This window comes from Hemiscyllium ocellatum, chromosome 14, assembly GCF_020745735.1.
Source record: "Hemiscyllium ocellatum isolate sHemOce1 chromosome 14, sHemOce1.pat.X.cur, whole genome shotgun sequence".
NCBI lineage: Eukaryota > Metazoa > Chordata > Chondrichthyes > Orectolobiformes > Hemiscylliidae > Hemiscyllium > Hemiscyllium ocellatum.
Genome location: NC_083414.1, coordinates 3,586,992 through 3,731,170, shown reverse-complemented (window position 1 = coordinate 3,731,170; position 144,179 = coordinate 3,586,992). Strand labels below are relative to the sequence as shown.

The window sequence follows — 144,179 nt, the reverse complement described above, 5'->3', positions numbered from 1 at the left end:
CCCACCTCCATCGCCCCTCCCCCTAGTCCCTCCTCCCTACCTTTTATCTTAGCCGGCTTGGCTCTCTCTCTCTTATTCCTGATGAAGGGCTTATGCTCGAAACGTCGAATTCTCTATTCCTGAGATGCTGCCTAACCTGCTGTGCTTTGACCAGCAACACATTTGCAGCCCCTCCCCACTATCCCCACCCACCCAACCAGGCCTTGTGATCACATGGTCTGCTATTTCAGCTCGGAAAATGTGAGGACTGCAGATGCTGGAAATCAGTTTTTAGATTAGAGTGGTGCTGGAAAAGCACAGCAGGTCAGGCAGCATCCGAGGAGCAGGAAAATCTATTCCTGATGAAGGGCCTTTGCCCGAAACGTCGATTCTCCTGCTCCTCGGATACTGCCTGACCTGCTGCGCTATCCCAGCACCACTCTGATCTAAAAACTGCTATTACTGCTCAGCTGTTGTTAGTCACTAACAGTCCCCATTAACAGCTATTCACCCGCCCAGCCAGGGCTTCAGATTAGATTAGCTAATCTAATGTGGAAACAGGCCCTTCGGCCCATCAAGTCCACACTGACCCTCCAAAGAGTAACCCACCAAGACCCATTTCCCGTACCCTATTACTCCACATTTATCCCTGACTAATGCACATCCCTGAACACGATGGGCAATTTAGTATGGCCAATTCACCTAACCTGCATGTAGAGTCGCAGAGTCATAGAGATGTACAGTACGGATACAGACCCTTTGGTCCAACTCATCGGCACGGTGGCGCAGTGGTTAGCACTGCTGCCTCACAGCGCCAGAGACCCGGGTTCAATTCCCGCCTCAAGCGACTGACTATGTGGAGTTTGCACATTCTCCCTGTGTCTGCGTGGGTTTCCTCCGGGTGCTCCGGTTTCCTCCCACAGTCCAAAGATGTGCGGGTCAGGTGAATTGGCCATGCTAAATTGCCCGTAGTGTTAGATGTAGGGGAATGGGTTTGGGTGGGTTGCGCTTTGGCGGGTCGGTGTGGACTTGTTGGGCCAAATGGCCTATTCCCACACTGTAAGTAATCTAATCTGTGCCGGCCAGATATCCCAACCCAATCTAGTCCCACCTGCCAGCACCCAGCCCATATCCCTCCAAACCCTTCCTATTCATATACCCATCCAAATGCCTTTTAAATGTTGTAATTGTACCAGCCTCCACCACATCCTCTGGCAGCTCATTCCATACACACACCACCCTCTGTAAGAGGAAGTTGCCCCTTAGGTCCTTTTATATCTTTCCTTACTCACTCCAAACCTATGCCCTCAAGTACTGGACTCCTCCATCCCAGGGAAAAACATTTTTTTTATTTATCCTCTCCATGTCTTTGGGAGGAAACTGGAGCACCTACAGGAAACCCATGTAGACATGGGGACAATAGATAAGCTCGACACAGACAGTCACCTGAGGCTGGAATTGAACCCAGCTTCCTGGTGCTATGAGGCAGCGGTGCTAACCACTGAGCCACGCCAGCAGCCTGCGTTCAGGGACACACACCCCAGATGAGGGACTGTCCCAGGCTGTATCTCTGTGATCTTCAGTCACTCTGAGCTCACAGCATCCCTGCTCTGCCCTATCTTACCTTCCTGTGCCCCCTCCCTCTGAGATACCAGATTCATGTCACTTCTGTCTCACGGAGAGTTTTTTAAGACCTGACACCAAGGCCGGAAATGTGTCATTGATGCCAGTGATGCCTCAGTCATGTCCGGGGGGAGACAGAAGCCTTGGCTCCTGGCACAGTGGGTCAAGGGAGCCTCTGATCCTAGTCCAGGGGCTTGGACACAGTCAGTCAGTCACTCCGGGAGGGTGGAGTCAGGATCCTCTCCACCTCCGGGGTGAGGAGCTGAATGACCAACAGCCCTTCACCCGGCTTGACTCTTTATTCCTGAAGGAAGGGGTGGTGTTTTCCTCCTGGACTGAGAGACAGGCGGGTATTGAGGGAGATGGAAGTGGGTGACACAGCTGTCTCTGTTGGTATGGGGGTATGGTCTCTGAGTGGGCAGCACAGAGGGCACACGGGGTCAGTGGTGCTGGGGCTTGGGGTGGGTGTGAGTGAGTGGGGGCGGATGTACCAGGTAATGAGTGTGGTAGAGCAGGAACCTGGTGGGTACAGGAACAGAGATAGAGGGAGGGTGAGATTTTCCTCATTCAATGTATTAACGTGTATTTCAGATACTGTTTAATGAAATAGCAAGACTATAAATACACAATGGAATTAGCAACTCTCAAGTCTTGACATGACGTGTCAATGGACTGTGTACACAAGACCAGATTATGACACAATTTCCTGATTATAATGAGTTCTCTGCCAGATTTTGGAGACAAGGTGTTTGTCAGAGTGACGAAGATCACCAACATTCTCCCTGTAGCAGAGGGCATTTCTCCAGACGCTGAGACTGCTCTGACCCAGGAGGGCATCCTCGGACCAGGCTGGGCAGGGTCTGGTGCCATGGACACAAGGAGGACTTTCCACATCTGCACCATCCCGACCAGCAGCAGCTCAAAGACCCTGCCCACAAAGCGAGCTGCCCACTGCCCCCTTTCTGCCAAACTCAGGGCAAAAGTCAGGCATGCACAGTGCTTGTCTGGGTGCTTACCAGGATCTCGAGAGGGCATAGTGTTGGTGAATTTGGGAATATGTGCAGAGTGAGTGAGGTGTAACAGGAATGATGCCTGGGGAACATCGGGTGTGAGAGATGCCCTGGGGGTGGGATAGTTAGTTAATGAGGCCAGTGGTAATTTGTGATGGGAGAGTGCGCACACACACACACATACACACACAGAGTCACATACACATAAACACAGACACATACGCACACACACACAGTGACACACAAACACACACACACAGACACAAGACACACCAACACACATAGACACAGACACACAGACACACACACACGGTCACACATAGACACAAGACATACAGACACACAAGTACACACACACAGACACCACACACAGATACCACACACAGACAGACACACGGACAGACACACTCCAGAAAACCAGACTCAACTCAAACTGAGCAAAGATAGACGTATGATTCTGTCCTTAGTGTGAGTTTGGATACAGGTGTCAGATTTTTGACCCCAGGGTGTTTGGGGATTGGAAGGTTGACAGCGGGCTGTGAGACCATTGCAATTGTTGGGTTTATGGATAGCATCACAACTGGGGCTGAGAACCACACCCTCCGAACTCTGTCTGTGTGGAGATATTTCTCCAGGAGATGGTCCAGGCTCCTGCAGAATTCTAAACTGTCCCCAATATTCTTCGTGACTCCTCAGGAAGCAGGCTGCTTTGACCTGATGAAGGGCTTTTGTCTGAAATGTCGATTCTCCTGCTCCTTGGATGCTGCCTGACCTGCTGCGCTTTTCCAGCACCACACTCTCGACTCTGATCTCCAACATCTGCAGTCCTCACTCTCTCCTGGTTTGACCTGTACCTAGTCCTGCCTTTTCATCATCTTAACATCGTCCGTTGCATCATCCTGCAATTCAAAATAAAACCAGAAGTTGCTGGGAACATTCATCCAGGTGAGTGGTGCGTGTGGAACAAATGTTTTAGATCTGTGACCCCTTGTGAAAGCTAGGAATGGGGCAAACTGTCACAGAATCCTTACAGTGTGGAACAAGCCATTCAACCCACACTCACCCTCCAAAGAGCATCCCACCCAGACCCAGTCCTGTACCCCCCATGGCCAATCCACCCAAACCTGCACATCTCTGGATTGTGGAGGAAACCGGAGAAGCTGGAGGGAACCCACCTGAGGCTGGATTCGAACCCGGGTCCCTGGTGCTGTGAGGCAGCAGCGCTAACCACTGAGCCACCCCAGAAAGGCGAGACAGCAAATGTGACATCATGTAAGCTAGAATGAACTGCCAGCACAAGGTTCAGGAACACAGGAACTGGAGTAGGCCATTCAGCCCCTCTGGCATGTTCCACCATTCAATGAGATCATGGCTGTTTCCTAACCCCACACACCTGCCTTTGGACCATATCCTTTGCTTAACAAAGATGTATCTCTCTCAGATTGAAGATTACCAGCTGGTCCAGCATCCTCTGCAGTTTGTGGAGGACCATTCCAAGCCTCTGCCACCCTGTGTGTGTGGAAGTGTTTCCTAACATCTCGAGTGGTAATGGAACAAGTTCTGCTTTTTTCCTGCAAATTATCATTATTGAATCAAAAAAAAGTCTCGCCTTTATATTTGTGTTTTGTTGCTGTCGCCAGCAGCCTGTTAGTTTCCTCAGTCCTCTCTGTACATTCTCTCCCTCCTTCCAATTGCAAAGAAACTGATGTTGCACATGGGTCTCCAATGGAAATCTTAGAAATGCAAAATTACCGAGTCACAGAGTAATGCAGCATGGAAACAGGCCCTTCAGCCCAAACTGGTCCGTACTGACCATGGTGCCCACTCAGCTGGTTCCAATTTCCCCCATTTAGTCCATAGCCCTCTAAACCCTTCCTATCCATGCATTTATCCAAATGGGTTTAAATATTACTGTTGTACCTGCCCCAACTACACTCTCTTTCAGCCCATCCCACACACACACCACTCTCTGGGTGAAGACGTTGCCCCTCAGGTCCTTCCTAAGTCTTTCCCCTCTCACCTGAAAATCACATCTTGGTTTTTGTATTCTGCGCTTCCCAAGAGCACACCGAGGGATACCCAGGCTTTGTCCAACCCGAGACATTGACCTTATCTTGAGATCGCTGTGTTCTGTCACAGTGTTCTTGTCTTCTTCCAGCACCAGACCCTCTGTTACGTCTTGAACCAAAATGTGTCATCTCACACTTCCTGACATTGAACTCCATCTGCTGACTTCCTAACACATTTCTCCACTTGATCACACTTTCCACAGATTGGCGGCTGTGTTTCATGAAGTGATGAAAAGTAGACAGGAAGGTGGTTTGTAAAAGCACTCAGAGACAGTCTGAAGTCATGGAAGGAATTATGGAAATGCTAATCTTCCTCTCTCCTTTGTTAATCTGATAGTCTCTGCACCAGAAACAGGAATGGCAGGAGACCATTCAGCCCCTCCAGCCTCCTACCCTGTTCAGTTTAGATCGGTCTGAAATTCCTCATGTCCACTGTTCTGCCTCTCCCCTTGATTCCCAGATTGATCAGGAATCTAACTAAAACTGAAGGAACTGCGGATGCTGGAAATCAGAAACAATGCAGAAATTGCTAGAAAAGCTCAGCAGGTCTGGCAGCTTCTGTGGAGAGGAATCAGAGTGAACGTTTCAGATCTGGTGGCCTTTCCTCAAAACTCAAGAGTCTATCTATTTCATCTTTAAATATCCACAGGGACCCTGCCCCCACAGCTCTCTCTGTGGTAAGGAATTCCAAAGACTCTCAATCCTCTGAGAGAGGAAATTCCTCCCCATCTCAGTCTGAAACTGGTGCCTCCTTTATTCTGAGACTGTACCCTCTGGTCCCAGACCCCCCCATGAGGGGAACCATCCTCTCAGCACTGACCCGGTCAAGCCCCTTAAGAATCCGATATATTTCAGTGAGACTCACCGCTCATTCTGCTAAACTCCAGGGATAGAGCCCCAACCTGTTTAACCTTTGCTCATAAGACACTCCCTCCCCATCCCAGGGATCATCCCAGTGAACTTTCCCTGGACAGCCTCTTTAGTTCGTCAGTTCCCTTTGCTCCAATACCCAACGCCATCGTCCCTTTTCCTGAAGGTTGCCCTGTAATTGGTGATAGCAGTAACGAATAGCCTCCTGTGGACCTGCTCCCACTCACCAATGTCTGACTTGGAAAGGAGCTTGGAGATGTCTCCTCCACTCAGGGCGCTGACCGTGACGGTGCCAGGTTTAAGGACCCCTCCAGACGCCCTTGGTCTGAGGTCAATGTCGCTGTCACTGACATTGACAATCTGCAGGGGGACCATCCCCCAGGGATGGAGGGTGGGTCCCAGAGTGACTCCAACTGGGAGCTCTGCTCCATCTGACAAGGCCATGCTGTACCAGGGCCTGATGTCACCCACTTGGCGAGGGTTGGCATGAGCCTTCAGGAACAGTGATGGTGTGGGTAGGTGAAAGAACACCATGATTCCCTGATACCCCGGCAGTTTCAGTGTCCCCCACGGTCTGAGACACCCTGAGGACATGGAGCAAGGTCAGAGAGCCCTGTGTCCCATCTCCCAAGCTCATCATGTCCTGCTATCACAGTCACCAGATATGGTTACCAAGGATACCCGGAGAACTCTTAACACGGTTAACGCCCAGCACCACACAGAGTCTCAACTGCTTTCCTCCCACTGGGTAGGAGACCAAATTACAAATGGGCATGAGCAGCCGGACTGAGGGGAGACAGTGAGAGCTCACTGTAGCTGTGATAGAGGATGGCCAATCACTGGGCAGCAGAGACCCCGAGGAGGGAAGAGACATTGACTGTTCAGCAAGATCCCATGGAAAAGCTGGTGAGGAATGATTGTCACTCCTGTGTCAATGAGGCACGATGATCCCACCTTGCCCAATTTCACCCTCACCGTGGGGTGGCTCATTAACACTCTACACAAGAGAGCGCCTCCTCCTGGAGGAAGCTCTCAGTGGGAGGTCTAACCAGTTTAACATTTGGTGGAGGTGGGAGGGCTGTTGCCCTGGATGAGGGTCTCTGTGGTGGCTGTGGTCACTGAGGGAGTTTTGCCTGACATGCCCAGGTCCAGTCGGAATTCCAACACCTCTTCGGGGTATCCCTGGGGCAGGTGGAGATTGGGGAGCAATCTGTTCCAGGTCACCCCTGAGGCCTACATCCCCCGCCCCACCTGACCCCCTTGCGCCTGGCTCTCCCATCATCATGGAGCCAACAGTCACTTCCTGGACTGAAACCTCATCTCTGGTCTGAGCACTGCAACACGCCCCCACAACATGGACAATGTGATCCTGTGCCTGAGGAAAGGCAATGGAGGTTGTTCACCATGAGGTCACCTTAAATCCAGTCAGAGATTCCCAATTGGCACTGTGTTCACCGATGGGCCTGTATCTGCCTCATCCAGCTGAAGGAGAGACTCGGGGGAGGGGAGGGGTACCACGCAATTGAACAACGTCCCCAGCTCCAGGGGCATAGTGACCGGCTCCTCCCCTTCAGCTTGTTCCCATAAACCCTCTCTTAACACGGGGTCAGGGGATTCCTGTCCCCAAAGCCCCTTGTCCGTTCCCCAATGTTCTGCTGTGGACTTCTGTACCTCTCCCTCATATTTCCTGAAGGGCTTTTCCATGCACATGTCCCCTCAGAAACACCACTCACCTTGAGACCCCAGGATGCAATGACCAACTTGATCCAATCTTGTTTCCAGGCTCCACCTGGATTCCTATTCAATAACAGGGAAACAACGGGGTTGCTGATGATAGCCCAGGGTGCTGATGGGAACATTGAAAGTGGGTTGGCCATTCTGGGAACAACCCACACGGAGCCAGGCCGAGGGAGGCGTCTGTTCAAGTCCACATCAACGGAGCGGTGGTTGAGAGGGTGGAGAGCGTCAGGTTAATTGGAATGACAATAACTGAAAACCTGTCCTGGATTCCCCACACGGATGCGATGGTCAGGAAGGCACAACAGCATCTCTCCTTCCTCTGGAAGTTCAGGAAACTCGGCATGTCCATAAAGACCCTCACCAACTTGGACAGATGCCCCGTTGAGAGAATACAGTCCAGGTACTTTCCAGCCTGGTACAGTCTGCCCAGGATGTAAGAAACTACAAAAGGACATATTTATTTTTATTTTTATTTTAAAACGTGGGCAGCACTGCGGCTTAGTGGTTAGCACTGCTGCCTCACAGCACCAGGATTCCAGGTTCGATTCCAGCCTCGGGTGACTGTCTGTGTGGAGTTTGCACATTCTCCCCGTGTCTGCGTGGGTTTCCTCCCACAGTCCAAAGATGTGCAGGTTTGGGTGAATTAGCCATGCTCAATTGTCCATTGTGTTTGGTGCATTAGTCAGAGGGGAAAATGTGTCTGGATGGGTTACCCTTTGGAGGGTCGGTATGGACTGGTTGGGCTGAATGGCCTGTTTCCACACAAGGAAATCTAATCTAATTTAAAGGTGGTGTGCACAGCCCAGCCCATCACAGACACCACCCTCCCATCCACGGGCTCCATTTACACGGCTCGCTGCCGCGGAAAGGCTGCTGACATCATCAAAGACCCCTCCCACCCCGGGAATGCTCTCCTACAACCTCCTCTGTCAGACAGACGGTACAGAACCCGGAACACACGCACCAACAGGTTCAGGAACAGCTTCTTCCCCCCTGTTATTGGACTCATGAACAGACCTCTCTAACATCAAGTAATGTTGATCTTGCTTTGTTCCCCTCGTGTACAGCTGTAACCCTGTACACCTCACTCTGTCTCCGCACCCTAGGATCTCTATGTTCTTGTTTGCTATGATCTGCCTGTACTGCCCGCAAAACAAAACTTTTCACTGTACTCAGGGACATGTGACAACAATAAATCAAATCAAAGTTCTGACATTGTTAAACTCAATCAAAAACCGAAATTGCTGGAGAAACTCAGCAGGTCTGGCAGCATCTGTGGAGAGCTGAATTAACATTTTGAATCCAGTGAACTTCCTCAGAACTGAGAGTAGCCAGGGGCAAGGGATGAGCGTAGGTGGAGATGGAGCTCAAAGCGAGAGACAGTCAGGAACAGGGAGGGATAATAGTGAGCCAAGAGAAAGGAAAACTGCTATTGGAGGCTAGGAGGAAGTGAGAATGGCCCAGCTGTGCAGAAAGCAGCTCATGTAATGACAAGGCCTGGTCATACAGTTATAGATTCCTACAGCACGGAGGCAGGCCCTTTGACCCAAACTGGTCCATGCTGACCAAAATGTCCATCCACACTGACCCCATTTCCCTGCACCGGGCCCATATCCTTCTAACCCTTTTCTCTCCATGTATTGATCCAAATGCCTTTTAAATGTTGTTAAAGTACCCTCCTCAACCACTTCCACTGGCAGCTCATTCCATCTGTGTCCCACCCTCTGTGTAAAAACGTTGCCCCTCAGGGTCCCTTTTATTCTTTCCCCTCGAACCTCAAACTGATGCCGTCTAGTCCTCGATTCCCCAACCCTGGGGAAAAAGACTGAGTGCATTCACCCTATCCATGCCTCTCATGATCTTATACCTCTCTATATGATCTCCCCTCAGTCTCCTACACTCTAAAGAAAAGACTCCTAGCTTGTTCAACCTCTCCCTATAACTCAGACCCTTCAGTCCTGACAATATCCTTGTAAATTCCTTCTGCACTCTCTTTCCAGTTTAATAACATCCTTCCTGTAGCAAAGTGACCAAAACTGAACACAATCCTCCAAGTGCAGCCTCACCAATGTCCTGTATAACTGCAACATAACTTCCCAACTTCTATACTCAATGCCCTGACTGATGAAGGCCATTATGCCAAAAGCCTCCTTCCCTGCCCTGTCTACCTGGGACTCCCCTTTCACAGAACCGTGCACCTGAACTCCAAGATCCCTCTGTCCCACTACACTCCATAAGGCCCCACTATTCACCATAAAACTCCTACCTTGATTTGACTTTCCAAAACGCAAGACCTCACACCTACCTATATTAAACCATTTCTCAGCCTACTTCCCCAGCTGAGCAAGGTCCTGCTGCAATTTCTGAGAACCTTCCTCACTGTCCATGATCCCGCCTATTCTAGTGTCATCTGCAAACTTACTAATCATGCCTTGTACATTCTCATCCTAATCACTGATATCAATAACAAACAGTAATGGGCCCAGCACTGACCCCTGAGACACTCCACTAATCACAGGCCTCCAGTCTGACAAGCATCCTTCCACTATTACTTTCTGCTACCTACCCTCAAGCCAATTGTGTATCCAATTTGCCAGCTCCCCCTGGATTCCATGCGATCTAACCTCCCAGAGCAGCCTACCATGTGGAACCTTATCAAAGGCCTTACTGAAATCCACATGGACTACATCTACCACCCTGCCCTCATCAACCTTCCTGGTCACTTCATCAAAGAACTCGAACAACTTTGTGAGGTATGATCTCCCACCCACAAAGCTATGTTGACTATTCCTAATCATCCCCTGTCTTCCCAAATGCATGTACATCTTATCTCTCAAAATCTTCTCAAGTAACCTACCCACCACAGTTGTTAAGCTCACTGGTCTGTCGTTCCCAGCTTTTTCTTTGCCGATGTTCTTGAATAAGGGCACAACATTCACCACCCTCCCGTGTTCCGGGACATTACCCGTGGCTGACAATGATGCAAAAATATCACCCAGGGCCCCCTGCAATTTCTTCACTGGCCTCATGGAGTGATCTTGAATATATCAGGTAAGGACCCGGAGACTTACTCACCTTCATCCATTCTAATACATCCAACACCTCCACGTGATATAGACTGTCCCCAAGATGTTACCACTAACTTCCCCAAGTTCCCAAGTCTTCATTGTCTTTCTCTACGGTGAACACAGAGGAGAAACATTCATTGAGGACCTCGCCCATCTCCTGCGGCCCTACACATCCATGGTCCTTGAGGGGCCTATTCTCTCTCGAGTTATTCTTTTTCCTTTAATCTACTTAAAGAACTGTTTTGGATTTACCCAAATCTTCTGGTGTGTGGGGGTTGGGGTTAGATTAGATTAGATTACTTACAGTGTGGAAACAGGCCCTTCGGCCCAACAAGTCCACACCGACCCGCCGAAGCGCAACCCACCCATACCCCTACATTTACCCCTTACCTAACACTACGGGCAATTTAGCATGGCCAATTCACCTGACCCGCACATCTTTGGACTGTGGGAGGAAACCGGAGCACCCGGAGGAAACCCACGCAGACACGGGGAGAACGTGCAAACTCCGCACAGTCAGTCGCCTGAGTCGGGAGTTGAACCCGGGTCTCTGGCGCTGTGAGGCAACAGTACTAACCAATGTGCCACCGTGCCGCCCACCTCCCTCCTGATGCTGCCTGCCTTAGGACATGGGAAAAGCTGTTTACGCCCCAATGTTACTGACCTCCACACTGAGTCCTGGGGAGTGCAGGGCCTGCAGGTGGAAGGTGAGGGGCTGTTCTTCCACTTTGTGCTGGGCTTCACTGGAGCCCTGCAGTAAACCCGAGACAGAGATCTCGGCCAGGGAACAGGATAGGGGGTTAAAGTGACAGGCAACTGGAAGCTATGGGGCATTTTTTTTACAGACAGATGTAGGTGATCCACAAAATAATCTCGAAGTCTGCATTTTCTTCCCTCAGTGTGGAGAAATTCCTTCAGGAAGTTCCTATTGAATTTGGTCCCACCGTCCTCTCAGCCAGCAAGTTCCAGATCGCAACAAATGGACCGTGGCCTCATCTCACCCTCTGGTATGGCTACAGGAGAGGACAGAGATGTTGCTTCACTCCGGGAGGGATGAGGGTGGGTAAATGCACTACCTGGAAGTGTGTAGGGTAGAAAGGCAGGAGAGAGAGGGACACAGCAAGGCAGGCAGCATCAGGAGGGAGAGGGACACCAAGGCAGGCAGCATCAGGAGGGAGAGGGAACACAGCAAGGCAGGCAATATCAGGAGGGAGAGGGAACACAGCAAGGCAGGCAGCATCAGGAGGGAGGGGGACACAGCAAGGCAGGCAGTATCAGGAGGGAGAGGGAACACAGCAAGGCAGGCAGTATCAGGAGGGAGAGGGAACACAGCAAGGCAGGCAGCATCAGGAGGGAGAGGGAACACAGCAAGGCAGGCAGCATCAGGAGGGAGGGGGAACACAGCAAGGCAGGCAGCATCAGGACAAAGGGGGACACAGCAAGGCAGGCAGCATCAGGAGGGAGAGGGACACAGCAAGGCAGGCAGTATCAGGAGGGAGAGGGACACAGCAAGGCAGGCAGTATCAGGAGGGAGGGGGACACAGCAAGGCAGGCAGTATCAGGAGGGAGAGGGAACACAGCAAGGCAGGCAGCATCAGGACAAAGGGGGACACAGCAAGGCAGGCAGCATCAGGAGGGAGAGGGACACAGCAAGGCAGGCAGTATCAGGAGGGTATGCCTGCCTTGCTGTGTCCCTCTCCCTCCTGATGCTGCCTGCCTTGCTGTGTCCCTCTCCCTCCTGATACTGCCTGCCTTGCTGTGTCCCCCTCCCTCCTGATACTGCCTGCCTTGCTGTGTCCCTCTCCCTCCTGATACTGCCTGCCTTGCTGTGTCCCCCTCCCTCCTGATACTGCCTGCCTTGCTGTGTCCCTCTCCCTCCTGATACTGCCTGCCTTGCTGTGTCCCCCTCCCTCATGATGCTGCCTACCTTGCTGTGTTTCCCTCCCTCCTGATGCTGCCTGCCTTGCTGTGTTCCTCCAGCCTCCTGCCTGTCTACCCTGGATTCCAGCACCTGCAGTATTTTTTTGTGTCTCTGTGGGAGTGTGCAGGCAGCAGGTTCATTCGAAGTGTTTGGTGAACGCGGTGGTGACTGTCAGGTGCTGTGCCGGAGAATGAAGTATGTTCGCTGAGTCTTTTTTTCTCATTCTCACTTTACTCTCTTCCTCCAATCACTCTCTCCCCCACAATCACCACCTTTCCCTCGCTGTATCCGCTCTGATGAATACTCACTGGACTCTTTGCATGAAATGTTTTTCTGTCCCTGCAGGTATTGTGCGGCTTGCTGAGATTCTCCAGCACTGTCTGTCCTTGTCTGAAGGAGATTTGAATGAATGAGAATTAGAATTAGCTTTGTTGTCTCATGTGCTCAAGTGAGTACAGTGAAAAATGTACAAGTGGCCACTTATGATGCATCTCAAGTACACAGCTCCTTAGGTCAGACTCCTTCTGTTACAGCTCTTAGCAAAATAGAGAAATAAAAGATCCAGTGTTGCAAATTTTAGGAATAAATTAAGATGGAGAAAGTTCAGAACAGATTGATGAACAGCTGTCATGTTGTTTTTGTCTTATTCCCTTTCTCCTTGTCACGTTATACCACAGAACCCCAATAGTGTAAGGGCAGGCCAACCCCCATCCCTGTGATGCTGCATTTCCCACAGCCCACCCACCCTAAATTGCATGGTTTTGGACTGAGGGAGAACGTGCAAACTCCACACAGACAGTCACCCGAGGGTGGAATCAAACCTGGGTACCTGGCACTGGGAGGCAGCTGCGCCAACCACTGCACCACCCCTGTTGCTTCGCATGCACTGTTGTTGCAAATCTGAAGCATAACTTCTGACTGTTTTTGAAAGATCACTTCCACCTGAACCCAAACTGTATCAATAATTATCTGTGTCAGGGTCACTGTATAAAGAAAGAAAGCTTCACAAAAATAGCTTTTGGAAGGTTGAGTCCGCAATTTGATTTGTGCAATATTTAATTGCTCTGAACAGTTGGGACCAAACTCAGCTACAATTTTCTCATCCCTGAACACATCGATTGATGTTTCCATTTCAATGTCAATGCTCAAGCAATTACAGAGCTCCCCAGTGCTCTGCAAAGTTAATTTCCTGGGGACTGTAATGAGTCCAATTAATTATTTCAGTCTGTTAATCAGACCGGCTTTGATTCTTCTCCCAATTATCTCAATGTTCTCCTGGAATATCATAGAATTGGTTTGGTGAACGCGAAGAGCGATTGTTCTCCTCCAAGTGGGAAATTTTCAGCAGAGATTAGGATCCTTCAATGAGCCTGAGACTCAGACTGAGATGGGGAGGAATTTCTCCTCTCAGAGAGATGAGAGTCTTTGGAACTCCTGACCACAGAGAGAGCTGTGGGGCAGGGTCCGTGTGGATATTTAAGGCTGAGACAGAGAGAGAGAGAGATTCTTGACCAAATGATTGTGGGCCTGTGAAATTCACCCCTTCAGAGTGCAGTAGATGCTGGGACATTCAGTACATTTAGGGAGGAGGTGGATTTTTAATTAATAACAGGATGAGGGGTTATGAAAGTGGAGTTGAGGCCAAGATGAGATGAACAACAGAACAGGTTCAAGGGGCTGATTGGCCTCCTCCTGCTCCTACTTCTGTGGATCTTAACCCATTGATTTTTGTGGGATCTTGCTCTGCTATAGCCCTGCAGCACAGTGGCTCAGTGGTTAGCCCTGCTGCCCCATGGACCCCAGTTTGATTCCACCCTCGGGTGACTGTCTGTGTGGAGTTTGTACGCTTTCCTGTGTCTGCGAGGGTTTCCTCCGGGTGCTCCAGTTTCTCCCCACAGTCTGAAGATGTGCAGGTCAGGGTGGATTGACCATGTTACGTATGGGATCTTGGGGTGTGGATGGGATGCTCTTTGGGGGCAGATTCGGTGGGCTGAATGGCCTCTTTTTTGCACTGTAGGGAATCCACAAAAATAATCTTAAACTCAGTTAGAAACGTCTATCGAACACGCCCAATTCACTGAGCACTGTCACTTCATTCCAGGAGGGATTTTGTGAATTGGCTGGGTCCACCTCAAGTTGCAGGATCAATACGAGCTCCTGTGGGATGGTTAGTTGACAGCCTGTGTCTCTGTGGCTCTCAATGTCATCAGTGTGGTCCCGGAGCTCAGTGAACTTTATGTGGGATTGGCAGAAGGTAAATAGCTTTGTGTGACAAGTCATTGTGTGCTGATGGGTAAATAATTCACCACAAAGGGTTTGGGAGCCAACACGGTGAATCAGTTTGATGTCTTTGCTTGGGAGATAGCAATGTCATTGATAATCGTTATTGTCAGAGTGGATCACCGGGCTCCCACTTGGTCAATGGGTCAGGAATTAGAGCCAGCTATTTTGCACAGTGTGTACTATCCCTGCCTCAAACCCAGGAGACCCAGGTTCATGTCATATCTGCCTCCCAAGTGTGAGCTCACATTTCTGAATGGGTTGAATCAGGAAATATCTAGAAGCAGATAGTGAGGTGGAGGAGAGCGAGAGTCTGTGGAGCTTATCTTAATGGTCTTTACAAAGATCCTCGATAATGATCCACACCACTGAGTGTTTGCTGAAGGTAGCAATTTAAGCTCATGACTAGAGTCCCTCGAACCTGTTCCAGGGGTTGGTAAAGTTGTTAAAAGTTCTTACCTGCTTTTAGAGTCATAGAATCATACCACACGGAAACAGACCCTTCGGTCCAACCAGTCCATGCTGACCATAATTTTTTTTAATTTCAAAAATATACTTTATTCATAAAATATTTCGATGATCTGTACAATTGGTAATGCCATACATACGTAAACATCCCATTTCTTTGCATACAGAGTAATCATTCGTATATACAGGTCTGTACAATTACTATCTACCTATTTAGCTGGGGGGCAGGGGGGTCAGCAAAGCCCCCTTACTGCATCAGACCCCTGTGCTTAGGCAAACAGGTGTTACACGGTGGTCTTTCCCCACCACGCCTTGGTGGCAGCTGCCCCAAGCTTCAGCGCGTCCCTCAGCACGTAGTCCTGGACCTTGGAATGTGCCAGTCTGCAACACTCAGTCAGATTCTGGATCAGTGGTGCTGGAAGAGCACAGCAGTTCAGGCAGCACCCAACGAGCAGCGAAATCGACGTTTCAGGCAAAAGCCCTTCATCAGGAATAAAGGCAGAGAGCCTGACGCACGGAGAGATCAGCTGGAGGAGGGTGGGGGTGGGGAGAAAGTAGCTATCCTGTTCTTGTGGCTATCCCAAATACCTTATAAACATTGTGACTGCCCACCAACACTAATTCCTCAAAAAGTTGATTTCACGTGCGAACCACCTTCTATTTAAAATATTTGCCTCTTCTGTCTTTTTCTTGCCCTACCCCCCCAGCGCTGAAACCCCCATCCCATGTTTACATTACATTTCTCTCGCAATAGCGGATCATCCCATTGCCCTTCCTGATTCACTGCTGCACCCATACATTAACTCTGTGTGCTTCGTGCACCAGAACATCTGGGCCCTGCTGTAGCTCAGAATCCTACAGCCATTCTCCATTTCAGGGACATTTTATTCTTCTTCCCAAAAGTGGACAATTTCACATCTTCCTCCCCCTACTTCATCTGCCAGATTTTTCTCACTCCCTCAGCCTACCTCCACACACCTCCAGCTCCCTAATGTCTCCCTCTCTTTCCTACCTGCCTCAGTGCTGTCTATGAGTATAGAAACTGTGTCTTCACCAACACCCCAGCCCGCCCCCAAGCCCCCACAGCTGTCATCGAAGTCATTGATGTGGATCGTAACAAATTGGGACCCATGAATGTTATCAAAGGACTGACTGTCAGCAATTCCCATTATGGGAAGTATTTATGGATACGCTTTATCTGTGTATCAATCCTTGCTAATATATTGCCCAACTGCTGGGCAGGAGTACAATAATTGAATTGATTGTCCCATGTACTAAGGCACAGTGAAAAACTTTGTCTTGCGAGCAATCCAGGCAGATCACAGAGTTAAACAGTATCGATAGTAAATAACAGGTAGACAGCAGCAAAAACAAAAACACAGGTACAGGTAAATGTTAAGTGTTTGTCAGTCCATTCAGTGTTCTAACAATAGGGTAGAAACTGTTTTGAATCCGGCTGGTGCGTGTGGTCAGGCTTCTGTACCTTCTCCCCGATGGTAGAGGTTGTAGAAAAACATTGCCAGGGTGGGATGGATCTTTGAGAATGCTGGCGGCCTTTCCTTGACAGTGGGCCTGGGAGATGGATTCTATGGATGGGAGGTTGGCCTTTGTGATTGTCCAGGCCGAGTTTCCCACTCTCTGTAACCGTCTCCGATCTTGAATGGTACAGTTGCCATACCAGGTAGTGATACATCCAGACAGAATGCTCTCGATGGCACACCTATAAAAGTTGGTAAGGGTATTCACCGTCATGGCAAATTTCCTCAGCTGCCTGAGGAAGAAGAGACGTTGTTGGGCCTATGTAACCAGTGCGTCCCCATGAAGAGTCCAAGAAAGCTTGTTGTGGATGACCACCGCCAGGAGCTTGACACTCTCCACTTATTCCACCCCAGTGCTGTTAATGTGTCGGGGGGCATGAGTAACATCCCGCTGAAAGTCAATAATACGTTCACCTGTGTCTTGTCCTTTACCAAATCCTGTGTTGCTTGAAAAGCACAGCTGGTCAGGCAGCATCCAAGGAGCAGGAGAGTCGATGTTTTGAGTTCAAGCTCTTTATCAGGAAAGTTCCAGATGCTGCCTGACCTGCTGTGCTTTTCCAGCACCACACTCTCGACTCTGATCTCCAGCATCTACAGTCCTCACTTTCTCCCCTTTATTAAATCCTGTTTGACAATTCCAATACATTACCTGTTCTAGCTTCCCTTATCCACCGTCTAACTTCAGTGAGGTTCAGGTGTTAAATACAGGGCCCATTTCAGAAATCCATAATGGAAATTGCACACATTATTGCAGAAGGTGCTATTTTTGTTTGTGGACAGAAACAGTACTTGTAACCTGTCTGCTTCAACTCAACAAAATGGGTGACAGACCTTCGCTCATTCATTTCTTCAGACAACCAGCCTGGTTTGACATTTAAGCAAATTCTGGAAGTTAAATGTCTATCATTATGAATTGTGGCATTCTCCATTGCAATGGCTGTACCAAACATAGACCTCATGTCAACCAATTAGCACTTTTATCTCTTGATGTATTAGGGTTGGTTTTCACTTTAATTGGCATTCTTGCAAAGAATCCTGATGAGTGCAAGACGGAAACCTTTAACCCGTATCTTTCTTCAGCAATATTCGAGTTCTGTATTTATAAAATGATTAAAAGTCCTTATTGGTTTAACATCAGTAAGTGGAAACCCTAGAAACACAAAGCTGTGAAAGAGGGGAGTCAGCAATCAATGGCAAGAATAGAGTGAGCTGTGTGAGCAGTTTGCTCATGAAATAATATGAAGCAACATATTAATTTTTTTCAAATTATATTGAGGAAATGCAAAATTTTGCTGGAAAGAAAACACATGCAGCAGCATCAACTGTACAAGGAACTTTAGAGAGGAAATAGGATGACCGTTCACTGAGGGTGAGTATCTGTAAGGTTGCTGTGAGGGTTAAGGGTTGAATTTTTCTTTGTTATATTTGTAATGAAACCATTTCAACTAATTCCTGTGCAGTGTAATAGATTCTGGGTGTTTTTCCCCTTTCGAGGAATAAACTTATGCTCCTTTGTAGAAGTACACTGACTGCCTCTTTTTCAGTGAGCACCTTTGGTGATTTACCGCCACAGTCACCAAATTACAAAAATAAAACTTGTGATCCATCAAGCTAGGTTTCACTCTGGGGTCCGACCTGTCCAGTGTTTGTGGGTTTGGAAGGTGCTGTTTCAGAACATCCTTGTCATATAAGCTGAGCGTGTGTTTTCTAACATATTTATTTGATTTTTCCTCACTTGTACGTGACTTTTATTTTGATAACTGTCGGTAGGTATGATAGGTTAAGTCAGCCTTATCTTTTTGGACTTTTTCTATATTTAGGCACTAATGTTTGGTGAATTGTAACGCTGCCAAATTAATATGTGATATTTGTTGGTACTCCTACTGTATTAATACTTTATTATTACTTGTTAAAACTGGTTCCTGTAGGATTTATAACCTTTATCATTCTCTATACTTTGACCTTTGTTCCAATCTCTTTTATCTTCAGGTCATTTTCGATGTTCATTAGGAACCGCCCCTCTCTTGATTGGTTTAACACCATCTCTATCTTTTACTTTTTTATCTTTTTCGCCAGGACCTTTAAGTACAGGTCATCCAATCAGAACCACTCCCTCCTGTCACAACACTGGTGCCAGAATTCCCTTGGCTCCCCCATTCCATGCCAGACCTTTGATCTGATTGTTGCTGCACTCATCCAAGAGTGGTTCAGGTTAACGTTGGGTGACCTGGTTTTTAAGGTAGTTCAGTTCAGTGAGCACCCCACCCCCCCCCTTGCCCCCGTCCCCAATCCCGCCATGCCTGTCCTTTCCTAGGTCCTTGGTCCTGGTATGACACCTGTGTTTTCTCTCTCCCTGTCCCAGTAAGCTCATTGGCCACATCAAGTGAAATGACAAATGGGTTTTGACAAGATTTGTAGCCCAGGTGGGAGGTTCTGGATGTAGGTTTGCCCACTGAGCTGGAAGGTTCATTTCCAGACGTTTCGTTACCGTACTGGGTAACATCTTCAGTGGGCCTCTGAATGAAGCTTCACCAGAGACTCACTGAAGATGTTCCCTACTATGGTGACAGAATGTTTGAGAATAAACCTTCCAGCTCAGTGAAATGACAAGGGATTCTCAATGGATGTAATTTGTCTGGTTTCCTGGAGGTGTGAAACAAGGGGTTAATTCAACCTCTTACTCATGGTATGTGTGTTAGGAGTTGCTTCAAGTTTGAGGCTCCTGAACTGAGGAAGGGTGCACTGGCCATGGGGAGAGCAGCAAAGGTTTCCCAGACTGATCCCTGGGATGGCAGGGCTGACCTATGAGGAGAGGCTAGTCTAGACTCATTGGAGTTTTAAGAAATGAGGGGGAATCTCCTGGAAGCCTATAAAGTTCTAATAGGACTAGACAGGATAGATACAGGAAGGTAGGCTGAAGTGGGCACTGCAGATGCTGGAGAGCAAGGTCGAGAGTGTGGTGCTGGGAAAGCACAGCAGGTCAGGCAGCATCCGAGGAGCAGGAGAATCGACGTTTCGGGCAAAAGCCCTTCATCAGCAAAATCCAGGAAGGTGTTCCAGGGAGTCAGAACCAGGGCTCATGGTCTAAGGATACAGGGTCAGCCATTTCAGACTGAGAGGGGGAGATATGTCTTCACCCCAGAGAATGGGGAGCCTGTGGAATCCTCTGAGTCCAAAACAATGAATGTTTTCAAGGAGGACTTCGATATAGTTCTTAGGGCTAAAGGATCAAAGGGAATGGGGAGTAAATGGGAACAGGGGACTGATTTGGAAGATAAACCATGACCTTTGTGAATGATAGAGCTCAAAGGGCCGAATAGCCTACCTCTATTTTCTACACTTGCATGTAACATCAGAGCACTGGAGCTAGAACCAGTGATGTTCTCTCTGAGCATCCTTTGGTTTTAGTTAGCTTTGTTCATGTTCCTGTCCCTGAGTATCCAGCGACATGGTGGGAGCAGTGATTAGTCCTCCAGGTCCAGAGGCAAATGGCAAGATAGGGCTGAAGTAAAACGTAGAGATGTCAGAGCACTACGTGTGAGGAATGAGACCAGCAATCTGACAGTGCAAGTCGGAAAAACATCCTGAAGGGGAGCTCAGCAGCGGCAGGAATCAGTCAACATCCCAGAAGGAAACAAAACACGGATGATTCCATTCCAATGGGAGATCTGCAAATATTCCAGGGGGTCAGGAGAGCACCGAGAGATACACCAGACAGGAACTGCAACCGGTTTCACATTGAAGAAAGTTCAAAACAGAACCATAACAATCTGTCTGAGCCCCAGCTGGCAGTCAGCGACCATCTTCTCAAAGGCAACCAGGGTTGGCTCATAAAATGCCATGGGGAAACTTGAAAGGGTTCAGAGAAGATTTACAAAGATGTTGCCAGAGTTGGAGGATCTGAGCTACAGGGAGAGGCTGAACAGGCTGAGGCTGTTTTCCCTGGAGTGTCGGAGGCTGAGGGGTGACCTTATAGAGGTTTACAAAATCATGAGGGACATGGATAGGATAAATAGACAAAGTCTTTTCCCTGGGATCGGGCAGTCCAGAACTAGAGGGCATAGGTTTAGGGTGAGAGGGGAAAGATATAAAAGAGACCTAAGGGGCAACTTTTTCACACAGAGGGTGGTACGTGTATGGAATGAGCTGCCAGAGGAAGTGGTGAAGGCTGGTACAATTACAACATTTAAAAGGCATTTGGATGGGTATATGAATAGGAAGAGTTTGGAGGGATATGGGTCGGGTGCTGGCAGGTGGGACTAGATTGGGTTGGGATATCTGGTCGGCATGGACGAGATTGACTCTCCCCCTCCAGGGAAAACAGCCCCAGCCTGTTCAGCCTCTCCCTGTAGCTCAACTCCTCCAAATCTGGAAACATCTTTGCAAATCTTTTGTGGACCCTTTCAAGTTTCAGAACATCTTTCTGATAGGAAGGAGACCAGAACTGCACACAATATACCAACAGTGGCCTAACCAATATCCTGTACAGCTGCAACATGACCTCCCAACTCCTGTACTCAATACTCTGACCAATAAAGGAAAGCATACCAAACACCTTCTTCACTATCCGATCTACCTGTGACTCTAATTTCAAGGAATTATGAACCTGCACTCCAAGGTCTCTTTGTTCAGCAACACTCCCTAGGACCTTACCATTAAGCAGGTAAAAACAATGACTGCAGATGCTGGAAACCAGATTCTGGATACTGCTCCTCGGATGCTCCTGAACTGCTGTGCTCTTCCAGCACCACTAATCCAGGACCTTACCATTAAGTGTATACATCTTGCTCTGATTCGCTTTTCCAAAATGTAGCACCTCACATTTAAATAAATTAAACTCCATCTGCCACTTCTCAGCCCATTGGCCCATTTGATCAAGATCCTGTTGTAATCTGAGGTAACCTTCTTCGCTGTCCACTACACCCCCAATTTTAGTTTGATCTGCAAACTTACTAACTGTACCTCTTATGCTCACATCCAAATCATTTATGTAAATGACAAAAAGTAGAGGACCCAGCACCGATCCTTGTGGCACTCCACTGGTCACAGGCCTCCAGTCTGAAAAACAACCCTCCACCACCACCCTCTGTCTTCTACCTTTGAGCCAGCTCTGTATCCAAATGGCTCGTTCTCCCTGTATTCCATGAGATCTAACCTTGCTGACCCCAGTCTCCCATGGGGAACCTTGTCGAATGCCTTACTGAAGTCCATATAGATCACATCTACTGCTCTGCCCTCATCAATCCTCTTTGTTACTTCTTCAAAAATTTCAATCAAGTTTGTGAGACATAATTTCCCACGCACAAAGCCATGTTGACTATCTCTAATCTGTCCTTACCTTTCCAAATACATGTACAGAGTCTACATTAAAGTGGTGCTGGAAAAGCGCAGCAGGTCAGGCAGCATCCAAGGAGAAAGAAAATCAACGTTTCGGGCAAAAGCCCTTCATCAGGAATAGAGGCAGGCTGCCTGCAGAGTCTATTCTCTCCCTAGTTACCCTTTTGTCCTGAATGCATTTGTAAAAACCCTTTGGATTCTCCCTAACTCTATTTGCCAAAGCTATCTCATGTCCCCTTTTTGCCCTCCTGATTTCCCTCTTAAGTATACTCCTACTGCCTTTATACTCTTCTCAGGATTCACTCGCTCTCTCCTGTCTATACCTGACATATGCTTCCTTCTTTTTCTTAACCAAACCCTCCATTTCTCTAGTCATCCAGCATTCCCTATACCTACCAGCCTTCCCTTTCACCCTGACAGGAACATACTGTCTCTGGATTCTCATTATCTCATTTGTGAAGGCTTCCCATTCGTTCCTGCTCTTGTATCCCTGGCTCTTTTGAAATTAATGCCAATGTTGCGTTTGCGTTCCGAATATCCACTGAATCTGCACAGCAGCTCAGGCGGCATCTGAGGAGCAGGAGAATTGGGATTTTGTGCATAATATCTTCGTCAGGAATTTTAGGAGGGAGGTGGAGCTGAGAGATAAATGGGACGGTGGGGGTAAGACTGGGGGGAAGATAACTGAGAAGGTGATTGGTAGATGCAGGTGGGGGAGTGATGATGTTTGGACGATTTCACCAGTTTCCAAATCTCCCCTCCCCCCACCTCATACCAGATCCAAGCCTCCAACTTGGCACTGCCCTCTTGACCTGTCTCATCTGTCCATCTTCCTTCCCATCCATCCACTCCACCCTCCCCTCCAACCTGTCACCATCATCTATTGCCTTCCCAGATACCCCCCCCACTCTCCTATTTATCTCTCAACCCTTTTCCTCCCACCCCATCCAACCATCACTCCCACATTCCTGATGAAGGGTTTATGCCCGAAATGTTGACCCTCCTGCTCCTCAGATGCTGCCTGACCTGCTGTGCTTTTCTGGCACCACACTCTCGACTCTGATCTCCAGCATCTGCCGTCCTCACTGTCTCCTGCCAACTGAGCATGCATGTTAACCTTAAGGGATGCTCAGTAACAGCAGTGTGTACTATCTACAAGATGCACTGCAGAAACTCACCAAAGATCCTCAGACAGTACCTTCCAAACCCACAACCACTTCCATCTCGAAGGACAAGGGCAGCAGATACATGGGAACACCACCCCCTGCAAGTTCCCCTCCAAGCCCCTCACCATCCTGACTTCAAAATACATCGCTGTTCCTTCAGTTAGGAGCCAAGTTAAAAAGTAGGCCCTCAGAGGTAGTAACCTCAGGATTGCTCCCAGTGCCACGTGCCAGTCAGAGTCGGAATGATAGAATATTCAGGATGAATGCGTGGCTTGAGAAATGGTGCAGGAGGGAGGGGTTCAGATTTTTGGGACATTGGGATTGGTTCTGGGGGAGGTGGGACTATTACAAATTGGACAATCTACACCTGGGCCAGACTGAACCAATGTCCTTGGGGGGGGCTTCTGCTGTTGGGGAGGGTTTAAACTAATGTGGCAGGGGGATGGCAACCAAATGAGGTGGTCAGTGGACAGGAAAGAGGTAGTAACTAAAGCCTTTAAGGAACTGGATCATGAAGTCAGTGTGACTAAGGGGAAGAGGAGGCAGGGAGCAGATGATGGACACAAAGAGACAGGTGCTCTGAGGTGCATTTGTTTTAATGTGAGAGGTTTAGTGGGTAAGGCAGATGCTCTTAGAGCTTGGATTAGCACCAGGGAGTATGATGTTATTGCTATTACTGAGACTTGGTTAAGGACAGGGCATGATTGGCAACTAAATATCCCAGGATATTGATGCTTCAGGCGGGATAGAGAGGGAGGTAAAAGGGGTGGAGGAGTTACATTACTGGTCAGAGAGGATATCACAGCCGTGCTGAAGGAGGGCACTATGGAGGACTCGAGCAGTGAGGCAATATGGGCAGAGAGATAGGAAGGGTGTGGGAACAATGTTGGGGCTCTATTACAGGCTGCCCAACAGCGAGCCTGAGATAGAGGGACAAATATGTAAACAGATTATCAAAAGGTGTAGGAGCAACTGGGTGGTGGTGATGGGAGATTGACTGGGATTCACTTAGTGTTAGAGGTTTGGATGGAGCAGAATTTGTAAGGAGCATCCAGGAGGGTTTTCTAGAGCAGTTTGTAAATAGTCCAACTCGGGAAGGGGCCAGACTGGGCCTGGTGTTGGGGAATGAGCCCGGCCAGGTGGGTGAAGTTTCACTAAGGGATTACTTTGGGAATAATGATCACAATTCCATAAGTTTTAGGATCCTCATGGATAAAGATGAGAGTGGTCCTGAAGGAAGAATGCTAAATTGGGGAAAGGCCAACTGTTGCAAAATTTGGCAGGACCTGGGAATATGGATCGGGAACAGCTGTTTGAAGGTAAATCCACATTTGATATGTGGGAAGCTTTTAAAGAGAGGTCGATTAGAGTTCAGGAGAGACATGTCCCTGTGAAAATGAGGGATAGAAATGGTAAGATTAGGGAACCATGGATGACGGGTGAAATTGTGAGAGTTGCTAAGAGGAAAAAGGGAGCATACATAAGGTCTAGGCGACTGAAGACAGATGAAGCTTTGGAGGAATATCGGGAATGTAGGACCAATCTGAAACAGGGAATTAAGAGGGATAAGAGGGGTCATAAGGTATCCTTAGCAAGCAGGGTTAAGGAAAATCCCAACACATTTTTTTCATATATAAGGAGCAAGAGGATAACTAGAGAAAGGGTTGGCCCACTCAAGGATAAAAGAGGAAAGTTATGCATGGAGTCAGAGAAAATGGGTGAGATTCTTAACATCGGTATTCACCGAGGAGAGAGACAAGGTGGGTGTTGAGGTTAGGGATAGACCTTTGATTGCTCTAGGTCAAGTCAGCAAAGGAGCAAGTGTTGGGTATTCCAAAAGGCATTAAGGTGGACAAGTCCCAGGTCTGGACAGGATCTATCCCAGGTTACTGAGGGAAGTGAGAGACAATTAGCTGGTGCTGTAACAGATACCTTTGCAGCATCCTTCAACATGGGGGAGGTACCTGAGGACTGGAGAATTGCTAATGCTGTCCCCTTGTTTAAGAAGGGCAGCAGGGATAATCCAGGTAATTACAGACCGGTGAGCCTGACGTCAGTGGTAGGGAAGCTACTGGAGAAGATACTGAGGGATAGGATATATACCCACTTGAAAGAAAATGGACTTAGCAGTAATGGGCAGCATGGCTTTGTGCAGGGAAGGTCTTACAAACCTAAGAGAATTCTTTGAAGAGGTGGAAAAGTTTATTGATAAGGGAAGGGAGGTAGATGTCATATACATGGACTTTAGTAAGGCATTGGACCAAGTCTCCCATTGTAGGCTGATAGAGACGGTGAAGGTGCATGGGTTCCAGGGTGTACTAGTGAGATGGATAGAGAACTGGCTGGGCAGCAGGAGACAGAGAGGAGGAGTGGAAGGGAGCTTCTCAAAATGGAGCCCTGTGCCCAGTGGTGTCCCACAGGGATCTGTGTGGGGCCACTGTTGTTTGTGATATACAGAAATGATCTGGAGGAAGGTATAGGTAGTCTGATTAGCAAGTTTGCAGATGACACTAAGATTGGTGGAGTAGCAGATAGTGAAGGGGACTGTCAGAGAATACAGCAGAATATAGATAGATTGGAGAGTTGGGCAGAGAAATGGCAGATGGAGTTCATTCCGGGTAAATGTGAGGTGATGCATTTTGGAAGATCCAGTTGAAGAGTGGAATATACAGTAAATGGAAAAGACCTGGGGGAAAACTGATGTACAGAGAGATCTGGGTGTTCAGGTCCACTGTTCCCTAAAGGTGGCGACACCGGTCAGTAGAGTGGTCAAGAAGGCATATGGCATGCTTTCCTTCTGTCCTAACCCGCCCACTCTCTCGGCTTTCAGACTGAGATAGTTCAGTGTAAAATTTCCGGGATGCTGCATTGATTCTTTTAGAATCGTGGGTTAAATTTCCAGTGTCCTCCCTGATCGAGGTAATGGCTTGTGGGGGCACTTCTTTCTCTAGCAGGTTGTCCTAGGTACTTCCCCGGCCTCTCCCCATGCTCAACCAGCCTTTGACTTGCAAATGTAAGCTCCCTCTTGGCTGTCCGTGTGAGCGTGGAGTTCTGTGTAGACTGAAGCGCTGTGATCCCCTGCAGTTTAACCAGTGACGGCCTGTCAAAGATTGCCTTTTCAGCTCCTTTCAGACGCGTCTCGAGCAAACATTTCTGCTCACTCGTCTGTCGCTTCTTATTGGCTGAACAGGAGATAATCAACCCTCTACCATCCAAAGATTGGATGGGTTACTGGCTGAGCCTGAATTAAGATGTAAGAAAGCCCTGAACTCAGTAGAAAATGATTCAATAAATTTGCTAACCTTAAGGATGAAGGGGTCCAGTCGCCAGTGCCGTGAGCCTACCACTGTATCCTTACTCTTAACCATTAAATACACTGGGGCGTGATGAGAATTAGTGATATTGCCAATTGTACATGTTGCCACTAGGCCCAGATATGCTGCGGGGGTCAGAAAAAGATCAATCCTAATACAGCATTTATGTGGGTTCGAAAGCAAGGTGAGGTCCCTGTCAGTTTGGTGAAGGTGCCTCCAAACATCTACCAAACCCAATTCAGCTCACAAATCCCTTAATTGGTTAGATTGTAAAGAAGATACCAACGGTTCTTTGGGCAATCTGTCTACCGTAGGCTCTATGAGACAATTGAAATCCCCTCCTATGATGATATGTTGAGGTGCAAGGTTAACCAGTTTAGAAAGTACATCTGTCAAGAATTGAAGGGGGTGGGCCAGGGGACAGTAAATATTTAAGATCTCATATTCTTCCCCATGTATCAAAGCTTGAAGAATTACAAATCTCCTGTGTGTGTCTTTAATACACTCTAATAACTTAAATGGGAGGTTCTTTCTAATTAAAATGGCCACCCTCTACTCCTCGTATTGAAAGATGAAAATTAAAGCCAGTCATACCCATTCTGTTGTAGCTTAAAATGCTCTGCATCATCCTGGTGTGTTTCTTGTAATAAGGCAACATCCACCCTCTCCCTCTTAAGGCTAGAAAGTACCTTCTTCCTCTTGACGGGTGAATGACTCCCCGTAATATTCCAGATGCACCACTTAAACTACTGTACAAAATGCGGAGGAATGGGATTGTGGGAGATATCGCAGTTTGGATCAGTTATTGGCTTGCTGAAAGAAGACAGAGGGTGGTGGTTGATGGGAAATATTCATCTGGTGTCCAGTTACCAGTGATGTATTGCAAGGGTCGGTGTTGGGTCCACTGCTGTTCGTCATTTTTATAAACAACCTGGATGAGGGCGTACAAGGGTGGGTTAGTAAATTTGCAGACGACACTAAGGTTGGTGGAGTTGTGGATAGTGACAAAGGATGTTGTAGGTTACAGAGAGACATAGATAAGCTGCAGAGCTGGGCTGAGGGGTGGCAAATGGAGTTTAATGCGGACAAGTGTGAGGTGATTCACTTTGGTTGGAGTAACCGGAATGCAAAGTATTGGGCTAATGGTAAGATTCTTGGTAGAGTAGATGAGCAGAGAGATCTCGGTGTCCAGGTACACAGATCCTTGAAAGTTGCCACCCAGGTTGACAGGTTGGTTAAGAAGGTATACAGTGTTTTAGCTTTTATTGGTAGAAGGATTGAGTTTCAGAACCATGAGGTCATGCTGCAGCTGTACAAAACTCTGATGAGGCCGCACTTGGAGTATTGTGTATAGTTCTGGTCACTGCATTATAAGAAGGATGTGGAAGCTTTGGAAAGGGTGCAGAGGAGATTGACAAGGATGTTGCCTGGTATGGAGGGAGGGTCTTACGAGGAAAGGCTGAGGGACTTGAGGTTGTTTTCATTAGAGAGAAGAAGGTTGAGAGGTGACTTAATAGAGACATACAAGATAATCAGAGGGTTAGATAGGGTGGACAGGGAGAGCTTTTTTCCAAGTATGGTTACGGCAAGCACAAGGGGACGTAGCTTTAAATTGAGGGGTGATAGATATAGGACAGATGTCAGAGGGAGTTTCTTTACTCAGAGAGTAGTAAGGGTAGATTAGATTCCCTACAGTGTGGAAACAGGCCCTTCGGCCCAACAAGTCCACACCAACCCGCCGAAGCGCAACCCACCCATACCCCTACATATACCCCTTACCTAACACTACGGGCAATTTAGCATGGCCAATTCACCTGGCCCACACATCTTTGGACTGTGGGAGGAAACCGGAGCACCCGGAGGAAATCCACACAGACACGGGGAGAATGTGCAAACTCCACACAGTCAGTCACCTGAGGCGGGAATTGAACCTGGGTCTCTGGCGCTGTGAGGCAGCAGTGCTAACCACTGTGCCACCGTGCTGCCCTAATGGTATGGAATGCTTTGCCTGAAACAGTAGTAGATTCACCAACTTTAAGTACATTTAAGTCATCATTGGACAGGCATATGGACGTACATGGAATAGTGTAGGTTAGATGGGCTTCAGATTGGTATGGCAGGTCAGCGCAACATCGAGGGCCGAAGGGCCTGTACTGCGCTGTTATGTTCTATGTTCTAAACACATCCTTAGCCAAACCCTTCTGTAGCACCATCTAGACTCTAGAGGAAGAACCCGAACTACAGATCGCTGAGCTTTAATGTAAAAGAATCTACAAAACCCAAAAACTACACAGACTAAAATAACTCCAGCCAACAAATCTACAAAACTTAGAAAAACTATGTACAGCAAAAACAAATAAATCACCAAAGGCACTGATTGGAGGAATTTACCCCCCCCCCATTCAAAGGGGGTACTCACACGTCCCACAACCCTACTAACCATCACTACCACCCTGTCAACTCCAACTAGCTCGGGTCACACCACACACACTGACCAGCCAGTAAAGAAATAAAACACCCAAGAGCAAGGTTAGTACTATAGACAATTAACTAAAAATAAATATGTCACCCATCCCTTAACATAAGTTAAAAATTAAAGATTAATACTCTCTCCATCCAGGACATCAATTAACACAACTTATTACCAGAAAGGAAACTCCACCAAATCCTTCTCAAAGAAGAACAAACCTGAACTGTTCTGTCCCCTGTGTCTATTCAGCTGTCGACTTAAGTCAATGTGTCCACAAAGTTCTTCACTTTTTCGGGTGAGTTAAATGTACGGATCCGTTATGATTGGTCAGAAACACGGCTGGATACCTTCGAGAATACTGGATCCCAAGCGCTCTCAATCTCCTTATGACACCACCATAGGAGGTCCTTTTCCGGACCACTGCCTCCAGGAGGCCTTGAGAAAACATGACCTTGGAGCTGCCACATACCAACGCCCGTGGGTCCTTCCATTGGGCACTAGGGCTTCCATGAGCCTCTGCTTGTCTCTACAATGACGGGAGCTCACCTGGACAGGGTGCGGACACTGATCCACAGCTGATTTTCCTGTCGTGATCTGGTGGGCTCCTTCAATTGTTACCCTTCTCTTCTCAACCTCTAAACCACCCAGGGTGACAGGGTTGTTAAGAAGGCGTACGATGTGTTCGCTTTTATTGTTAGAGGGATTGGGTTTTGGAGCCACGAGGTCATGCTGCAGCTGTACAAAACTCTGGTGTGACCTCACCTGGAGTATTGTATACAGTTCTGGTCACTGCATTATAGGAAGAATGTGGAAGCTTTGGAAAGGATTCAGAGGTATGGAGGGAAGGTCTTACGAGGAAAGGCTGAGGGACTTGAGGCTGTTTTCGTTAGAGAGAAGAAGGTTGAGAGATGACTTAATAGAGACATACAGGATAATCAGTGGGTTAGATAGGGTGGAGAGGGAGAGCCTTTTTCCAAGTATGGTGATGGCGAGAACGAGGGGGCATAGCTTTAAATTGAGGGGTGATAGATATATGACAGATGTCAGAGGTAGTTTCTTTACTCAGAGAGTAGTAGGGATGTAGGACATACTGCCTACAACAGTAGTGGACTCACCAACTTTAAGGGCATTTAAATGGTCATTGGATAAACATATGGATGAGAATGGGATGGTATAGGTGGGATGGGCTTCAGATTGGTTCCACAGGTCTGTGAAACATCATAGGGCTGAAGGGCCTGTACTGTGCTGTAATGTTCTATGTTCTAAAGGGCATGAGTGACCCAGGTGGGTCTAATCCAACAATTGGCCATGGATTCATGGTCATCATTAGATCCTTAATTCCAGATTTTTTAAAAATTCAAGTCCACACCATCCTTTGCTGTGTTTCCAGAACATTAGCTGGGTCTCGGGATTTACAATAATATCACTCAGCCATCACCCCCCTTCAGGGTGTTTCCCTCCCGAAGGGCATTGTGGGTCTACCAACAGCACATGGACTGCAGCAGGTCAAGAAGGCAGCTCACCCCCACCTTCTCAAGGGGCAACTAGGGACAGGTAATAAATACTGGACCCAGCTAGTGAGGCCCACATCCTTTGAGTAACTACAAAGGGATATCAAGGACTCTAACACAGATTCCTGGGTTTTGAATACTCAGAGAGCTTGGGCCATCTCTGGTTTCCTGTTGCAGAAATCACCCAGAGGGCAGATTAAGAGTTAACCCGTGGGTCTGGAGTCACATGTAGACCAGGCCAGGTAAGGATGGGAGTATCCTTCCCAAAAAGACATCGGTGACCCAGATGGGCTTTTCCTGATAATTGATGCATGATTATCATTAGACTCTTAATTCCAGATAGTTTTGAATTGAATTCAATCTCCACCATTTGCCATGACAGGATTCAAATTCAGGTCCCCAGGAAACTACCTGGGGCACATGATTCATAGTTTAGAGATAATAGCACAATGTCATTGCCTCCCGAGGGTAATAGAACAGGTGCTGACATGATGGAGCGAATGGCCTGCTTCTGTAATGGTAATATCCCAGCATAAAGCTTTCTGCAAAACAGAAACCTCTGAACTTTGTAGAATCAGGAAGTACAGGAGACGCCCTTCGGCCCATCGAGCCTGTACTGCCACATTGCCACTTCAGAAATGATTTGTTTTGGCAAGTGACAGTGGGAGTCTGCAATGGAGGCTGACTTGCATTCACTAAGACTCCCTCCCAGTAAACAAACAGAAGGCAAACTAAATACCTTCGAGACCTGAGAGTTCCCCCTGGGAACATGGTGGTGGTGGTGGTGGGGGTGGAGTCAGATATGATAGGGCCATTTAAGGGACTTGTAGATAAACACATGAATATACAATTAATGGTAGGGCCTTGGAACAGACCGACCGAGGGGTGCAGGCACAGAATTCTTTGAAGTTTGCGTCACAGGTGGTTAAAATGGTGTTTAGCATGCTTGCCTTCATTGGTCAGAGTATAGGAGTTGGATGTCATGTTCAGGCTGTACAGAACATTAATGGGGCCTCTCCTGGAACACTGTGTGTAATTCTGGTCAGACTGGGATAGGGAGGACGTTATTAAGCTGCAGAAGGGATTTCCCAGGATGTTGCTGGGTATGGAAGACTTGAGTTATAAAGACAGGCTGGATAGGCTGGGAGTTTTCCCGCTGGAACGTAGGAGCTTCAGAGGCGATACGATAGATGTTTACAAAATCATGATGGGCATAGACAGAGTTAATAGTAGTTGCCTTTTCCCTAGCATCGGGGATTGCAAGACTAGGGAGGCACATTTTAAAGGTGAGAGGAGAGAGACTTTAAAAAGACAGAAGGGGCACTTTTATTTAGACAGAAGGTTTTCACATGTGGAATGAACTTTCTGAGGAAGTAATGAATGTGGGTACAGTTACAACATTTCAATGATATTTAACTAAGTACATAGAACATAGAACATAGAACATTACAGCGCAGTACAGGCCCTTCGGCCCTCGATGTTGTGCCGACCAGTCATACTAATCTGAAGCCCATCTAACCTACACTATTCCATGTACGTCCATATGCCTGTCCAATGACAACTTAAACGTACTTAAACTTGGCGAATCTACTACCGTAGAGTAAAAAATGAGGTCTGCAGATGCTGGAGATCACAGCTGAAAATGTGTTGCTGGTCAAAGCACAGCAGGCCAGGCAGCATCTCAGGAATAGAGAATTCGACGTTTCGAGCATAAGCCTGATGAAGGGCTTATGCTCAAAACGTCGAATTCTCTATTCCTGAGATGCTGCCTGGCCTGCTGTGCTTTGAATCTACTACCGTTGCAGGCAAAGCATTCCATACCCTTACTACTCTCTGAGTAAGTAGGAAAGGTTTGGAAGGATATGGGCCAGGAGCAGGCAGGTTGGACTAGATTAGTTTGGGATTATGGTCAGCATGGACTGGTTGGGCCAAAAGGTCTGTTTCCATGTTAGATGACTCTATGACCCATCAACAGTGTGGCATTCACTCAGCACTGACTCTCCTACAGTGCGGCATTTGCTCAGTACTGACCCCCCAACAGTGCGGCATTCACTCAGTACTGACTCTCTGACAGTGCGGCGCTCCCTCAGTACTGACCCTCCGACAGTGCCCGCTCCCTCAGCACTGACCCTCTGACAGTGCAGCACTCCCTCAGCACTGACCCTCCGAAAGTGCGGCACTCCCTCAGCACTGACCCCCCGACAGTGCGGCACTCCCTCAGCACGGACCCTCTGACAGTGAGGCACTCCATCAGTACTGACCCTCCGACAGTGCGGCACTCCCTCAGCACTGACCCTCCGACAGTGTGGCACTCCCTCAGCACTTAACCTCCGACAGTACGACACTCCCTCAGCACTGAACCTCCAACAGTGTGGCGCTCCCTCAGCACTGACCCTCCGACAGCACGGCACTCCCTCAGCACCGACCCTCGGACAGTGCAGCACTCCCTCAGTATTGACCCTCCGATAGTGTGGCACTCCCTCAGTACTGACTCTCTGTCAGTGCATCGCTCCCTGAAGTGTAGACTGTGTACCAGCCTGTGCAGTGATATTAGATCCCATGCTGAAAATATGTTGCTGGAAAAGCGCAGCAGGTCAGGCAGCATCCAAGGAGCAGGAGAATCGACGTTTCAGGCATGAGCCCTTCTTCAGGAATGAGGAAAGTGTGTCCAGCAGGCTAAGATAAAAGGTGGGGAGGAGGGACTTGGGGGAGGGGCATTGGAGATGTGATAAGTGGAAGGAGGTCAAGGTGAGGGTGATAGGCCGGAGTGGGGTGGGGGTGGAGAGGTCAGGAAGAAGATTGCAGGTTAGGAGGGCAGTGCTGAGTTCGAGGGATTCGACTGAGACAAGGTGGGGGGAGGGGAAATGAGGAAACTGGGGAAATCTGAGTTCATCCCTTGTGGTTGGAGGGTTCCCAGGTGGAAGATGAGGCGCTCTTCCTCCAGTCGTCGCGTTGCTATGGTCTGGTGATGGAGGAGTCCAAGGACCTGCATGTCCTTGGTGGCGTGGGAGGGGGAGTTGAAGTGTTGAACCACGGGGCGTTTGGGTTGGTTGGTCCGGGCGTCCCAGAGGTGTTCTCTGAAACATTCCTCAAGTAGGCAATCTTCTTCCTGACCTCTCCGCCCTATCACCCTCACCTTGACTTCCTTCCACCTATCGCATCTCCAACATCCCTCCCCCAAGTCCCTCCTCCCTACCTTTTACCTTAGCCTGCTGGACACACTCTCCTCATTCCTGATGAAGGGCTTATGCCCGAAACGTCGACTCTCCTGCTCCTTGGATGCTGCCTGACCTGCTGCGCTTTTCCAGCAACACATTTTCAGCTCTGATCTCCAGCATCTGCAGACCTCACTTTCTCCTATTAGATGCCATGATCGAGGGATGAGTGAGAATGTGACTCTCTGAAAACCACCTGAGGAAATCCCCCAACAGAAAACAAAGCAGGAACAGAGTGTTCAGTGAATACTGTAAACATTTATTTTTTTTTAAACTTTTTTTTATTTTTCCACACAGTACAAGATCAAAATTTCTAATACAATTCTGGAACCATCACCTAAGAAAGCACAAGACAAGTGGGTACACTGTATAATATAAATACATATCTTTTATATCTTTTTTTCCTTCTAAAAAAAATGCAAACAGCTAAAAATGGAACGTTCAAGTGCGTTCCACAAGAGCACAAATGTTCAAGAGAGGAATTGACAGAGATTACTGACCCTTGACTCGTGAACCACACGAGGGGTGACCCCAACAGTGCTTCCCCCTCCTTCCCCAAATACACTCATTACAAATTCATCTTCCGCATTAAAGAGGTGGGGGGGGGGGTAGAGTGTGAAGGGGAAAGAGAAAGAGAAGGCAGAGGACAAGAAAGAATAATATTCAGAAAAGGGAGGGTGTAGTAAGTCAGATACCTTGAACCTGAGTGGGCTTTAGGGATGCCAACTTTGGTCGGTTCCATTCCTGGAGGCTTTGTCACATGACTTGCCCCATGCCCCAGCCTTTGGTCAGCTGACTTGTCCATTCTGGGAAGCAAACAGAACTCCTTACCCAGTCGGACAACGTTCAACTGTTGGCTTAGTTTCCTCATGTTCAATATTTATCTTTCAATCTGATGTTGCGGGGGTGGGGGAAGGGGGGAAGAAAGACCGTTGAAGAAAACGTCAAACTAAGCCCAATCTTTTTGAACGTCCTTGTGATTTTTCTCTAAGGAACACGTGGTCTTTGATTGCCAGAGTCTCCAGGCCAATCCTGGAGGGTTGACATTCCCAAGGCCTGGGCTTTGGGGTGAGAGAGAGGACAATCCCTATCTCTCTCCCTCCCTCCCCTGTGTATCACTGTCAGGTCAGGCCCAAATGGTTGGGCGATCACCGGGTGAAAGTTTCCTGCCAACTACATCAAAACAAATCTACAAAATTACCAGCTCGTACATGTCAAATTCGGAGACGTACTCCTTAACGTTTTTAAAAATAAAAAAAATACACATTTTTTTAAAAGCTTATTCACTATTCAAAGTGTAGTTTTAATATCTATGTTCATGATGTGTAGTTTTTGACATAAAAAACTAAAAGCCAGAGTGATGATGAAATGTGAGAGTAAATTGTGGGCTGGCCATATTTACAGGTGGAGCAAATCAGTCAACTGTTTCCACTTTTTGGTTTTGAGATTCCCATGCCTAACATTCAGTCGGGATATTTCAGTCAGTACGCCAAAACTAATCATAAAAAAAAACTTAAAAAGATCGCGGCATCAGAAAGTGATGAGGCTTCTGTTAAAATACTAGTATATTACTGTAAAACATAAAGCAGCCAAATTATTGATAACACTGAACGGTTCAGTGTGCCACACGGGGCCTGCACACTGCCCGGCTTTCCTGTCGAGGTTGGGGTGAGGGTGGTGGTGCTGAACTCAGTGCAGTTTGCCTGGCATACTGTGTACCATCTGGCTGTCCCCTTTCTCTGTTTGTGTGTGTGCGTGCGCGCACATACGCGTGTGTGTGTCCGTGTGCGCGCATGTGTGCACCAACCACCCGTGCCAAGGGCTTCATCCCCCACAGCTTCTACACAACTCAGATCTGACCCCAGATTGGAATCCCAATCCTGAGCAAGTACCAGCTGAGAAAACCATTATCTGGCAAAAAAAAGGAGCAGACCTTCCACTGCCCCAACATCCCTAGCCCCCCCCGTTAAACTGACCAGGCTATTTCACAGCGTGCCTTCTCCTGACTGGGTCAGTATTTTGGATACTTAGGAAGCTTGCTTTTGGTGTCTGAAAGCAATGCATTTTTTTAAAAACAAAACAATCGAAAAGACACAGTAACCCAGGTCAAAACCAATGTTGGGATTCTTGTTTGTTTCTTTGTTCAATGGTGTGCGAGTCCAGTCTAACTGTGTCTGTACTCAGTGGACATGGTGGCATCTTCTGGAGGTGATTTTGGGACAGTGTGAGAGGCTGGGGAGGGATGGGAACTTCTGACCGTCCAACCCCTCCCAGGATCACAGGCGGGTATCAGGTTAGAGGCTGGATTCCTCAGAACCCGGTCTCACTGGATCACTGGGCTCACCTACTCTGCCTGGAATGATTTCCACATGATTGCTTCCCCCCCCCCCCCCGTCAAACCCACCTTCCTCTCCCACCACTTTAAAACCTTCCCTCAACAAAACTGTGGGCAGGAAATAAAGGAACATGTCATTCTGTTGTCAAAGCAGCCTTTCTGCAAACTCTCCCTCTCAGTGGAGTGCAGATGCCTGTTGGTTTAATCATTCACCTGTCACTTTGACACAGTCAATAATAACGAGCTGGTGCCCAGAGTCCCTGACTCACCATTATCTCAGTGTTACAGCTGCCAACGCTGACTGACCTTACACAGAAATAGCTGCAGCCCCACACAATGCAGCTCTCATTATTACCAGGCCTGGGCAGAATGGAAAACGTGCAGCTGTGAAGCAGCTAAACCCCAGCCGCACTCAAGACTGAAAACATCACTAATGTCAATCCTGAAAATAAGAGGGGGGTCCACCCCCCTACTCCCCATGAACAATACACCAGCCAGAAATACTCCTGATTCCAACAACATCCCCTCCAGCCCAGGCCACACAACCCTCACTGACCCTGGTGCACAAATCTTCAATCCAGTGAAGAGAGAAGATGAATCATGACTATGTGTATGTGTTGGGGGGTGGGGTGTCCGGATTCACTTAGGAGTCGGGTTCTCTGGGTCTTGGGGCTGACATTCTAGGCTGGATAGGGCCGAATGGCTTACTTCTGCACCTGGTTTTCCATCGAGGAGCTGGAGGAGCTATATCTCTAATTCGTTGACGGGGTGGGGGGGCGTCCCGGTGGGAATTCTATTTTATCGCCAACCCCCAGCTTGGGGGAGCGGGTGGGGGTGGGGCGGGGGGGAAGCAGGTGCTAGGCTGCCATCTTGAACACACAAAAGGTTTCAGGGGGCAGTCCCCCCCCCCCCCACAGACTGGAGTCACATGGAGGCCTGGTGCGGCTCTAACGACGGTTTCACAAGATGGCGGGAGGGGGAAGGGAAGGGGATGTGTTAGCTTCCGCCCGGGGTCAGTCCGTATCCTCCTGGGATTTTTTTCCCCACAGGCTGGGAAAGGTCTTTGACTGGCAACTGTGAACTCGAGGGCGAGGGAAGGTTCTGGAAGCTTTGCGAGGCAGAATCTGAGGGTGTCTTACATTGGATTTCCCGCTCAGGAGATAAAAACTGTTTCCAAAACAGGTTCCTTTCCAGGAATGTGGGTGTGTCCCCTCCCAGATCCCCTGCTGAGTGTGTGCAAGGGGCAGAACTGATGCCAGAACTTGCAGAACTGATTCTTGAAACAACATAATCTCCAGGAGAGAAAATATGTCCCCCATTCTCTAAATGATTTCCTTTCCAGTACCTGCTTCTGTCTACATGCAGTGGGGTTGAGTTCGGGGCCTGTGAATTGTTTGGTTAATTTTAAGCCAGGGTTAAGAAGGGAGCATTTGGTCAGCGCTGACCCATGACCTCCTCTACACACACACACACACACACACACACACACTCATACACAGACACACACACAGACACAGACACACACTCACACTCACTCATACACACACACTCACTCATACACACACACACATGCAGACACACACTCATATACACACACACACACACACACACACAGACAGACACACACACACACACACACACACACACACAGACAGACACACACACACAGTCGAAAACCAAAACAGAATAGCTATTTACTTTTAAAAACATGTTTTAAAAACAGGTTGATGGTTCAAAAGGAAGGGGGCCGATTCTTAAGTTGTACTAAACTGTTGTTACAATAAATGCAGTGCGAGAGAGAGAGAGAGAGAGAGAGAGATGGGGTGGGTGGGGGGGGGATACAAGACTCTGTGCAATCCAGACTGACTTGTACAACACAGCCATGGACGCAATGCATGTCTAACACAAACAACAGAATCCGAAAGTCGTTAAAAGGGCGATTACAGATCAGAAATAGGCTCCACACAGAAAAAGAACAAGGGTTAGAATGTTTTTCATTAGATTCACTACAACACTGATCCTGAAAACATCAGCATTGTTCTGTACACAATGAGTGTAGTTTAAAAAAAAGCCACAGGTACAATGTCAAATTATTCCTTTTACCACGCACACACACACACACACACACACGCACGCACACAAAAGAACTTCAAACATTGTGCAACATTTTGTTTTAAGCTTCTTGTAAATCTATCAACTGCAAGTTATTCACAAAACAGCTGCAAATAAATACCCCCAGTCCACTATGGTTTGGTCCAGTGCATTGTGGGATTGACCCTCTCACCTTGACCACAGGGAGAGAGAGAGGAGGGGGTGAGGGTGTTGAGGCATGTGAGGTGGGGGGGGGGGTAGGGAGGAGGAGGAGTGGTAGTGGAGAGGCAGGGGGCAAGGAGGGATGAGGGGATATGGGGAAGGGGTGAGTGGAGGAAGGAGGAGGAGCAGGGGAAGGGTGGGGGTGGAGAGACGAGGGATGAGGGGAAGTGGTGAGGAGTGAGGAGGCGGGGAAGGGTTGGAGGAGGGAGGTAGGGGAGGAATAGGAAGATGGGCGAGTGGTGGGGAGCAGACTCCTACAATGCAACAGTGTTTATTTAGAACGGTGTTCCTGTTGTTTGAACATCTTACGTACAAAAAGCTAAATAGAAAACGATGGGTCGGGGGTAGGGACTGTTGTGGGTGGGTGGGGGTGGGGATGGGGAGGTGAGGGAAGGGAAAAGAATGAAATCGGAATTCCAATAATTCTGCTCCATGTATAACCTCCTGATCACACTGTCAGATCAACCAGGGAGCTCCCGAAATTGGCTCCAACTCTCATGGGGTGGGGGGGTGTGCTGGGGGGGAGGGAGTTTACAAATCAGAAAACCATATCACAGAGTGATGGAGGGTGAGGAAAGGAGGCAACTGGGCAAAAAAAAAAAACGAATAAACTCCAGTGGATCACCTTAATGTTGGAAATGCATCCAGAGTCTTTCCCCAAAGGGGTGAGGAAGCAAAACTAAACCTTCAGATTGGAGTGACCAACATTTGGAATATTTGTGAGTGACTGCTTGACCAAGTTAGAGAGGTTAGTCGTTTCTATAGTTTTATTTACTGCGTTCTCTGGAGGGATTTACCATTCAGTTCAGACAAATGTCTAGGGCAAGCACTACTTTAGGTGAATGGGGTTATATGGTCCTGAAAAGGCTGGAGTTCACGTCAAAAAAAAAGCACAATTTGAGTCTCTCATAGAGAGCTTACATCGCAGTTTCTATAATTATCTGAGTGGGCTTCCCAACATCACTTCCTGCAAGCCCATTGGGACTGAGTGGAACTGTGGCCTCAGCATCCAACGCTACGTCTTTTGGTTTCCTTCCTTCTCCCTTTGGTGCAGTCAGCATCTTAATCCGCTGTGAGGGTGGGGACGGGAAGCAGAGAGGAGACAGGGTGGGGGGCAGCGGTTAGACTTGGCGACAACAAAAAAAACACCTGCCCCTCCGGCCGACTCACTCACTGGGTTAAGCCCAACCGCATCTCAGCTCCAAACCCTCACCCACGACCCGGAAAGCAATCCCTCAGATGGAGGAGGATGAGGCCGTTCAGCCCATCGAGTTTGCTCCGCCATTCAGTCAGATCGTGGCCAATCTGTCAATCTTCCACTTTCCTATCTTTCCCTGGCAATCCCTGATTCCCTTTCCTGAGAAACAATCCGTTTGCCTCAGCCTTGAGTATCCTGAGTGACCCAGCCCCCGACAGACCTCTGTGGGAAAGAATTCCACAGATTCACTCCCCTCCAAGGGGAGAAATTCCTCCCCATCTCTGTCGTCAATGTGTGACCTCTTACTCTGGTCCTAGACTCTCCCACACGGGGAAACAATCTCCCCATGTCTCCCCCTGGCAAACCCCCTCAGAATCCTGTAGATCTATCAATCCCGGTTTCAGAGTTGTTTTATTGACCCAAGCGTTTGGGGACGAGAGTGAATTCCCCCAGATTACCCACCTCCACATCCTGACCGCCCGCCCCCCCCACCACCCCCACCCTGCCTGTGTGACGGTATCGCCCACGAGTGAGGGATGTGATTGGATTCATGGGGAGAAGCCAAAACAATCCCCTGGCTCAAAGGGTCAGGATCGTATCACAGGGTGTCAGGCAGTTCCCTGCTTGTTTCTCACACTCATCTCCACCGCAACATGCCCAAACCCCCACAACGCCCCCACCACAACACCCCCAAACCCCCAACACAACACCCCCAAACCCCCACTCCCCCACAACACCCCCAAACCCCCAACACAACACCCCCAAACCCCCACTCCCCCCCACCACAACACGCCCAAATCCCTACTCCCCCCCACAACACCCCCAAATCCCCACCCCCCCACCACAACACCCCCAATCCCCCACTCCCCCACCGCAACACGCCCAAACCCCACGCCCCCACAACACCCCCAAACCCCCACTCCCCCCACCACAACACCCCCAAACCCCCGCGCCCCCCACCACAACACCCCCAAACCCCCGCTCCCTCCCACAACACCCCCAAACCCCCACTCCCCCCCACCACAACACCCCCAAACCCCCACTCCCCCCCACCACAACACCCCCAAACCCCAAGCCCCCCACCACCACACCCCCAAACCCCCACCCCCCCACCACACCCCCAAACCCCCACCCCCCCCACCACCACACCCCCACCCCCCCACCACCACACCCCCAAACCCCCACCCCAACACCACAAAACACCGAAACCCCCACTCCACCATCACAACATCCCCAACCCCCCACTCCCCCACCACAACACGCCAGCCCCCCACTCCCCCACCACAACACCCCCAAACCCCCACAAAACCCCCAAATCCCCCTTCCCCACCACAACACGCCCAGACCCCCCCTCCCCACTACAACACCCCCCAAACCCCCACCACAACACCCCCAAATATTCCTGATATGTGAACCCTATGGGACAAAGTGGCTTTCCAGTTGGGATCCAACTGCAGCTCCACAGAACTGGAACTGTTACCTGGAGTCCGACACACCTCGGACTGAGAATGAACACTACCACAGAGCAATGGGCTGAATGGTCCTTTGCTGTGAGACAGAGTCCATCAAACCCAATGACCAGGTGGGAAGAGCAGTGACCCAGTCTGGGCCCTGCACATCCAGCCTCCACCACTGCCTTACCTCAATTATCGGCCCATCCGACTGAATAATCTTGACGACCACCACCAGAGGGATGCATATCATGGAGGAGAGGGCCAACATCCAACCCAAACCTTCCGCCCAGTCAGGGAACTTGTAGACTTTGTTGTAGGTCAATGGCGTGTACTTGGCGAGAGAGAAGATAAAACAAGCCTGCACAGAAACCAGCGAAATAAAGCATCAGGTTAGAAACACCAATTTTACCAAAGGCCATAAAGCTCCCTCTACACTGTCCCCCATCACACACTCCCAGGGACAGGGACAGCACAGGGTTAGATACAGAGTAAAGCTCCCTCTACACTGTCCCCCATCACACACTCCCAGGGACAGGGACAGCACAGGGTTAGATATAGAGTAAAGCTCCCTCTACACTGTCCCCCATCACACACTCCCAGGGACAGGGACAGCACAGGGTTAGATACAGAGTAAAGCTCCCTCTACACTGTCCCCCATCACACACTCCCAGGGACAGGGACAGCACAGGGTTAGATACAGAGTAAAGCTCCCTCTACACTGTCCCCATCAAACACTCCCAGGACAGGGACAGCACAGGGTTAGATACAGAGTAAAGCTCCCTCTACACTATCCCCCATCAAAGACTCCCAGGACAGGGACAGCACCGGGTTAGATACAGAGTAAAGCTCCCTCTACACTATCCCCCATCAAAGACTCCCAGGACAGGGACAGCACGGGGTTAGATAGAGTAAAGCTCCCTCTACACTGTCCCCTATCAAACACTCTCAGGACAGGGACAGCACAGGGTTAGATACAGAGTAAAGAGTAGGCTACTGCAAAAAATATGGAGATATGGCATTGAGGGTGCGTTAGAGGTTTGGATTAGGAATTGGCTGGCTGGAAGAAGACAGAGCGTAGTAGTTGATGGTAAAGGTTCATCTTGGAGTGCAGTTACCAGCGGTGTTCCGCAAGGATCTGTTTTGGGACCATTGCTGTTTGTCATTTTTATAAATGACCTGGAGGAGGGGCTAGAAGGTTGGGTGAGCAAGTTTGCAGATGATACGAAAGTCGGTGGAGTTGTTGACAGTGAGGAAGGATGTGGCAGGTTATAGTGGGATATAGATAAGCTGCAGAGCTGGGCAGAAAGGTGGCAAATGGAGTTCAATGTAGCTAAGTGTGAAGTCATTCACTTTGGTAAGAGTAACAAGAAGATGGAGTACTGGGCTAATGGTAGGCTACTTGGTAGTGTGGATGAGCAGAGGGATCTTGGTGTCCATGTACACAGATCTCTGAAAGTTGCCACCCAGGTAAATAGTGCTGTGAGGAAGGCAGATGGCGTACTGGCTTTTATTGATAGAGGAATTGAGTTCCGGAGTCCTGAGGTCATGTTGCAGTTGTATAAGACTCTGGTGCGGCCGCATTTGGAGTATTGTGTGCAGTTTTGGTCGCCATACTATAGGAAGGATGTGGAGGCATTGGAACGAGTGCAGAGGAGGTTTACCAGGATGTTGCCTGGTATGGTAGGAAGATCGTATGAGGAAAGGCTGAGGCACTTGGGGCTGTTTTCATTGGAGAAAAGAAGGTTTGGGGTGACTTGATAGAGGTGTACAAGATGATTAGGGGTTTAGATAGGGTTGACCATGAGAACCTTTTTCCACGTATGGAGTCAGCTATTACGAGGGGACATAGCTTTAAACTAAGGGGTGGTAGATATAGGACAGATGTTAGGGGTAGATTCTTTACTCAGCGAGTCATGAGTTCTTGGAATGCCCTGCCAGTAGCAGTGGTGGACTCTCCCTCTTTATGGGCATTTAAACAGGCATTGGATAGGCATATGGAGGATAGTGGGCTAGTGCAGGTTAGTTGGGCTTGGGTTGGCGCAACATCGAGGGCCAAAGGGCCTGTACTGCGCTGTATTTTTCTATGTTCTAAAGCTCTCTGTTTTTCTCTCCTGTGTTTTTCAGTTGCCTGCAGCCTCAGTGTGAACCGTTTCCATCGATGAGATAGTTTCCTGGTAAAGTTGAGTCATGTGCTGTGCAGCCAACACTTACTCATCAGTGTATGCAGCCTCAGCTGATCATTGTCTCAGTGTGAGGCTGTGGCTGGGTGAGGACAGGCCATGCCAACACTCAGCACCCAGCGCTGCACACTACTGACGTCTGACTCAGACAGTAACCATGGAAACACTCGTCAGGAGGGCTAAGCTGCTTAGTCGTCATTGTTAAACAATGTGTTCTGGAGGTTAATCAGCCAACTCGTGGCAAGGCAATGAATCAGAGCAGGAGAATTAGCAAGTTTGAGTTCCCTCCTGATCGTGTATCGCTCCCTCTCAGTGTCACACTCAGCTTACACTGACAATGCTGAACTGTGTCTTACTGAGTAACACGGTCCTGTCTGAGTTAGGGGCTATCTCTGCAATCCACTGCCCCAGAGGCCTACAGATGCCAGGACATTTGAGTTGTCTTAATGAGGAGACAGACAGGATTTTCAATTGGGTTAAAGGGTGAGGGAGAAGTGGAGTTGAGGTTAAATGGCAGGGCTTAGTCTGAGGGGTTCATCGACCTCCTCCTGCGTCTGAGTTTGAATCCTCCTGCAGAGTCCAGCTGGGTGCATAACGGCCTAGAACAGCAACTGCTCTGCCCAGGTCCATGAGAAACTACAGGGGGTGGTGTACACAGCCCAGCCCATCACAGACACCACCCTCCCATCCACAGGCTCCATTTACACGGCTCACTGCCCGGAAAGGCTGCTGACATCATCAAAGACCCCTCCCACCCAGGGAATGCTCTCCTACAACCTCCTCCGTCCGGCAGACGGTACAGAGCCCAGAACACACGCACCAACAGGTTCAGGAACAGCTTCGTCCCCCCTGTTATTGGACTGATAAATGGACCTCTCTAACATCAAATAATATCAATTGTGCTTTGTGCCCCTCGTGTACAGCTGTAACCCTGTACACCTCACTCTGTCTCCACACCCTAGGATCTCTATGTCCTTGTTTGCTATGATCTGCCTGTACTGCCCGCAAAACAAAACTTTTCACTGTACTCAGGGACATGTGACAACAATAAATCAAATCAAAACCGATGGAGGGAGCGAGCGCTGCATTGCTGGCTGTGTTGCCTCTCCAGTGAGCTGTGAAACAGGTCTGTCTTCCCAGGTTCAAACACAGAAATTGCTGGGAAAGCTCAGCAGGTCTGGCAGCATCCGTGAGAGAGAAATCAGAGTTAACGTTTCGGGTCCGGTGACTTGGAAAATATTGTTTTACCTGCAAATGATAGGGTAGAGGGAGTTTTTCCAGCAACCTCTGCTTTTTGTTTCTGGTTTACAGCATCTGCTGTTCTTTCTGTTGTTATAAACGTAGGGAAATTCAATAATAGAGCAAACATAAAGGCTTCGTATCTTCGGGCATGAAGCATTCGGAATGAGGTAGACAAATTGACAGCAAAAGTCCAGGTAAATCGAGGTCATAGAGACTTTAAACTAATTAAAGTTGGGGGAGGAGAGGTCAGCAGAAGTTTGTAAAGTTTCCAGAGCAAATAACAAGACAGAGAGGACAGAAACAGTCGGGAATCTAACCTCAGGCACAGCAGAAAAGGGCATTCCTGATGAAGGGCTTATGCCTGAAACGGCGATTCTCCTGCTCCTTGGATGCTGCCTGACCAGCTGTGCTTTCCCAGTGCCACACTCTCGACAGCAGATAAGGGGACGGTCAAGGACTGAGGATATTGCACTTAAATGTACACCTTGTACCAAACAAGGGAAATGAACTTGTAGCTCAGGTTGAAACTTGCAGGTAGAATGCTGTGGTGATCACGGCTGGGAACTAAATATCCAAGGATCCTACTGAAAGGACAGGAAAAGGGGAATGGACATGCAGAAGAAGTTCCATGAGGAGGAAGGACTAGGATCCAGGGCCACTGCCTCAGAGTGAAGGGAACAGCCCTTTAGGACCGAGATGAGGAGGAATTTCTTCAGCCAGAGGGTGGGGAAGCTGTGGAGCTCATTCCCTCAGAGGGCTGTGGAGGACTCGTCACTGAGGATGTTGAAGATGGAGATAAATAGGTTCCTGATTGCAATGGGGATCAAGGATTATGGGGAGAAAGCAGGAAAATTATGCCAATGACAGCTTTAGGGTTGTCAGTCAAGCTCATTGTGTGGAGACCACAAATTCTGATACATAGGGCCATGCCATTGACAGACACAAAGACCCAACAAACTGGCAACAGCTACTCTCCTTGTTCACTCCTTAGGGCGCTGCCTTGACTAAAATGATACCAAAGGTTGGCGGTTAACTGTCAGTGATCATCAACTGGTGCATTCTCCATGTCCGCAGTGTCCCCTCTCAGGACAGCAGAAATGCTATTTTCCCTCTACATTGTCATCAGTTGTCCAGATGGAGGGCAAGCCGAGGAACTTGGACAGAATGTTCCGGAATGCCCATCTTGTGTATTGGCTTAAAAAACACAGAGAAAGAGGTGACCGAGCTGTAGCCAATGATGGTCAAGGACTCACCATACACAGCAGCGGAGTAATTATTGTCCAGCTCCACTTCATCCATATGCCAGGCCTGTAGCCAATCATGTCTTCAATTGCATCGTAGAAATCATCAGCTCCTGTTGGGTGGGGTGAAGGTGACCAGGTTAGTGATTATAATTCTCAATTATTTTTCATGATCAGTGTTCCAGGTTATGAACGCGGTTAGCCTGTTCAACCACCATGACTCAGGCCCAGAATTCACTGCTGGCTTTAAAAGGGAGTTGGGGAGGGGGTTAGCTCAGTTGGCTGGACGGTTGATTTGTCATGCAGAGCAATGTCAACAGCGTGGGCTTGATTCCCTTAAGGACTCCCCTTCTCACTTTCTCGCCACACCTGAGGCATGGTGACCCTCAGGTGAAACCCACACCCCACCCCCCGTTATCTCTCTCATGAGCAACTCCCATGGTGCAGCAGGATTGTGGGAACTTTACCTTTCACCAAAACCCCGTTGACTGACACAATTCAATAGGCAGCTAGCAAAGGCCCCTTTTACAATAACTCTTGGACAATGGTGAGCAGTTCTGGTTATTGTATGTAGAGGCAGTGAAGAAGCTGATTGATTATAGTCATAGAGTCATAGAGATGTACAGCACGGAAACAGACCCTTCGGTCCAACCCGTCCATGCTGACCAGATATCCCAACCCAATCTAGTCCCACCTGCCAGCACCCGGCCCATATCCCTCCAAACCCTTCCTATTCATATACCCATCCAGATGCCTCTTAAATGTTACAATTGTACCAGCCTCCACCACTTCCTCTGGCAACACATTCCATACGTGTACCACCCTCTGTGTGAGAAAGTTGCCCCTTAGGTCTCTTTTATATCTTACCCCTCTCACCCTAAACCTATCCCCTCTAGTTCTGGACTCCCCGATCCCAGGGAAAAGACTTTGTCTATTTACCCTCTCCATGCCCCTCATGATTTTATAAACCTCTATAAGGTCACCCCTCAGCCTCTGATGCTCCAGGGAAAACAGCCCCAGCTTGTTCAGCCTCTCCCTGTAGCTCAAATCCTCCAACCCTGGCAACATCCTTGTAAATCTTTTCTGAACCCTTTCAAGTTTCACAACATCTTTCCGATAGGAAGGAGACCAGAATCGCACACAATAGTACAGGAGGTATAAGTTTCAGGACAGAATTAACAGGGTCTTTACAGTGGGACAAGGGGATGGAGAAATGAATTAATAAAAAGCCTTTAAAAAGAAAATAATAAAAGAAGTTGATGTGGGGGAAGAAGTCTTTACTTGTGACAAAGTCCAAAAACAAGGATCATACACCTAAGGACAGTCCCAGTAAATGCATTTGAGAATTCAGAAAGAATATCTTTACCCGGAGAAGGGGGAAAATGAGGAACTCACTCCACTGGGAAGAGTATGTGGTAACTAGCAGTTATATTTAACAGGAAACTGGCTAAACACCCAAGGGACAAAGGAATAGGAGGATATTGAGATAGGGAGGGATATGTAGATGGGGGTGGGTGGGAGGAAGAAGGTGTGCAGCACTAACACCAGCACAGAGCTGATGGGTAGAATGGCCTGTTAATGTGCTGTAACATTCCACATCATTATCCTGTCATGGCCAGTTCCACAAACATTACCGATGGCAGCGTGACAGAAAAACAAAACAAAACCCTCTGCTGCAGAAATATTTCTATCCCACCTGGCATCTCCACACGCCAGACCTGAGCTCACATCAAGTATCAGGGAAAACAGGGAGCTGTGGTCTCGAATAAAGTCAATGCCCTTATCTGCTGTCAATGGGGAAGGAAGGGAGTGCTATCAGCATGTAATTATAACTAGAACAAGCTGAGTCAACATCCGCACTAATAAATACGTCCTCCTCAGAAGTATGTCATAAAACGATAAGCAGCTGTCCCAGCAAATGCTGGGATTGTTCTCATTAGAGAGATGAAGGTTGAGAGGTGACTTAATAGAGACATTTCAGATAATCAGAGGGTTAGATAGGGTGGGCAGGGAGAGCCTTTTTCCTCGGATGGTGATGGCTAGCATGAGGGGGGCAGAGCTTTAAATTGAGGGGTGATAGAGAGAGGACAGATGTCAGAGGGAGTTTCTTTACCCAGAGTAGTAGGGACATGGAACGCACTGCCTACAACAGCAGGAGACTCGCCAACTTTAAGGGCATTTAAATGGTCATTGGATAGGCATATGGATGAGAATGGGATGGTGTAGGTTAGATGGGCTTCAGATTAGTTCCTCAGGTCAGCACAACATCGAGGGCCGAAGGGCCTGTACTGTGCTGTAATGTTCTATGTTCTCTGCAGAAAGTCACAAATAAAAGAATAAGTGCTGGCAAGTCTCAGCAAGGTCAGGCAGCCTCTGCAAAGAGAGAGAGAGAAAAACAGAGGGAACCTTTCCATTGGTGGTCACACACTCCTCTCACTCTGCATCACTGAAAACCACAGAACACCCTCAGTGTGGAAGCAGGCCTTTTGGCCAACCAAGTCTACACTGATCCTTCAAACAGCGGCCCACCCAATCTCTGTAAGGGCATTCCCCTGACTAATCCACCCAGCCTGCACACTGCCAGCAATCTAGTGCGGTCAATCCTGCACATTGTTGGACTGTGGGAGGAAACCCACACAGACACGGGGAGAATGTGCAAACTCCACACAGACAGTCACCTGAGGCTGGAATTGAACGCAGATCCTGAGCATTGTAATGCCAGCAGAGCTAACCACTGAGCTGTCGGAACACTGCATTGTTCAGAGCAAAGTTCAAACCTACAGCTTGTGGTTTATTGCAAGATGAATGGGATAGAAAAAACCCTAGTACAGCACGCCAGTGAGGATATACATGGAGCACAGTGCAACCTGAGTTGTGCATGTTTCTCATTTAATAAAAAAATGTACTTTTCAGAAGTGGTTGAGTGAGGTGCATTGCTGGGAGAGCGAGAGTTAACTTTCAACACTGATCTGAGCTTGTAACCAGAGGGGAATGAGAGGGAATCTTATCCAAACATCCAGGATCAGGGGAGGGGGGAGGATTTGACAGAGTGTTATCTGAAAGGGTGACCCCTCCCCTCATGGGAGAGGCTGGAACGAGGGGGCATGGTTTAAAATTAAAGGGTCCCTCATTCAGAATGAAAATTAGGAGAAGTTTGTTCTCAGAGAGTCTGTGGAACTCACTTCCCCAGTGAATGGGGACAGTGGGATGTGTGAACATTTTTAAGTCATCAGCCATGATCCTGTTGGATGGTGCAGCAGACACAAGGGCCGAATGGCCTCCTGCTTCGCTCTTCAATGTTTCTTACGATGAGGGGTCAAAGGTAATAGGTCAGAATTTCCCAATGTGGGCACTTGCAGCATCAATTGAAACTTTAGTTTTTTAAAAATTAATTTATGGAATGTGGGTGTCACTGGTTGGGCCCAGCAATAACTGCCCGTCCCTCATTGCCCTGGAGGTGGCACTGAACCGCCTTCTTGAACTGTTGCAGTCCATGCAATCCTGGGAGGGAGGCAGATCCAGGATTTTGATGTAGTGACATATGGGGCATTGGAGGTAGAATTGGCTGCCGGAGAGCTCCAATTACTGCAGGATGGTATTACTGTATAACACTGGGGTACAGTACTGGTGGGGAGAGGTCTGTCCCTGTATAATACTGGGGTACAGTACTGGTGGGGAGAGGTCTGTCCCTGTATAATACTGGGGTACAGTACTGGTGGGGACAGGTCTGTCACTGTATAACACTGGGGTACAGTACTGGTGGGGACAGGTCTGTCGCTGTATAATACTGGGGTACAGTACTGGTGGGGACAGGTCTGTCCCTGTATAACACTGGGGTACAGTACTGGTGAGGACAGGTCTGTCACTATAACACTGGGGTACAGTACTGGTGGGGACAGGTCTGACACTGTATAACCCTGGGGTACAGTACTGGTGGGGACAGGTCTGTCGCTGTATAATACTGGGGTACAGTACTGGTGGGGACAGGTCTATCGCTGCATAACACTGGGGTACAGTACTGGTGGGGACAGGTCTGTCCCTGTATAATACTGGGGTACAGTACTGGTGAGGACAGGTCTGTCACTGTATAACACTGGGGTACAGTACTGGTGGGGACGGGTCTGTCCCTGTATAACACTGGGGTACAGTACTGGTGGGGACAGGTCTGTCACTGTATAACACTGGGGTACAGTGCAGGTGGGAACAGGTCTGTCACTGTATAACGCTGGGGTACAGTACTGGTGGGGACAGGTCTGTCCCTGTATAACACTGAGGTACAGTACTGGTGGGGGCGGGTCTGTCCCTGTATAACACTGGGGTACAGTACTGGTGGGGGCAGGTCTGTCCCTGTATAATACTGGGGTCAGTACTGGTGGGGACAGGTCTGTCCCTGTATAACACTGGGGTACAGTACTGGTGGGGGCGGGTCTGTCCCTGTATAATACTGGGGTCAGTACTGGTGGGGACAGGTCTGTCCCTGTATAACACTGGGGTACAGTACTGGTGGGGCAGGTCTGTCCCTGTATAACACTGGGGTACAGTACTGGTGGGGGCGGGTCTGTCCCTGTATAACACTGGGGTACAGTACTGGTGGGGGCGGGTCTGTCCCTGTATAATACTGGGGTCAGTACTGGTGGGGGCGGGTCTGTCCCTGTATAACACTGGGGTACAGTACTGGTGGGGGCGGGTCTGTCCCTGTATAACACTGGGGTCAGTACTGGTGGGGGCAGGTCTGTCCCTGTATAATACTGGGGTCAGTACTGGTGGGGGCGGGTCTGTCCCTGTATAACACTGGGGTACAGTACTGGTGGGGGCGGGTCTGTCCCTGTATAACACTGGGGTACAGTACTGGTGGGGGCGGGTCTGTCCCTGTATAATACTGGGGTCAGTACTGGTGGGGGCGGGTCTGTCCCTGTATAACACTGGGGTCAGTACTGGTGGGGACAGGTCTGTCCCTGTATAATACTGGGGTCAGTACTGGTGGGGACAGGTCTGTCCCTGTATAACACTGGGGTACAGTACTGGTGGGGACAGGTCTGTCCCTGTATAATACTGGGGTCAGTACTGGTGGGGACAGGTCTGTCCCTGTATAACACTGGGGTACAGTACTGGTGGGGGCGGGTCTGTCCCTGTATAACACTGGGGTCAGTACTGGTGGGGACAGGTCTGTCCCTGTATAATACTGGGGTCAGTACTGGTGGGGACAGGTCTGTCCCTGTATAACACTGGGGTACAGTACTGGTGGGGGCGGGTCTGTCCCTGTATAACACTGGGGTCAGTACTGGTGGGGACAGGTCTGTCCCTGTATAACACTGGGGTACAGTACTGGTGGGGGCGGGTCTGTCCCTGTATAATACTGGGGTACAGTACTGGTGGGGGCGGGTCTGTCCCTGTATAACACTGGGGTCAGTACTGGTGGGGGCGGGTCTGTCCCTGTATAACACTGGGGTACAGTACTGGTGGGGGCGGGTCTGTCCCTGTATAATACTGGGGTCAGTACTGGTGGGGACAGGTCTGTCCCTGTATAACACTGGGGTACAGTACTGGTGGGGGCGGGTCTGTCCCTGTATAACACTGGGGTCAGTACTGGTGGGGGCGGGTCTGTCCCTGTATAACACTGGGGTCAGTACTGGTGGGGGCGGGTCTGTCCCTGTATAACACTGGGGTCAGTACTGGTGGGGGCGGGTCTGTCCCTGTATAACACTGGGGTACAGTACTGGTGGGGGCGGGTCTGTCCCTGTATAACACTGGGGTCAGTACTGGTGGGGGCGGGTCTGTCCCTGTATAATACTGGGGTCAGTGTGGTGAGTGTACCTGTTCTGGGTTGGAAATGAGTACCATCACTTACCATACACCCAGGCTATTGCAATACATTCAAAGAATGCCACCCAGAGAAGGCACATGCCGCTGGCTGCATAGTAGTCAAACAGCTGGAACACATACAACCCACCCTGTCAGGGAGGGAAAACAAACAGCGTTACACTCAATCAGGGCAATAGGATTCCAGCTGATCCTCCCTCCATCCCTTCCAGCACCTCTCCATCCATTCCCTCCCCTTCCTGCCCTCCATACATCACCAGCCCCCTGCCTTCTCTCTCATCCACCAGCCCGCTAGCTCTCTTCTCCCTCCCTCCTCTCACCTTCATCTAGTGTGTTTCCCTCCTTTCTCCACCCTCCCTCCATCTCTGCATATCTTTCCTATCCCTCCATCGCACATCTTCCTCCTTCCCCATTTCCCCTCCACCTTATCTTTTCCACCTTCTCTCCATCCTCTCCGACTGCCCACTTAAGAGTCATAGAGATGGACAGCACGGAAACAGACCCTTCGGTCCAACCCGTCCATGCCGACCAGATATCCCAACCCAATCTAGTCCCACCTGCCAGCACCCGGCCCATATCCCTCCAAACCCTTCCTATTCACATACCCATCCAAATGCCTCTTAAATGCTGCAATTGTACCAGCCTCCACCACATCCTCTGGCAGCTCATTCCGTACACGTACCCCCCTCTGTGTGAAAAAGTTGCCCCTTAGGTCCCTTTTATATCTTTCCCCTCTCACCCTAAACCTATACCTTCTAGTTCTTGACTCCCCCACCCCCAGGGAATTATCCTATCCACGCCCTTCAAGATTTTATAAACCCCTATAATTTTTAAAAACATGAACAAAGGGGTCATGCTCCTGAACTTACTTCAGTTACCATGGTCAAGCCGAGTAGGTAGCTGAGTGTGCATGTTATAGCTATGAAGATTTCCCGTCTGTAACCCTTCCTTAGGAAGGATGGGTAAAGATCTACCAGAGAAGTAATCTGTCCTTCAACTTCCACAAACTGTCAGAGACAAAAACAACACATTAGGCATTATATTCAGCGCTCACATTCCCGGCGGTCACACCTTCAATAGCATCTATTTCATCTCTCTGTGGGGATAAAAACATCCAGTCACTGGGTCAGGAGTTTGTGTGCTTTGAGAACCCTTAAAGCTGGATGCAGGGGACAAGCAGAGTGTCACCTCTGGGTGTCCCTGTCCATGTGGACTCCACAGGCTTCACCCACTCCACACATTACCCCCACCCAGTGACCCCCTCAGATCACCCACCGCTGCTGCTCACACAAGGGGCTAATGGGACAGGACTCTGTCCACCTGTCAACAAGGTGGGGACAAGGGGGCAGGGGAGAGGGGAGGAGAGGGAGGGAGAGTGGAGGGAGAGTGGAGGGGAGGAGAGGGAGGGAGAGTGGAGAGGGAAGGAGAGTGAAGGGGAGGAGAGGGAGGGAGAGTGGAGAGGGGAGGAGAGTGGAGAAGGGAGAGTGGAGAGGGAGGAGAGTGGAGGGGAGGAGAGTGGAGAGGGAAGGAGAGTGAAGGGGAGGAGAGGGAGGGAGAATGGAGGGGAGGAGAGGGAGGGAGAGTGGAGGGAGAGTGGAGGGGAGGAGAGGGAGGGAGAGTGGAGAGGGAAGGAGAGTGAAGGGGAGGAGAGGGAGGGAGAGTGGAGAGGGGAGGAGAGTGGAGAAGGGAGAGTGGAGAGGGAGGAGAGTGGAGGGGAGGAGAGTGGAGGGGAGGAGAGGGAGGGAGAGTGGAGGGGAGGAGAGTGGAGAGGGAAGGAGAGTGAAGGGGAGGAGAGGGAGGGAGAATGGAGGGGAGGAGAGGGAGGGAGAGTGGAGGGAGAGTGGAGGGGAGGAGAGGGAGGGAGAGTGGAGAGGGAAGGAGAGTGAAGGGGAGGAGAGGGAGGGAGAGTGGAGAGGGGAGGAGAGTGGAGGGGAGGAGAGTGGAGAGGGAAGGAGAGTGAAGGGGAGGAGAGGGAGGGAGAATGGAGGGGAGGAGAGGGAGGGAGAGTGGAGAGAGTGGAGGGGAGGGAGGGAGGGAGAGTGGAGAGGGGAGGAGAGTGGAGAAGGGAGAGTGGAGAGGGAGGAGAGTGGAGGGGAGGAGAGTGGAGGGAGGAGAGGGAGGGAGAGTGGAGGGGAGGAGAGTGGAGAGGGAAGGAGAGTGAAGGGGAGGGAGGGAGGGAGAGTGGAGGAGAGGAGAGGGAGGGAAGGAACAGGTGTGGAACAGATAGATGGTGGAGAAGGAGAGGTGGAATATGACAGGGGCTGAGAGGGAGCAGTCGAGGATGTGGGGAAGGTGTAGTGGGGGTTGTGGTGGGGGAGCTGTCAGTTTGTCATGTCGAACAGACTGCTAAGTGAGGAAAATTACAGACTGGGTTCTATATAAATGCAGCAAGTACAAAAGTTGCAGCTTACTTTTAAATTGAAGCATTTAATTGACAATCCTGCAACTCACAGGCAATAATAATAAACCACAAAAAAACAACAGAAATTAAAATTTCATTTCAACAACATTCAGTTCTACCAAACTGTTTAAAATCCAGACGATTCATCTCATCACAGTGAGTGCTTATAACACGGGGTTAAACCCAGAGTAAAGCTCCCTCTACACTGTCCTACAGCAAACACTCCCAGGATAGGGACAGGACAGGGTTAGATACAGAGTAAAGCTCCCTCTACATTGTTCCCCATCAAACACTCCCAGGTCAGGGACAGATGGGGTTAGATACAGAGTAAAGCTCCCTCTACACTGTCCCCACTCCCCAGGGACAGGGACAGCAAGAGCGTGGGTACCTGGGGGTGGATGCCTGGGGGTGGGTACCTGGGGTTGGATATTTGGGGGTGGGTACCTAGGGTGGTACCTGGGGGTGGGTATCTGGGGGTGGGTACCTGGGGGTGGATACCTGGGGGTAGGTACCTGGATTTGGATACCTGGGGGTGGGTACCTGGGGGTGGATACCTGGGGGTGGATACCTGGGGGTGGGTACCTGGGGGTAGGTACCTGGGGGTGGATACCTGGGGGTGGGTACCTGGGGGTGGGTACCTGGGGGTGGGTACCTGGGGGTGGATACCTGCCAAGTGTGACTGGTTGTTCGAGTTGCCTGAATAGGATGAGGATGCAAACTCTTTCCCCAATTAGGGCTTCAACATCTGAGAGGGCAGATGTCAAAGTTTAAGGGACAGAGCTGGAATGACTGAGCTGTTTTTGCAGTGAGTGACCCATGAATAGAGCACTGAGAGACAGCAAGTGTCTCTTACTCACCTGCCTGTTATCAAATTGTACCTGTCAGTAAACATTATTTCCAGAAAGGAAATTTAGCAGCATTTGCATCTCTGAGGCAGGTGAGGAGATACAGGCTGAATATTCATCACACTTCATCAAGAATAAACATGGAAATGAATACTATCTGGAGGGTTTTATCTAGTACACACCTGTACAGGTTACATAGCTGGAAGAGATTACGACATGGGAAAGCAAGGCAAGGTAAACACTACCTGCTCTATAGTCCTTCAGAGGCAGGTCAGGTGCTTAATCAACTCCCCAGGGTGCCCCTGGGGGAGGGGGTCACCTGCTCTCATTTGGGGTATTAGCTGCCCCTTCAGTGCTGCTCTCACTGTGTACGGGAAGGAGCCTCTGCGGGGGAGGGGCAGATGGAAGGGGTGAGGATATTTGACCGGGGTGACCATCACAGATGAGCTTTCTGACCCACGTCCTGCGTTCGGCAGCTAAACCCGGAGCCGAATGAAACCACCTCCCGGTGCACACAGCACACAAACACGTCAAATAATCACCTCCACCCTCAGCAAGAAACAAAACCAAGAGCAGGTGAACAATCACTTACCTGTCAGCACAAATTACACAGGATGTGATGCACAAATATTAACTCACATATCAAATGTCTCGGCCAACTGCCAGGTCTCTATGGTACAAAAACCCTCAGACTTTCCGGGTAAACACGCTGAGCTTTTACTGTTATTCTTAATTAAGGAAATGGTTCCTCCAAATGGCGCTTGTCTTTGTCCCTTTGTCTTACTGGATGAGATTGTCCTGACTCAGACACTGGTTCCCCCCTTCATTGTAAAAGTACTTCCCTTTTAAAAAAGCATTAAGATTTCCCTCGCAAATCTCACTGGAAGACAGTAGGAGGTGGGAGGGGGGTTGTTATTTTGCCATTGGTTTGTTGAAAAGAGATTTAAACAAAAAAACAGTTCACCATGGAGACGGTGGGCAAGTGGGAATACGTAGCCGTGCACAATTTAACTGACCGAGCGGTGTATGTTTCATGATTGTGAGCAGTCCTACATAGAGGTGTGCTGCCCTTATTGCACACTGGCGGGATCAGAACCTCACACACGTAGAGTTATCCACTTGCACACGTGTGTCCAAATGCACACGCATGCATGTATGAACTTATGAAGGACATCCATGAGCACATGGGCAGGCATGTGTGTGAGAGAGTGAGTTTGTGTGTGGGTCTGGGCACATGACAGCCCAGAGACATGCGTGTGGGCACACGCCAAACCAGACACGCGTGTGGGAACACACACGACCCAGAGAAACGCGGGAGAGCACACGCAGACTCAGACACGTGCATGGGCACATGACGGCCCAGAGATGTGCGTGTGGGCACACGCCAAACCAGACACGCGTGTGGGAACACACACGACCCAGAGAAACGCGCGAGAGCACACGCAGACTCAGAGACACGCGCGTGGGCACATGACGGCCCAGAGATGTGCGTGTGGGCACACGCCAAACCAGACACGTGTGTGGGAACACACACGACCCAGAGAAACGCGCGCGGGAATGCACACTCCGACCCAGAAAACACACGTGTAGGAACACGGAGGCAAAGACGTGCATGTGGGTGCTGTCAGACCAGACACATGCACGGGAACATATACGACCCAGAGAAACATGTGCAAACACATGCAGAGCTCGAGAAACACGTGTGGTAGCCACAGTGTATCCTCAGTTTGTTGGTCTAGCTGCTACAATCATTGGGACAAGATTTCACACCAGCAGGTCTCTGACCGGTGGAAACTATAAGCAGACCCCTAAGGCACTGACAGTAAGTGGCAGAATTTACCGGTCGCTGGTGGGAGAGATGGATTGTAGCTGGAGATGGTTGCAACATTCCTCAGTGACCTGGCGGCCCTGGGATGGGATCACACTGTGACCCAGATACCCCAATGATTCTGTCCAATGGCAAAACGAGGTAAATACCAAAACACTGGGTGAGGGCACACCCCCCAGCCCCTGAGTTTAGGGAACTGGAGGAAAAGATCCACCGTCACGAAAAAAACCTCCCCAGTGCAAAGTGGGTGAAGTATAGATGGGTCCTCTCTCCCATTGGTTATGAACAAGCTGAGACTCAGAGAGAGAGAGGGAGAGAGGAAGAGAGGGAGAGAGTGGGAGAGAGGCAGAGGCGGGGGGGGGGAGAGAGAGAGAGGGGGGGAGAGAGAGATGTGGGAGAGAGGGAGAGAGAGGGAGAGATGAGGGAGAGAGAGAGAGTGGGAGAGAGGCAGAGGTGGGGGGAGAGAGAGAGAGAGAGCGAGAGAGAGAGAGAGGGAGATGGGGGAGGGAGGGAGAGAGAGAGGGGGGGGGGGAGAGGGAGAAGAGAGAGAGAGAGAAATGGGGGAAGAGAGGGAGAGAGAGAGAGAGAGGGGGGATAGGGGAGAGAGAGAGAGAGAGTGGGAGAGAGGCAGAGGCAAGGGGGAGAGAGGAGAGAGAGAGAGAGAGAAAGAAGGAGATGGTGGTGGGTGTGGGGAAAGATCGTAACCCCCTCCACCAGCCAGAAAATAAAATCCCACCACGCCCTGAACCCCCAAACCACACCCTCCACCCGATCCCTGGCTGACCCCAGAGAGAGCTGCTGATTGCTCATGATTTCAGAGACATGACCCCGTCCCCACCAGCCCAGAGTTCAAACTGACCTGACTGTCCAATCCGAGAAGAAGGAGCATTACGAAAAACAAGATAGCCCAGAATGTAGGCCAAGGCATCATGCTCACTGCTTTAGGGTAAGCGATGAATGCCAGACCAGGACCTAGGAGGCAAATGCAGAGAGAGATGGGGGGGGGGGGTGGAGATGTGGGATTTAGGGCAGGGGAAGGGTGGAGGGTGGGGTGGTGAGGAGAGAAGGGGGACAAGAGGCACTAAATGATCATGTAATTTCACATCACAACAAAATACACAGGTACGTTATATCACAGCAGTTACTCTTAAAACAAAGATGGCATGCGTATCAACTTTTCAAAATGCCCTTTCCTTTCACATTTGCAATGGGAAAGTGGCTTCAAATCAGTAATGGATATGCCCCATTTGACCAGCTGGTGACTTCACCAGCAGCAGATGGGCAGAATGGCCTAGGGTGGAAAGCTTCCATGGTGTTCCAACACACGTTAAAGGCTCACTGCTCGTTCACGGCAACAAGAGATTAAAAACATTGTTCTTTCACAGGGCGCAGTAATTAAAAGGTCTCAGTGCGATGGCGTTAAACCCATTTATTTGTCCCTTATTTCAAACCGCCTGAGAAATTACTGAAAGGGCTTCTCAAGCCGGGACTGCGCCAGAGAGCTGCGAGGAATAAGACCGGCGTATTCTACAATCGCCAGAAAAAATGACTCAGACGGAGATTCCCACTTTCCACGTTTAGAGAATGCAAAAAGGTTTTCGGAGTTTGCAGTTCCTGGGCTGGACTTTCCAAATAGTCCATGAAGACACTGAATAAAACATTAGAGTCAAAGAACAGGGTAGTGACGGGGGAGGGGAACGGGATAGTGACGGGGGAGGGGAACGGGATAGTGACGGGGGAGGGGAACGGGAACGGGATAGTGACGGGGGAGGGGAACGGGATAGTGACGGGGGAGGGGAATGGGAGAGTGATGGGGAGGGGAATGGGATAGTGACAGGGGGAGGGGAACGGGATAGTGACGGGGGAGGGGAATGGGATAGTGACGGGGGAGGGGAATGGGAGAGTGATGGGGAGGGGAATGGGATAGTGACAGGGGGAGGGGAATGGGAGAGTGATGGGGAGGGGAATGGGATAGTGACAGGGGGAGGGGAACGGGATAGTGACGGGGGAGGGGAATGGGATAGTGACGGGGGAGGGGAATGGGATAGTGACGGGGGAGGGGAATGGGAGAGTGATGGGGAGGGGAATGGGATAGTGACAGGGGGAGGGGAATGGGAGAGTGATGGGGAGGGGAATGGGATAGTGACAGGGGGGGGGGGGAACGGGATAGTGACGGGGGAGGGGAATGGGATAGTGACGGGGGAGGGGAACGGGATAGTGACGGGGGAGGGGAATGGGAGAGTGATGGGGAGGGGAATGGGATAGTGACAGGGGGAGGGGAACGGGATAGTGATGGGGGAGGGGAATGGGATAGTGACGGGGGAGGGGAATGGGATAGTGACGGGGGAGGGGAATGGGATAGTGACGGGGGAGGGGAATGGGAGTGATGGGGAGGGGAATGGGATAGTGACAGGGGGAGGGGAACGGGATAGTGACGGGGGAGGGGAATGGGATAGTGACGGGGGAGGGGAACGGGATAGTGACGGGGGAGGGGAATGGGAGAGTGATGGGGAGGGGAATGGGATAGTGACAGGGGGTGGGGATCGGGATAGTGATGGGGGAGGGGAATGGGAACGGGATAGTGATGGGGCGGGGAATGGGAATGCGATAGTGATGGGGTGGGGAATGGGAATGCGATAGTGATGGGGGAGGGGAACGGGATAGTGATGGGGCGGGGAATGGGAATGCGATAGTAATGGGGGAGGGGAACGGGATAGTGATGGGGCGGGGAATGGGAATGCGATAGTGATGGGGGAGGGGAACGGGATAGTGATGGGGCGGGGAATGGGAATGCGATAGTGATGGGGGAGGGGAACGGGATAGTGATGGGGGAGGGGAATGGGAACGGGATAGTGATGGGACGGGGAATGGGATAGTGATGGGGGAGGGGAACGGGATAGTGATGGGGAATGGGAATGGGATAGTGACGGGGGAGGGGAACGGGATAGTGATGGGGAATGGGAATGGGATAGTGACGGGGGAGGGGAACGGGATAGTGATGGGGGAGGGGAACAGGATAGTGATGGGGGAGGGGAACTAGATAGTGACGGGGGAGGGGAACGGGATAGTGATGGGGAGGGGAACGGGATAGTGATGGGGGAGGGGAACTAGATAGTGACGGGGGAGGGGAACGGGATAGTGATGGGGAATGGGAATGGGATAGTGATGGGGGAGGGGAACGGGATAGTGATGGGGGAGGGGAACAGGATAGTGATGGGGGAGGGGAACGGGATAGTGATGGGGGAGGGGAACGGTATAGTGACGGGGAGGGGAACGGGATAGTGACGGGGGAGGGGAATGGGAATGGGATAGTGACAGGGGAGGGGAATGGGATAGTGACGTGGGAGGGGAATGGGATAGTGATGGGGGGATTGGGATAGTGACGGGGGTTGGGAATGGGATAGCGATGGGGGGATTGGGATAGTGATGGGGGAGCGGAGTGGTGCCGAGGAATGGTAAGGGTGAGTTTAATGCTTTATCGATGTTCTGTGGTTGACGGTGGTGGCCGTTTCGAGGGTGGAGCCTGGAGTGGGGGGGTGGGGTTTGTTCTAGGGGTCAGCTGTGGTCTCTCAGAGACAGGCCGTAGAGGGCACTGATCCTCAGGAGGAATCAGAGAATCACTCCTCCTCCCTGCACATACAGGACACACCGTGGGTAACCTGGGGGCAAGAGTCAGGGTCAACAGGGGTGGGGGGATGGTGCGTTTTTACAGAACGATGTCCCACACGGAGATGGAATGAGCAAAGTTGCAGTCATTAATGAAACCTGGCAAAACAAGTGGTTTTACCTTGACTGGTTTGAAATGAAGTCAGCCTGCTAAGGCAAGTCCCATCATTCCACAGAACATGGCAAATCCGTCATCCTATCACCCACGGAGAAAAATAAAACTTCCAATTTGTCTACCCACTGCATCGGCCAGAATTCAACACCCAGTTTTCAAAAGATTAGGGTCACATCCAAATGGACGGAGGAGTTTATAAAAAAATTAATAAATTGATCCATTGAAAGAAGCAAGAAAAAAAAAGAAACTCCATGATTAGTTTCGAATCAGATTTAATATTTTAATGTACATTTTGTTTTCATAAATTAAATTCATTAAATCTCTGGTTGAAGAACGTGTAACTAACTGCAAGGTGATACTGCAGCCACTGGATAGGAATACCTGTATCGTCCTTATTATAAAATGCTTTGCCTTATTATTATTTTGATCTTTAAGATCTCGGAGAACGCAGTGACCTTTGATTGCAGGCCAGGGACTTGAACTTGTACCGGGAGGTTTTAAGGGCCCCTTTGGGCAGGAGTTGTCCTCTCCCCTTGCCCCCAGTATTTACTGACTGAAGGGGGATGGGTGGGGAGGGGGGACTGAGGGTTCTATTCTCAATGCCTGCCCATCGACAGGAGATAGCCATGAGAGTCGAAGTGAGCTGTAGACATTACAAACGCAGCAATCGTGGGGAAATTATTCGCTGTTCTCATTCCTCCCGTGCTCTTCTGTTTTGTAAAGTTATGGAAGTGAAAGATACCAATATCAGCAACAAACACCCCCAGGGACAGGGACAGCACGGGGTTAGATACAGAGTAAAGCTCCCTCTACACTGTCCCCCCCCCCATCAAACACTCCCAGGACAGGGACAGCACGGGGTTAGATACAGAGTAAAGCTCCCTCTACACTGTCCCCCCCCCATCAAACACTCCCAGGACAGGGACAGCACGGGGTTAGATACAGAGTAAAGCTTCCTCTACACTGTCCCCCCCCATCAAACACTCCCAAGGACAGGGACAGCACGGGGTTAGATACAGGGTAAAGCTCCCTCTACACTGTCCCCCAACAAACACTCCTAGAACAGGGACAGCATGGGCTTTAGATACAGAGTAAAACTCCCTCTACACTGTCCCCAACAAACACTCCCAGGGCAGGGACAGCACGGGGTTAGATACAGAGTAAAGCTCCCTCTACACAGTCCCCCATCAAACACTCCCAGGGACAGGGACAGCATGGGGTGAGATACAGAGTAAAGCTCCCTCTACACTGTCCCCCATCAAACACTCCCAGGGCAGGGACAGCACAGGGTTAGATACAGAGTAAAGCTCCCTCTACACTGTCCCCCATCAAACACTCCCAGGGCAGGGACAGCACAGGGTTAGATACAGTGTAAAGCTCCCTCTGCATTGTATCTCTGACTGTGACTGGGGTCCAGTGATTACAATGAGTCTCCATGCGGAGTTTGTGAAGCTACCTCTGCGCAGTGGGACGCCCCCTTTTCTGGGGCTGTTTGATGTGATCTTCCTTGTCCATTGAACGCTCAGAGAGATCAGCCCGAGGTCCCTGTGTCCCATCCCCGGGGCCACTCTCCTGCAGGAGGGTTAGCTCCTGCTAGCCCACTGCCTGATTGGCTGGACGGTTTTTAAAAATTAAAATCTAATTTAAATTAGACAAATACCACATGCATGGAATTACATGGATGAAAATATAAGTTGTTAAATATTCACAGAAAACATCCATTGGATGCAAGGCTGTTGCAAGGGCCAATGACTGCACTGAAAGGATTGACTCCGCCTTGGTAGCAGCTACACCTGGAGGTTCCTAGACGTGAAGCGAAGCAGCCGGACTATTCGGCAACAGGGGCATCACCAAGCAGACTGAGCCTGTCCAGCAGGAATGAGTGGACAGCATCGGGAAATGGGGAGATCGAGATACGGTGGTGAAAGTGAGTGGGGGGGGGGGCGCGGTGCTGCACAGGGTGACCGTGCTCATTTCCTCACCCCCTCCCGTTTCTCCCCAACCCAAGAGTGCAGGGGGAATGGAGGAGCCCCCCTACATAATACTGCCGGAACCCTCCTCAGTCCAGGAACCCTCCAGAAGTCACAGCAACATCCACACTGCTGGGTCTGGACCAATCAGCAGGGGAGCCAGCTTTCAAAGAAATTGCCAGCAAGTATTGACAGAGGAGAGGGCAGGAGATCCCTAACTGTTGGTTACTTGGCGAGCTGTTAATCAACATTGGCATTGTATCCAGCACCCTGGTCAGCAGAGAGGGGGGTCTCTGTCAGGGAGCGGGCACACAGTGCATCAAGTCCATGCTGAGACGGGGGGGGGGGGAAATGATCCCCATCATTAGCTGGTCTGGAAGCCTGGGGAGGAACCCCAGTCAGACAGACCCAGCGCGGTCGGATTAACGTGGGAACAGCAAGGCCAGCATTATGCATGCTACAAAAATAAACACTGATTACAAACGGGTCAAACCTCTACGGTGTGCAGGATGCACCAGCTGCTGCTCGTACCTGACTCAGCTACGTCTGCTATGTCCACCCCTTGTTCTTGAGCCATGAAGCCAAGGATGGAAAATATCGCAAAGCCCGAAACAAAACTGGTACCGCTGTTCAGACATCCGAGGAGCATACAGTCCCTATTTACACACGTCACAATTGATGCATGGGGTTAATACGGTGCCCAACACGAGCCCACTCAACACACACAGCTTGACTTTTTTTTCCACTCGATTCCCCGTCAGTTCCCCCCACCCACTGCACCCCCCCCTCACCCGGAGTGTCTCCCCACCCACAGCTCCCCAGAGGCACCACATACCGGTAACAGTTATATTTGTACTTGTTGTAGCTTCCCAGTGACGTCATCGCTCCCAAACAGATCGCATACGAGAAGAAGATCTGTGTCCCTGCATCAATCCATACCTGGGGGGGAGGGGGGGGGAGAGAGAGAAGGGGAGAGAGAGAGTGAAGGGGAGAATAGAGAGAGAGAGAGAGAGAAGTGGGGAGAGGGAGCGAGAAGGGGAGAGAGAGAGTGAAGGGGAGGAGAGAGAGAGAGAGAGAGAGAGAAGGGGAGGAGAGAGAGAGAAGGGGAGAGAGAGAGTGAAGGGGAGGAGAGAGAGAGAGAAGGGGGGAGAGGGAGCGAGAAGGGGAGGAGAGAGACAGAGAAGGGGAGAGAGAGAGAGAGAGAGTGAAGGGGAGGAGAGGGAGAGAGAAGGGGAGGAGAGAGAGAGAGACAAGGGGGGAGAGAGAGAGTGAAGGGGAGGAGAGAGAGTGAAGGGGAGAGAGAGAGAGAAAGAGAGTGAAGGGGAGGAGAGAGAGAGAGAAGGGGAGAGAGAGAAATGGGGACAGAGAGAAAGGGGGGGAGAAGGAGGGAGAGAGAGAGAGAAAGGGGGAAGAGAGCAAAGGGGGGAGAGAGAAAAGGAGGAGTGAGGGAGAGGAAAGAGTGAGTGAGAGAGAGTTAGGGGAGGAGAGAGAGAGAGAAGGAGGGTGAGGGAGAGAGAAGGAGTAGAGAGAGAGTCTTTTTATTGGTTGCTCCAAACTGCTTCAGCTTGGATTGGTTAACACAGCATGACCCCCTCCCTCCCTGACATTCTCCCCCCACCCCCCTGACAACTGTGGCCTGTTACTGCCCGAGCCCCGAAGCCCAGGCCCTGACAGAGCCGGTACCCTCTGCTCTTTCACAGGCGGTTGGTCTCTGACCATGAGAGAGCCTGACCGCACAGCCCTGCGTCCCAGCCACATTTACACACTGAGGACAACCTACCTCTCCCTCGACCCATCGCTCCACCCGCTCCCCTCCGCCCCAGCCCTCTCCGTCCTCTCGGAATGAGTTGGGAATTGGCCGTGTCGAGGGAGGGACGGGGGGTTTATCCCTCGGAACTCACCTGTGGGTCACCGAGACGGCTGATGTCAGGATACAGATAAAATTTGATTCCCTGAGCTGCTCCTGGCAGAGTGACTCCACGGATCAACAAAACCAACAGCATGAGGAAAGGAAACGTCGCCGTGATGTAGACAACCTGCAGGAGAGGGGCACACACCAAACATGAGCTCCAGCGTCTCCCACTGCCAGGCACGTTCAAACAGACTCAGGGAACGGTTAGATTGCCAAATCCTCCGACACAGTGCTCTCTCGCTCGGCTAACGCGTAAGAAACAGAAAATCATCAAAGACCCTGAAGCAACGTTGTCCTTTTCTGAAAGGGCTTGCAATTCTACACACGGAGAAGGAACAATAGTAGGCCATTCAGCCCTTCCAATCTGCTCCCCCATCCAATAAGATGATGGCTGATTTGGTTGACTCTACATTCCTGTATAACCCAGAGAATCTTTCACCCCCTGGGTCACTGGATTTCCAGATTCTGACATCTCTTGCCTGTTGAGGAAGGGACTGCCAAAGAAACCCTCAGAGAGAAAACACATGTCCTCATCTTTGTTTTCAATGGACAATCCCTTGTTTTTAAACCGTTCGAGACTCCAATCCCCCTGCTGCCTCAGGAAACATCCACCCCATCAATTCTTGGATTCTGTCACTCCTTCATTCAGGTATCAATCTTAGGATTCATTCATTCAGACATTTATTCACTGTTTAGATTCACCCAGTCAAGAACTCCCCCAGGATCTTATTAAGTTGCCTCTGACTCTTCAGAGTTTCTGAGGATACCAGCCATTGCCTCTTGAGTCATTCCTCACACCAGTTTCAGAATAAAAGGGGCACCAGTTTCAGACTGAGATGGGGAGGAATTTCCTCTCTCAGAGGATTGAGAGTCTTTGGAACTCCTGACCACAGAGAGAGCTGTGGGGGCAGGGTCCCTGTGGATGTTTAAGGATGAGAGAGAGATTCTGGATCAGTCGGGGAATCGAGGGGAAAGGGCAGGAAGTGGAGGTGAGGAATGTCGGATCAACCAGGATCCTGTAGGATAGCAGAGCTGGGGCCGAATGGCCCAGTCCCGTTCCTATTTCTGATGGCCTTGACCCACTTATACCAGTCACCCTTCTCTGACCTGATTCCAATGTAATACCATCCTTCAGGATAATACCATCCTTACGGATGAGGACATCTGCTTGTGAGGAGGTCTCACTTCAGTTTAGATTAGATTAGATTAGATTAGATTACTTACAGTGTGGAAACAGGCCCTTCGGCCCAACAAGTCCACACCGACCCGCCGAAGCGCAACCCACCCATACCCCTACATTTACCCCTTACCTAACACTACGGGCAATTTAGCATGGCCAATTCACCTGACCCGCACATCTTTGGACTGTGGGAGGAAACCGGAGCACCCGGAGGAAACCCACGCAGACACGGGGAGAACGTGCAAACTCCACACAGACAGTCGCCTGAGTCGGGAATTGAACCCGGGTCTCAGGCGCTGTGAGACAGCAGTGCCACCGTGCCGCCCACGTTATACAGAGACTGGGTCAGACTCCCATCTGGAGGAACTGGGTTCAGTTTCGGGGTCCCCCGCAGCCCTCAGGAAGGAGGTACAGGCCTGGGAAGGAGAGCAGAGCAGGTCCAACAGAATGACCCCGGGCTGGAAAGGGTTAAATTATGAGGCCAGGTTGTAATGGATTAGGTTGGTAACACCCCTGAATGTAGAGGCTTAAAGCGTGGTCCAAATGAAGTTGTTAAAGTGATTAATGGATTCGATAATATCAACAAAGAGATGCTATTTACTCTGGTTCCGAACAGAGGCTGTGGTGAAATTCCAGATACTCCAATATTCAGCTTGGCCATTCAGGGCGGAATCAAAATAGAATGGAGGATCTGTTTCCCAACGTACTGACTGTAAACATTCAACCCTTCTCAGCGTCAGTGGGAGCAGAAGCATATCTGATAGATATTTCATAGAGGTTTACAAAATCATGAGGGGCATGGATAGGATAAATAGGCAAAGTCTTTTCCCTGGGGTGGGGGAGTCCAGAACTAGAGGGCATAGGTTTAGCGTGAGAGGGGAAAGATATAAAAAAGACCTAAGGGGCAACTTTTTCACGCAGAGGGTGGTACGTGTATGGAATGAGCTGCCAGAGGATGTGGTGGAGGCTGGTACAATTGCAACATTTAAAAGGCATTTGGATGGGTATATGAATAGGAAGGGTTTAGAGGGATATGGGCCGGGTGCTGGCAGGTGGGACTAGATTGGGTTGGGATATCTGGTCGTCATGGACGGGTTGGACCGAAGGGTCTGTTTCCGTGCTGTACATCTCTACGACTCTATGTTGTTATTGGACACCTCTGGAACAGGTGGACCCTGAACCCAGGTGTACTAGCTCAGAGCTAGGGACACTACCACTATACCACAAGGACCCCAGAAGTAATGTTGAGAAGCCCAACATTCACTGTCAATCCTTAATTGTCCTTGAGGGGGCAATGGTGAGTCACCTGCTTCACAGACTTGTGGCCACTTCAGAGGGCACTGCTGTGGGCATGGAGTCACATGGAGGTCAGGCCAGGTAAGGACATGAGTGACCCAGATGGGCCTTTTACAGCAATGGGTCAGAGCTCTGGTCACTGTCAAAGACCAAGATTGGGAGCCAGTTATGTCAGGTGGCTAGGCAGTAGGTTCGCCATAGCGAACACCCAACAGCCTGGGTTCAATTCCCACACCAGCCTGAGGTCACTGTGGGGTGGTCAGGGTCACTGTGGGAAGGGGGAGAGGGTGGCAGGGTCAGAGAGCTCAACCCCCCCCCCCCCTCATTTTCCCCCCACCCATCCCCCTCCAGCCGAGTGAACCTGAGGGTGGGGACAGCTGGGAAAATGCTCCTTTACTCTGTATGGTGTGTTGGCACACAGCACCGAGGGTGAGGGAAACGCACCCCAGGTACAGGTAACAATTCCCGAGTGTTTGAGATAGGGAGGGGGTGTCGGGGCTGGAGGGGGTTACAGAGATAAGGAGGGGGTGTAGGGGCTGGAGGGAGTTACAGAGATAGGGAGGGGGTGTAGGGGCTGGAGGGGGTTCCAGAGATAGGGAGGGGGGTGTTGGGGCTGGAGGGGGTTACAGCGATACGGAGGGTGCATAGGGCTGGAGGGGGTTACAGCGATACGGAGGGTGCGTAGGGGCTGGAGGGGGTTACAGAGATAGGGAGGGGGTGTTAGGGCTGGAGGGGGTAACAGAGATAGGATGGGGATGTAGGGTGTGGAGGGGGTTACAGAGATAGGGAGAGGTGTAGGGGCTGGAGGGGGGTTACAGAGATAGGGAGGGAGTGTAGGGGCTGGAGGGGGGTTACAGAGATAGGGAGGGAGTGTAGGGGCTGGAGGGGGTGACAGAGATCGGGAAGGTCTTTACCAACCTCAGAAAGTGCATCTGACGGTGAATTTTAAAAACTCGATTCACAGGATGGGGGTGTTGTTGACTTAGTCAGCATTTACTGCCCGGGGGTATTTTTAAGAATTCATCACGTCGCTGTGGCTCTGTTGCACAGACTGGGTTAGGAACAGGACAACAATCAACTGTCCCTTTATTTCAGAATTTAAATATCACTTTTTGTCTCAGTGAGATTTGACCCCTGTCCATAGGAACATGAGAATTAGGAGCGGGAGTAGGCAATTCAACCCTTTGAGCCCACCCCACCCTCTAACCTGATCAGGGCTGATGTTATCCTGGTGTTAGCTCCACTCTCCTGTCTGCCCCCCTGATGCCCTTGATCCTTCTTTCCATCAGAAACATTTCGTTCTTGAATCAGTTGATTGATTCTGCCCCCCACTGTCCTCTGGGACACGGGGAGCGACACCCCTCTGACAGAAGCCTTCTCTCCTCATCTCAGTTTTGAACCTCCCGCCTCTCAGTTTACCCCTGTACCCTCTTGTCCAAGACTGTGCCACACGGGGGAACCTCTGTTCAACGTCCACCTTATCAATCCCCTTGAACATTGTACCTTCCCCAATCAGATCCCTCCCCCACCAACCCCCCCCCACCCTGATTCTTCTGAACTCCAGCGGGTACAAACCCAAACTATTCATCTGCTCCTCGGACAACAGCCCTTTCATCACTGGGGGCTAACCTGTTGGCCTTCCTCTAAACTGCCTCCATCCTTCCTCAAGTAAGGAGACTCTGACTGGATACAAAACTCCAGGCATGATCTCACCAATGCCATATATAATTGTAACAACACTTCTTTACTTTTATAAACCAGTCCTTTTGCAATAAATGCCAAGATTCCATTTGCCTTTCTTACTCTAGGCTGCACCTTCACTTTCTGCAATTCATGCACAAGGTCACCCAGATCCCTCTGCACTGACCCACTTTGAATCTGCTTTCCATCTAAATAATAATTTGCCCTTTTATTTCTCAGGCCCAACTGAACAACCTTGCACTGATCCACATTAAACTCCATCTGCCAGATTCCAGCTCATTCTCCTCACCTATCAATACCCATCTGTAATCTCTTTCTCTCCTTACCACAGCCTGCTTTCCCACCTATCTTAGTATCATCCACAAATTTTACAAATGACACTCTGTCCCAGGGTGCAGATCATTGATATAGACTGTCAATAGTTGAGGTTCGAGAAGTGAACCCTGCAGCTCCCCTCGTTACAGTTCACCATCCAGAGACGGACCCATTTATCCTGACAGTCAGCCAATCCTCAATCCAAGCCAGTACTCCACCCTCATCTCCCAGGAGTCTAGCCTGCTGGATCAGTCTTTTATGTGGCAACTTGTCAAATGCCTTCTGGAAGTCCAGATATACCAAATCCACCGGATCTCCACTATCCATCTCATTGGTTACATCCTCCAAGAACTCTGGCAAGTTTGTGAAGCACAACTTGCCCTTCATGAAACCAGGTGACACTGGTAAATTGAGCTTTGTTTTTCTAAGTGTTTAGTTATCTCCTCCGTTATGATTGACGCCACCAATTTCCCCTCTACAGGAGTCAAACTAACTGGCATATAGATTCCCACCTTTGACTCAGCTCCTTTTTTGAATAAGGGTGTCACATTAACAGGTTTCTAATCCACCAGTAGCTTTCTAGAATCCAGGGAATTTTAGAAAATCAGAACTAATGCATCCACGATCTCTGCTGCCAACCCAACAAGGCCCAGGGACTTATCTGCCTTTAATCCCATCAGTACGGTGTACGGTGGCTCAGTGGTTAGCACTGCTGCCTCACAGCACCAGGGATCCTGGTTTGATTCCAGCCTTGGGCGACTGTGTGGAGTTTGCACATTCTCCCCGTGTCTGCGTGGGTTTCCTTCGGGTGCTCCGGTTTCCTCCCACAGTCCAAGGATGTGCAGGTTAGGGTGGATTGGCCACGCTAAGTTGCCCGTGGTGTTCAGGGATGTGTAGGTTAGGTGGGTTGGCGATGGGAAGTGCAGGTTATGGGGATTAGGGATGATGTTGTGAGGCTTGTTGTGGACTCAGGCTGCTTCCACACTCTCGAGGTTCTATGATACGGAATACCTTCTTCCTAGTTACAGTAACTGCAGCTTTTGGGAAGAAATTATTGCCTTCCACTCTGACAGCAGAGACAGAATACTGGTTTGTCCCTCTGTCATTTCACATTTCCCATTATTACCTTGTCATCTTCATCCTTCAAAGGACCAACATTTACTTTCACATTCTCTTCCTGTTTATCTACTTACGGAAACTTTTGGTATTAGTGCTTTGTTTCCTTTTGTATTTATCTTTGCTCTTTTGGTTTTGTTTTTAGTAACCCGTTGCTGACACATAAAGTTCTCTCAATCCCCCACAGGGCCACTAACCTTTGCATTCTGAGATGCCCTAGTTTTTGCCTTTCTGTTAACCGTGAATTCCTTGTTAAGCTACGAATAATTTTTTTACCATTTTGCAATTGATCTTCCTCTCAGGAATATTGTTTAACTGAGAGAGAGGTATTTAGTATTGCCTGAAGTGTTTGTCACTGCCCTGCTCTTTAATACTTCTGCCCAATCCACTCAGAACTCCACCGACCTGAGGCTGTATAATTACCTTTGCCTAATGTTAAAACTCTTGTCAGTGACTCTGTCCTCATTCTTTCAATCTGAATTTGAAATTCTAGCATGTTGTGGTCACTCCTTCCAAGACCATTTATCAATCCATCCTTGTTATGTACCACCAAGTCGAGAGTGACCAGCCCTCTGGTTAGCTCCATGACATCTTGCTTGAAGAAACAATCCCTCACACACTCTATGAGCTTGTTTTCCAGTCTATCCCTTTGCCACGTTGATTAATTCCTTGCTCAGTCAATGTTCAAACCCCCATAATTACTGTGGTGCCCTTCTCACAAGCCCTTGTTATTTTCTCCTTTATACTCAGCCCTACTTGAGGAGTACAGTCCAAGGGCTTGCACAGCCCTCCTACCGAGACGTTTCTTCCCTGGCTTCTGAGTTCCGTCAGTATCTTTGGTGCCATTATCATTTGCTGATACAGCCGTGGTGTCATCCGTAACCAATAATGCACCTCCACCTCCTGCTCCTTCTCATCCAAGGCTCCTCAGTATTCCGATGTTTAGTTCCCCAGTCCTGATCTTCCTGCCATCACTACCAGGTCCTACCCATTTGTGTTGTCAGTTCCTCAACTGCATTCTGAATACCACCTGCATTTATGTACAAGGTTTTGAAATTGGTCCTGCTGATTTTTCGTTCTCCCTTTTAATATTTTCTTGTACACTCTGCTTTCCACTCTCTCCATCCTTCCTTATTGATCCCGGAGCCTCATCTCTATCGTTCACTCCAACTTCCACTTTGATCTTTAATGGTTCCTTCCCTCCCCTTGCTCATTTGCCTCGCCTGTTGAGCCCCGACTTTCCGCTCACCATCTGACCTGGTGTTTTGGTTCCTTACATTACATCCACCTCAGGTGACACAGGAAAGCCCCACTCCCACCCCCCTCCACCAGGATGTTGGTGCCCCGCCTGCTCTGGGAGAGATCCCAGTGATCCACCGATCTGACAGTGTCGCCCCTGGACATTGATCTGAGAGAGATCCCAGTGATCCACCGATCTGACAGTGTCACCCCGGACAGTGATCCAGGAGAGATCCCAGTGATCCACCGATCTGACAGTGTCGCCCATGGACAGTGATCTGGGAGAGATCCTGGTGATCCACTGATCTGACAGTGTCCCCATGTAACAAGGCCTCGAGTCACATTTTAAGCAGGCACCATCTCCCTATTCCTGGCCTCACTGCCATGTCCTGACACAGTAGTCACATTGGCTCCTGGGGTGGTACTCCATGACGTTCCCAATACTCCACCGTCTCCCACACACCCCTCCCCCACTCCCCGCAACCAATCGCCAAACAGCATCAGGCTCACCTTCCCAGTCGAACGGACACCTTTCCAAATGCAGAAGAAGCAGATGACCCAGGCGGCCAGCAGACAGAGCGCCAGCTCCCACTTCAGAGAGCCCACCTGGTCAATTCCAGCAGACAGATCCAACACATTCCGCCTGGGAAAGGGAATCAGGGAGGGGGCAAGAAAGAGAGGTGGAAAGAGCGAGAGAGAGAGAGAGGGAGAGAGAGAGAGAGAGAGAGACAGAGACAGAGAGAGACAGAGAGAGAGAGACACAGAGAGAGAGAGAGACAGAGACAGAGTGAGAGAGACACAGAGACAGACAGAGAGACAGAGTGAGAGAGAGAGAGAGTGAGAGAGAGAGTGAGAGAGAGAGACAGAGACAGAGTGAGACAGAGAGAGAGAGAGACAGAGACAGAGTGAGAGAGACACAGAGACAGACAGAGAGACAGAGTGAGAGAGAGAGTGAGAGAGAGACAGAGAGAGAGAGACAGAGACAGACAGAGAGACAGAGTGAGAGAGAGAGAGTGAGAGAGAGAGACAGAGACAGAGTGAGAGAGAGAGAGAGGGAGAGAGAGAGAGAGACAGAGACAGAGAGAGACAGAGAGAGAGAGAGACAGAGTGAGAGAGACACAGAGACAGACAGAGAGACAGAGTGAGAGAGAGAGAGTGAGAGAGAGAGACAGAGACAGAGTGAGAGAGAGAGAGAAACAGAGTGAGAGAGAGACAGAGACAGAGTGAGAGAGACACAGAGACAGACAGAGAGACAGAGTGAGAGAGAGAGAGAGTGAGAGAGAGAGACAGAGACAGAGTGAGAGAGACACAGAGACAGACAGAGAGACAGAGTGAGAGAGAGAGAGAGTGAGAGAGAGAGACAGAGACAGAGTGAGAGAGAGAGAGAAACAGAGTGAGAGAGAGACAGAGACAGAGTGAGAGAGACACAGAGACAGACAGAGAGACAGAGTGAGAGAGAGAGTGAGAGAGAGAGACAGAGACAGAGTGAGAGAGAGAGAGAAACAGAGTGAGAGAGAGAGAGAAACAGAGTGAGAGAGTGAGAGAGAGAGAGACAGAGACAGAGACAGAGGGAGGGAGGGAGAGGGAGAGAGACACAGAGACAGAGAAAGAGGGAGGGAGAGACAGAGAGACAGAGGGAGGAAGGGAGAGAGGAGCAAAGAGAGAGAGAGAGGGAGGGAGGGATGGAAGGGTGAAAAGAGAGAGAGAGAAAGAAAGAAAGAGAGTGAGAGGGAGGTGTGAGGGAGGGTGGGAGATATAGAAGTTAAAGTGGAGGGTAGTGCCAATTGTAGGAGACAGAGAGAGAGGGAGAGAAATAAAGGAGAGTGGGTAGGAGAGTGGTGGGGGAGGGGAGTGGGGTGGAGAGAGAGAAAAATAAAAGCAATATTACTCGGAGGCTCTAAGAAGCCGGAGCAAAGCAGAGATGTGAAATGAAGGCACGTGGTGGAGTTCCACTGGGACAGTGCTGCTGCTGCTGCTTTTTAACATGCTCACTGTAAGCAGGCGAGCATGCCAAGGGCACCTGGGAGGGGGGCACGGAGACAGGAGGGAGGGAGGGGGGCGTGGAAGCTAGCATGCAAAACAAACTCATTTTCAGTAAAGATTAAGAAACAAAACTGCCAAGGGCTACCTTTGGGTTAAAATAACTTCCAATTTACTGTTTGCGACCTCCACATCACAATAAAGAGTCCCTGGCACTGGCTTCGGAAATTCAAGGGAAAGCATTTATTAACGACTCTCAATGAACTGGGTGAGAAAGCTTGTGTCCCATTCATCTACGCGGTTTAGTGTTCTGGCCCAGCTGACTGGGGTAGCTCATATTGCCTGGCTACCCAGGGAACAAGAGACGGCCATGGGTTTACAAGTAGACAGAGGGAAAGAACTGCAAGATAACAGTGAAAACACAAACAGTTGGACACAGTGATCTGAAAACGTCCATGCTCATATTCGCAAAATATTCCCTTGCAGTTAAAACAGCAATTAACTCAGCTACAGATAATTATTCATCAGAGGTGTATATGTGACGTGTTCCATTATTTCAATGACTCGGAGTGTAGTCTTGGGCTTAAAACTTCAGGCAACAAGACCAGCATCAAACACTCCCCAAGCCAATGGGTTAACTACAGAGTCAAGCTCCCTCTACACTGTCCCTCATCAAACACTCCCAGGACAGGGACAGCACGGGGTTAGATACAGAGTAAAGCTCCCTCTACACTGTCCCCCATCAAACACTCCCAGGGCAGGGACAGCACGGAATTAGATACAGAGTAAAGCTCCCTCTACAGTGTCCCCCATCAAACACTCCCAGGACAGGGACAGCACGGGGTTAGATACAGAGTCAAGCTCCCTCTACACTGTCCCCCATCAAACACTCCCAGGACAGGGACAGCATGGGGTTAGATACAGAGTCAAGCTCCCTCTACACTGTCCCCATCAAACACTCCCAGGACAGGGACAGCACGGGGTTAGATACAGTGTCAATTCCCTCTACACTGTCCCCCCATCAAACACTCCCAGAACAGGGACAACACGGGGTTAGATACAGCGTCAAGCTCCCTCTACACTGTCCCCCATCAAACACTCCCAGGGCAGGGACAGCACGGGGTTAGATACAGAGTAAAACTTCCTCTACACTGCCCCTCATCAATGATCCCAGGACAGAGGCAGCACTGTGTTAGATACAAAGTAAAGCTCCCTCTACCCCTGTCCCTCATCAATGACCCCAGGACTGAGGCAGCACTGGGTTAGATACAGAGTAAAGCTCCCTCTACACTGTCCCCTATCAAACACTCCCAGGACAGAGGCAGCACTGGGTTAGATACAAAGTAAAGCTCCCTCTACCCCTGTCCCTCATCAATGATCCCAGGACAGCGACAGCAAGGGGTTAGATACAGAGTTAAGCTCCCTCTACACTGTCCCTCATCAATGATCCCAGGACTGCGACAGGAAGGGGTTAGATACAGAGTAAAGCTCCCTCTACACTGTCCCTCATCAATGATCCCAGGACTGAGACAGCACTGTGTTAGATACAAAGTAAAGCTCCCTCTACCCCTGTCCCTCATCAATGATCCCAGGACTGAGGCAGCATGGGGTTGGAATAAAGCTTTCTCTTTCTCAGCCTTTCCCCCCCCATTCTCTCTAGTCCAATGTACATCCATTCTGCTCTGTTACTAATATTCCCAGACCCTCCTTCAAAGAATAAACAATAAAATGTAAATTAACAACAGAAAATGTTGAAGACAGACATTTGGATCATCAGACCTAGAAAGACAAAGGAGAGGTTAAAGTGTTGGCTTTCCACAGGGAAGGTAGCTGTGAGAATACAGGATGATGTAAAGAATGGAGGTTAAAACTGGGAAATGGGAAGTGTTCCCGTTGGGAGGATAGCCTGGAATTTGACATTTTGTAAATTCACTGATGAACAAAGTTCAAAGCCTAATTCTTTAAAACCAGCAACACGAAAGGGAGATTACAAACTGAACTGGTGCCATCATGCCCTCACACAGGGTAACACGAATAAACCATTAGTTGAGCTGTCTGAAGTGAGCTAAGTGGCAGACAATACACCAGTCCAGGCAGCTGATGGACAGGAACACAGGAATTTGGAGTGGGAACGGGTAATACAGCCCTTCTGGAAAGACACAGCCAGACAACACAAAGATAAATTCAGAGAAGCACCCTCAGAGAATGTCTGTAATGGAGCTGAGGCCTTGTGTTCACACAAGCAGCCTGTTCTATCGTCCACAGTGAAGGCGAGAGTTTGATTGATGAAGCTTTCACTAACTGTGAGAATGGTCCATCAGGGATGGGAGAGCTGGAAGTAGCCACCCGCAGGGGGCAGTCAGGGGGCAGTCAGATTGTGTGGAAATGTCAGCTGGGTCATAACAATAACACCTTTCACGGCTTTGGAATTTCAGATCGAATGAAATAAGTTTGAACTGTAATCACTGGTGGGATTCTGAGCAAACATTTCAGTGATATTGATAAATATTGCCCAGGACTCTGGGAGATAAGTGACTCCACACCTTCTCTGAATAGGGATCTATCCAGTCAGGCGGACAGAGCTTTGAGATCGAAACTGAAAGTGAGGACCTTCAGCAGAACAGCACTCCATCACGCTGCAAGCTGGGGCCTGTGACCGTCGTCTCATCAAGACAGTGGGTGTCAACTCCCACTGACCCACAACTCCTACCCAAGCCCTTACCAGTTCCTCTAACATGGAGGCAGATTCTAATCAGAATGGAGATAGACTGGGACAGGGGGAGGTGCAGTGAGATCTGGCTGCCTTTGTACACCAGTCACTGAGAGTGAGGGTGTGGCAGCTGAAGGGAGAGGAGAAGGTACATTAGCCTGGAGGGCGAGAGGGTTGGAGTACAGGAGCTGGGATATCCTACTGCAATTATACAGGGTGTTGGAGAGACCAGCCCTCGGAATACTGTATACAGTTCTGGTCTCCTTATCTGAGGAAGGATGGTCTTGCTTTAGAGGGAATGCAGTGAAGGAATATCAGGCTTATGTACAGAGAGACAGGATCAGCTATGATTATATTCACTGAATTTTAAAAGAATGGTTGGGGGATGGGATGGGGAGGGAATTCTCACAGAAACCTGTCAAATTCTAACAGGACTAGACAGACTAAGTGCAGAAAGGATGTTCCCTTTGATGAGGGGAGTCCAGAGCAAGGGGTCATAGTTTAAGGACACGGGATGGGGCCATTGGGACTGAGCTGAGGAGCAATGTCTTCACCCAGAGAGTGGGGAGCCTGTGGAATTCTCTGTTACAGGAAGGGGCTGTGGCCAAAACATTGGAATGTTGGCAAACTGGAAACCAGCAGAAGGAGGGAAACTCAACGAATGTGAACCCTGTCCTTGACTGACAAGAAGCCAGGGGCTGAAAGAAACAATGTCTTACACAAAAGGACTCTTTGCAGGGAAGCAATTGAATAAACAGAATCCAGTTAATATGGGAATTCTGTTGAACACTTGGTAGAGATTGCAAAACATGGAGAGGAGGAGAGCTGGAATGAAAATCAAGACTGTTCCTGAACGGAACAAGACAACAACAACAGGCTGTGCTTCTATAGCATCTTTAACACTTCACAGTCGCTTCATCAGAGACAACTTAACATCAAGATGTGCAAGGAGACATTAGGATAACTGGCTAATGGGTCGTTGGGTTTGAAGGGGCCTCTTCAGGAAGATACAAGACAGAGAGGTTTCGGGATGGAATTCCTAAGTTCGGAACCCATTGGTGGACGGATGGGAATGGCAGAAGTTTGAGAGGCTGGGATTGGAGGAATTGAAGGGATCTTGGCAGACAGGAGGGGAGTATCGATAAAAGGGTGGGCACAGTGAAATATCAAAACAAGGTCAAACGTGTGAAGTGGTCCTGGACTGAGAGTCAACCGAGACCAGAGGGTAGAGGTGCTGCCATGGGTGAGCCTGCACCAAGGACAACAGCCAACTGGGTTGAGGGAGCAGTAACTAGGCTCAGAGCTGAGGAGCAGTAACTAGGCTCAGAGCTGAGTGCCAACAGGTAACCAATGGGGACTAAAGAAAGATCCCAAAGAACTGCGGATGCTGGAAATCAGAAACACAAACAGAAATTGCTGGAAAAGCTCAGTAGGTCTGGCAGCATCTGTGCATAAAAATCACAGTTAATGTTTCAGGTTGAGCGACCCTTGCTCAGAACCAATGGGGACTGGTCGGGTTTCTGTTTGGAAAAGGCTAACAGGGTTCAGACAGTATCTCAATAAGAGATAAGGAGTGGGTTACCAAGGAGGGCTCACTGGGAGTCAGAAACCTTTCCAAACTGGTCACAGCATCTCGAGGCTGACAGGGTGGGGACAGGGCAGAGGAAACAGAGTCACTTAAGAGTTTTATGTTTGAGAATAAGCTTCCCTCGTTGTGCCAGAGCCCTGACCTGATGCTGCATCGATTGAGTTGTACAGTGACAGATGGATACAGATCAGAGTGAGACCATTCAGAGGATCAAACCTGTGCTAACCCTCTGGAGGAAGAATGCTTTACCGCTATGCTCACAGAAGACCAATGTGTTAGAGGGCAGTGGGGTTTGAGATACCCTTGTCAATAACCTGAACAGTGTCAGCTGAAAGGGTGCTCAGACCTAGGACTGATTGCCAGACTGTGGCTAAACGGAGGTTTTTGTAAAAAGACACAAGAATGGAATTTCTGGCTTTTCTTACTCCCAAAATTCTGTCACGGGTGATGTGAGGTTGGTGCTATTGCAGGCCATACACAGGGAGATGTTCTTTCTCAGGCGATCCTCAATACAGTGCTCAGTGTTCCATCTGTGGCCACACTTTGCCCAGGGTAGTTCACTCTGAAAGGTCTGGAAGAGGTAGTAGAGTCCCCAGGCCAGAATAACGATGTAGTAAACATTCAACAGGGAGACAATGACGATGGACGCACAGCCGATTCCTAGCCAATCAAAGACACCAAGATCATCTTTCTAATTAACAAGGAAAAACAGCCACCCATCAACATTACACAGACTCCTCCCTCCCCAATCCCCACACTTTCCCCCCTGTCCAGTATTCCCAATCTCCCACAAATCTCAAACAGCCACCTTTAACACCACCAGCACCACCCCTTCCCCGCCAATTTCCCCGACCTCCTCCCCCAACCCGATTCAGGATTGAGCTGGTATTCCCACTGGATTTGTAATCCTGTGACCCGGACACATCACCGGGGATGTGGTGTCAAATTAGAGAATAGAAACTTGTAAGTGTTTCGATCTGATGAGCAACGCAAATGGAATAGCTGTTCTCTAATAAAATTGTCAAATTTATCCCCTCAACGGTGTTGGAGCCTTTATCAAAGGAAAGATAGACCGATGTTGGAGACAGTCCAGAGAAGGTTAGCTTCAGCTGATAGGGAGAAGCCGTTTTCTGAGGAGAGGGTGAGTAGGTTGGGCCTGTGCTCCTGGGGCCTAGAAGGATGAGAGGTGACCTGATTGAAACATCCAGGATTCTTGAGGGGGAAATGTGGAGAGATTGTTTCCCCGTGTGGGAGGGACTAGGAATAAAGGGAACAATCTCAGAATAAGAGATGTTAAGGCAGAGATGGGGAGAAATTTCTCCCCTTGGAGGGGAGTGAATCTCTGGAATTCTTTCCCACAGAGGGCTGTCGGGGGCTGGGTCATTCAGGATACTCAAGGCCGAGACAGACAGATTATTGATCAGGAAGGGGATCGAGGGTTAAGGGGGAGAGGCAGGAAGGTGGGGATGAGGATGATCAGATCAGCCATGATCTCACTGAATGGGGGAACAGACTGGATGGGCTGAATGGTCTACTTCTGTTCCTCTGTCACATGGTCTAAAATGGCCTACTATAGAGAAGGAAACCTACTGGCTCTGGCCCATGTGTGACTCCAGATCCACAGCAATGTGGCTGGTTACTAACTGCCCCCTGAAATGGCCGGGTGAGGGATGGGTAACGGTTTTGCCGGTGACGTCTACATTTCATGAATGAAATAGAGACCAGCAACAGCTCCCAACCTGCGCCGATCATCCCCACGCAAATCCCACCGGGGCCGCCCCCTCCCTCCTCCCCCTCCTCCCCCCTACCCTCACCCTCCCTCCTCCCCCTCCCCTCACCAGGGCAGTGGGAACATTGGCACCAACTCCTGGGACCACCCCAATGCCCAGGGAGGGTTGGATTGACCATCTGCCTCACTGTGTTCACAAAAACTACTTGGGGGACTGGGATTAAGTTTAAACCATTGATGACAAAGCTTCAACACGTTTAACCAAGTTATTCTAACTTAGTCTGCAGTCACCCAGGCACTGGGCTCTCAAGAGCCTCTGTTAGTGAGTTATTTGAGGATGGTATCCAGCCTCCAGCTACTCAGGGTAACCAGGAGGTTGGCAGGAAGTGCCAACCTCTCAATATCACATGGAGTGGCTCAATAACACCTTGTAATATTCCACTCCACTGGCTTCAACTCAAAAGGTGAGAGGAACTATAGGCACCAGGGTGACTCAGTGGTTAGCACTGCTGCCTCACAGCGCCAGGGACCCGGGTTCAATTCCAGCCTCGGGTGACTGTCTGTGTCGAGTTTGCACGTTTTCCCCGTGTCTGTGTGGGTTTTCTCCCACAGTCCAAAGATGGATGGGTGAGGATGAATTGACTTGGGAAATGCAATGCTATGAGGATAAGGTGAAGGTCTAGTATAGACTGAATGGCCTCATTCCGCTCTGTGGAGGTTTTACCTCGAGGCTGGGTTAACTTGACTCATTAATAGGCTCCATTTCCCTTTTGCCGCCCTCTTAGATTTCTCACAAACGTAAGAATAGAGGGCCAAAGGTGGCCATTCAGCACCACAAGCCTGTACTAGCACCCAATCAGCTCCTGGCTGGCCTCTATTTTAGCTCCATCTAGACGAACCCTTAGCTCCGCACCCTCTTGGTGTTCTGAGGGAACAGGAAAAACCAACCGTCCATCCCTTCTTTCCTTTTCCTCTTGATCCCTATCCCCCAACATTCACATTCCTCATGACCCTCCCCCTCCCTCCTCCCCCTCCCTCACTCTCCCTCTACCTCCTCCCCCTCCACCCTCACCCTCCCTCCTCCCCCTCCCTCACCCCCTCCCCCAACCCTCACCCTCCCTCCTACCCCCACCCTCACCTTCCCTCCTCCTCCCGACCCTCACCCTCCCTCCACCCCCTCCCTCACCTTCCCTCCTCCTCCCGACCCTCACCCTCCCTCCACCCCCTCCCTCTCCCTCCCCCTCCTCCCCCTCCCCTCACCTTCCCTCCTCCCCCTCCCTCACTCTCCCTCTACCTCCTCCCCCTCCTCCCTCACCCTCCCTCCTCCCCCTCCCTCACCCCCTCCTCCAACCCTCACCTTCCCTCCTCCCCCCACCCTCACTCTCCCTCCTCCCCCTCCCCCGACCCTCACCTTCCCTTCTCCCCCCCCCACCCTCACTCTCCCACCTCCCCCTCCCCACGACCCTCACTCTCCCCACACCCCCCCTGGAAGAGGAGGATCCTGGGGGTGATGTTGAGTGTTGGCACTTACCAGAGAAGATAGGACAGAGTTTTTCCCAACAGGTGATGCCCCCTTGGGATGTGTACTGACCAAGTGCTACCTCCAGGAAGAAGACAGGCAGACCTCCACCAATCAGGAAGATAAAGTATGGGATGAGAAAAGCACCTGAATAGAGAAAAACACAGAGAATTAAAGAAACTCACCGAGAGAAACCAAAAACCTATCCTTTTTGATCAATCCCCAACCAAGCCCAGCTCCAGACTTCCTCAGTGGTTACAATCACTGCCCTGTCCCCAACAGGAGCTAGCTGGGTGTGGGTCTCACTGGCTGGGCCCAGTATTTATTACCCGTTCCCAGTTGCCCCTTGAGAAGGTGGGGGGTGAGCTGCCTCCTTAGTCCATGTTTTGTATCCGTTGTGTGGCCACAGAGACAGTCAGGCCCCAGTTTTGAGGAGGGCACAGGGGAGACTTAATGGAACAGTCCCAGAGATACAGTCATAAAAAGCTACAATATTAAAAAAAAAGACCCTTTGGCCCATTGCACTTGTGCTAGACAAAAGCAATCAGCAAAGTGGGGTGGCACGTTGACTCAGAGGTTAGCACTGCTGCCTCACGGGCCCTGGGTTCGATTCCAGCCTCGGGTGACTGTCTGTGTGGAGTTTGCAAATTCTCCCCATGACTGCGTGGGTTTCCTCCCACAGTCCAAAGATGTGCAGGTTCGGGTGGATTGGCCGTGCTAAATTGCATTAGTCAGAGGGAGATGTGTCTGGGTGGGTTAGTCTTCGGAGGGCTGGTTGGGCTGAATGGCCTGTTTCCACACTGTAGGGAATCTGATCTAACTATTGATAGATGAGGAGTTGAATGAACATGGGAAAGCTGGGATTGATTTCCTTTGACTTGGTTAGTGACAGAAGAACTGCAGATACTGGAATCCAAAATAGACAAGCAGGTGGGACACAGCAAGGCAGGCAGCGTCAGGAGGGAGAGGGACACAGCAAGGCAGGCAGTATCAGGAGGGAGGGGGACACAGCAAGGCAGGCAGCGTCAGGAGGGAGGGGGACACAGCAAGGCAGGCAGCGTCAGGAGGGAGGGGGACACAGCAAGGCAGGCAGCGTCAGGAGGGAGAGGGAACACAGCAAGGCAGGCAGTATCAGGAGGGAGGGGGACACAGCAAGGCAGGCAGCATCAGGAGGATGGGGGACACAGCAAGGCAGGCAGCGTCAGGAGGGAGGGGGACACAGCAAGGCAGGCAGCATCAGGAGGGAGAGGGAACACAGCAAGGCAGGCAGTATCAGGAGGGAGGGGGACACAGCAAGGCAGGCAGCATCAGGAGGGAGGGGGACACAGCAAGGCAGGCAGTATCAGGAGGGAGGGGGACACAGCAAGGCAGGCAGTATCAGGAGGGAGGGGGACACAGCAAGGCAGGCAGTATCAGGAGGATGGGGGACACAGCAAGGCAGGCAGCGTCAGGAGGGAGGGGGACACAGCAAGGCAGGCAGCATCAGGAGGGAGAGGGAACACAGCAAGGCAGGCAGTATCAGGAGGGAGGGGGACACAGCAAGGCAGGCAGCATCAGGAGGGTGGGGGACACAGCAAGGCAGGCAGTATCAGGAGGGAGGGGGACACAGCAAGGCAGGCAGTATCAGGAGGGAGGGGGACACAGCAAGGCAGGCAGTATCAGGAGGGAGGGGGACACAGCAAGGCAGGCAGCATCAGGAGGGAGGGGGACACAGCAAGGCAGGCAGTATCAGGAGGGAGGGGGACACAGCAAGGCAGGCAGTATCAGGAGGGAGGGGGACACAGCAAGGCAGGCAGTATCAGGAGGGAGGGGGACACAGCAAGGCAGGCAGTATCAGGAGGGAGGGGGACACAGCAAGGCAGGCAGCGTCAGGAGGGAGGGGGACACAGCAAGGCAGGCAGCATCAGGAGGGAGAGGGAACACAGCAAGGCAGGCAGCATCAGGAGGGAGAGAAGACAACGTTTTGGGTGTAACCCTTCTTCAGGACTGGGGATGGGTGTGGAGGGGGCGGGGGGGAGCTGCAGATAAAGGGGGAGGGGGAGGGGTAGGCAGGGGCAGAGTGGTGAGGTGGGGATTGGTGAAGACAGGTAGTGGGTACGACCTGGATCAGTGGTGCTGGAAGAGCACAGCAGTTCAGGCAGCATCCAAGGAGCAGCGCAATCGACGTTTCGGGCAAAAGCCGTTCTTCAGGGATAGAGGGTCCGACCTGGTTGGTCAATGGGAGGAATGGATCCGATTGGTGACTGGGAGGGGGAGGGGTGAGAAGGGAGGTTATCTGACATTGGAGAACTCAATGTTGATTTCCTTTGATCAGAGCAGGTCAACTGCTGGTGGGCAAATGAATAAGTTATTGTGATATTGAACAGGCCACTTGAAGGGGTGGTCGCTGCAGATTGAACGGAGAAGTGGAGAAATTTTTTTTAAAAGAGAAAACATTCAAAAAGGCCGTGGGGGAATCCAGGAGTGGAACTGGTGAGTCAGCTCTTTCAAATGGTCAGCACAAGATCAAAGGGATCCCTCTTGTGGGGGAGATCTTTGCAATTCTGAATTAAGCTGCGAGCCAATCCAGCTCTCCTCTCCACAGCGTGCCAGCACACAGACCCTGGGCACCACAGGGAAGATAATTGCTCATCAGATTACAGATGCTGGGATGGCATGGTGGCTCCGTGGTTAGCACTGCTACCTCCCAGTACCAGGGCCCCCGGTTCAATTCCAGCCTCGGGTGACTAACTGTGTGGAGTTTGCATATTTTCCCCAGTGTCTGCGTGGGTTTACTCCCACAGTCCAAAGATGTGCAGGTTCGGGTGAATTGGCCATAGTGTTAGATACATTAGTCAGAAGGAAATGGGTCTGAGTGGGTTATCGTTTGGAGGGTGGGTGTGGACTGGTTGGTAATCTAATGTAAATTCTCAGAAAACATCCCCTTTCCCTTTTTGTTCGTAACAATCATGCCAAATCACAAGGTACATCAGTGGCCAAATCAACATGTTATCTGATTGAACCTTAAAATTAACTCTCAGGACATGAACAAGCGATATTATTTGAGATCTTCTAATTTCAAAGGGCAAATTTAATGTTTTGCTGTGTCAATGGAGTCCTACAGGAGGCGCTGTCCCTGCATGTTTGGGTTGGTGCTACTTGAAACCTACCCTCCAATCCTACAGAGGCAGCAGTGGGTGGATGTCAAAGTCTATGCTTCCTCCAGTCCTACAGGGGGCACTATTTATGGGGAGGGGTCAAACTCATGTCTCCAGTCCTACAGGGGGCGCACGTGGCTCAATTAGTTCTTTATTCTTCAGGCTGACTTGAGTTGGAAACTTTGCTGTTGAGTGGGAACTGAGATCTAGACACCTCTCAGGGTCAGCGGGTTAAAATCTAAGAAAAACCATCACAACGTCCCAGAGACTCTGCAGTTAAATTGATGTCTGATTTGGTCATCGTTCATAGGAGATGGGCCAACTCCACGAGATCTTCCACAGTTAAACGACCGAGTCTCGCACAAGAACCATCACCTTATAGAGGGGGCAAGGATGGATTGGATAAATAGACAAAGTCTTTTCCCTGGGGTGGGGGAGTCCAGAACTAGAGGGCATAGGTTTAGGGTGAGAGAGGAAAGATATAAAAGAGACCTACGGGGCAACTTTTTCACTCAGAGGGTGGTGCGTGTATGGAATGAGCTGCCAGAGGAAGTGGTGGAGGCTGGTACAATTACAACATTTAAGAGGCATCTGGGTATATGAATAGGAAGGGTTTGGAGGGATATGGGCCGGGTGCTGGCAGGTGGGACTAGATTGGGTTGGGATATCTGGTGGATGGGTTGGACTGAAGGGTGTGTTTCGGTGCGGTATGACTCTGTAACCTCCCATCGCTCACTGCTGCTCCCTTATGAGGTTGTCTTCAGAGAGTGAGGGGAAATAACAGGGACTTTTTTTTTGGAAAATGTTTTTAAAACACAGCTTGCTGCTGACAACACAATCTTGAAACTCTTCTCGCTGGCGCCAATAATTGTGTGTCTTAGCCACATCACTGACACCAACCAAGCAACGTCACCCAGCCCACACACACACACACACACACACACACACAGAGACAGAGACACACAGACAGACACACACAGATAGAGACACACACAGGGACTCACACATAGACACACACAGACATACACTCTCACACAGAGACAAAAACACACAGACACCCACACTGACTCACACCCACACTGACTCACACACACCCTGATGCACAGCACTGCTCAATCTCAATATCAGTCATTTTGCAAAGCAAATGGCTTCATGTCAAAGATTAGTTTATTTTGTCTTTGACATGACAAGACCAGAGTTGGAATGAAGCCAATTTTACCATTTAACAGCACAGAATTTTTCCCTGAGATTTATAACCATAATCTGCTTTCTGATAGATTTAACCTTGGGTTTATTAATGTAAAGGTTGAGTAAGCACTTTATATAAATGTGTGTGGCTCAGTGCGCTCTGCGTGAGCTCCTTAATCTAGCCGTGAATGTAGGTAGGGTCACATTCTAGTTCTCTCCAATCCAGCTTGGATATTTTCTCTGAAGTGAATCACTTGCTTTTTCCCCCCGAGAGTCTGATTTCAGGAAGTAAAGGCAATATACCTGCTAACATCGCAGACATGCGCAGCCACACTGTGTGTTGTGCAGGAATGGAGTGAGCCTGGTGGGCAATTACTCACAGTCTCACATGCCCCATGAAAGGGTACAACGCAGAAACCCTGAGCAGCAATGACCCAAACAGGGAGGTAAAGAAGCAACTCACCTAGAACATAAATCAACTGACCAAACGCCTGGCCAGAGAGACACAGTGCTTTCAGGAGTGACTTCAAGAAAGGGTCAGAGAAAGAGAGAGAGCAAAGGAAAAGAGATAGAGAGGAGAAAGAGAGAGAGGAAAATAACAGGAAGAAGAGATATAGAGAAATTTAAAAAGGAGAGAGAGAGAAAGAGAGAGAGACAGAGAGAGAGAGAAGGGAGAGCAGAAATGAAGAGGTTTCGGGAGGGTTTTCCACAGAGTGTGACACAGGCAGCTGCCCGTGCTGGAGTGCATGAAGGGAAAGGTATTCCCGAGTTGGAAGGTGCAGAGGGTTGTGGGTGAGGCGGTGACGGATAGAGGAAAGTCTGAAGTGACAGAGAGCTGAGAACAGAGGCGGAAGGTGGGCGAGCCGGGGGGCGGGGGGGGTGTAGAATGAAGAATCTCATCTCCACTTCCTTCTCTCAAGGAAGCCCAGGGCCCTGCAGTTGTGTCACACACGGGGAAAACCACGTCGAGTGCAAGAAATGACAAACAGCGGTTGTGAAACTTTCCCCTCATCACTGGGAAATGTCTCGTTCACTTGGGGAGATGGTGGACATGGTGCCTCTGCACAGACTGGGACTGATTCAAGCAGCCCTCTGATGTCGTGTTCACTTTGTTTGTCCTTTGATCGTTTGATTTTATAATCCGAGCAGAGAGCTCGCGGGCAATGTCTCTGGACTTCTCTCGACACTGCCCCCTGACTATAACACATGCTTTGAACTGAAGGGATGGGCCAGATCTCTGGGTCGGTCAGTACATAGAGCAGGAGGTCTCCACACCTTATCCCACTGGCCTGTAATCGCGGTGTCCTAAAGTCAACTGAGCATCTACCGCGCACCTTCCACAGCGAAAACATTCCAAGATGCTTCACAGGTAATTCCAAACAACATGGGGGCCCAGTGATTTAGCACTGCTGCCTCACAGCACCGGGGACCCAGGTTCGATTCCAGCCTCGGGTGACTGTCTGTGTGGACTTTGCACATTCTCCCCGTGTCTGCGTGGGTTTCCTCCCTCAGTCCGAAGATGTGTAGATTGGCCTTGGGAAATTGCCCAAAGGGCGCAGGGATATGCAGGTTAGGGTGGGTTAGCCATGGACCATGGTCTGGGTGAGATGCCCTTCAGAGGGCCGGTGTAAATCTGCTGGGCCGAATGGCCTACAGTAGGGATTCTATGAAACAGAAGTGTGGCACAAGCTGCCAGTGGAAGATTTAAGGACAGGAGTCATAAACAAAGGAGGTTTTGAGGAACAGTTTAATGAGGTGGAGAGGGTTAGGGAGGGAATTCCTGATCCCGGGATCCGGGCAGGTGAGGGTACAGCTGTAGACAGTGGAACGATGGGAGTCAGGGACAGCTTCGAAAGACTGGAATTGGGGATGTGCAGAGATCTCGGAGGGGGGGCTGTGTGCCTGGAAGGGAGGACGCAGGGATCCGGGAACAAGCATATCAATTTGAATCAAGGTGCAGGGGGAACTGGGAGGCGATGGAGGTCACTGTCTAGGAGCCTAGTGATTCCACACATCACCAAAACAAGGACTGAGGACAAATCAACCTCAAAAAACAGTTAGCTTTCCATAGTGCCTGCCCCATCCACAGCAATTCCAAAGTGTTTTAAAGCCACCTGACAGGGTGAACAGCAACCTCACTTTAGTATCTCATCTCAAAGTTAGCACCTCCGACAGTGCGGCGCTCCCTCAGCACTGACCCTCCGACGGTGCGGCGCTCCCTCAGCACTGACCCTCCGACTGTGCGGCGCTCCCTCAGCACAGACCCTCCGAGAGTGCTCACTCCCTCAGCACTGACCCTCCGACAGTGCAGCACTCCCCCAGTTCTGACCCTCCGATGGTGCGGCACTCCCTCAGCACCGACCTTCTGACAGTGTGGCACTCCCTCAGCGCATGTTACTGTCAGTGAGTTACTCTCAGCATGTGTAACTGTCAGTGTGTGTGTTACTGTCAGTGTGTTACTGTCAGCGTGCTACTGTCAGCGTGTGTGTTACTGTCAGTGTGTGTGTTACTGTCAGCGTGCTACTGTCAGCGTGCTACTGTCAGCGTGCTACTGTCAGCGTGTGTGTTACTGTCAGTGTGTGTTACTGTCAGTGTGTGTGTTACTGTCAATGTGTGTGTTATTGACAGTGTATTACTGTCAGTGTGCGTGTTACTGTCAGCGTGCATGTTACTGTCAGCTTGTGTGTTACTGTCAGCATGTTACTGTCAGTGTGTGTTACTGACAGTGTGTGTGTGTTACTGTCAACGGGTTACTGTCAGTGTGTGTGCTACTGTCAGTGCGTGCTACTGTCAGTGCGTGTGTTACTGTCATTGTGTGTGTGTGTTACTGTCAACGGGTTACTGTCAGTGTGTGTGCTACTGTCAGTGTGTGCTACTGTCAGTGCATGTGTTACTGTCATTGTGTGTGTTACTGACAGTGTGTGTGTGTTACTGTCAACGTGTTACTGTCAGCGTGTGTGTTACTGTCAGCGTGTTACTGTGTGTTACTGTCAGTGTGTTATTGTCAGCGTGTTACTGACAGTGCGTGTGTTACTGTCAGTGTGTGTGTTACTGTCAACGTGTTACTGTCAGTGCGTGTGTTACTGACAGTGTGTGTGTGTTACTGTCAACGTGTTACTGTCAGTGTGTGTGTTACTGTCAGCGTGTGTTTCTGTCAGCGTGTGTGTTACTGTGTGTGTTACTGTCAACGTGTTACTGTCAGTGTGTGTGTTACTGACAGTGTGTGTTACTGTCAGTGTGTTACTGTCAGTGTGTGTGTTACTGACAGCGTGTGTTACTGTCAGCGTGTGTGTTACTGTCTCTGTGTGTGTTACTGTCAACGTGTTACTGTCAGTGTGTTACTGTCTGTGTATGCGTTACTGACGTGTTACTGTCAGTGTGTGTGTTACTGACGGTCTGTTACTGTCAGTGGGTGTGTTACTGTCACTGTATTTGTTACTGATGTGTTACTGTCAGTGTGTGTGTTAGTGACATTGTGTGTTACTGACAACGTGTTACTGTCAGTGTGTGTGTTACTGACAGTGTGTGTTATTGAGTGTGTGTTACTGATAGTGTGTGTATTACTGTCAGTGTGTGTGTTACTGTCAGTGTGTGTGTTACTGTCAGTGTGTGTGTTACTGTCAACGTGTTACTGACAGTGTATGTGTTACTGTCAGTGTGTTACTGTCAGTGTGTGTATTACTGTCAGTGCGTTTGTTACTGACACTGTGTGTATTACTGTCAGTGTGTTACTGTCAGTGTGTTACTGTCAGTGCGTGTGTTACTGTCAGTGTGTGTGTGTTACTGTCAGTGTGTGTATTACTGTCAGTGCGTTTGTTACTGACACTGTGTGTATTACTGTCAGTGTGTTACTGTCAGTGTGTTACTGTCAGTGCGTGTGTTACTGTCAGTGTGTGTGTGTTACTGTCAATGTGTTACAGACAGTGTGTGTGTTATGTCAGCATGTGTGTTACTGTCAACGTATAACTGTCAGTGTGTGTATTACTGTCAATGTGTGTGTTACTGTCAACGTGTTGCTGTCAGTGTATGTGTTACTGTCAGCGTGTGTGTTACTGTCAACGTGTGTGTTACTGTCAACATGTGTATTACTGTCAACGTGTTACTGTCAGTGTATGTGTTACTGATGTGTTACTGTCAGTGGGTGTGTTACTGTCAGTGGGTGTGTTACTGTCAGTGGGTGTGTGACTGACGTGTTATTGTCAGTGTGTGTTAGTGACGGCGTGTGTTACTGTCAGTGTGTGTGTTACTGTCAGTGTGTGTGTTACTGTCAGTGTGTGTGTTACTGTAGCATGTTACTGTCAGCGTGTGTGTTACTGTCAGCGTATGTGTTACTGTCAGCGTGTTACTGTCAGTATGTTTGTTACTGTCAGTGTGTGTGTTACTGACAGTTTCTGCGTTACTGTCAGTGTGTGTGTTACTGTCAGTGTGTGTTACTGACAGTGTGTGTATTACTGTCAGTGCGTGTGTTGCTGTCAGCATGTTACTGTCAGTGTGTGTGTTACTGAGTGTGTGTTACTGACAGTGTGTGTGTTACTGTCAACGTGTTACTGTCAGTGTGTGTATTACTGTCAGTGTGTATGTTACTGAGTGTGTATTACTGTCAGTGTGTATGTTACTGAGTGTGTGTTACTGACAGTGTGTATGTTACTGTCAACGTGTTACTGTCAGTGTGTGTGTTACTGTCAGTGTGTTACTGTCAGTGCGTGTTACTGTCAGTGTGTTACTGTCAGTGTATGTGTTACTGACATGTTACTGTCAGTGTGTGTGTTACTGACGGTGTGTTACTGTCAGTGTGTGTAACTGTCAGTGTGTGTTAGTGTCAGTGTGTGTTAGTGTCAGTGTGTGTTAGTGTCAGTGTGTGTTACTGCGCACTGTGACTCATTCTCAGAACAAGGAAAGGTAAAGGATTCTGCTCTATTTTTAACATCAGCCATTTTCTAGACACTGAGCTAACATCAGTAGATGTTTCTCTGTCCCAGGAACAGGAGAGTTTTCGCCTCCTTCTGCCTGTTTTCTCAAACAATCCCATTCATATTCTACCACAATGGCCAGGGATTGCGAATCTCGGCAGCTCCTGAGAAAGGGATCATTCCAGGGCCCAGGAGGCTTTTTATTTTACAGCATTCCATTCATCGGATATTTCAACCTGGCACAACAGGCCCTCCCCCTCCCCCTCCCCTCACTGGAACACCAGCAACCCCCAGCAACCCCCGCTCCCCCAGGAACCCCCTCTCCACCAGCAACCCCCTCTCCACCAGCAACCCCCGCTCTACCAGCAACCCCCGCTCTACCAGCAACCCCCTCTCCACCAGCAACCCCCTCTCCACCAGCAACCCCTGCTCCCCCAGCAACCCCCGCTCCCCCAGCAACCCCCGCTCCCCCAGCAACCCCCGCAACCCCCGCACCCCCTGCTCCCCCAGCAACCCCCGCACCCCCAGCAACCCCCGCACCCCCAGCAACCCCCGCTCCCCCAGCAACCCCCGCAACCCCCGCACCCCCGCACCCCCTGCTCCCCCAGCAACCCCCGCACCCCCAGCAACCCCCGCTCCCCCAAGACCCCCCGCTCCCCCAAGACCCCCCGCTCCCCCAGCAACCCCCGCTCCACCAGCAACCCCCGCTCCACCAGCAACCCCCTCTCCACCAGCAACCCCCTCTCCACCAGCAACCCCTGCAACCCCCGCACCCCCAGCACCCCCCGCACCCCCCGCTCCCCCAGCACCCCCCGCACCCCCCGCACCCCCCGCTCCCCCCGCACCCCCCGCTCCCCCAGCAACCCCCGCAACCCCCGCAACCCCCGCACCCCCAGCAACCCCCGCTCCCCCAGCAACCCCCGCTCCCCCAGCAACCCCCGCTCCCCCAGCAACCCCCGCAACCCCCGCACCCCCTGCTCCCCCAGCAACCCCCGCACCCCCCGCTCCCCCAAGACCCCCCGCTCCCCCAGCAACCCCCTGCTCCCCCAGGAACCCCCGCTCCACCAGGAACCCCAACTCCCCCAGCAACCCCCGCACCCCCAGCAACCCCCGCAACCCCCAGCAAGCCCTGCTCCCCCAGGAACCCCCGCTCCCCCAGGAACCCCAACTCCACCAGCAACCCCCTCTCTCCCAGGAACCCCCGCTCCACCAGGAACCCCCAGGAACCCCAACTCCCCCAGCAACCCCCGCACCCCCAGCAACCCCCGCAACCCCCAGCAACCCCCGCACCCCCAGCAACCCCCGCTCCCCCAGGAACCCCAGAGGCAGTCCCTCTGTGACCCAGGGGTTTCTCTGTAGTTGAGGGGTATATTGTGTTTTTTGGGGAGTTAGATCCAGTTTGAAGTCTTGGTTACCGGCCTCATTTCAGCTGGTTTTGTGACCCCACCCCCACACACCAGGGACACATCCCTATCCACCCAAAACCAAAAGGGGGATTGTACCCCGTGCTGTCAGCACCAACCTGACCTGTACCAGCTGTCCTGCCAACTGGCAAACCCCACTCCCCCAAGCAAGGTGTCTGGGTTGCTGTGACCACAGTCCCATTGGTCTGCGTGTTGTGGTCAGGGGCTATGGACAGGGAGGGTGGAGGGCTCCAGCACTATCCCCATCACATGGCCAGCCAGGAATATCTGTGTGTACACATGGTCTATCTGTGTGCGTGTGGTGTCTGCACATTGTATGTGTACACGCAGTGTATCTGTGTTCCCTGCATGAATGGAGGCGGGGAAAGGACTAAACCGAAATGGAGATGGGCGAGAGAGATAAAGCACTGTATTCCCCATGTGGCCCAGCTCTCTCTAAAGACAACTCCAGCCTCAGTTACAACTCTTCAAACATGTCTGCAGCTGCAAATATTCAGCTCAGTTGTAACTTCCGTTTGTCTTTGTAACCACTTCCAGACTCGAGCACAAACACCGAACAAGTCTGTGTGCAACTGAACAGCAGCGGTTCAGGAAGACAGCGCACTACCACTTTCTCAAGGGATAACTAGGGACGAGTAAGAATACTGGAACCAGCCAGTGAAACCCACATCTCACTGGTTCCTCAAATAATGTTCCAAGGTTTCATGTTTTCAGGACCATCCACATGCAGTCACAGTTTGACTGTCATACAGATTCTCTCTCCCCAAACTGGTTTCATGTGTCCCAAAATAAATCATTGTTTCCTTGGCCACTGTTGGAATACTGTGTACAATTCTGGTCTCCTTCCTATCAGAAAGATGTTGTGAAACTTGAAAGGGTTCAGAAAAGATTTACAAGCATGTCGCCGGGGTTGGAGGATCTGAGCTACAGGGAGAGGCTGAACAGGCTGGGGCTGTTTTCCCTGGAGCGTCGGAGGTGGAGGGGTGACCTTATAGAGGTTTACAAAATTATGAGGGACATGGATAGGGTAAATAGACAAAGTCTTTTCCCTGGGATCGGGCAGTCCAGAACTAGAGGGCATAGTTTTAGGGTGAGAGGGGAAAGATATAAAAAGAGACCTAAGGGGCAACTTTTTCACACAGAGGGTGGTACGTGTATGGAATGAGCTGCCAGAGGATGTGGTGGAGGCTGGTACAATTACAACATTTAAAAGGCATTTGGATGGGTATATGAATAGGAAGGGTTTGGAGGGATACGGGCCGGATGCTGGCAGGTGGGACTAGATTGGGTTGGGATATCTGGTTGGCATGGACAGGTTGGACCAAAGGGTCTGTTTCCATGCTGTACATCTCTATGACTTTACGGTGATTTTTCACATTTTTCCATACACTTAATTGCAATCCTGTGAGACCTCAGAGCTCCTTCTGAATGTAGCACAATCTTTAAGTTAATTTGCAGGTACATTTGAGATAAAAGGATAATAAGGAAAAGGACCGCAGGAATAATTTGTGCTCAGACCCAGAGGATGTAGGTAGTGTCCTAAATTAATGTTCACTTCTGAGAGGGATAATGTCATTTAGAAATTAGGGGAAGGATTGTGAGAAACTGGATGAAATTAGCAAAGACAGAGGAGTTTCTCAGAGATCTGACTGATTCTAAAGTAAATATATCTCCAGGACCAGATGAAATGTACCTCAGACTGCTGAGTGAGGCAAAGGAGAGATTAATAGGGGCCCTGGTAATGATTTTCAGTTCCCTCTCTGACTACAGGAGAGGTGCCTGAGAACTCAAAGACAATTGATGTGGAATAAACCAGGCAAGTCAGTCAGTCTAGCCTTAGTGCTGAGGAAACGTTTGGAAGCAATTCTCAGGGACAGAATTACTGTGCAGTTGGAGAGGCAGGGGTTAATCAAGAGAGGTTTTGTTGAGGGGAGGCCATGACTAATTTTCCAAAGTGCTGACCAGCTGTGGGGATGAGGATTTCAGCAAGGCTTTTGATAAGCTAAGGTAGCAGCATGTGGGCTCCACGGAAATGTGGTATATTTGGGGGTGAGAAACATATTGGCCATGATCAAATCTCAAAGTAGACTTGATGGGCAGACTGGCTCCCACACCTTATGGTCTAATCGGACTGAGAATTGGCCTCCTGGCAGGAAACAGAGGATGATGTTTGTGAGAGATTTCTTTGATTGACACCCAGCAGAGGAGTTCCACAAGGGGTCAGTGTTGGGGTCCTTGATGTCTGTGGTTTAGATAAACAAGGTAGACTTGAACATAAGAGGGTTGGTCACCACATTTGTGAATCATATGAAAACCGGTGGGGTGGTAAACACTCAGGAAGATAGCCTTCGATGACAGAAGATGGTCAGTGGCAAATGGAATTCAAGCTGGATAAATGTGAGGCGATGCAGTTGGGCAGGTAGACAAGGCAAGATGGACCTTGGGAACCACAGGAGACGGACCTTGCTGTGTATGTCCATTGGTCCCTAAGGTACCAGGACAGGTGAGTAAAGAGGTTAAGGTGGGGTATAATCTCCTTGCTTTTATTAATTGAGACGTAGAGTTTCAGAGCAGGGAGGTGATGCTGGAATTGGATAAAACGTTGGTTAGGTCACAAAGAGCGTATTGTGTGTAGCTCTGAAATCCACATGCCAGGAGGGATGTACAGCATTGGGAAAGGGTTGCAGAGGGAGATTTGTGATGGGAAGAGATTGAGGGTAGTTTCCCTTAGGACAGACCGGACTGACAGGGGATAGATTGAGATGGATGAAATGACGAGGGACATGAACAGGGTAGATAGGAAGGAATATTTCCCCTTGGCGAAGGGGTCAGTGACCAGGGATATAGATTGAAAGCAAGGGGCAGAGAGTTAGAGAATTCTGGCAATCTGGAACTCTCTGCCTGGGAGGGTAGGAGAGGAAGGATTTGCAATGCCAAGGTACACAAGGATATGGGCCAATGGGAAATGAGATGAGAACAGTCAGATTATGGTTTTGACTGGAGTGGACTCTTTTTTTGAATTCTCTTATGAGGCAAGGACCATCATTTATTGCCCATCCCTAATTGCCCATAGGGCAGTTAAGAGGCTGTGTCACATGTAGGCCAGACGCAGTGAGGATGACAGATTTCCTTCCCCAAAAGGACAGGAATGAGCTCAATGGGCCAAAGGGGCTTTTTCTATCTATCCCAGCAGTTTGCAAATGTAACCCTGGGAACAGCAATAGACAGAGAGCAATCCGATTCCTCAAATATCCCAAAATATGGTCAATTGTATAAATTATAAAAAGGATGGTGAGCGCTGTACATCACAACTATTACCCAAAGGCAGCTTGTGCAACGTTTTCACACCAACAATGACACACACTTCCTCAGTAAGTAACACATTTACCTCTCGAAGACACATTGTCATTGGTTCAAGTCCCACTCCAGATGATGAACATAATGGCCAGTTGCATGGCTCCCTCAGTCAAAGTTACAAGTGGTTAGATCAGATGTTAAAGCAGAGTTCATCTTGGTTGTCCGCCTAACATTTAACCCTTAGCCAACATTACAACAACTACAAAAAAAGTAGGGGTTCTAGTCATTACCTCTTTGTGGGATCTTGCTGTGTGTGTGTGTGTGTGTGTGTGTGTGTGTGTGTGTGTGTGTGTGTGTGTGTGTGTCAGCTGCTACATTTGCAACAAGTGACAACACATCAGAAAGTACTGAATCGGCTACAGAATGCATTCACTGTCCAGTGGTTGTGGAAGGTGCTATATAAGTGTAGGTACAGGGAGCAACTTTTATCAGTAGAAGATATCACTGTAGCAGTTCAGCAGCATGAGCTCACTCTGCCCCAGGCAAGGTAGGGTCCAGGCTTCCCTCTCTCACAAACAACCAAGTCAGAGCGGGCTTCCAGTTGGTTCCTCATGGTTTAACCTTTGATTGTTTCTAATGTGGGACCACTTCCTAAGGCTCAAAAACTCACTAGAGCAGAGTATGCCACCTGAATATCAACCCAGCACTCCGAACTGGAACAACATGGAGATCTCAGAGGGTTGTGGGACTGAACTGAAATCGTCACATAAACACAGCGGCTCCAAGAGCAGGTCAGAGGCTGGGAATCCCGCAGCAAGTAACTCCCCGCCTGACTCCCCAAAGCCTGTCCACCATCTACAAGGCACCAGTCAGGAGTGTGATGGAATCCTCCCCACTTGCCCTGGGTGGGGGCAGCTCCAACAACACTCAAGAAGCTCAACCCCATCCAGGACAAAGCAGTCGCTTGATTGGCACCACATCCACAAACACCCACTCCCTCCCCCACCGACGCTCAGTAACAGCAGTGTGTACCATCTACAAGATGCACTGCAGAAACTCACCAAAGACCCTCAGGCAGCACCTTCCAAACCCACAGCCACTTCCATCTAGAAGGACAAGGGCAGCAGATACGTGGGAACACCATCCCCTTGCAAGTTCCCCCTCCCCATCCTGACTTGGAAATATATCACTGTTCCTTCACTGTCCCTGGGTCAGAAGCCTGGAATTCCCTCCCGAAGGGCATTGTGGGTCTACCCACAGCACATGGACTGCAGCGGGTCAAGAAGGCAGCTCACCCCCACCTTCTCAAGGGGCAACTAGGGTCGGGCAATAAATACTGGGCCTAGCCAGAGATGCCCACAGCCCAGCGGTGAATAAAAGAGCTTTTGATACTGAGCCTGTACCTGAGCAAGTTAACACCAATGTAGCCACTGCCCCATCTACACTCCCATGAGTTGGAAATGGAATCTTGGGCGGGAACAATTCTGCGTGACATCTTTCCAAATGCAAGCATCAGCCTGAAAACTGGCCTTGGCAACACTGTCTCTGGGGATGGGCTTGGGGGAACGTGGCGATGAAGTTACAGAGGAGCTGATGGAACTTCCTCCTCCTCCCAATGGAGGGAAGTCCTTCAAGGCTGACCCCAGGAACGGAGGGACTCTGTTGTATGAGGAGGGGTTGAGTGAGTTTAGGTCTGTGCTCATTGGAGGTTAGAAGAACGACAGGTGGCCTTGTTGAAATGCATACATTGCTGAGGGGAATTAAGAGTCAAAAAGTGTGGTGCTGGAAAAGCACAGCCGGTCTGGCAGCATCCGAGGAGCAGGAGAATAAGCTCTTCATCAGGGAGATGTGATGTTGTTTTCCCGTGTGGAGGAATCTAGGACCAGAGGGAATCATCTCAGAGTAAGGAGTCACCCATTGACGACAGAGATGGGAGGAATTTCTTCCCTTGGAGGGGAGTGAATCTGTGGGATTCTTTCCCACAGAGGACTGTCGGGGGCTGGGTCATTCAGAATATTCAAGGCTGAGGCAGACGGATTATTTATCAGGAACGGAGTCAAGGGTTAAGGGGGAGAGGCAGGAAAGTGGAGTTAAGGATTATCAAATCAGCCATGATCTTATTCAATGGAAAGACAGACTCAAAGGGCTGAATGGCCAGAGCAGAAAGTGTCTGAGTAAATATCTGAACATACAAAGATGCACTCACTCACACTCATTCACACACTCGCTCTCACTCACACGCCCTCGCTCACACACACTTAGACACTGACACACACACACAGATATTTGCCAGTGCTCAATGAGAGAGAAATTATTGTCTATGTTCCATTCCAGAGTTGGGGTCAGGAGGTCAGGCTATGTAGTGACCAGTGTTTCTCAGTCAAACCCAGCTTCAGGCCAACAATAAAAACATTGGATATGTCTCTCAGCAGGGCAGGGGCAGGCTGGGGGGGTAATTATCCAGCTTCTGTCTGTCATGTCATTCATGTGTCTGAGCGGAGGAGACAGCTACCTGCAGTATATCAGTGTCAGAGAGAGACACACAGAATACAGCCGAGGCACAGAGAGTGTGAGACAGAGTGAGAGAGAGAGAGAGAGAGAGAGAGAGTGACACAGAGAGTCAGAGAGAGACAGTGAGAGACAGAGCAAGAGCAAGAATGGCAGAGAGAGAAAGAGACACAAAAAGAGAGAGTGAGACAGACAGAGACAGAGAGAGAGAGAGAAAGAGACAGAGTGACAGAGAGACAGAGAAAGACAGAGAGAGACAGAGAGAGAAAGACAGAGAGAGAAACAGACAGTGAGAGACAGACAGACAGACACACACAGACAGACAGACAGACAGAAGGGAAACAGTCTATTATTAATTCCACACAGTGGACAGTGAAAGAGTTAGCATTGATGTGATGCTGGAATGGCCTGCTTCATTTCATCAACTCCCACTTTTCCCTCGCTATAGTCTCTCTGAGCTCCACTGAGCAGCAAATGAGAACCTACGCAGGTTTTGTTTCTGAAAATATTTAAAATAAGTTGTGTGGGCGGCTGGGAGATTAGACAAAGTGTGTCTGGTGACTGGCCGGGCTCTGGAACACTGACGCTGGCCCTTCCCTGTTCACCCTGCGGCTGGGAACGGCTACTCCGAAAGACATCGTCAGGGAGGGAGGGTCAGGAGGGGATGGGAGAGGAAGGGAGGGTCTGTGGGGAGGGGGAGGGAGGGAGAGACTGTGGGGAGGGGGAGGGAGAGTCAGTGAGGAGATGGGAGAGGGAGGGAGGTCACATCTTGAGGGACATGAGTGTATTTCCTTCCCACCCGCCCCAGCCCCACACATTGACCCAGTATTCACCGGTGATGGGGGGAGGGGTTAGAACAGGGGTGGGGGTGGGGGTGTGTGTGTGTGGAGGGGTGAAGGAGGTCAGAGCGAGGGTGGGGGGGTGGATGGGGTCAGAGGGGGTTGGAGGTGGGGGGGTGGAGGGGGTTGGGGGTCAGAGCATGGGTGGGGGTGAGGGGGTCAGAGCGGGGGTGGGGTGGGGTCAGAGCAGGGGTGGGGGTTGGAGGTGGGGGGTGTGCTCGAGGGCAGGGGGAGTTGCCTCCTGGGAGCTGATTCCCTTCACGGGGGGAGAGTCAGGGACTGGGAGCGTCAGCAACAACAAAATAAAGGAAACATTTCACAAAATGGCTGCTGGTGTCAGTCAGTGTCAGGAAGTGAAAGCAGGAACTGTCTGAACATTGCCAAAAAGAGTAAAGTGGAATACATCTCCTGGTTACATTCTTTACAGTGACTGGTCAACACCGTTTAACCAGGCACTATCACTGTCCATCACTAACTCACCGCGGCGTTCCCTCACATATTTGTGTTTTACCTTGGTTCTACAATTCTGTTCAGTCTCAGCAAACACATTTTCAACCAACCAACCTTCTTTGTTACTCGCTCTCTGTAAGTGAAGAACTTGCATTTCTATAGCACCCTGTGAAACCTCAGGATGCCTCCAAACCAATATTTCCACAGGGCAGCCAACTGAAGCACAACAACCTCGCACAAACAGTGATGTGAGCATAAACCAGTGAAGTCCATGGGGTTTCCCCAGGGGACTAACTAACTACCCTTGGCATTCGGTTTGAGCCCCAAAACTTGCAAAGATTGTTAATTCACTGATGCCAATCCTCTCCTGCGTTTGCTTTGTCCTGAGCTTATCCAGCGAGTGCGGTACAGGATCTACAGAATAGCCCTTCGAAAACTGGAAGGGGTTTGCAGGGTGGAAATAAGTACACCTCCATTTGATCAGGAGGAATGATTCACATCTTAGAGAGCTCAGACAGATCCATCTGCTCCCTCTGACAGGGAGACGAGGACTCTCTTTCTCTACCCATAACCTGCAAGTGACCTCAGGAGAATGGGTGAAGCCAATGTAACGTGAAGACTAACTCCTTCAGAACTGTGACCAGTCTCTGTTTTAGTGATATTGCTGGGGACCAGGAGGCAAAGAAATAATGTGCTTGGGAGCTCTGTCGTTCATCAGACAACAGGCAGGCGCTGGAAGGAGCTGGTGGTCTGTTTATTAACCAGGGTTAATAAAGCCATGAGGACTATGGCTAGAGTAAATAGGCAAAGTCTTTTCCCTGGGGTGGGGGAGTCCAGAACTACAGGGCATAGGTTTAGGGTGAGAGGGGAAAGATATAAAGGGACCTAAGGGACAACATTTTCACACAGAGGGTGGTATGTGTATGGAATGAGGTGCCAGAGGAAGTGGTGGAGGCTGGTACAATTGCAACATTTAAGAGGCATTTGGATGGGTATATGAATAGGAAGGGTTTGGAGGGATATGGGTCGGGTGCTGGCAGGTGGGACTAGATTGGGTTGGGATATCTGGTCGGCATGGACGGGTTGGACCGAAGGGTCTGTTTCCGTGCTGTACATCTCTGTGACTCGATGACCTCTGTCTAAACATAGAAAGGATTTCCTACTAGCCTCTTCAGTCATCCCTCCAAGACAACACTTCATGTTCGGAATGGGACAAAACATTGAGAAAGGGAATCCTTAAGGGCACGGTGGGCCGACCTACAGCATGTGTGAGGAGGTGATAGCCTAGTGGGCATCATCACTGCACTGTTACCCCAGAGACCTGGGTAACGTTCTGGGGACATGAGTTCAAATCCTGCCACAGCAGATGATGGAATTGGAGTCCAATAGGAATCTGGAACTCCGAATCTAATAACAACCACAATCCATTGTCAGGGAAAACCCACCTGGGTCACTAATGTCCTTTCAGGAAGGACAGTGCCGTTCTTACCTGGTCAGGCCTATATGTGACTCCAGACCCATAGCCTGGAGCCCTCTGGGCAAACTGAGACAGGGAACAAATGCTGCCCTGGCCAGTGACACCCTGATCCCATGAATGAATCAAAACAAAAATATGGACTGCAGCAGTTCAAGAAGGCAGCTCGCCCCCACCTTCTCGAGGGGGCAACTAGGGACGGGGACAATACTAGCCAATGACGCCCACGTGAATTAGGAAGGATCCACTCAGGTCAATGCAGTGAGCTCAGAACCAAGAGAGGAGGGTGCTGCTGCTGGGGGAGGGGAGGGGGAGGGGGCCAAAATACAAACCAAACCAGAGCCAGCTGGGAACTGAAAGTGATGCCACACAGAGTAGCAGCTTTCACTCAGAATCTGACCCCGACCTGAGCCGTCATCAATTATTCACCGAGAGGAGCACGGATTTGAAGCATCGCAGCTTGTGCTCAGGGAGAGGATAATCCCTGGCTTTAAATAACTCTGACAGCACCCACATCTGCTCCCCATCCCCCCCCGCACCCTCCCCCGCTGACCATGTTAATGCTCAGCGTCAGCAGCAGCAATGCATCCTCACCCTCACCCTCCCTCTCCCAGACTGCCCCACCCCCACATCCACTCACACAGACCCTCCTCCCCGCATCCACCCACCCCGGACCCCTCCTGCCCACAGAGCGCCACATCCACCCCCCATACAGGACCCCTCCCACTCACTCACAGCCCCACATCCACCCATCCTGGACCCTTCCCACCCGCAGAGCCCCATATCCAGGACCCCTCCTACCCAGGACCCCTCCCACCCACTCAGCTATCCAGGACCCCCTCCCACCCACCCTCACAGAGCCGCATAACATGGCTGACCTATGTTCAGATGGTTGGGACAATCCAACCCGCTGACTCCTTGACCCCTCAATGACTCCACTCCTTGCCCCGAAGCTCACTGACACTCCTCCCCCCACCCCATAGCCCTGGCCTGAGTGACCCTCTCACTCCCTCCTCCTCACCCAGCCAGGGGGGTCAGCCCCACCCCTTTTCTCCAGCAGGATGAGACCTACACGGCAGAGACCCCAATCCCAAGGGCGTGGTGAGCTGTCTCAGCTGCCTACACCCTCATCTGGAGTGACCTACTGAGGGGGTCAGGCTGGGGACGGTTAACATTCAACCAGTTTCTCAGACTGGAGTCACGTATGGACTGGAGACCAGCCAAGGACAGATTTTCTTCCTCCAAAGAGACACAAGATAGTGGTTTATTATGACAGTCTGACCAACTTATAGTCATCAGAATCTTTTTATTAAAAATACATTCACAACAGCCCAAGGAGAGATTTGAATTCGCACTGACCGGAATAATCTTCGGAACACTGGCCTGTGGAGGGAAAGGAACCTTCAGACTTTCCTTGGCTTTGAGGGAACAACTCATGGGCGGCACGGTGGCGCAGTGGTTAGCACTGCTGCCTCACAGCGCCAGAGACCTGGGTTCAATTCCCGCCTCAGGTGACAGACTGTGTGGAGTTTGCACGTTCTCCCCGTGTCTGCGTGGGTTTCCTCCGGGTGCTCCGGTTTCCTCCCACAATCCAAAGATGTGCGGGTCAGGTGAATTGGCCATGCTAAATTGCCCGTAGTGTTAGGTATGGGGTAAATGTAGGGGTATGGGTGGGTTGCGCTTCGGCGGGTCGGTGTGGACTTGTTGGGCTGAAGGGCCTGTTTCCACACTGAGTAATCTAATCTAACTGTGAGCTTGGAAATTGGGAGGAGTCCACCCCCACTGCAGGTCCTGAGCCAGTACAGCATCCCATGGGGAGAAGGGATCAGGCACACAGAGAGTGATAGGAAAAGGAAGTTCTTTACTCTGGAGTTTAGTCAATCTCTGGAATTATGTTGCTGCTCAGATAAAGAGGATGATTCAAGGTAGAGACTGAGGCTGGCTCAGTGAGGGAGTGCAACAGCGAGAGAATCGTTAACAGAAGATTGACCATGCTGTCCCACTCTGCACTCTCTCTGTGATGACCATTCAAACCAAGATTCATCTCTCTCACTCTCACTCTCTGACCCTGAAATCTGTGCTTTCGGAGCGAACAGGATAATTCTTTCCAGTTCCCTGCACCAAATCCACTCCCAACTTCCATAAAATTGATTGGCTGGTCATATCACGTGGTGGGATCAAGCTGTGTGAAAATGAGCCTTCCACATTTCCGACAGGATAACAGTGAGAACACTCCAGAAATACCTCTATTCTGCATCATCTACACGGGTCACAGACATGAAAATACTGACTCTGACCTTGAGTCCAACGATAGCCAACAGGTCTGAACTACCAACAGAAAACTCACTCGCATTTCCTTAAACCAGGTTAAATTGCTGGAATTGTAAAATAATCCCAGTGAGCGTAATTACTTCAGTAGACAATTGTGTCACTGCTTTGAACAATGAAGAATGGGCACTGATTGCTGGCCTTGACATGAGCATTCACATCCAAACTGAATGAGTAAACCAAAAGGAGAGATCAGAATTCCTACTGTATTACTGTCACAGGCAGTTAGTGTAACAGGATAGTGACCAGCTGAGTTTTTCAAACTGCTTATAACGCTAGAATAGCCATGAACTATACTCATGCATGAGGTAATTAATATTTGTGAAATTGATGGAGATGTTATGAGTTCCCAAGGCATTCCTCAAACTAACTCAACAAGCAATCTCTGACACTGCTCATGAACACTCAGAGATCGAGACTGGGCGCATAAAAGCTACTGACGGGAGTGTCATAATGGTCTGTCCCAGTATAAAACTGGGGGACAGGTCTGTCACTGTATAACACAGGGGTACAGTACTGGTGGGGGACAGGTCTGTCACTGTATAACACTGGGGTACAGTACTGGTGGGGACAGATCTGTCCCAGTATAACACTGGGGTACAGTACTGGTGGGGACAGATCTGTCACTGTATAACACTGGGGTACAGTACTGGTGGGGACGGGTCAGTCACTGTATAACACGGGGTACAGAACTGGTGGGGACAGGTCTGTCGCTGTATAACACTGGGGTACGGTCCTGGTGGGGACAGGTCTGTCACTGTATAACACTGGGGTACAGTACTGGTGGGGACAGGTCTGTCACTGTATAACACTGGGGTACGGTCCTGGTGGGGACAGGTCTGTCACTGTATAACACTGGGGTACAGTACTGGTGGGGACAGGTCAGTCACTGTATAACATGGGGTACAGTACTGGTGGGGACAGGTCTGTCGCTGTAGAACACTGGGGTACAGTACTGGTGGGGACAGGTCTGTCGCTGTATAACACTGGGGTACAGTACTGGTGGGGACAGGTCTGTCGCTGTATAACACTGGGGTACAGGTCTGTCACTGTATAACACTGGGGTACAATCTTTCAGTAAAAAAGTGAGGTCTGCAGATGCTGGAGATCAGAGCTGAAAATGTGTTGCTGGTTAAAGCACAGCAGGTCAGGCAGCATCCAAGGAACAGGAAATTCGACGTTTCGGGCCAGAGCCCTTCATCAGGAAACTGATGAAGGGCTCTGGCCCAAAACGTCGAATTTCCAGTTCCTTGGATGCTGCCTGACCTGCTGTGCTTTAACCAGCAACACATTTTCAACACTGGGGTACAGTACTGGTGGGGACAGATCTGTCACTGTATAACACTGGGGTACAGTACTGGTGGGGACAGATCTGTCACTGTATAACACTGGGGTACAGTACTGGTGGGGACAGGTCTGTCCCTGTATAACCCTGGGGTACAGTACTGGTGGGGACAGGTCTGTCACTGTATAACACTGGGGTACAGTACTGGTGGGGACAGGTCTGTCACTGTATAACACTGGGGTACAGTACTGGTGGGGACGGGTCTGTCACTGTATAACACTGGGGTACAGTACTGGTGGGGCAGGTCTGTCACTGTATAACACTACGGTACAGTACTGGTGGGGACAGGTCTGTCGATGTATAACACTGGGTACAGTACTGGTGGGGACAGGTCTGTCGCTGTATAACCCTGGGGTACAGTACTGGTGGGGACAGGTCTGTCGCTGTATAACCCTGGGGTACAGTACAGGTGGGGACAGGTCTGTCCCAGTATAACACTGGGGTACAGTACTGGTGGGGACAGATCTGTCACTGTATAACACTGGGGTACAGTACTGGTGGGGACAGGTCTGTCACTGTATAACACTGGAGTACAGTACTGGTGGGGACAGGTCTGTCACTGTATAACACTGGGGTACAGTACTGGTGGGGACGGGTCTGTCACTGTATAATACTGGGGTACAGTACTGGTGGGGACAGGTCTGTCCCTGTATAACACGGGGTACAGTACTGGTGGGGACAGGTCTGTCCCTGTATAACACGGGGTACAGTACTGGTGGGGACAGGTCTGTCGCTGTATAACACGGGGTACAGTACTGGTGGGGACAGGTCTGTCGCTGTATAACACTGGGGTACAGTACTGGTGGGGACAGATCTGTCCCAGTATAACACTGGGGTACAGTACTGGTGGGGACAGATCTGTCCCAGTATAACACTGGGGTATACAGCAGGTGGGGACGGGTCTGTCACTGTATAACACTGGGGTACAGTACTGGTGGGGAAAGGTCTGTCACTGTATAACACTGAGGTACAGTACTGGTGGGGACAGGTCTGTCCCTGTATAACACTGAGGTACAGTACTGGTGGGGACAGGTCTGTCACTGTATAACACTGGAGTACAGTACTGGTGGGGACAGGTCAGTCACTGTATAATACTGGGGTACAGTACTGGTGGGGACAGGTCTGTCACTGTATAACACTGGGGTACAGTACTGGTGGGGACGGGTCTGTCACTGTATAACACTGGGGTACAGTACTGGTGGGGCAGGTCTGTCACTGTATAACACTACGGTACAGTACTGGTGGGGACAGGTCTGTCGCTGTATAACCCTGGGGTACAGTACTGGTGGGGACAGGTCTGTTGCTGTATAACACTGGGGTACAGTACTGGTGGGGACAGGTCTGTCACTGTATAACACTGGGATACAGTACTGGTGGGGACAGGTCTGTCACTGTATAACACTGGGATACAGTACTGGTGGGGACAGGTCTGTCGCTGTATAACCCTGGGGTACAGTACTGGTGGGGACAGGTCTGTCGCTGTATAACACTGGGGTACAGTACTGGTGGGGACAGGTCTGTCACTGTATAACACTGGGATACAGTACTGGTGGGGACAGGTCTGTTGCTGTATAACACTGGGGTACAGTACTGGCGGGGACAGGTCAGTCACTGTATAACACTGGGGTATGGTACTGGTGGGGATAATGATTTGATCCAGCTTTCATTCAGGAAATCTTACCTTGATTTGGTGGATTTGCTACAGCTAGCACCCTCTGCTCGGACATCTCGTTTATTTCCATATCTCTGCATCTCTTCTGTTCCGATCTCTTGAACAGCCCCAGTTTCAACCCCTGTTGTACTGGGACCAGACCTTCAGCTCCTAGCTCCTATCCCTGGAAAGGCCTTGCCTGAACACTGCCATGTTATGCATGAAGCCATGCCTGAATCTAGCTCTCTGGTCAAACTCCAAATATTTTATTTCAGAAAATTACCACCAAAGCCTTGTCCTGGTTTAAACTGGAGTGACTGAGCTTGCTTCTGTTTAATGATTTTTAACGAGGTACTACAAGGCATAGTTGTTTATGTGAAAGGATGACTGTTTGCATGTTAACTCCCAGAATGGTCACATTCCACCTTCCCCACATTCCTTGAGGGAGAGTTATCAGTCATTGCAGCTCTTGCCTGCAGGAATCTTGCATGTATGGAGTTATTAGATGAAATTCAGCTTCTACAGGAGACAGGTTTCATATAAAGGGCAGTTATCCCGTTGTTGGGTCAGTATTGTAAAGTTTGTTCAAATGTTACTCACTACCACCATGAGGAGGCAGGCCATTCAGCCCAACTAGCTGTGGTTGATGGCCCACATTGAGCCTCTGATCATTCCACCCACCTATTCCTGCCCTTCTCAAGTCTGGCAATGTTCCCTCTCTTGGGACTCAGTCCCACATTCCCCCCACTTTGCGGATGAAGGGGTTTTCCTGAATCCCCGATTGGATTCACTACTGACTTCTGTTGATAGCCACATGTCGTGGCTAGTGGAGGTCTAGATTATCAAAACTGCCTTTGCAAATCCCCACTGGAATCTCTGATGCCGGCTTGTAACTTGGCAGAAACACTTGGGTGCAAATTCCTTTTGGGGCAACGATCCTAGAACCAATCTCTGTACCAACTCAGTATTCTCTCTGTCTATGAAACCACAAGATTCCCATTGAAACTTGTTGAGGGGGTGCATTGTGTTAAGCACACAGCTGTTCCTGTCCAGCTCCACCTAATAATACCAAGGGAAAAACGATGCAGGGTGGAAGGGACATATTTCTTGCAGAGTGTACATGAGACACAAACAGGCCTTGTTTTGATAACTGCTTGTGCTAAATCCTATTATTTAATTCCAACAAATAACAGACACTTGGCTTGTGTGATCACATAGAACATACAGCAAACTGATTATAGACCGGAGGCCACATGACAAACCATCATTCAGACAGAAGCAACCCTTTGCAGATTTCAAAACCAAAATAAAATGTATGAAATGCTTTCTGAGGTTCAACTCAGCTCCAGAAACAAAAATAAAACACACACAGCAACTTGGAATTGAGAGAAGCTTGTGGGACTGAGAGAGAAAATGGGCAATTATTGTCCAAGTCAACAAGAGCTTGGAGCCCTTCTACTCACCAAATTCAGACAAAATCCAGACTGATCTGCAGTAAGTTTTGCTGTTGTTCTTGTGGTGACGAAATTAGGAAGAAAAAGACTTGACTTGCATTTCTATAGCAGCTTTTACAACCACAAATACTTAGCAAAGCACTTTACAGTCAGTGAAGCAAGTGTTTTGAACGGTGGTCACTTTTGTGATCTAGCAAGCACAACTACTGGTTTGTACACAGCAAGATTTCACACACTATGACCAGACAATCGGCCTGAACAGAGTTGGCGAAGAGATAACACCCATACGCGCTTTGCCAAAACTGCCAAAGGATCCTTTGACATTCACCAGAATGGGATTGGAGACTGGGGTGGGTTCAACTTCACACCGTTGACAGTGCAGCACTCCCTCAGTACAGCCTTGAATCAGTTGTGTTCAGGTCTCTAGAGTGGGAATCAGACCACAACCTTCTCAGTCAAGAGAAAAGAATACTGTGCTCTGATTTTCATCTTCCACCACTCAGGATTGAGGGAGATGGCAGGGGAGGGGGTTTTCACACAGTGGACCAAACCACAGCAAGGCAGAAACACACTGAGCGAACAAGACAGCAAGGGATCATATTCCTGATGAACAGAGGAATAAAGAGGCCATTTTCCTGGGAAAATTACAAAAGCTAATGGTGCACAGGAGCAAAGACTACTGGAAACAGAGAAATTGTTCAAAATGCCTACACCATTTGACAAATGAGTCAAACATTCGAGAGGGAACCCATTTCTGAACAACCAGAACACAAACGCTAGGAGGCACTGCACTGATGGATATCGAATCTTGGATCGACCAGGTTCACAATATGGTCTTGGATTCTATCCTATTACATCGACATTGCAATGTTGAAGGAAGTGCAGAAAATATTTATAAAATAAAGGCAGAATAATTAAAGGGGTGCAACAAAACACAAAAGGCTGAAAAGGCCACACTTTCCAGTTCTAAAGAAAAGACCAGATGGAGGCTAATTTTTTTTAATTCTCTCTAAGGCTATGGGTGACACTGGCTGGGCCCAGCATTTATTTCCTGTCCCTAGTTGCCCCTTGAGAAGGTGGGGGTGAGCTGCCTTCCTGACCCGCTGCAGTCCATGTGCCGTGGGTAGACTCACAATGTCCCGAGGGAGGGAATTCCAGGATTCTGACCCAGCGACACTGAAGGAATGAAGATATTTCCAATTCAGGATGGTGAGGGGCTTGGAGGGGAATTTCCAGGGAGTGGTATTCCCATGTATCTGCTGTCCCTGTCCTTCTAGATGGAAGTGGTCGTGGGTTTGGAGAATGCTGTCTGAGGATCTTTGGTGAGTTTCTGCAGTGCATCTTGTAGAATTCTGATGAAGGCCACCGAGCAGGAACTCTTGGTTGTCTCTTGGAGGATGCTGCCTGGATCTGCTGAGCATTCCTTGTCGGTATTTCCAATCTCGATCATCTGGAGTGTTTGCTTTTGTATCAATGTCTGAGGAGCATCGAGTGAAATTGAACATTTATCAACAAACATCCCGCGTCTGACCTTGGGATGCAGTGAACAACATCACTGATGTAGCTGCTGCCCTGAGGAACTCCTGGAGCTGAGATGACTGATCTCCAACAACCACAACCATCTTCCAATGTGTCAGGTATGATTCCAACCAGCGGAGAGTTTGCCCCCGATACCCATTGATTCTGGTTTTGCCAGGGCTCCTTGATGCCACACTTGGTTGAATCCAGCCTTGATGTCAAGGGCTGACCCTCTCCCCTCCCCTCTGGAATTCAGCTCTTTTGTCCATGTTTGACCCAAGGCTGGAATGAGGTCAGGAGCTGAGTGACCCTGGGGGAACCCAAACTGGGCGTCACTGAGCAGGTTATTGCTGAGCAGGTGCTGCTTGATAGCACTGTCCGTGACACCTCCCATCACTTTACTGAGGATCGAGAGGAGACCGATGGGGTGGTAATTGTCTGGGTTGGATTTGTCCAGCTTTTTGGGTCCAGGACATACCTGCGCAGTTTTCACATTGTCGGGTAGATGTCAGCGTTGTAACTGGACTGGAACAGCTCGGCTAGGGGAGCGGCAAGTTCTGGAGCTCAAGTCTTCCGTACTAGTGCTGGAATGTTGTCAGGGCCCATAGCCTTTGCAATATCCAATGTGTCCAACCATTTCCTGATGTCACGTGGAGTGAATCGAATTGGCTGGAGACTGGTCTCTGTGATGCTGGGGACCACTGGAGGAGGCCGAGATGGATCATCCACTCAGCACTACGGGCTGATGTCCTGGGCTCCTCTATCCTTGAGGATAGGGATATTTGTGGAACTTCCTCCTCCACTGAGTTGTTTAATTATCTATCACCTATGGCAGAACTGCAGAGCTTAGGTCTGGTCTGTTGGTTGTGGGATCACTTAGCTCTATCACTTGCTGTTTGTGCTGTTTAGTGTGCAAGTAGTCCTGTTTGGTGGCTTCATCGAGTTGACACCTCACCTTCAGGGATGCCTGGTACACCCTCCTGCACTCTACACTGAACCAGGGTATGATGCCCTGGCTTGATGGTCATGGTTGAGTGGGGGATACGTCAGACCCTGATGTTACAGATTGTGCTGGTGTGTTGATGTGTATGTTCAGGAGCAGGAATCGGAAGGATATTCAAGGGCAGAGGGCTGAGAGTTAATGAGAAGGGGAGGAGCATAAAAATTGGCTGGAGCAGATCCACCGTTTCTGCTTCATACTATTTCTGACACGGCTTTGCTTTTTCATCCACACACACACACACACACACACACACACACACCCCACTCAAACACACACACACATTCACCCACCCACATAGTCACACACTCAGACACATACACACACACTCAGACACACACACACACAGACACATACACACACATTCACTCAGACACTGCAAGTTGTCATCATATCGGACGAATAAATCATTTTCTAATTAAAATGTCTCCTTATCGATGGAGAAAAGTTAAATGTTGTGATGGTTTATCTTGTTCCTGTGTGAATGCATACCTTACATCATAATGGCCCCGCCTTTGTAGTTCCAAACCAGCCAATGGGTGAGCTCAAGGTACCATTTTAACCTGGTGTTCGTGGAAAATGAGGTGCATGCACAGGGTGGGGTGGGGAGAGGGGACAAGGGACAAGGGACAAGGGGGAAGGTTATTGAGCTCATACCACACACATAGATGAACACCTCCCACATTCAGCAGGGGGGGGGGGGCTGTAACCTTCAGAAAGTACACTCAGGGGTCCTCTTGCTGCCACCATTTTACTCAGCAAGAGAACAGACACAGCATGATGTAGGAAACAGATGATGGTGTGATACACAACTGACGGCTTCTGACCCTGCTTTCCGTTAAGATTAGGATTCCAACACGTGCATTTTCATATTCTACACCTCTCTTGCATGTGTTTGGGGGGGGCGGAAGAAGACAAGAGACAGAGCGTGGAGGCTGGGGGGGGGGGGGGGGGGAAGTAACCAGCTTTGCTCATGGAGGTTAAACTAAAGCACACCCTTTCCGTTCCTGGGTGCAGGCGGTTTGAGCTGCACAAAGACACAACACACATTATGTAACCCCCCCCCCTCAGCTCTGAGTGCAAGGCAGGGCCGGCTGACCCCCTTGTTCAAAACACAATGACCACACAGCACAGATACCCCACCCCAGCAAGGCATCATTGCACCTACCTCCACCGTTTTTGTAGCAGAGATACGGAAACCTCCAGACGTTCCCAAGGCCAATGAAGCCTCCGGCCACAGACAGGATAAAGTCAAGCTTGTTCGCCCATTTCTCTCGCTGCACCTTGCCATCTGCTTCATCCTCCGGCCGGGTACCCGGACTCTTCCCGGGAGAGGGCTTCAGGGTGTCTTTGTGAAAATCTTTTAAGGAATGCATCTTTTCACCCCGGGCCATTCCTGATCACACACCCACACACACACACACACACACACAAGAGGGAGGGAAGGAGGAGAAACAGAGGGGGGGGAGGTTAATCAGGACCGATCCTTCCAAAGACACACAGCACCAACTCTATCTCATCGCATTTCTTATCTCTTTATTCCAATATTAAAAATCAATCCCCATTGTCTCTGCTTCTCCCACCCAACAATCCACCCCCTACTCCCACAATAAAACCATTTCCACTCTATTAGAATTTAATCCATTGTCTTAAAGTAATGCATAATCTCCCTCTTGGATTGTATGCACCGTAACCCCTCTGTAAATCCACATTTACAATTGGAGAGAGTGGATATTCCGCTAGATACATGGCTCCCCCTCCTTTACAAATCCATTTTCAGTTTGTTAATCTCTTCCACCTCCCCCCCCTCCCCAACACACACACTCAAAACGATTCCCTCCATATCTTCCCCGTGAACCTGTTCAGTCTTTCCTTAAAAAATAAAAATCTATCCTTTCCTGAAAAGATTTTTTTTGATTACAAAACGAGATTAATCATCTCGTGTGTGTGTCTTAATTTTTTTGTGTTCATTTTTACAAAACGATTTTTAAAAAGGCAATAATTCGCTACATACAACAATACATACAACAAAAGCAGTACTGTACTCCAGGGAATAACGCCCTTACTCTTGGTCCAGTACTTGTCCAGCCTTCTGTTTGAGAGAATAAATAAAAAAAACAGAAAAAACAACAAAAAAAACGAGAGAAAGAGAGAGAGAGAGAGAGAAAGATACAACTTTCCGGGAAAAAAGGGGTCCAATACAATTCGCAAGTCACGGAAAATATAGCAGTTTTTTTTTAAAACCAAATACCATCTTCCAATTTATACATATGTATATATATATGTCTTTAAAACTCTCAGGAAGATGATCGGAGCGGACCATTAAATGCTGAGAAACCGCTCGGTATGTTTTCTTGTCAAAGGGACTGACCTGTTATTTCCAAATGATCTCTTTGTTTCCAGACAACGAGATTTAACAGGCGCTTCGTTTTATACCGTTTGCCAGATTCTCTCAAATATTAAAATCACACTAGGATGTGCTTAAATGCTAAATCCTTTCTTGTGAGAATGGCTTTTTATAAAGACGTTGCTTGTCAGAAATCCCAACACAGACAAAGCCCCAAGAATCGATTTTATAAATTGCTGTTCACGGAATTAAAAATACACCCTTCCCTCAATGTTTAAGAATTAGAATTTATCTTCCGCTGAAAAGTGTCCCAGAATCATTGTTGATTACCTGTGCCTGGGATCCCAGAGGCTGGAGGATCCCTGAACAGCTCACAGATCACTCGGTTATGTTACTGCAACTGAATCGGTGCCTGGTGAAAGGTGGATTTCATTTATAGGGCCTGTCCTCAAGCAGACCTCCTTCAACACTAACCCCAGCGCGAGTGGAAAATCCCCAGAACTGAGCGGCCCTCTCTGCGTCACCACGTAACAGTTGGCACGGCTGTGGTATAGAGAAAGCGAGCGAGGGAAAGCAGCGTTGGAATTAGTCAGAAGAGGGAGATGGTACTCTTGGGATGTACAGACACACTCAGAAACACATCTCATACACACAGAGCAAATCACATTCAGAGTTACATACTCAGAAACACACACACACAGAAAATACCTACTCAGAGACAGACACTGACACACACAGACTTGCACAAGACATACACTGATATACAGACACACACAGTCACACAGAATATACACACTTACACTGATACACACAAAATACACACACACTGACACACTGATACACACAAAATACACAAGAAAATACACACACACACCAACACACTGATACACACAAAATACACACACACTGATACACACAAAATACACACACACTGACACACTGATACACACAAAATACACAAGAAAATACACACACCGATACACTGATACACACAAAATACACACACACTGATACACACAAAATACACACACACTGACACACTGATACACACAAAATACACAAGAAAATACACACACACCGATACACTGTGACACTGATGCACAAATTATACAGACACATACACAGGATGACAAATGAGATACAGACTCAGAAACACTCTCAAACAGTATCCCTCACTGTCAGATACATGATCACAGACGCACACACACACAACAGACACACAATCACAGAGACAGCTCATCCAGACACTGTCACACATACTATCACAGACACAGCTCATCCAGACACACACAGTTAGACACTCTCTCCCAGACACACACACATATACACAACCACTGCCATTAAAACCAGTTACATCTTTGTACTAGAATTCCACATATTCTGCTTCTTGCTTCCCTTCCCCCACCCCAATCCAGGTTCCCTCTGCTCTGTCATTTAAGCTATACCCTCTCAGTCACATTGCACACATTCTCACTGGCTGTTTATATTTCTTGCACTTTACAATTAAGGCTGTGCAGGGACTGAAAGTGAAGACAATCAGGAAGTCACCCTCACCCACACCCCTCCCCCACCAGCAACAACCTCCTGCTCCCCCACCCCAGCTCAGCGTTGCAATCACTCCCCCCTCCACAGCACAGTTCCTTTGTTGTGCCTGGGACCCAGCAATATGTTTGTGACGGTCAGGGCTTTGTGAGGAGGGGAAAGACCTGGTTGAATCCCCTCACAAGGAGCAGTTAAACTGTTGCCTCTTTCCTGCTGGTTAACCCTTTGCTGTAAACATTGTCAGAGCACCAGGGTTTGGATCTATTTGTTAAGAGGTTTGTCTTAACGTCTGGCCTGGCCTGGTATAGCTAACGCAGGAGGTTGTGTCTCTGAATGCAGTGAACAGGAAATCCTGCTGTGTGACAGCACCCATTTTGTATCACCAGGGACACCCATTTTAGAGTTTTCAGTGCATGCAGCTTTGTCAGTTTCAAAGGCTTTCTGATTATTACACCTCAGCAGCCAATAATACCAACAGCTCACATTTATAGAGTGTCTGGGAGCTAGTAAAACATCCGAAAGCCCTCATCCAAAAATAAATTGTTTCCAAGCCACAGAAAGTGATTTAAAAACAAGTTATTACAAACATAGAAAGATATAAAACAGGAACAGAAGTAGGCCATTCGGCCCTTTAAGCCTGCTGGTGACCAGAGCCAATTATCGAGTTCAATACCCTTATCAAAAACTCTGGAGTGGCCAATTTTGCCAGTACGGTCCTACTACCTCAATTATGATTAGATTCTCTACAATGTGGAAACAGGCCCTTTGGCCGAACCAATCCACACTGACCTTCTGAATAGTAACCCAGCCAGACCCATTTCCCTCTGACTAATACACTGACCACTATGGACAATTTAGCATGGCCAACTCACCTGACCTATACATCTTTGGATTAGCAGAGGAAACCCACACAGACACAGGGAGAACATGCAAACTCCACACAGTCACCCAAGGCTGGAACTGAACCTGGGCTCCTGGAGCTGTGAGACAGCGGTGCTGACCACTGAGCCACTGTGCTGCTCTGTCAATGCTCCAAATATAGTTCAGGTGCTATGAGATTCCCTTCTCCTTTTCATTAAGTATAAACTGGGCCCCTGGGGGACAGACTGCCAGCATCCATCACGTGATATTCCTGCAGTGGACCTGTCCCGTCCCCCATCACTCTGTTCATCTCTCCAAAGAGGCTGTCAAAACTGTTGTTGGCTCCATCACTGATGATGCTTTTAAACAATTGAGAGAATAATAATGATTGGTAATAGCCAACCTTCCATCCACTTACACTTCCCGTTGCTTCGGGGAAGCAGCTAACATCATCAAAGAGCCCTGCCACCCTGGTTATCCTCTCTCCCACCATCTTCCATCAGAGAGAAGATACAGAAGCTAAAACACACGCACCAACAGATTCAAGAGCAGCTTCTTTCCGTTTGTGATTAAACTATGAATGAGCTCGGCTGCTGCCTGACCTTCTCAATGGATCTCTCTAATTTTGAATCTAATGTAGGGCAGCACGGTGGCTCAGTAGTTAGCACTACTGCCTCATGGTGCTAGGGACCCGGGTTTGATTCCAGCCTTAGGCAATTGTCTGTGTGGAGATTGCACTTTCTCCCCATGTCTGCATGGGTTTCCTCCCACAGTCCAAAGATGTGCAGGCTAGGTGAATTGGTCATGCTAAATTGCCTGTAGAGTTAGGTGCATTAGTCAGGGGGTCTGGGTGGGTTACTTTTTGGAGGGTTGGTGTGGAATAGTTGGGCCAAAGGGCCTGTTCCCACACTGTAGGGAATCTCATTCCCTGTGTACCTTCTCTGCAGCCATCATATTGTATTCCTCACTCTGTTCTACCACCCTGATGCACTCTGTATGGTATGGTCTGCCTGTACTGCACACAAAACAAACTTTTCACTGTATCTAGGTACATGTGACAATAATAAATCAAAGCAAATAAAAATGGCATTAAATAATTTTCACTCAAAGGATCTTTTTGAGATCTTTTTAACGGGCTACCTTTTGTTTTTCAGGGGTTTCTCATTCTCCTTTATGTGGTGATCAAGTCATGCAGTAGCAGTACTTATACTTCCATATTTCTGTTGACATGTGCCATCCTTGGACACACACTGAAGCAGAATTAAAAGAATTGAATGATATTTACACCATAAGAAATAGGAAAAGGATTAGGCTGATCGCCCCTTTCCAAACCTGCTCACAGTGCTCCAGGTGTGGTCTCACCAGCCCCTTGTACAGTTGCAGTGAGACTTCCCTACTCCTATATTCCAACACTCTTGGAATAAGGGCAACATTCCATGACCCTTCCTGATTACCTACTGTCCCTGGGTGCTAGCTTTCTGTGTTCTGTGCACAAGTTCCCCCCAAATCCCTTTGTGTTGCAACTTCCTTCTCTTTCTCTCCATTGAAAGAAAATTGTTTTGTTCACTGTCCAAAATAAACCATTTTACATTTTCCCACATTAAACTCCATTTGCCAAATTTTTTACCCATTTACTTGTCAATATTTCTCTGTAAACTTCAAAGTTTGAGAGAAGATTTGTTGCTCGGGTGCTCGTTGTTGTGGTTCTGTTCGCCGAGCTGGGAATTTGTTTTGCAGACGTTTCGTCCCCTGTCTAGGTGACATCCTTAGAGCTTGGGAGCCTCCTGTGAAGCGCTTCTGTGATCTTTCCTCCAGCATTTATAGCGGTTTGTATCTGTAGCTGGAACTGACCACCGGAAGCAGCAGGTACAAATCACTATAAATGCCGGAGGAAACATCACCGAAGCGCTTCACAGGAGGCTCCCAAGCACTGAGGATGTTCTCTGTAAACTGTTTATATCCCTCTCACAACCTGCTTTTTCACCCATTTTTGTGTTGTCTACAAATCTAGTGACAGGACATTCACTCCCTTCCTTCAAGTCATTAATATATATTGTAAACAGTGATCCCACCCCCCTCCCATTTATCTCTCAGCCCCCCAGCCCACAAGCCTCATTCCTGATGAAGGGCTTATGCCTGAAACGTTGATTCTCCTGCTCCTCGGATGCTGACGAGGGTGGACTTTACCAGCACCACATTCTCGGCTCTGATCTCCAGCACCTGCGCTCCTCACTTTCTCACAACTGAAGATGAGGTGTCAGCCTGGTGGAGCTACCAATCAGGACCACTTGCAGACCAAACAACGCACTCAGCAAGTGACAGACCCAGCTAAGCAACTTCCCAACCAACAGATCAGAGTAAGCTCTGCAGAACTGCCACATCCAGTCATGAATCATGGTGGATAATTAAGCAACTCATTGGAGGAGGAGGAGACTCCACAAATATCCCCATCCTGAGCTGCCTAACCTGCTGTGTTTTTCCAGCACCACACTCCTGACTCACCTTCAGGTCTGCCTGGTGCTGCTCCTGGTATACCCTCCTGCACTCTCCACTGAACCAGGGTATGATGCCCTGGCTTGATGGTGATGGTTGAGTGGGGGATATGCCAGGCCATGAGGTTACAGATTGTGCTGGAGTACAGTTTAGATTACTTACAGTGTGGAAACAGGCCCTTCGGCCCAACAAGTCCACACCGACCCGCCGAAGCGCAACCCACCCATACCCCTACATTTACCCCTTACCTAACACTACGGGCAATTTAGCATAGCCAATTCACCTGACCCGCACATCTTTGGACTGTGGGAGGAAACCGGAGCACCCGGAGGAAACCCACGCAGACTCGGGGAGAACGTGCAAACTCCACACAGTCAGTCGCCTGAGTCGGGAATTGAACCCGGGTCTCAGGCGCTGTGAGGCAGCAGTGCTAACCACTGTGCCACCGTGCCGCCCACCAGACAATAGATGCAACAATCACTGACTGCCATCAACACGGCAAACTAGCAAAGGCAAGAGATTCACATTGCTTTCACCTGCTTTTGAACTTGGGTAGGCATTGGGTGACCACAATCTGTAACCTCATGGCCTGGCATATCCCCCACTCAACCATCACCATCAACTAGCAATTCTAGTTCTGCTGCTGTTGATGGATGCCCAGTCTGGAGTTGCTCGATCTGTTTGAAGTCTGTCCCATTGAGCACAGTGATAGTGCCACACAACACGATGGAGGGTATTCTCAATGTGAAGGTGGGACTTTGTCTCTACAAGGACAGTGCAGGGAGTTAAAGGTTATCGGGGACAGGCAGCAGTCAGCTCAGCCAATGATTGAATGAATGGCAGAACCGGCTTGAGGGGCAGAGTGGCCTATACCAGTTTTTTAAATTAATTCATGGGCTGTGTCTCAGGCCAGGCCGGTATCTATTGTCCATCCTTTATTGTCCAGAGGGAAGGAACGAGCAAATCCAGTTGCTGTAGGTCTGGAGTGACATGTAGGCCAGACCGGGGAAGGATGGCAGATTTCCTTCTGAATCAGGTGGGTTGTTACATCGATTGACAATCAATTCATGGTCATCATTAGATTCTTAATTCCAGATTCTTCATTAAGTTCAAATGTTGCCATCTGCCGTGTGGGATTACCAATCCCCAATAATCCCAGTGGGCTGCTGACCCCCTCTATGTCCTGGGGCCCAATGTGTATTTCACAATCCAATATCTCCAAGAGACAGAATATCGAGATAGAATATCACATGACTGTTTGTGGGATCTTGCTGTGCAGAAAATTGCATTTCCTGCACTCCAGAAGCATTTCATTGGCTGTAATGTGCTTTGGGGTATCCTGAGGTTGTGTCAGGTACTACAGACACACAAGTGTCTGTGTGGCACAATGGCCCACTGCTGTCTCACAGCACCAGGGACCCTGTTGGATTCTACCCTCGGGCGACTGTCTGTGTGGGGTCTGCACATTCTCCCTGTGTCTGCGTGGGTTTCCTCCCACAATCCAAAGATGTGCAGCTTAGGGTGAATTGGCCATGGGAAATTACCCGTAGTATTCAGGAGTGTGTAGTCAGGTGCATTAGTCCAGGACAAATATAGGTTAGGGGAATAGCTCTGGGTGGGTTACTCTTTGGAGGGTTGGTATGTACTTGTTGGGCTGAAGGGCCTGTTTCCACACTATAGGGGATTCTGATTCTGAAGTACTCCCTTCCAGTTCTCCTTACCAGAGAGAGCCTGCTCTCCAGACAATGAAGGGACACACCGACAGGGGCCTGTCAGTGGGGATGGGACCCAGTGAGGCGAGGTTTGCATTAAAAGCCTCCATGCAATAATTCCCATCTTTACCATCCCCTCAGACTTCAGTAGAATTCAGAAATGGACAGAATAAGAGAAGGCCAGTTGGCCCATCAAGTTACATAGGAAATAGCAGCAGGAGTAGGCCAAGATTCCTGATGAAGGGCTTATACCCGAAACGTCGAATTTCCTGTTCCTTGGATGCTGCCTGACCTGCTGCGCTTTTCCAGCAGCACACTTTCAGCTCTGATCTCCAGCATCTGCAGTCCTCACTTTCTCATATAACCCCTTGGACTTGCTCCCCTATGCAATTAGATCATGTTTGCGACAGTCTCCATGTTTAATCATCGTACCTCGACACAATTCTCTCACGCTATCCCCAAACCTTTGCTATGTTAGAAATCTATCCATCTCTGTCTTAAACCGACTCAACAACCGAACTTCCACAGCCCTCTCGAGCGGGGAAGTTTGAAGGATTATTATCCTCTGAGTGAAGAAATCTGGCTCACTAACGTCCTTTAGGGAGGGAAACTGTTATCCTTACCGGGTCTGCTCTATATGTGACTTCAGACCCACCGCAATGTGGTTGACTCTTATCTGCCTTTGAAATGACCAAGCAGGCATCTCAGTGCAAAGGCAACAAGGTTTGAGATACAAATCCTGGCTAACCAGCGATGTCCATGTCCCATGTTTGAATATTAAAAAAAAGTCACCCCTCAGCCTCCAACACTCCAAGGAAAACAGCCCCAACCTCTCCCTGTAGCTCGAATTCTCCAGCATTGGCAACATCTTTGTACATCTTCTCTGTCAGAGGGTGGCGGATGCTGTTTCACTTTCAGGTCAGAGTTAGATATATTCATGAATGACGCGTGAGTCAAACAGTATTGTACGGGGGCAGCGAGTGTGAGGCCACAGTCGGAGCAGCCATGATCTTATTGAGAGGTAGAATACGCTGGAAGGGGCTGAATGGCCTCCTCCTATGCCTAGTTCATACAGGTGTGCTGACCGTGGCCAGTACAAACTCCCACTTCACAGAGGCTTGTGTGTCATTGACTCTCCCCCAACTGCCCCCACTTTAACCCATCCCTCACCCAAGGCCACCAGCAGAAAGTTCCAGAACACTCAGTAAAGTTATGTTAAATGTGTATAGGGCCCTTAAGTCACACTTGAAGCATTGAGTGCACGTTCCAGTCTCACACTCGGGTCATAATCACAAAGATTCCTAGATAGCATCATAGAATCACACAGTACAGCACTTCTCACTGCATTTCAATGCACATGTGACATATACAGTGACATACACATGTGACAATAAATCAAAATCTAAGAGGTCATTCAGCCCATCGAGTCGAGACTGGCACAAGTATATTACCGACATCACTTCCCTGCACATAGTCTCAATGTTATTCTATTTGAAATGCTCATCTAAGAACTTTTTAAAGGTTCTGAGGTTTCCCAGCTCAGCTGCCCTCCTGGTAGCACATTCTGGACACCCAGCACCCTCAGGGTGAGAAAGCTTCTGCTCAAATCCCCTCTAAACCTCCTCTTGCCTTTCATTTTAAAATTATCCCCCCCTTGTGACTGACCCTCTAAGGAGAACAGCTGCTTTCTGTTCCCCTCTGTCTATGCCTGTGACTCCTCCATCAGCTCCCCTCTCAGCCTTCTCTGCTCAATACAAAATAGTCTGAGCTTATCCAGTCTCTCTTCATTGTTAAACTGCTCCATCCCAGGCAATGTCCTGGTGAATCTCCTCTGCACCCCCCCACCCCTCCACCTGCCCCCCACCCAGTGTAATCCCATCCTTCCGATAGTGCAGAGACCAGGACTGCACACAGTACTCCAGCTGTGGCCTCACCAAAGTCGTGTACAGCTCCAACATCACCATCCTGCTCTTATCATCTATACCATGACTGATAAAGACAAGTGCCCGTATTCCTTACCATGAAATTAACCTGCCCTGCCACCTTCAAAGACCTGTGCGCAACCTTCCCCAAGGTCCCTCTGCTCTTCTGAGCTGCTGAGTGAAATAACTCCCCAGAGGCCGGTACATGGGGAGAGTCCGTGACACTGATCCAGCTCCCTCAGAACCAGCTGTCAGAGTGAGCAGACCCTCTGACACTCCTGTTGATATCGGTCAGCCAGGGCTCCCTGATCGGACCAGGTTAACAGTCCCAATCAGGGAACACGTATTCTATGAGGTCCCCTGGCTGCCCCCGTTACAATCATTACGCCCGGTGTACTGCCATTCATTGAGGACTCTCTTGTTCCAAAGCTCATCACCTCACATTTCTCACGGGTGAAATTCCATCTCCCACTGATCTGCCCATCTGATCAATCCATTTACATCCTCCTGTAACCTAAGACCTTCCTCCCCTCTGTCACCATCCACCCCCCCGACAATCTTTGCGTCATCTACAAATTTACTTATCACACCCCTCCCTCGAAAATTCCTATCTCCATCATTTACAAACATCACAAACAATAAGGGATCCCACACTGATCCCTGTAGAGCACTACTGTAGACCAAGCTCCAGTCACACAAACAGCCTCCTCCCACCAGCCTCTGTCTCCTGCCATTCCGCCAATTTTGGTTCCATGTTGTCAGGTTACCCTGGATCTCGTGTGCTTTATCAGTTCTTTATCAGTTTCCCATGTAGGAACCTTGCCAAAGACTTTGCTGAAATCCATACAAACTCTATCGACGTCCCTACCCATTTCTCCACACCCAGTCCATCTCCTTGAAAAAATAAACCAAATTTGTCAGGCATGACCTCCCTCATCAAGTGAAGATCAAGTTTCCCCTTCATTATTTTCTCCAACAGTTTCCCACTCACTGATGAGAGACTCACTGGTCTGTAGTTCCCTGGCACCTCCCATGGCGCGGACATTGGGTGGGAAATAATAATTGTTCATTCCTTCATACAATATGGACATTTAGTGCCCATCCCTCATTCCCTGGAATAGAGTGTCTCACTTGGCCATTTCAGATGGCATTGCTATGGGTCTGGAGTCACATGTAGGCCAGACCAGGTAAGGATTGCAGTTTCCTTCCTTGAAGTGAATCAGATGGGTTTTTCCAACAATAGGACAGTCTCGTGGTCACTGTTACAGAGATCGGCTTTCAATTCCTGACTTTACTGACTCTGGTGAAATTCCCCCACTGCTGGGTGGGGATTCATATTGATTCCCAGGAACATTAGCCTGAAGCCTCAGTCAAGTGGTCTTACAGTACCCCACCATTTCCCATCATTGCTAGCCCAAATAACCAAAATGTGGACATTAAAATGGTGGATGGATGTTGCCAGGGTTGGAGAGTTTGAGCCTTAGAGAGAGAGGGGCTGAATAGGCTGGTGCTGTTTTCCCTGGAACGTCGGAGGCTGAGGGGTGACCTTATCGAGGTTTATAAGGTCATGAGGGGCATGGATAGGATAAATAGATAAAGTCTTTTCCCTGGGGTGGGGTAGTCCAAAACTAGAAGGTATAAATTTAAGGTGAGAGGAGAAAGATATAAAAGGGACCTAAAGTGCAAAGTTTTATTGCAGAGGGTGGTGTGTGTATGGAATGAGCTGCCAGTGAATGTGGTGGAGGCTGGTACAATTACAACATTTAAGAGGCATCTGGATGGGTATATGAATGGGAAGGGTTTGGAGGGATATGGACCGCGTGCTGACAAATGGGACTAGATTGGGTTGGGATATCTGGTCGGCATGGACGGGTTGGACCGAAGGGTCTGTTTCCGTGTTGTACATCTCTATGACTGTATGACTCTATTAGTGAGGAAACGTTTCTACTGTGGAAGGTGGGGAGAAATAGGGTGAGATCTCTGCTTTCAGTGTGCGGCCTCTTTGTCACAGGAAGTGGCTGAAGTGAATACTGTGCAACAGGGTGTAAAAATCAGGGTCCGGGGCTCAGGGTGGGGGATTGGGGGGGAGGGGGAGAGAGGGAAGAAGGGCCCTGGGTTAGGAACAGTGATTTCTGTCCATGCCCCTGTCTGAGTGCACGAGAGAAAACAGCAGAGACATCGCTCCGAAAGGCTAACTCTATTGGGAGGAAACTATTGCAATGGGGAGGCACGAGCAGAGACTGATGGGCCAAATGGCCCTTTCCTCATGTACCTGGTTAACATCTCTCCATCCCCACACTCAACCCCTGCTCAATCCCATTCTCTCACACAGCGGCAAAGGGACCTCCTCACTGTTGTTCCCATTCCCAGCTCGGGTGTTCCAATGCCACTCTCTCCCACTCTCCCATTCCCATCCAGTCGCTGTTCAAGTTTCCTTTCAGAGGGGTCATGTTTCTGCTGTGCTGTTTTGTGGTTATAGGAGTTTCTCCAGTTGAAGCCTGTCCATTTGAGTTAGTCTGGGGGGTGTGAGCAAGGCATTGTTCTGTCAGAGTGTACCAACACACTGGTTCCCATACCAACCGTGGGGACTTCGTGGCAGGCAAGATGAAGGACAGGGGGAAAAAACCCCACCATTTCTAGACCAGCATGTATCTGAGGAATGTGTCTGCCTGCTCCCCCTAGCTCCTCACACATCTGGGAGATGTTAAACCAACCTCTTCCATTGTAACAGCAGAATCAACCTGACTGCACAGATGGTTTCCATTCAGCCCATTGTCCGTGTGCTAGCCCTTTGAATGATGTCCAACACTAGCCCTACCCTCACTCCGTAGCCTCCCCACAAGCAAGTCACTTTCAAGCATTGTCTATTTCAAACCATCTTTTGAAAGTCCTCGTCAAACCTGCCTCCACGACCTTGTCCAGAGTCACACCACCTCAGGTTCGAGTCTAACAGCTTTATTTGAAATCATAAGCTTTTGGAGCGCTGCTCCTTTGTCACTTTGAAAGTGCTCAGAAAGCTTGTGATTTCAAATAAACCTATCGGACTGGAATCTGGTGTCGTGTGCGTTCTGACCTGGTCCACCCCAGTCCAACACCGCCACCACCACATCATGGCTACCATTTCAGGCAGCACGTTCCCAGATCCCAAAGACTCAGTCCAGAGAGCTCTCTCTCTCTCTCTCTGCTCGACTCTCCCCATTTACTTGGCTAGTTAACACGTGAACCTTTCAGTGGAAGTAGTTTTTGATCTGTTACTTTATAAAAAAAAACCATCATCTTCACAAGAATCTCCCCTGAAGCCTTGAAGGAAATCAATACCAGCCTCTCCATTGGGTCCAACGCTCCTCATCCCTGGTATTGTTCAGGTAGATCTCCTCTGCACCTTCCCCAGGGGTTAGACATCCCTCCTGAGGTATAAAGCCCAGAACTGAAAATATTACAGCGGCTCAGGCCAAACCAACGTTTTACAGAAGGTTTTCCAGGCATTTCACTTGAAAACTACCTCAGAAACATCTCAGTAACTGTTGTGACAGGTTAAAGAAAAGAATCTGAAGATAATGGTGGGTAACAGGAGCCCTTGATTGTTCCCGAGATGACTTACATTTGTTGACGTGCCCAAAGAGTTGGCGCCAGGTCCTTTTGTGACATCACAATGAAAAGATTCAAGTTGAATGTCTCCAGGTTTCATCTGCCAAAGGAGAGCAAATTCAAAGACCAGTTACTGTACTGGAGGAGGACATTCAGCCCATCGAATTGGGCCTGACTGTCTCGATGCGCCTCCTACTTGTTGTCATTCCCCCGCCCATTCCCCATCTTGTTCTAGTGAGACTCTGCCAGAAGAAACTCGGATGTACCTGCTGTTGATGTGGTATTTGAAACTGGGCGTTGGGACGATGACCCCTCTCTCATGTTCGTGACATCTGGCCCAGGGGTTTTTACTTGATGAAGTTATTCAGTGAGTGGTGTACACTGCACCCTTTAGTTGTCATGATCTCAACCTGGCTCCTGTTCGATGACACAACCAAAGCCAGCCTCAGTGTCCTAGCACGCAATTGGCTGCTTGAAACAGCCTCTGGATCCGGCTCTTGGCCAATCAGAACTCACATTTTAAAGATGTGGAAATGCAGGCCCTGGCCCTTGAAAGTTCTATTCTAGAAGTCGCACAAACACGGGAGAAGTTCTAGATCAAAGGGTAGGACAGAGCGCATAGGTGCAGGAGGGGTTATTCAGCCCCTTTGAGCCTAACCCCCACCATTCATTAACACAATGGTTTCTCTGGTTGTAATCTCAGTTCCACCTTCCTGCCTGCCCTCTCCACTTTAACCCTTCATTCCCTTGTCTATTAAAAATCAATCTAACTCCGTCTCAAATAAATTCACAGATGCAGCCTCCACTACCTTGTGGGTCAGAAAGGAAAGTGGAAAATGGTTGGAGAGAGACCATTCGGCCCGTCTGGTGGTGTTTATAACCTGGCCACCTTCCCTTCTTCCCTTCATCATAGTTCTCAATGTAGTTCTCTCTCCTAGGTTTGTCCAATTTCTCCCTATCAATCACATCCATACTGTCCACCTCCTCCACCCCACCATGGGACAGACAGGATGGTGAGCTGGTGATGGCACACACTGGCTGTGGGCTAATCGAGGAACGTGTCTGAAATAGAGAGACAGCAGAGGACCCCAATTCCCCAGATCGATGTACAGCTCCTTGCTGGACCAATAGCTCTAGGTGTGGTTGCCTTGTGTCTGATTATATTGATGTTCCTCGTTCTTCTCCAGCACTTGCTCTGTTATTTCAGACTGTGACATGGTCAACCCATTTGTCTTTATCATACTGGCAGTTCATTGCCTCCTTTAAAAGCCCCTCCTTGCCAGTCCCTGTGCAGTTTCCTAATATACATTCACAGGATGAGGGTGTGTTTGGCTAGATCAGCATTTATTGCCCATCCCAAATTGCCCAAGAGCAGTTAAGGGAGAGCCCTTCCCAAACCCAGGACCCCTTCCATCTAGAAGGACAAGGGCAGCAGGTACATGGGAACACCACCCCCTGCAAGTTCCCCTCCAAGCCCCTCCCTATCCTGACTTGGACATATATCACCATTCCTTCAGTGTCACTGGGTCAGAATCCTGGAATTCCCTCCCTAAGGGCATTGTGGGTCTACCCACAGCACATGGACTGCAGCAGGTCAGGAAGACAGCTCACCCCCACCTTCTCAAAGAGGCAATTAAAATCATGAATTGTACAATGCTTCGGCTGATTGAGTTTGTACTGCCAAAAGTGTTCATTTGGACCCACTTTCTGAATGTTATGCCATTTCAGATGCTCGTTCAAGTATGTTTTACAGTGTGTGAGGCTTCCTGCCTCTGACTCCCTCCTCGCCAGCACATTCCAGACCTCCAGCCCCCTGTGAGTGTGAAAACTTTTCTTCAAATCCCCTTTAAACCTCCTGCCTTTCACTTGAAAATTATTCCCCTTTGTTACTGACCCTCTGACTAATGGGAACAGCTGCTTTCTATCCCCCCACTCTATGCCTCTATTACACCCTCTGTCAGGTTCCCCCCTTAAGCATCTCTGCCCTAAAGAACACAGCATGTGGGTCAGTTAGCTCAGATGGTTAGACTGTGGTGCTCAGAACGTCAAGTTCATGTGTTCAATCCTCACACTGACCAAGCGTTGTATTAGGGTTTGCCCTTGGTGGCTCAGTGGTCAGCACTGCTGCCTGACAGTGTCAGGGACCTGTGTTCCATTCCTGCCTCAGGCAACTGTCTGTGTGGGTTCCCTCCCACAATCCAAAGATGTGCAGATTAGGTGAATTGGCCATGCTAAATTGTCCACAGTGCTAAGAAGGTTTACCAGGATGCTGCCTGGACTTGCCTTATGAAGAGAGGTTGAATAAGCTCAGATTTTTCTCTCTGGAGAGAAGGAGAAAGAGAGGAGACCTGATCGAGGTGTACAAGGTAATGAGAGGAGTAGATAGAGTCAATAGCCAGAGACCTTTCCCCAGGGCAGGATTGACGGGTACGAGGAGTTATAGTTTGAAGATATTAGGAGGAAGGTATAAAGGAGACGTCAGAGGTAGGTTCTTTATGCAGAGAGTGGTGAATGCATGGATTGCATTACCAGTGGTGGTGGTGGAAGCAGAATCATTAGAGACATTTCATTGACTGCTGGACCGACACATGGAGAGCAGTGAGTTGAGGGGTGTGTAGGTTAAGTTATTATATTTTATATTAGGCACAACATCGTGGGCCAAAGGGCCTGTTCTGTGCTGTACTTTTCTATGTTCTATGTTCTATAGTGCTAGGTGCATTAGTCAGCGGCAAAGATAGGGTAGGGAATGGGTCTGGGAGGGTTACTCTTCGAAGGGTCGGTGTGGACTTGTTTCCTCATTGTTGGTAATCTCATCTGAGCTCCTCTCTTCATCGTAGCTCGGCTCCAACCCAAGCAACATCCCAGTGAGTCTCCTCTGCGCCCCCTTTCTGTGTCATCCCATCCTCCGCAGAGTGTGGGGAGCAGGGTTCAGGCTCAGGGGTAGTTGAGTCACAGTCTGTCCAAGTGTTGCCCCACATCCTGAGAATGCCACTTTCAAAATACCACAGCCAAGGGTTTGTGAGAGTAACGTGTGTAAGAGGCATTCTGGATTAGTGGTGCTGGAAGAGCACAGCAGTTCAGGCAACATCCAAAGTGCAGCGAAATCGACGTTTCGGGCAAAAGCCCTTCATCAGGAATAAAGAGCCCTGACTTGTTTGAGATGCCTGCTATTTGCTGAGTGATTCTGACTGAAGCAGTCAGTCTATGGGGCAATGCTAATGTGTTTTCAGGGAGAGTTTCATGCCAGTTTTATTTTGTATTTCCTTCTTGTTGAAAGCAATTAGTCAATTCCTAACACGTCAACGCTCATTAATTGACTTGTAAAGGGCATTGGCAACACTTGCAAAATTATGCACCCTTCACTTGGCTGGTTTAATCACTTAATAATCTGCATTGTAGGTCAGCTTTACCTTTCCTGTTTCCCACAGCGTGTGTTGGCCACTGGTTCTGCAGAAATTTCTACTGAAGCCGATTGAGTTTTGTCAAAATGTTTATGAAGCTGCTAGTCAGGTGGGCCCTGACTGGCCCCAGTACCAATTGGCCTTGGATAGACTGGAGGGGACTACTGGAGTCACATATCAGTCCAAGAATGGGCATTAGGCTGGCCTATAGAAAGTTGATAAACCAGTTCAGATTTCGATAAGTATCTAACAATCTCAAGGTCATGTTTCCCATTACCAACCTGTAACTCCTAGATTTATTTTAGTTCTTTTAAATTCAAGCTACCAAAGTAAGATTTGAACCCCCTGCCCTCTGGATTATGTGTTCAGTCATGTGACCAGGACAGTACAGCTTTAGATTAGATTCCCTACAGTGTGGAAACAGGCCCTTTGGCCCAACAAGTCCACACTGACCCTCTGAAAGGTAACCCATCCAGACTCATCCCTCCTAACCTATGTTTACCCCCCACTAATGCGCCAATTTAACTGACCTGCACGTCTTTGGACTGTGGGAGGAAACCCACACAGACACAGGGAGAATGTACAAACTCCACACAGAGAGTCACCCAAGGCTGGAATTGAACCCAGGTCCCTGGTACTATGAGGCAGCAGTGCTAACCACTGAGCCACTGTGCCGATTGCTAAGAAAAGATAAATTGCCTCTTGCAGTCATCAGGACCATTTGCAAGAATGCCACTTCAAGAGCAAAACTAATTGGGTGAGAGGTAAGTGCTGATTGGTGGATCTGGTTGGCTGTGGACTCTGATTGGTGAAGGTTTTACCCTGGAGAATGCACCTATTATTGCTGATTGACAGTCAACAGCCAGGTTTTGTTAAAAGTTTAAACCAAGCAGGTTGACTCTGATTGGTTAGGACATGTCAGGAATTTTCTGCACGCAGCTGCGGATTCAAGTAAAGCAAACGACCCCCAGATCGGAAACACGGCAAACGACAGGAGGTTACATCATACTCGTCTAAGGAAACATTTCTCGTGGGACCCAAGAAAGACACTTACCAGTTTTGACACAGAATGTTACCTTTCTGAAGGCCGGGCCCTGGATTTCATTAGCAATGTGGGGCACATCTGCTTGTTTCTCACAGCCAGCCAATCAGTAATGGAGCAGACATAGACATCACCTTGTAGTACCAGACCACGGTCTCTGGACCCATCGTCATTGGTGGGACTTACAGACCCAGCTACTTGCTTGGTTGTGGTTTGTTTCCATGTTCAACAAACAGATGGTGTTGACCATGGATTCCCCACGAGGGTCAGCTAATACAAACATTGGGTTTCATGAGGGATGTACTTTTGATGAAATGACACCAGGGATGGCTTTGTTGGTCCCCATTTCAGCATCAAGAGGTACGGGCCCAAATAATGAGGTTTCCAATGTTGCCAGCTGAAAATGTGTTGCTGGTTAAAGTACAGCAGGTCAGGCAGCATCTCAGGAATAGGAAATTCGATGTTTCGGGCATAAGCCCTTCATCAGGAATGAGGAGAGGGTGCCAGGTAGGCTAAGATAAAAGGTAGGGAGGATGGACTTGGGGGAGGGGCGATGGAGATGTGATAGGTGGAAGGAGGATTCTCCAGTTTCCTCATTTCCCCTCCCCCCACCTTGTCTCAGTCGGTTCCCTCAACTCAGCACCGCCCTCCTAACCTGCAATCTTCTTCCTGACCTCTCCGCCCCCACCCCACTCCGGCCTATCACCCTCATCTTGACCTCCTTCCACCTATCGCATCTCCATCGCCCCTCCCCCAAGTCCCTCCTCCCTACCTTTTATCTTAGCCTGCCTGGCACACTCTCCTCATTCCTGATGAAGGGCTTATGCCCGAAACGTCGAATTTCCTGTCCCTTGGATGCTGCCTGACCTGCTGCGCTTTAACCAGCAACACATTTTCAGCTCTGATCTCCAGCATCTGCAGACCTCACTTTTTACCTTTCCAATGTTGCCAGCCTTGTATTGTGTGGAACTGCAGAAATCCCGGTGTGTGTACTGACCAGTGACGGAGGTCTGTGATAAACAGCATGAGGGAACCACTGAACTCACTCCCCCTCCACCCCACCCCCCATGGGAGATTTATCAGCTGGGACACCGAGGAAAGCAATTTCATTTGACTGCTCCATTTGAAAGGTGAATTTCAGACCAGGATGGAGACCCTGACAAGATGGGGAGGCGATGGCTTTGTGGTATTATCACAGGACCATCAACGCAGCTGATGTTATGGGGCCTTGGGTTCAAATCCCACCACCGCAGATAGTGGAATTTGATTGCAATTTTAAAAACATCTGAAAGTTAGAGTCTAATGATGACCATGAATCAATTGTTGGAAAACCCATTTATTTCACTAATGTCCATCCTAACCTGGTCTGGTCTTCATGTGACTCCAGACCCACAGTGATGTGGTTGACTCTTAACCACCCTCTGGGCAATTAGGGATGGGTAATAAATGCTGACCCAGTCAGTGACACCCACACCCCATGCACGAATAAGAAGATTAATAAGTTCTCAGATCAATGCCCTGGCCAATCACAGTCAATCTGCCCTCTTTTTAACTTTACCAAAACCTGGCTGTTAACTGCATTAAGCTCCATGGCAACACCTCTATGAATCAAAATCCACCAATCAGCACTCGCCTGTCAGGGAACTTGGAACAAAGAACAGTACAGCACAGTACAGGCCCTTCGGCCCTCGATGTTGTGCTGACCTTTTACGCTACCCTAAGATCAGACTAACCTACATACTGTACATTTAACTATCATCCATGTGTCTATCCAAGAGTGGCTTAGATGTCCCTAATGTCTCAGACTCTATTACCAGCACTGGCACTGCATTCCAAGCACCCCCCCACTCTCTGTAAAGAGCCGCCCTCTGACATCTCCCCTAAACCTTCCCCCAATCACCTTAAAATTATGTCCACCTGTGACAGCCATTTCTGCCCTGGGGAAACAAACTCTCTGGCTATCCACTCTATCTCTGCCTCTCATCATCTTGTACACCTCTATCAGGTCTCCTCTCATCCTTCACTCCAATGAGAAAAACCCTAGCTCCCTCAACCTTTCTTCATAAGAGTCAAAAAGTGTGGTGCTGGAAAAGCACAGCCAGTCAGGCAGCATCCGAGGAGCAGGAGAATCGATGTCTGGGGCAAAAGGTCTTCATCAGGAAAGTTGGGGGGTCCCAAGGCGGCTGAGAGATAAATGGGAGGGGGATGGGGCTGGGGGGAAGGTAGCTGGGAAAGTGATAGGTAGATGGAGGTGGAGGGTAATGGTGATTAGTTGGAGAGGATGATGGAGCGGATAAGTGAAAAGGAAGATGGACAGGTAGGACAGGTCAAGAGGGCGGTGCAGAGTTGGAGGGTTGGATCTGGGATAAGGTGGGGGGAGGGGAGATGAGAAAACTGGTGAAATCCACATTGATGTTGTGTGGTTGGAGGGTCCCAATCTGATTGGTTGGAGATGTGGGAGCAGGTGTAGTCCGGGTAGCTGTGGGAATCGGTGGGTCTGAAGTAGATGTCTGTGTTGAGTCTGTTACCACTGATGGAGATGGAGAGGTCCAGGAAGGGGAGGGAAGTATCCGGGATGGTCCAGGTGAATTTAAGGTCAGGGTGGAAGGTATTTGTGAAGTTGATGAACTGTTCAACCTCCTCGCGGGAGTAGGGACATTGATGTCAAACCCACAGACTGCCACAGCTACTGGAGTACACCTGGATTACCTGGACTACACCTCATCCCACCCTGCCTCCTGGAAGAACACTATACCTTACTCCCATTTCCTCTACCTCTGCCATACCTGCTCTGAGGAGGAACAATTTCACTCCAGTACATCCCAGATGGCCTCCTTCTTCAAAGACCGCAATTTCCCCTCCGACGTGGTTAATGATACCCTCCAGCGCACCCCCACCACTTCCCACACCTCCGCCCTCAAACCCCACCCCTCCCAACACAAAAAGGATAGAACCCGTCCTGGTCCTCACCTTCCACCCCACCAACCTCCATAAACATCGCATCATCCTCCACCATTTCCACCATTTACAAACGGGCCCCACCACCAGGGATATAGTTCCCTCCCCACCCCCATCAACTCACCCTCCCCTCCCGGCACCTTCTCCCACCACCGCAGGAGTTGCAAACCCTGCGCCCACACCTCTTCCCTCACCTCCATACAAGGCCCCAAAGGAGCATTCCCCAATCAGCAGAGATTTTCCTGCACCCCCACCCTCCTCATCTACTGTGTCTGTTGCACCCGATGTGGTCTCCTATACATTGGGGGGGACAGGACGCCAACTTGTGAAATTTTTCAGATGTCCCCACACATTCCTGATGAAGGGTTTATGCTAGAACCATCGACTCTCCTGCTGCTCGGATGCTGCCTGACCTGCTGTGCTTTTTCAGCAACACACTTTTCGACCCTGATCTCCAGCATCTGCAGTCCTTACTTTCTTTATGCTTCATAAGACATGCCCTTTCAGTCCAGACAGCTTCCTGGTATATCTCCTCTCCACCCTCTCTAAAGCTTCCACATCCTTCCTATAATGAGGTGACCAGAACTGAACACAATATTCCATGCAGTTTAAACATTCGGTTTCCCCTTGAATTGGCATTCTTGTGAATTGTCCTGATGAGTGCAAGGTGCATCCTTCAACAAAGTATGACAACAAAGTTTGCAGGAAGTCTCCGGTTTGGCATTACCAAGTGGCAGATAACGCTGCTCCCAGTTCCATCTCAGAGATAGACAGAGGAAAGGGTGTACTGGCTCTGGAGGGGATGCAGAGGAGGTTCACTAGATTGGTTCCGGAGTTGAGGGGGTTGGCTTATGAGAAGAGACTGGGTAGACTGGGATTATATTCATTACAATGTGGAAGAATGAGGGGGGATCTTAGAGAAACATATAAAACTAGGAAGGGAGTAGATAGGAGAGATGTAGAGGTGTTTCTGCTGTCAGGTCAAGGGACCATCATCTCAAAATGAGAGGGAGCAGATTTTGGACTGAGGTGAGGAGGAACTTTTTCACCGAGAGGGTGAATCTGTGGGGTTCCCTGCCCAGGGAAGCAGCTGAGGCCTCCTCTGTGAATGTTTTTAAAGCTAAGGTAGGTTTTGTTTGAACAGTAAAGGAATTCAGGGTTACGGTCAGAGGGCGGGTAACTGGAGCTGAGGCCATGATCTTATTGAATGTCAGAACAGGCTTGATGGGCCGGATGGCCTTCTCCTGCTCCTAGTTCTGATGTTCTTACACAAGTGCTGGAGAAACTCAGCAGGCCTGGCAGCATGCATGGAGAGAGACACAGTGCTCACGTTTCAGCCTGAGGTTTTAGAATGGTTCTAAAGATGCTGGACTCGAAACATTAACTGTTTTTCTCTCCACAGATGCCGTCAGACCTGCTGAGTTTCTCCAGCATTCTCTGCTTTTATTCCAGATTTCTGCAGTGTTTTGGATGTTTCAGTCTCAGAGGCGCCTGGCAGGTTCTTGACTTGATTGACTCTCTCCATCAGTTTGATAAAAACATTTCCTCAGGGTCTGGCCTGTATATTGTGGATCTTGACCTGCTCATGGGATTGACGTGGTGTGAGGATCAGGAGACAAAGATTTGGTTCCGATAATCCCCTTCCGTGTTCATCACTAGGGTGTTCAGCCTAAAGGACTGAGACAGTTTCACAGATGTGTTGTTCCCATTTTAAACTCCTATTTATTAAGTTCCACTATCTTGATACAAGGCCTGGTGTTACATACGGCCCAGCTTGGATAAGGGCTGCAGAAATCCCCAAAAAGGCAATGCTGATACTGTTGTATCTTTATCTGAGACTAACGTTCACTTCCATTTTGTGTCAACGGCACTCCCATGTTTTTCATAGAATGGATTCCCTACAGTGTGCAAATAGGCCCTTCGGCCCAACAAGTCCACACTGACCCTCCGAAGAATAACCCACCCAGACCCATTTCCCCCCCTGTTACTCTACAGTGCCTCTGACTAATGCAACTAACCTGCACATCCCTGAATACTATGGGCAGTTTCCCATGGCCAATCCACATCTTTGGTCTGTGGGAGGAAACCCACACAGACAATTGCCTGAGGGTGGAATTGAAGCCGGTTCCCTGGGGCTGTGCGACAGTAGTGCTAACCACTGAGCCACCATGCTGCTTGACATGTTGGTGAAATTCTCTCTGCTCTCTGTCCACTCAGAGTGGTAACTCAGTGAGAATTTAAGCTTTTCCATAAATCGGGCTAATGAATGCAGCAAGGAAGGAATTAACGAAAAGGGCAAACACTTTCTTCTGGAAATAATGACCAGTTAATCAAATGAGGATAGCGTGTGATTTTGAAATATAATTTCCAACGGTGTATATTTGTTCTCAGGTCAATTGTTTTAGAAACAAATGGGGTAATTCTGGGAGTGAGTTCGTATGAAACGGACGTTTCAGAAATGACAAACAGATTTACAATTCATTATTTCAATTAATGTCCCATCACCAAGTAGAGGAATCACAAACCTCCATCCCGTCACCGTGTGGGGGAATCACAGACACAGACCCCCGTCCTGTCACCGTGTGGGGGAATCACAGACACAGTCCCCTGTCCCATCACCGTGTGGGGGAATAATAGACACAGACCCCCGTCCCGTCACCGTGTGGGGGAATCACAGACACAGACCCCTGTCCCGTCACCATGTGGGGGAATCACAGACACAGACCCCCGTCCTGTCACCGTGTGGGGGAATCACAGACACAGTCCCCTGTCCCATCACCGTGTGGGGGAATAATAGACACAGACCCCCGTCCCGTCACCGTGTGGGGGAATCACAGACACAGACCCCCGTCCCGTCACCATGTGGGGGAATCACAGACACAGACCCCTGTCCCATCACCGTGTGGGGGAATCACAGACACAGACCCCTGTCCCGTCACCGAGTGGGGGAATCACAGGCAAAGACCCCTGTCCCATCACCGTGTGAGGGAATCACAGACACAGACCCCTGTCCCGTCACCATGTGGGGGAATCACAGACACAGACCCCCGTCCCATCACTGTGTGAGGGAATCACAGACACAGACCCCTGTCCCGGGGTTGACCTGTTATGAGTTAGTGGGAGTTATCTGTGCACTGTTTCCACAGTAGCCATCATTTGCCTCCCACTCTCCAATCCCTTGTCGTTACTATCAGGCTGTATTAATGCCCGTCTCTAAGACGGGAGTCTCACTTTGTTTGACAAGTCCATTCCTTTGCTGAGTGAGAAAACTTGTTGCTTCTTCCTCTTAACCTCTCCCTGATTGACGGGCCGTGTGAGGACAGAGAATAATTTACCACGGCTGACTTCACCAATGGGCTCCCACTGAAACCTCTTCTTCAGAGAAAACAAAAACAACCTCTAACCTCTGTCCTGAAATTCCTGACCTTCTAAATCATCTTGGTCACGCAACACACGGCCAATAATAATACCGTTCCTGTATTTGGTGGTGAAGTTACAGGGAGAGGCCTAGGGGAAACTTTAATAAGGGTATTTGCCTCATAGACTTGACGCTGCGTGGGTCACAGAACACTCTGGAAGGAACCAAACCATGCTTGCAAAATAAATGCCAGATATTTCCTGCAGTCTCAAACAACCTTGTGCTGCAATCCTTACATGTGGAAGCCACAGACCCAGAGAGTGAACCAGCTCAGGAGGTCTGCTTTTTTTAAGACGGGCAGTCTGTGGGCACCGTTACACTTTGGAGAGAGCGGGATAAATCATTGCTCTTTTTAAGCCCCTCTCAGTTGGCTGCATCAAAGATTTTTGACATGTTTTAAAACATGCAGCTATGTCTCACTTCAATTAAATGCCACAACTTGTTAGGGTTAAGGAGATCATAAAAAGGTTTACTTCAGTGAAAGGAAGAGAGGTTTTATTACCAACAAGCCAGGGTAAAAGTAGTAAAATATGACAGACAGTCACAATCCAGGAATAAAGTTTAAAAAGGGGACTTGGTCCAGTACAATTGGAAGATCAAGATTATGCAATTTTAAAAAATTCTTAAGTCCTTGATTGTCATAGTTAAGTCTAAGACCATCACAGTTTATTCAGTGTTTTGTACTCTCACCAGTTGCGAAATTTGTTGGATCCTTGTATTTTCGTTGTATGAATGATTGGCCCATTTTATTTTTCAATCACAGGTGCTAATTTCTGAGAGGTTGTGAAGGAAACAGACACTTCCGCTCTTTATCGTTACTAATCCATCGCTCTTCTCCTCTGGCCGTTACTCTGCCAAGCAGTTAGTGTCATAAGGTTCATTCGTGTATTCCTGAGTCTGGCTCTATTGTGTTCCAAAGCTGGATAGATGCAGGTAGTCTGTCCTTAAATGTCCAATATGTGTGAATGTGAATTACAAAAGGAGTCGAGAGCTGCTTAACACCTGATTCATTCGATCATTTTAAACTCAGATAATTTTGTTTGTCTCACATTGACTTCCTCAACTTGTTTCTATTTGTGGTCAGGTGATTGCTGTGGCCATTTTAGGTCCAAATTTAAAAAACATTCTAATTTTTAAAGGTCTCAGGCATTAAAATCAGTGGACGTTGAAAATATTTCACTGAAGTCATGACAGGACTTTCTGAGGAACCAGCTCCCGGATCTGTGAGCTGCATGAACAAATTCCAAAACTCCCTCATGAAAGTTTGAAGGAACGAAGATCAAAAGCCCATTAAATCTTTCCATTCATCATGATAATTCACTCCAGTTACTGGAATTACCCTTAGGGACTGACTCCCTGGAATGTGATCAACTGATCAAACAAAAAAGATCTGGCAGGATTTGTGAAGAGGAAATCATGTCTGGCTAATTCTGTTGAAAGATTTGACCAACTCACCAGGAAGGATGGTGAGGTTTTATTTGATGGTCTTACTAAAACAATTGTTCATGGTTGTGGGCATCACTGGCATTTATTGTCCATCCTGAGTTACCCCTGTTCCAGTGTGAGTGAACTGCCTTATAGAGTCAGAGATTCCTACAGCACGGAGACAGGCCCTTCGGCCCAAACAGGTCCATGCTGACCAAAATGCCCGTCCACACTAACCCCATTTCTCTGCACCGGGCTCATATCCTTCTAACCCTTTTCTCTCCATGTATTGATCCAAATGCCTTTTGAATGTTGTTAATGTACCCGCCTCAACCATTGCCGCTGGCAGCTCATTCCATGTGTGTCCCACCCTCTGTGTAAAAACGTTGCCCCTCAGGGTCCCTTGTATTCTTTCCCCCGACCTTAAACTGATGCCCTCTAGTCCTCGATTCCCCAACCCTGGAAAGGACTAAGTGCATTCACCCTGTCCATGCCTCTCATGTTCTTATACACTTCAATCAAGTCTCCCCTCGGACTCCTACACTCTAAAGAAAAGACTCCTAGCTTGTCCGACCTCTCCCTTTCACTCAGACCCTTGAGTCCTGACAATATCCTTGTAAATTCCTTCTGCACTCTCTTTCCAGTTTAATAACATCCTTCCTGTAGCAAGGTGACCAAAACTGAACACATTCCTCCAACATTATGTTGTATAGCTGCAACATAACTTCCCAACTTCTATACTCAAAGCCTTGACTGATGAAGGCCATTATGCCAAATGCCTCCTTCCCTGCCCTGTCTACCTGGGACTCCACTTTCACAGAACCGTGCACCTGAACTCCAAGGTCCCTCTGTTCCACTACACTCCATAAGGCCTGACTATTCACCATGAAACTCCTACCTTGATTTGACTTTCCAAAATGCAAGATCTCACACCTACCTCTATTAAACCATTTCTTGGCCCACTTCCCCAGCTGAGCAAGGACCTGCTGCAATTTCTGAGAACCTTCCTCACTGTCCATGATACCTCCTAGTTTAGTGTCATCAGCAAACTTACTAATCATGCCTTGTACATTCTCATCCAAATCATTGATATCAATAACAAACAGTAATGGGCCCAGCACTGACCCCTGAGACACTCCACTCATCACAGGCTTCCAGTCTGACAAGCATCCTTCCACTGTTACCTTCTGCTACCTATCCTCAAGCCAATTGTGTATCCAATTTGCCAGCTCCCCCTAGATTCCATGTGATCTAACCTCCCAGAGCAGCCTACCATGTGGAACCTTATCAAAGGCCTGACTGAAATCCACATGGACTACATCTACCACCCTGCCCTCATCAACCTTCCTGGTCACTTCATCAAAGAACTCGAACAACTTTGTGAGGTATGATCTCCCACCCACAAAGCTATGTTGACTATTCCTAATCATCCCCTGTCTTCCCAAATGCATGTACATCTTATCTCTCAGAATCTTCTCAAGTAACCTACCCACCACAGTTGTTAAGCTCACTGGTCTGTCGTTCCCAGCTTTTTTTTTGCCGACGTTCTTGAATAAGGGCACAACATTCACCACCCTCCCGTGTTCTGGGACATTACCCGTGGCTGACAATGATGCAAAAATATCACCCAGGGCCCCCTGCAATTTCTTCACAGGCCTCTCGGAGTGATCTTGAATATATCAGGTAAGGACCCGGAGACTTACTCACCTTCATCCATTCTAATACATCCAACACCTCCACGTGATATAGACTGTCCCCAAGATGTCACCACTAACTTCCCCAAGTTCCCAAGTCTTCATTGTCTTTCTCTACGGTGAACACAGAGGAGAAACATTCATTGAGGACCTCGCCCATCTCCTGCGGCCCTACACATCCATGGTCCTTGAGGGGCCTATTCTCTCTCGAGTTATTCTTTTTCCTTTAATCTACTTGAAGAACCTCTTTGGATACCCTCTAATCTTCTCAGCAAAGGCTATCCCGTGCTCCCTTTTCACCCTCCTGATTTCCTTCTTCAGTAAACTCCTGTATTCCCTGTATACATCCATTCCCTGCCTGTACCTGAGTCCTGATTCCTGTTTTCTGGTCAAAGCCTCATTATCTCTTGTTATCCAGGGTTCCCTATTCCTGCCAGCCTTCACCCTCACAGGAATATAAAGACCTTGAACTCTCGCTATCTCACTTTTAAAGGCCTCCCACTTACCAGAGGTCCCTTTCCCTGCAAACAAACTACTCCAATCAACCCCCTGCAAGCTCCTGTCTCATTCCAGAAAGATTCCCCATGCCCCAGTTTAGAACTTAAACCTGTGGGCCAGCCTCCTTGACCCGCTGCAGCCCATGTGCTGTGGGTAGACCCACGATGCCCTGAGGGAGGGAACTCCAGGATTCTGACCCAGTGATACTGAAGGAACGGCGATATATTTCCAAGTCAGGATGGGGAGGGGCTTGGAGGGGAACTTGCAGGGAGTGGTGTTCCCATGTACCTGCTGCCCTTGTCCTTCTAGATGGAAGTGGTTAAAGAGTCATAGAGTCATACAACACAGAAGCAGACCCTCTCTGCCAACCAAGTTTGCCAAACTAAACTCGTCCCACTTGTCTGCATTTGGCCTGTATCTCTCTAAGAAAGTGTCTGAGAATGTCTTTTAAAGGTTGTAACTGCAACTGTATCTGTCACTTCCTCTGAGCCACCCTGTGTGTGAAAAATTGCCCCTTAGATCCTATTTAAATTTTTCTCCTCTTACCTTAAAAATATGCCCCACCCTTGAGAAACAAAGTTCTGCTATTCACCTTATCTGTGCCCCTCGCGATTTTATACACCTTTATAAGGTCACCCCTCGACTCTCCACACTGAGCAGCTTTCTCCTGGATGGTGTGAAGCTTCTTGAGTGTTATGGGAGCTGCCCCCATTCAGGCAAGCGGGGAGGATTCCATCCCACTCCTGACTGGTGCCTTGGAGATGGTGGGAGACAGTGAGGTCTGGAGATGCTGGAGATCAGCGTTGAGCGTGTGTTGCTGGAAAAGCATCCAAGGAGCAGGAGAATCGACGTTTCAAGTCGAAGCTCTTTGTCAGGAACCTTGTAGATGGTGGACAGGCTTTAGGGAGTCAGGAGATGAGTTATTCGCCACAGTACTCCCAGTTTCTGACCTGCTCTTGTAGCCACTGTATTAAATATGACAAGTCCAACTCAGTTTCTTGTCAACGCTAACCCCCAGGATGTGATGCTCTCTGAACGGCTCAGGGGATGAGTCATAAATGTGAGCCTTTACTAGTGAGATCCACATCTTGGAAGGTGCTTGGAGGGTTGAGGTTAAAAGACACTAGAAGGAATGGATCTAACTGGAGGGGGTGGGTCTCAGCAGCAGGGCTTGTCATACATGGCTCACCAGGGAGATACAGTGTGTGAAACTGATGCAGATTGATGGCTGACAGTTCACTGTAATCAAGGAGCTCAGCTGGTTCCGTGAATGTAGACGATCCCAAAAGATTAGTTTACAGGGACTGACCCATCTCTTGCCAATTGGCGAACTAAAACGGTTCTGTTTACATTCCTGCACGCATTTAATTCCATGTTTATTGCTTGACCCTTGCTGTGGACAATTGAACAAGGCTCCTTCCACATGCTGTGTCTCCGAGCTCAGGCTGTGAGGCCAGGTGGCTATTTAACCATGAAGGCATTACTAGCCAGGCTCACCAATCCCACCCACCTCAAGTCAACCTCAACACCAACATGGCAGGTAGACGTGGGTCTGCTTGTGGGATCCTACTGTGTTAAAATTGCGCTGACACCCACCTACCCTCATCACTACAGTGACTCACTCCAATTGCTGTCAATCTGTAGCTGGGGGAGCCATGATCCAGGAATGCAAATTGTTTCAATTTCTCCTTAAGGTTGCTCTGTCCTTTGTCGTGGACCACCTTGTATCCCGCTAGAACCTACGTTTGATTCAGATCAACCGAACAGCAGAAACAGTGCTGTGTGTGGCTCTGTCCCAGGGGTGAGTGAGAGGGTATGGGGGGAGAATGAATATGATTGCATTGCTGAAGATGTCTCTCTCCTTTTTTACATGTTATTAATTTATTAACAGATTAGCAGGTCAGAATCTGCTCTCTTTCAACATTAACTAATGTATTGCAGAAAAGCACAAACAAGTCAAGAAGGCAGTGTCAAATGCAGTTCAACTGGACATGATCCTCTCATTAAAAGAGCCAAGCCCCTCTGGAAAGCTGCCATTACTCAAGAGTTCCAGTTTATCCAGTTATTAAGTAACGTAGTGATGACCTGGTTAAGAAAAACATCGACAATGCTTAACAATTTCTTGGATTTCTCAGGTCATCTCATTATCTTTACCAGGACCCGATGTCACATTCTACACCGTCAATCCAGGATCAATCTATTGGCACTATGCCCCAGGATCAATCATAGCTTCCTAATGATTGATCAATACCCCACTCTCAATAAATGACCAACACACAATGTTCATGTTCCTGCAACAACCTTCAATGGAGAGCTTCCAACTACAGTTGGTTCTGATATAACGTGATGGTTCCGTTCTCGCGCGATCTCGTGTTATAAGGAAATCGAGCGTGAGTTGCCCATTTAAACCAATAAAAGGCTAGAATGATGTAATGGCCCATACAGGTACAGAGAGCTCACATTCTACAAATAGTGGTCTAGATTCTTCAATCACGTTAAAGCCAATTTGCGTCGAAGGTACACATGTTATAGTAGAGCCGATCGTACAGATAATGGGATAGAAAAAGGAAAAAGCTGTTTTGTTGAAATAGGGATGTGGGTCTCAGTTTATTTTCATCTACAGTCATCAGGACAAATGCAAGAATGCAAATCCACCTCCAAACGGACCCCACCACCAGGGATATATTTCCCTCCCCTCCCCTATCCGAAAAGACCACTCCCTCCGTGACTCCCTCGCCAGGTCCACACCCCCAACCAACCCAACCTCCACTCCCGGCACCTTCCCCTGCAACCGCAAGAAATGCAAAACTTGCGCCCACACCTCCCCCCTTACTTCCCTCCGAGGCCCCAAGGGATCCTTCCATATCCGCCACAAATTCACCTGCACCTCCACACACATCATTTACTGCATCTGCTGCACCCGATGTGGCCTCCTCTATATTGGGGAGATGGGCCGCCCACTTGCGGAACGTTTCAGAGAACACCTCTGGGACGCCCGGACCAACCAACCCAACCACCCCGTGGCTCAACACTTTAACTCCCCCTCACACTCCACCGAGGACATGCAGGTCCTGGATTCCTCCATCGCCAGACCATCACAACAGTTGGAGGAAGAGCGCCTCATCTTCCGCCTGGGAACCCTCCAACCACATGGGATGAACTCAGATTTCTCCAGTTTCCTCATTTCCCCTCCCCCCCACCTTCTCTCAGTCGAATCCCTCGAACTCAGCACCGCCCTCCTAACCTGCAATCTTCTTCCTGACCTCTCCGTCCCCACCCCACTCCGGCCTATCACCCTCACCTTGACCTCCTTCCACCTATCACATCTCCATCGCCCCTCCCCCAAGTCCATCCTCCCTACCTTTTATCTTAGCCTGCTGGACACACTTTCCTCATTCCTGAAGAAGGGCTTATGCCCGAAACGTCGAATTTCCTGTTCCTTGGATGCTGCCTGACCTGCTGCGCTTTTCCAGCAACACATTTTCAGCAAATGCAAGAATGACCCATTTCAACCTATCACAACACTGCACAGGAGGACAGGGGGTTCGGGGTAACAGGTTGGCTGAGGTGTTGCCATGGAGAAAGGAATAGGGAACTATAGTCCACTCAGATTCCAGAGTAATGCAAAAAAAAATGCAAGGTTTGGACATATTCCTTTTATGTGCAGAGAGTACGTCCCTGTGGATGAATGTATGTCACTTCTCGTATTGTAATTAAGCCATATTACGATCAACATATCTTGCTTGTTGGTGTAACTATTAGCAGACTCAGGATTGCTCAGTAAGTGCCACCCAGTTACAGAATCACGCCAACATTTTTCAGTTTGGTTCACAAGCACTGTCTTGTTGAGAACAGTTTATAAATCGGAACACCTAGATCTAAACTAGTTCAAGACTGTTGTGTAGATTGTTCTCAGCTGTACTTTCTCTCCAAGTCCCTCAAAACTTTTCTCGCTCATATCTGAAACATACCTGACTATTGCTACATCTGCAAGGAGAGAGAGAATGGAAGGTAAGGTAGAAAAACTCCAGAAAGGGAGAAGCAAGGGACAGCTAGACTGAAACTAAGGCAGATGTGGATAGGGCTAATAGACAAGGTCTTTACCCTGGGGTCGGGGAGTCCAGAACTAGAGGGCATAGGTTTAGGGTGAGAGGGGAAAAATATAAGAGACCTAAGGGGCAACGTTTTCACACAGAGGATGGTATGTGTATGGAATGTGCTGCCAGAGGAAGTGGTGGAGGCTGGTACAATTGCAACATTTAAGAGGCATTTGGATGGGTATATGAATAGGAAGGGTTTGGAGGGATATGGGCCGGGTGCTGGCAGATGGGACTAGATTGGGTTGGGATATCTGTTCAGCATGGACGGGTTGGACCGAAGGGTCTGTTTCCGTGCTGTACATCTCTATGACTGTACGACTTGACCCTGTCATCTAAATTGTTCTGACGGGGCTGCACTATTGGAGATGTTGTCTTCTGGATGCAGGAGATCTTGTGGGGCAGTGGGTAGTGTCCCTGCCTCTGAGAGAGAAACTCTGGATCCAAGCCCCATCCCAGGACTGGAGGTCCATAGAATGTATGTCATAATCCCACCAATCAGCTTGAGTACGAATGTGTAAACCTTCCTGATGTGCCAATGGTAGGAGTGGGAGAGATGTTGTTCCTCAGACAGAACCATGAGCAGGGTTAGAGTCTCCCCCCCCCCCCCCCACCCCCAGAGACTGATGTTTGGGATGGTGGGACTGAAGAGAGACTGGATTGGTTAGGACTGGAGTTCAGTCTTATAGAAAGGGATTAAATTCTAATACAACTAGACAGGGGTAATGAGGAAAGGATGGTGCCAATGACCAGGGAGTCCAGAATCAGGGGTCACAGTTTAAGGGCGTGATAGGATTGAGATGAGGAGAAATGTTTTCAGCCACAGAGCAAGGGGGGTCTGTGGATGTATATTTGTTCGCTGAGCTGTCCTGGTGAAGAATTTCGAGCCGAAATGTTGACTCTCCTGCCTCTCGGAAGCTGCCTGATCTGCTGTGTTTTTCCAGCTTCATATCTGTTGACTCAAAGTGTTGAATGTTTTCAGGAAGGAGTTAGATATCGCTCTTAGGGCTCAAGGGATCAATGGGTATGGGGAATAAAACAGGAACAGGCGACTGAGTTGGGTGATCAGCCGTGATCATATTCAGTGGTGGAGCAGGCTCGAAGGGCCGAATAGCCTCCTTCTGCTCCCAGTTTCTACCCTTCTGTGGAAAAGCCTCCACTTGCGGGTCGCTCCTGTGAGCACGTGTTTAGATGAGACATTAGAGACAGGTCCCATTTTGCCCTCTCCTAGAGAATCCGACATCACAGACAGAGTAAGAGAAAGGACCTGCATTTATATAGAAACTTTAACAAAAATCCTAAGGTGGGTCAAAGTAGATATTGTCAAAAAGGATCAAAGAGCAAACCGTTGAGAGAGGTATGGAGGTGGAAAGTGGCAGATTGCAGCAGGGGTACCAACAAGGAACATCCTTAAACACTTCCGCCAACTCCAACTAGACCCCACCACCAAGAACACCTTCCCCTCCCCCACCCCTCTCTAACTTCCACAAGGACCGTTCCCTTTGACAGACCTTGGTTCACGCCACCCTTCCCCTGATCCCCCGGTACCTTCCCCTGCAACCGGAAAGATGCCAAACCTGCCGGTACCCCTCCCCCTCCCCTCCATCCAGGGCCCCAAACACTCCTTCCGGGGGAGACAGAGGTTCCCTGGCCTCTCCTCCAACCGACTTTACTGCATCAGGTGCTCCCGATGTGGTCTCCTCTCCATCGGGGAGACCGAACGTAAACTTAGGGAACGGTTCCCCGAGCATCTCAGCCAGGCCCACAGGGGCCGCCCGGACCTCCCAGTCACTGCCCATTTCAATTCCCCTTCCCACTCCCTCTCCGACAGCACCATCCTCAGCCTCCTCCATCGCCACAACGAACCAAGCTGCAAATTGGAGGAACAACACCTCACCTTCCACCTGGGCAGCCGACAGCCCAGAGGACTCAACACTGAGTTCTCCAATTTCAAATAACCTCCCTTCCCAACCCCTGACCTCCTTACCAGCCCCTTCCCCTCCCTTCCACTCCTCCCTGCTACCAATCGGATTCATTCTCCCATTGACCAACCAGGTCGCACCCTCTACCTGTCTTCACCCATCCCCACCTCACCACCCTGCATCCCCACCCCCTTTATCTGCAGCTCCCCCCGCCCCCTCCACACCCACCCCCAGACCTGAAGAAGGGTTACACACGTAACGTTG

The 144,179-nt window shown here is 49.4% G+C and overlaps 1 protein-coding gene across 4 annotated transcripts; it reads right to left on the bottom strand.

The window, feature by feature from the left end:
* Positions 1 to 33,817: 33,817 nt before the first annotated feature.
* Positions 33,818 to 112,089, bottom strand: LOC132822216 (sodium- and chloride-dependent taurine transporter-like). Of its 4 annotated transcripts, none has more exons than XM_060835304.1 (15): positions 111,673 to 112,075; positions 111,022 to 111,084; positions 110,164 to 110,391; positions 80,485 to 80,619; positions 77,650 to 77,884; positions 71,457 to 71,589; positions 64,089 to 64,223; positions 63,023 to 63,126; positions 62,719 to 62,843; positions 57,296 to 57,408; positions 52,232 to 52,369; positions 51,391 to 51,493; positions 45,555 to 45,655; positions 41,067 to 41,237; positions 33,818 to 39,297 (listed from the first exon to the last, which is right to left on the bottom strand). In XM_060835304.1, exons 3-15 carry the CDS (start codon positions 110,387 to 110,389, stop codon positions 39,145 to 39,147), a joined length of 1,872 nt encoding a protein of 623 aa, XP_060691287.1. In that variant the 5' UTR covers positions 110,390 to 110,391; positions 111,022 to 111,084; positions 111,673 to 112,075; the 3' UTR covers positions 33,818 to 39,144. The 4 variants fall into 4 exon arrangements, with proteins under 4 accessions (XP_060691287.1, XP_060691284.1, XP_060691285.1 ...); XM_060835301.1 differs by having other exon boundaries at positions 111,022 to 111,087; positions 111,673 to 112,074; XM_060835302.1 differs by lacking the exon at positions 111,022 to 111,084 and having other exon boundaries at positions 111,673 to 112,074.
* Positions 112,090 to 144,179: the final 32,090 nt, after the last annotated feature.

Bases quoted from the DNA above. Each gene is read 5' to 3' on its own strand.
- LOC132822216 (XM_060835304.1), bottom strand. From the start codon at position 110,389: ATGGCCCGGGGTGAAAAGATGCATTCCTTAAAAGATTTTCACAAAGAC. The intron at 80,620-110,163 runs GTAGGTGCAATG...TTCTCTATTCAG, and splicing joins CTGCTACAAAAACGGTGGAG to GTGCTTTTCTCATCCCATAC. The intron at 63,127-64,088 runs GTGAGTTCCGAG...CCTCCCCCCCAG, and splicing joins GCCGTCTCGGTGACCCACAG to GTATGGATTGATGCAGGGAC.